The sequence below is a fragment of the Gadus chalcogrammus genome, chromosome 8 (assembly GCF_026213295.1).
Source record: "Gadus chalcogrammus isolate NIFS_2021 chromosome 8, NIFS_Gcha_1.0, whole genome shotgun sequence".
NCBI classification, from domain to species: Eukaryota; Metazoa; Chordata; class Actinopteri; order Gadiformes; family Gadidae; genus Gadus; species Gadus chalcogrammus.
The window spans coordinates 22640058-22761953 of record NC_079419.1 but is presented as its reverse complement, the minus strand read 5'-3'; the positions used below and the strand labels follow the sequence as shown (position 1 = coordinate 22761953).

The 121896-nt window shown below is 42.4% G+C and overlaps 2 protein-coding genes across 3 annotated transcripts; one reads left to right on the top strand and one right to left on the bottom strand.

Moving 5' to 3' along the window:
• Window positions 1–15655: 15655 nt before the first annotated feature.
• Window positions 15656–80977, bottom strand: paxip1 (PAX interacting (with transcription-activation domain) protein 1). 2 transcript variants are annotated; one of them, XM_056597076.1, is made up of 24 exons: window positions 80758–80977; window positions 79956–80090; window positions 76872–76915; window positions 76684–76747; window positions 76233–76343; window positions 52689–52764; window positions 52080–52598; window positions 49866–49981; window positions 42393–42686; window positions 41783–42296; window positions 41548–41642; window positions 39847–39942; window positions 39601–39738; window positions 39177–39298; window positions 37456–37640; window positions 35875–35918; window positions 34674–34735; window positions 32529–32631; window positions 32004–32172; window positions 31419–31519; window positions 26608–26742; window positions 25111–25186; window positions 24855–24914; window positions 15656–24665 (listed from the first exon to the last, which is right to left on the bottom strand). In XM_056597076.1, exons 1-24 carry the CDS (start codon window positions 80836–80838, stop codon window positions 24649–24651), a joined length of 3357 nt encoding a protein of 1118 aa, XP_056453051.1. In that variant the 5' UTR covers window positions 80839–80977; the 3' UTR covers window positions 15656–24648. The 2 variants fall into 2 exon arrangements, with proteins under 2 accessions (XP_056453051.1, XP_056453050.1); XM_056597075.1 differs by having other exon boundaries at window positions 41783–42686.
• Window positions 80978–107750: 26773 nt separating this feature from the next.
• LOC130388310 (piggyBac transposable element-derived protein 4) lies at window positions 107751–113194 on the top strand. Its single transcript, XM_056597762.1, has 2 exons — window positions 107751–108748; window positions 109284–113194. The coding sequence occupies exons 1-2, from the start codon at window positions 108600–108602 to the stop codon at window positions 111085–111087; spliced, it is 1953 nt and encodes a 650-aa protein (XP_056453737.1). The 5' UTR covers window positions 107751–108599; the 3' UTR covers window positions 111088–113194.
• Window positions 113195–121896: the final 8702 nt, after the last annotated feature.

The window sequence follows — 121896 nt, the reverse complement described above, 5'->3', positions numbered from 1 at the left end:
GGTAAGTGATGCCAGCCAGTTGGATGGTTTTATACATCCATGGTTGGTACACATGCTTTGCTGAGCGGTTGCCCAATAGTTGTTTCCGCTCTTTGCACATGGTTGAGCTAGAACAATCTATTGCACCACAGCTCCATAGAATAATTCATTATCTTGTCCCTTACAGGAACTCATGGCGTGCCTCATGTATCACTATTCAATATTGAACAATGTGAGTTAAACCAACTTTTAAGGACATTTTATATGATAGATTATTTGTTTGGTTAATTCATCCCCTCCAGAACCACCAAATGTAATTGAAATGTCCATGACCCTTTTGTCCAATTGTTATAACAAAGAACATAAGTGGGACTATGTTCTTGTTTTACTAATCCAACTCAAATGAAGTCAAGGAGAGGGCCCTTTATCACACGGCCTCTAGGTTTGGGGTCCTATAGGAGAGTCCCCTGTACAAACGGCCTCTAGGTTTGGGGCCCTATAGGAGCGGCCCCTGTACCACAGGGCCTCTAGGTTTGGGGAAAGATTAGAAAGGTGCGGAAGAGGGTGGTTGCATTTCACACACTTGTGATTGACAGCCAAGATGAATTCTTCAAACCAATCAGGGAAGAGACACCCTGATTGGTCAGACATTAGTCGGAAGAGGTCTAAAATCGATATTGCCTCAAAAAGAGGCAGGCGCAGTCGACTCAGAAACAGATATTCTCACAGCACTATGCCAGGGCAATTACATCAAAAGAATAGCTCTTAACTCTTGCCTGTCCTACACCACCTTTAAAGAAGGTTGATGGAATGAGGATTTTCATTGCACTGTAGTGATTGATAGTGTAGAGTCCAGATGGGAGAGGGCCTTTGGGACCTCCACAGAGAAACTTCCTAGGTGTTGGGAAGAGAACAGCCCTTGGTCTCCTCTGCTGTCCTCACCACCCCCTGGGCTGCCTTCTTGCCTTGAACAGTGGTGTTCCCATGCCACACTTTAAGGCCGTTTGCGAGGACACTCTCTATGGGGCTTCTGTAGAAAAACAGAAGCCATCCTAAGCTGATGCCACACTTCCTCAGACAGGGTAGGGGGTAGAGGCGCTGGTGGCCAATGTCCTCTATGTTGAGGCTGAAGTTCAGGTCAACTGAAACCTGCAGACCAAGAGCAGTGGAGGACCTCCACTGAGTAGCTGTTGATAAAGATTGAGTGGCGGGGCGCTCAGTGTTTTCTGGAGTCACCATTAACCACCTTGGTCTGGTCCCCGTCACCGTCTCACCAGCCGGGCTACCTCATCTCTGTATTCCTCAACATCCACACTGCTGATCAACACAATCACAGTGGTATCCAGGTGGGGCTCTTCAACCACAGGGCAGTAGTCCGTAAAACCAGTTCACTCTGTCTAACTTTCTAGGGTAATGGGACAATGATGAGGCACTCTTGGATGTTTCTGTTGTTCGGGAAGCCGTCTAGGCCACAGCCCTCCGTGGTCTAACCCCCCTTAACATTTTCTGGACTGTGAATTATTGGGCCTGTCCTTTGAATACCCTGCTACCAATTTTTATCAACATCATCAATGAACATTGAAACAAATATTTTTTTTATTGTGTTTTTTGAATGGCACAACTTGAAATTCCATATTTGAAGTAAATTAACAAACAAATACATTCGGATGCCCTTGTTTTCAAAGTTTAATATTTCAAAATAATGAATTCAAAGGTTTCAACTTTTCTCATGATATGATAATCCCATGCGTAATGTAGTTATCGCTTATACTAAATGATCATACATTATGGGAGATTTGGCAAAATGATGTGTTTGAAAGATAATTTGAATTGCATGGACACTGTTATATTGCAAGGAATATGGGATGAACGTTGTAATACCATGACAACAAACAAGTCTTTCTTTTACAGTACAGTTTCAGCTTACTTACTGATTCAATGGTTGAAACATTTGCAAGAACGTACCCAGTATTTAAAAATATGTAACCTGACACCAGAAGAAAACTGTGGAGGTTATTTTCAGGGAAGTATTGATGTAATTATTCAACTTATATAAAAACTATCTTAACAATCTAATAAACCCTTTATAAATGGGTTGAGCCATGAACAATAACTATTTCAGAAAAAGTAAACTGGAATTTCTAGTTTACCAGTAAACTTGGGCTGGTACCAACAATAACCTTGGATAGCTACAATTGTAACTGATTTTAATTCTCTTATCAGATTGGAGAAGTGCATCGGCTTGCCTTGTGCAAATGTCTTTTTATTGATAACAACATTGGCATATACTGATCAAAACAGGACGATACAAAAAAAAGCCTATAGTGCAAACGATGAACATACTAACATACTGCCTTGAACATAGCAGTCAGGCTACCGTTAATCGCGCGATAAAAAAATGAACGCCGTTAAAATCGGTTTGCGTTAACGCCGTTAATAACGCGTTTAACTGACAGCACTAATATATAAAAAAAATTATATATATATATATATGGATCCAAGGAATACTCATGGATTATAAGCATTACCTAACCATCGATTCCAGAGGATTACCCCCTAAACCAGCTGCTTTTATACTGTGAAGACATTGATTTCAATTATGCATGGTCGAGTTTTAGAGGCTTGTATACAACCTTTCTCTTGTTCAACCCACACACACTTGAAGTTTGACACAAAACCAACAAATTCTTACTTCCCCATCTTTTGGACCAATCTCTTTTCGGGCTTTGCTAGCCAAAATGTTTTCACAATTCGAAGTGGACTTTCTCTCCTCCTAGATGTATTGAATCTACAATAAGGTTAACAGTAGTGTAATGATGTCTGGCAACCTGCCATGTATAGATACTCTGAGGGCCTGGTTCACGACTTCACTCTCTTACATCCTCATCAAAGATACTAGCAAAAATAGAAACAGGAATAACATATGGTGAAAGCCCAGCTGTGATGTATTGCTGCTGAATGTTATAAACAAAGGCAACCCCTGAACCAACTAATATTCAGTGAAATATGCAGCGATTTACATACTAGTCCCATGACTTGATACTTGTCCAAATCCTGACTAATATAAGCAAAGCTTTAGAAAAACAGTTAAGTAAGATTTGTTAAGCAGTAATCAGTAATTGGCTTTGTTCTTTTTGCAATTAGAATTGTTGCTGGAAACAAGATCATGACAAAGTGTAAAAAGCTTGTATCTGCGTCGCTCCAAATTCTTATTTCCATCCTTGACGGCGTCCCCCAATGCAGCGTCACACTGTATAACACGGGCTGTCACTCAAATCATACCAACACAATCCCATCTGCATACCGGTGGAGTGTGTCTGGAGCCTCTCCCTCCGCATTCACCCTCATTCATTAAATCTGCTTTTGTTCAACCAAATGAGAGGAGGCTCCTGCCACAGTGAATGGGTGAGGGACGAGTGGTTAGTGTGTGTGTGTGTGTGTGTGTGTGTGTGTGTGTGTGTGTGTGTGTATGTGTGTGTGGGGGGGGGGTTTGTGTGTGCACGTGTGTGTGTTTGTGTGGGCATGCACATGTGTCTATGTGTATGAGTAATTGTATGAGGTTCAGCGCTCCTTTTATATTTATGTATTTAGTTAAAAAAATTGAAATAGTAGTACCAGTTTTAACTATTGATTATCTTGTAAATGCAGTAGTGGATCACAAAGGTGGTCATGTGGGTGACTTTGTGTGTGTGTGTGTGTGTGTGTGTGTGTGTGTGTGTGTGTGTGTGTGTGTGTGTGTGTGTGTGTGTGTGTGTGTGTGTGTGTATGCGTGTTACACCAAATAGTACCAACGTGTAAAGATAGTTTTGTTATCTCTCTCATGGGTTTTGTCCATATGGTTTATTATTTTACCGTTCACCCATTCTATTGTTGTAATATATTCCTATTTAAAATGTGTCTCTAGGTGTTAAGCATTAATCTCTGATATCTGGGACTCCCAGTCTGCTTGGACACCTAAAGACGATGACTGCTCCAAGCTTTACCCCTCCCTCATGTAGGACTTAAAGCTTATCTTCAACCTGGAGTCCGTAGAACATGGAACACATGGATATCATACGACATGAACCCGGCAGTTCCTCAACTCCGGTCCACGGCCGGGCTGCAGATGATTTAATGATTATCATCATGGGAAACACTTACATTTGTGGTTTTCGATCCTGTTGCATCTTTTCGCCAACCATCTTGCCTAGGATTTTTTTTGATTTTCCATTTGCTCGCAAAGTATTGTGGGAGCAAGTCACAACTGGAGCGTTCTCAGTTTCTTTGAGTCTGCCCATCGAAAATCTCAATTTTGAGGGGATGTTAGCCCTCCCCCTTACCCTACCTTAAAATGGCTTTCGGGACACGGCTCCACGGCGCGTGAACGCGCAACAGCGAGGGGTAGGGCTGAGAATTTGTTTGGAGCAATGAAACGGGATTCACCCTCTCCTTGGTTCATTCTTCAAATGCTTTTCATCCTTTGCTTTAAAATGGAAACAAATCTGTGTCATTAAGGACGGAATTCCTGCTCTGAAACATTGACGAATACCTGTATATGAGAAAACAACTCTTTGTTAGGATGTAAAGAAATAGTGGCGATATCATGAGCCATTATATGGGTCTGACTACTATATCATAGCATTATATATTTGATTTTGTAACTTTGGTGGACTCCTGGTAATACCCTCAACCTTGGAAATGTCAGCAAGTTAAAGTGAACATTGGGTTTGGACAAAACAATATGAATATAAAGTAAAATTAAAAGAGTGTGCTTAAGTAAAGATACATGAACTCTAAAACCGTTGACTGATAGAGTATTATAATCTGTCTTTATTTCTTATTGGTGAACCTTTGATTCCCTCCTCCCTGTGACATTATCACAGCTTGCAGCTACAGCTTCCATGTGTATGCTGCCCAGAGAAGCTGCGTTCAGCTGCTTGCGTTCCCGTACCTCTTTAATTGCCTTCTTACGCAAGTCGAGTTGTGAAGCATATAATGTGTTTAGACAAGGGCTTTTTACTGGAACGACCACAGTAGGTGGGTTATGTTTATTTATAATGCACCTTTCACATACACAAGTCACAGCAAAAGTGGCTTGTCTGTTTTCATTGAGACTGGTTGCAGCCCTCCTCCTCCACCTCCGGCACTGAGCTCCACCCCCTCCACCCCGCACTCAGCTCCTCCCCCTCAACCTCCGGCACTCAGCTCCACCCCCTCCACCTCCGGGACTAAGCTCCACCCCCTCCACCTCCGGCACTCAGCTCCACCCCCTCCACCTCCGGGACTAAGCTCCACTCCCTCCACCTCCGGGATCAGCGCCACCTGTCTAGGAGAAAGATGAGGACCTTCAGGGCTGAGGCACTCCATCAAGAGTCACACCATCACCAGGTCTAGACACCTTAAGGGGGGAATCATATCCCGGCAGACATCATGGATTCATCGTCCCCGTGAACAATCATTTGATAGTGTCTAGTCGCCAAATGTGTTGCCAATGTGGTTTGACGTTCATTTTAATACTAGTCTCTTCTGATGGAAACACGATAAGACACAGGCACGTACAAATGCTAAAACAGAATAAAACCAATGCTACCAAAAAGCCAGTCTGAAAATTTGAATAATTTGAATGTTTGAAAAAGTGTGCATATCTAGTGGCAAGTCATGGTGTCTACGCTAGTCTTGATCAATCTTAGGTTTGGTTTTTGGATCAGTTCTGTGTGGATCCCCACAGAAGTAGGATCAGGGATTCCTCTTGTGACAGCTTTATCATAATGCGTCTCTCACTTGTTGCTTTGGCCCGGATAGAATATCACAATTGTAAGGTGGCCAGGGGCCTCTGACTATTCAGGATCCTTCAAAGCCTCAATCTCTGATTGCTTGACATCACCCCAAAGAGATTAGTAGCCAATAGGCCCAATTTCCCCAATTTTCTAATCAAGTCATGATGACACCATTTGTGATACAACCTGATTATAAGCATGCATATTTGTATGCTCACACTAATGACAGAATTAAAACAGAAAATGTGAATTGAATGTTTTTATTTATCCAAGATGAATTGATATGGGAGCCACAGAAAGACATACAACTTGTACACATTTTAAAGTTGTAACTTTCAAATGTGTAACCCTTCCATGAAGGTAGGCCTACTTGATAAACATAGTGCATTTATTAGCAAACAGTATTACATTTTGTAAAAGGGCCCAGATAGTGAATAAAGAGTTAGTTTTGAGATTTGCAAGACATACTTTTCCAAAGGGGGCAGTATAGTCATGACACAAGAATGGTGAATTTTTTGGGGGCAAGAATTATCACATTTTGCTGCAATTGCTATGAATACCACTAATAGATGAAAATGTAAACTATAACTTAATATTCTGATTCCAATAGCTGCTCTTTATTCTGTTCAGTTGTTTATTGGAATCTTAGGATAACAATAGAGTTTGTGCTTTAATTGCTGTTTGTCTCACCTTAATTGATTAAAGCAAAATGACATAATAACATTTAAATGTAAATCATTCAATCAACTTAAAAAAAACTGTTAAATACTGGCATCTCAATTCTAATGCTATGATTATCAGTTAACAGTTTTTCTTTAATTATATAAAGTAAAGTTATGTTAATGCTGCTGTTCTCAATTCAATGTCATTCTTGTTCCATCACGTTTAATTAGCACTAATGATTATCTTTGCCTAATTAGTCTGTAATTCCTGTGCATCCTAACTAACAGGGGAAAGTTAGTGCAACAGCATTGGGGATACCACAAACGATGGGGGTGGGTGTGCTCTGGAGTAATTAGAAACATTTCGTCAAAGCATTTACAGATTAATTACATTTTCAATGTCCCAATACTTTATCCCTTCTCCCACAACTCAACTGTGCCAGCAGAGAACATTTACAAACCAACAAGGAACTGAAATGCTTTTTAATCAAAGCTCTTGCTAATTTGCATTTCTAATTAGAAGTAATTACGATTAACTGTGTGTGTGTGTGTGTGTGTGTGTGTGTGTGTGTGTGTGTGTGTGTGTGTGTGTGTGTGTGTGTGTGTGTGTGTGTGTGTGTGTGTGTGTGTGTGAGTGTGTGTGTGTGTGTGTGTGTGTGTGTGTGTGTGCTCATAGGAAGTCCTCAAAGAGTTGGCCACTTGATGATTTAAACAAACTCAAGATACAAAATAATAATCATAATACAAAATACAATTATTTCAAATTAAATAAAAATGTATTCAACAGTTCAGATTTAGAAAACTATTTTGTATTGTCTGAATAATTGAGAGATAAGAGATCAGTGCATCAATAACATTATACAATTACAATTAAATTGTTATAACTGTGTGAGTAATAAAAATAATATTTGATGTTCTGTCATACTAATCTATGCTTTGAAATCTCTGCATATATTGCCACTTATAATAAATATGACACAATTATGTTCCTACCACCTTTACAGGTTTTAGGAAGTCCCACACTTTACAATGTCTCACAGTTGATGATTTGGACTGATTTGGACATGACAGCTTTTGTTCAGGTTGCTAGAGAACAGATAATCAAGACTGTATTTATCACCAATTAATAGTTTGAGCATAATACCCTGGTAAGCTGTAAAAAAGAAATCTAGTCCATGACCTTGGTTTAAGTCTTATGCGAATAATTCAATTTTTCCCTGTTTGGAGGGCACTGCCGCGGGCGGTTTGGAACAGTATCCACCCACCCCTGATAGAATGGGAGGACCCCAGGCAATACGTCTGACAGCTAGCAATTAGAACTTCACCAGTAACTACCCCAGCCCCCTCATTACAATAATTAATTAGCCTAAATCAAATCTATCAGGAATTGTGATATTAAATCTTGGAAGGTTTCGTTAAAGAGACGTAATATATTTTCCATCCATTTCTGCCTTTTTTGTGCGCGACAGTATGTGATTGTGTGATCAGACCGACAGATATCCATTTAGTCGTTCAGAAAATCGATTGAATTTATGTTTAAAGGTAAGTTCAAAGTTATCTTCATGTAGAGCAATAAATTACACTTCCAAAATATAAGAATGTAAAAAAGATGATCCCTTTTCATCAATAGGAGTAACAATGTATTATTAAACAAGGCAGATCTATGGTCACCAGGTCTATGTGACATGGCCAGTCTCCTCAATAACTGTTTTTATGTTGCATCAACTAAAACTAAACTAAAACTAAAAATTGTTTACACTCCTACTTATTGTATGTTGTACGTCCTGGTACTCTGCATTGTGAAGCATCTTATCCTAGCTATCTTTTGTCAATCTCGTGATTGAACATCCTTACTGTACCGACAGCGATATGTTGTTCCTCTTTCTTCAGTCAAATGTAGTTATTGTAAGTCGCTTTGGATAAAAGCATCTGCTAAATGCCCAAATGTTAATATTATGTTTGATAGAATTTTCCATTGTTCAACACATGCTCTTGAGCTAGGAGTCTTTTCCTTGTCCTGACAATCTTTAGGTCAATGACTAGAACAAACAGGTATCACAAAGAAGTATTTTGAGCGGTTTGCCACACAACAGTGCTTGACAAATGAAATGATGGCTCAGAAGTCCATGGAATTGCACAAATAAAGAGGGGGGGGTTATTGGGATGTGTATTATGTCTGGAGGCCAAAAGGAGCAGTTATGAAAACATGTCTTATTGTGTATTATGTTTTAAGAATGGTTTCTCAGCCCCCGGTGGGCGGAACGTCGGCATGGTGAGGAAATGCTGGTGGCGAGGGAGACGTATGGCGTGAATTATTACAGGTAAACGCTTGTTTGTTTATTGTATGTTATGTTTTAAAGTCTGGAATGCTAACACATCGCCCCCCTGGAGTGGGGAAATGACAGCATTTGGCGGCAGATTTTTTAAAGAAATGGTGGTGGTGGACTGTAAGGCATATGAACACTATGTGTTTGTGAAATAGCAGGTACACCCTCACAGGAGTACAGCCTCACATACCCCAAGGCCCAAGCACTGTTTTGGTGGCTGCTTGCGTTATTAGATACATACAAGTAACTAAATCAAATTGTTCAACACGTAATGTTATCCTTAGCGATTACTCAAAAACCTTTTTAATTTTCCCAAGCACTATGCTGTGAGGCCGATTCTCTTCAACAAAATGAACAATGGTAAACGTACATAAAGACAAGCATTAAATTACCCTCCTTTAAAACTGAATCAATAATGAAGCGATGATCTTCAGAAAACGGATCTTCATTCAAAATAGAACGGGCATAGACATTGGCCGCCTGTGCAAAAATCGTATGCACAACACATCTCCCATCCGTTCACTCTGCGCACGATGCTGGATCAATGCTGCTCATCGTAAGTGAATAGCTGTACTTAAAGTAAACGATATGACCTTATTTGATCCTACATTAGCGTTACAATGCACTTGCATTTTTTATCATTACAAATAATAGTGCAAAACTAGATAATGCACGTTGAGGTGTGCAAGGTGAGGTTTAAAATGTTTTAATAAAGAAATGTTAAATGGCTTAAATCAAGTGAAGGGATTTGAACAGAGTTCAAAAGTCTAAATGGAGTAAACAATGTAAACATGCACACCATTTAAAAATATGTAAATTGTTGGAAATAAATAAAGTGACAGCTGAATGAAAAGCGCAAAGCATTGCTAAAAATGCAGAAATATAAAAGGAATTGAACTGAGGAATCTGAAAAGTCAAATGGATTACCCTGCACTGCCGAAAAATCGGAAAGGTAATATGTATTGCAGTGCACTTCTGAAGAACCCGGAAGTTGAAATCGAAAACTGACGCTAAATTGAATTACCTGAAGAGGCAAAGTACTGAAATATATTGTTACAAAAGCTGGAAGCTAAAATGTAATTCTTTCAAAGCTTGAAGATAGTAGTAGTAGAGGTACTAGCTGTGGTAGTAGCAGTAGTAGTAGTTATGGTAGTAGTAGTAGTAGCTGAAGTAGTAGTAGTAGTAGCTGAAGTAATAGTAGTCGTTGAAGTAGTAGTAGTAGTTGAAGTAGTAGTAGTAGCTGAAGTATAGGAGCTGCACAAACAATATGCCGTATGAAAGATATGGCATTGATTGATGTTTGTAGAAAGAATTATAATAATCCCGGCATCTTTTTTTTTAAACCATCTGAAATTGTATGTTCTCGCTTATTTTTCCAGCCTAAAGTGATTAAAAGTAGTCGTAAAAAAAGTAGTTGCCTAGTTATCTTGCAACACTGCCTGTACGTCCTCGCGCTCCTAAATTAATGAGATCAACTGAAAATGAAGCCGATCTGGAACTTACACTGTGATTATGAAAAAAATATAAAGGTAATCAACTGTTTTCAGATTATTGAATTATTGTGTGTTGATTTTTTAAACCTTTGTACGAAGGTTAACGGTTTAGAATTGAGAAAGTTAAGAAGTCTGAAGTAGTGTCAGAATGGGCAGACGCTTCCGCCATCCCCCCATTGACTTCCACTGCAAAAAATAGTATTTTACAAGTAGAATATCTTAAAAAGTATTGAATATTAAAAAAACAGAAAAAGAAGTGTGTGATTCGAAGCTAATCTGAAAAATTCAGAATTGGAATGGAGTCCCTATAGGAGAAAAATTGAGGAAGGAGATAAATTCCAAAGTTTGTAGAGAATAAGCGAATAAGAAAGAAAGAAAGAAAGAAAGAAAGAAAGAAAGAAAGAAAGAAAGAAAGAAAGAAAGAAAGAAAGAAAGAAAAATAGTTGAGCGCTGCAGGCAGCACATACCTAATGATCATCTTAAAATAGAAGATAAACTTTGTCTCTAGTGTCAAACAAAAATTATAAACAGGTATAAGTGGTCTTCAAGAGGATTTTTCATTTTCTGACTCGGTCCGGACTGTCTCATTTGGACTACCGGTAGTTCTTGACTTGGACTCTGTAGAATTACAGAGCGTGAATCAGAAGTTAATTCCAAAGGTTTATTAACTCTTTTTTGTTTAACATGTGAGAGCATCAAGCGAGAGCACCTTCCACTCGCCGTCACTTTCCGAACCCCCTCCCATTCCCCACACACATACGTATAACCTAAATGTATTCCTGTGCGCTCCACGCTGCACATAAACTAGTGCCATTACAACACATCTCCCTTTCTTTGAGTCTGTTAAGACATGCAGAACATTAATGATTCTTAAACAGTTCAAAGTAATCTTGGTAATATTCTCACACCACTGTAACATTACATTTTTATCATTACTTATTCCATTACGCATTCTGCATTCATTTCAAAAGAGCATTCTTTTCATTTATCTTTTTTTTTTCTTTCTATCACCCTCTAGTACTTCAACAGGTAAATTCAACGTGATCAATTGGAAGTTAATCTAAACATATTCCCCATATCTGTCTGGTGGTTTCACTGCTCTTCCACTGCTTCTCTGAGTCTCTGGAAACACAAGCACTGTGGAAACGGGAGTGACTGGACCTTGGGTAAGTATGTCAGGTCTTGGTTAAGTCACCAATGTGTTGCAGTCCTTGTTTGTGTGTATTATTACCCAACGGAACCTGTTCTCGTTGAGTAGTCTGTGGGCCCCCACAGATGGGTCTGAGGTGGTGTCTGTTTCTCCGCAGCTCTCCCTGCTCGGTCTGTACAATGTACGACCGTTGAGTGTTGCACTTCCTCACCACTGTAGCACATTTAGTCCATTCCCTCTCATTGTCCAGCTTTACTGAAAAACGGGTTCCAGGCTGAAGTTCAGGTAATGGTCTGGCCTTGTACCTGGCGTTGTAGGTTTTACTGTAGCGCAGCTTGTCGCGGCAGTCTGCCGCACTTTCTGCAGGTCCGGCCATGCAGGTTGCAGGTTCTCCTCCAAGGTAGGCAGTGTGGAGCGGATCTGTCTGCCCAGCATCAGCTGTGCAGGGCTAGCTCCTGTTGCTTGCAGTGGCGTCGCTCTATAGGATAACAAAGCTAAAGCAGGGTCAGTTTGCCTGAGGATCTGTTTGGCTGTCCGCACAGCTCTTTCTGCCTCCCCATTGGCCTGTGCATAGTGAGGGCTTGTAGTTGTGTGTCTGAAATCAAACATTTTGGCAAACTGGGCAAAAACAGTTCCTGCGAATTGGGGCCCATTATCAGTTATGAGTTCCTTTGGACAGCCCCACCTGGCAAAGATGTTCTTCAGGCTGGCTATGGTTGTAGCGGCTGACATGTTAGTTAGGTGGGCAACTTCCATGTACCTTGAAAAATAATCAGCCACTACTAGAAAGTTATCCTTTTTCCACTGGCAAATGTCTGCTGCCACTTTCTCCCATGGGCGGCCTGGGAGTGGTGTACAGATCAGAGGTTCCCTCCTCTTAGTAGGCTTGATCTCTTAGCATATGCTGCAAGTGCTGACAGTCTCTTGTACATGTTTGCTTATGCCAGGCCACCACAAACTACATTTAGCTCGCTCACGGCACTTAACAATCCCTTGGTGGCCATCGTATATGCGTTCCAGTATTTCAGTTCTCATGTTCTGGGGTATCACAATTCTGTTGTTGTACAACACTAGCCCTTGTGACAGAGTCAGACGGTCACGATGTGTATAGTAAGCTTTTACCTTCAGTGGCACGTTGGCTGAATACTGTGGCCACCCACCCAGTCGTAGCGTTGCACCAACTATAGCTCATCATCCTGTAGCGTGTGCTGTTTGACCTTGTCACGCTTGCTGGGAGAGATAGGCCATGCCTCACGAACAGTCTCCTCGTACGCCTCCAGGTCACTGGTCAACTCTGCGATGTCCTGCGTCAGTTCCGGCTGAGGATGTCTAGACAGGGTGTCTGCAATGACCAACTGCTTCCCTGGAACAAACTCAGCTTTTGGGTTATAGTGCATCATTCGCAGCAGCAGTCTCTGACATCTCATTGGTACTGAGTCTAGATCTTTACTGTTAATGAGTGGAATGAGTGATTTGTGGTCACTCTGTTAAGTGAATGTGTCCAGGCCATACAAGTACCAGAGAATTTTTCACATGCCCAGACTGCAGCAAGACATTCTTTTTCAATCTGCACATAGCGCTTTTCAGCATCAGTCATTGTCCTGGAGCAGTACGCTACTGGCTCAATTGTTCATCATGTAACTGCAGTAAGACCCCACCCAGCCCATAACTGCTTGCATCAGCACTGACTACTGTGTTTTTTTTTTAAATCAAAGAATGCAGGAGCCTCAGCGACTAACTGTTTCACCATCTTAAAGGCCTCCTGTTGTGCAGCACCCCAACCCCACATTACCTCTTTCTTTAAGAAGTCTGTTAGTGGCTTGGTGACTTCTGACAGGTTTGGGAGGCACCTGCCAAGGTAGTGAATCATGCCCAAGATTCTCCGAAGCTCGGGCACGTTGTTGGGTGGTTGCAGCTGGGTGATGGCTTGGACTTTGGTCTCGTCCGGTCAGATTCCATCTTCGCAGTGGCCCAGGTAGTTGAGCCGTCGCTGACGTAGCAGGCACTTGTCGTTCTTCAGCTTTAATCCGGCTCTTTTCAACGTGTCAAGGGTGTTCTGGAGCCTCTCCTCATGAGGCTCGGTGGTCTCTGCATAGATTAGGATGTCATCTATGTATGTAGCCACACCCTCTAGGTCCTTCAAAATCTCAGCCATTTCTCGCTGATAGATCTCGGGTGCGCTGGTAATTCCGAAAGGAAGTCTATTAAAGAAAAACCTTCCTAATGGGGTAATAAACGTAGTTAACTTTGCACTCTCGGGATCCAGCGGTATCTGCCAGAAATCACTAGCAGCGTCCAGCAGTGTGAAGACTTTAGCCTGCTTAGGCAAAATGTCATCAATTGTGGGCAGTATATATTTCTCCCTCTTCACTGCTCCGTTCAAGTTCTTCAAATCCACGCATATCCGGATCTGTTCTTTGTTTTTCTTTGGCACGGCTACTATAGGTGCGCACCACTCTGTTGGTCCTTTAATTTCAGTGATGACACCACTGGCTACCATGCGATCTAGTTCTTCCTTAAGAGAGCATAGGCACAGACACACGTCTTGCCGTTGAAACACTGTAAGGCACTGCATCTTCTTTTCTTTCAATGTTATCTTTACTGGCTTTATCTTCAGAAGTCCTACATCAGAAGACGGATAAGGGTTATTTTGCTCTTTCAATTCAACAATGCGTTTAACTAGGCCCATCGCCACGGCGACATTTCTCCCTAGAAGGTGACTGCCATCCCCTCTTATCACATGCAACTTGAACCTGAACGGTTTCTTCTTTCTCATTGTGTTGGCTATGAAATAGCCTAGACAGTTCAGTCTGCCCCCTGGGCTATCAACTGCAGTATCAAGTTTCTTGAGCTTTGGCTTGTTTTCCATTAAGCTAAAATTCTTTTCAGATATAACACTTGTATCTGCCCCAGTATCGATCTTGAAATTCACCAGTATTCCTTGAATTGGCAACTTTACGGTCCATGCATCATTTGTGTCAGTTACCTGCGTGATTGCGCCAAGGAATGGTGTATGGCTCTGACCGGCGCTGGTTTCGCGTTGTTCGACTGTCTTACTAACTTGACCGCCTTGTCAAGAGTTAAGTCGGGGGTTAACTGTAACTTTTCAGAAAGTTCGTATCAAGAATGCCCACCACTACCCTGTCGCGGACGTTTTCATTCTTAACATCGGCAAAGGAGCATGTGTCTGCCTTCTCATGCAGGCTTCTAATGAACTCCTCCGCGCTCTCTCCATGTTTCTGTACTCGCTGATGTAAGTGGGCTCGCTCGTGAATGACATTCACTCTAGGCACAAAATAATTGTCCAGCTCGTCTAGCACAGTCTCATATTTGTTCTCGTCGCCCCTCTGATCAAATTGGAATGTCTTGAAAACTTGTTCAGCTTCCTTTCCCAACGAATAGAGCAGTGTACAGACCTGTACCTCTCCAGTTTCTTTATGAAGTTTCGTTGCTATCCTGTAGCGTCGGAAACGTTGGCGTCATTCCGGCCACAGTTGAGGTCGAGGGAATTCAAAGTTTTCGGGAGGTGGAAACTTCGCCATCTTCCAGTTTCACTTCTGACACCATGTAGAATTACAGAGCTTGAATCAGATGTTAATTCCAAAGGTTTATTAAATCGTTATTGTTTAACATGTGAGAGCATCAAGCGAGAGCACCTTCCACTCGCCGTCACTTTCCGAACCCCCTCCCATTCCCCATACACATAGATATAACCTAAATGTATTCCTGCGCGCCCCACGCTGCGCATAAACTAGTGCCATTACAACACAGACTCTAACCTCTTTGGAAAAGGACTAGATAAGCCCTGGTTTTGGACTCGACAATAGTGTTTTTGAACAGCTCCTAAGTCCACTACCACCGGGGGTGGAGCTAGGAAACCCAAGCCGCTGTCTCCGATGAGCAACAAGGCCCCTCATACGTCCGCTCCCAACAAGATCTAGTAGGAGGCTTTGGGTGCCGAAGAACAAGCCGAGCAGTGCTGGCAACGAAAGTCAAGATGACGGTCAATCTCCCTCAGTCTGGGGCTCCATGCAAGATCTCACCTCGTGGGAAATCAATGATCATGAGGAAGGTGAGGGATCAGCCCAGAACTACACAGCAGGACCATGTCAATGACCTGAAGAGAGCTGGAACCACAGTCTCAAAGAAAACCATTAGTAACACACTACGCCGTCATGGATTAAAATCCTGCAGCGCACACAAGGTCCCCCTGCTCAAGCCAGCGCATGACCAGGCTCGTCTGAAGTTGACCAATGACCATCTGGATGACCAAGAGGAGGAATGGGAGAAGGTCATGTGATCTGATGAGACAAAAATAGAGCTTTTTGGTCTATACTCCACTCGCCGTGCTTGGAGAAAGAAGAAGGATGAGTACAACCCTAAGAACACCATCCCAACCGTGAAGCATGGAGGTGGAAACATCATTCTTTGGGGATGCTTTTCTGCAAAGGGGACAGGACGACTGCACCGTATTGAGGGGAGGATGGATGGGGCCATGTATCGCAAGATCTTGGCCAACAACCCCTCAGTAAGAGCATTGAAGATGGGTCTTGGTTGGGTCTTCCAGCATGACAACAAACACACAGCCAGGGCAACTAAGGAGTGGTTCCGTAAGAAGCATCTCGAGGTCCAGAGGTCTCATTTATAAAACTGTGCGTGGGATCGTTACTAAAAGTATACGTACGCCCAAAAGCCAAGTTTTGCGTGCGCCAAAAAATATTCAGATTTATAAAACCCTGCGTACGCACACCGTACGCAATCTTTTCTTTATAAATCACAGACTGCCTACAAGTGTAAGCAGCTGAATCAGCTTCACGTTCCGCCCTGTACACGCCCCTTTTTATTTAATGCAAATGACCTCATGAATTCGATCTACATATAAAACAGTCTGAGATGCAAGTATTATGTCTTGTCGGAAACAATGGCAGAAGTACTGAGAAAAGCAAAAAAGCGAAATTCAACGGAGGACAATTTCACGAATTGTCACCCACAAGTGGAGACACTTGTTGGTGGGATGGAGGCCCGAAAAGTAGTTTTGTTCGGCGGTCACGGGATTGGGATCGCCAACAACAAAAAGCAGAGTGAGTGGCAACATGTTGCTGCAGCAGTGAATTCTGTCAGTAGCACGGAGCGCACAGTCCCAGAATAAAGGTACATATTTTTATGTACCAATAAATCGTTATGGTCCCTAAAGACCCTCTCCCTCCGAATCCTGCCATTTGCATGGTCCGCCAGAAGTGCCATATGGTGCAGCATTACCACGGCGCTCACCTCTGTATATATAGGGTTACGGTAACAAAACTGACCGAGAACACCTTGGATAATCAGTTTGTAATCTCCCACGTAAAATGTTCCTGAACATAACCCCTTTTTAATGCCTGACTTGTCATGAAAAGTGTCAAGAGTTACGGACAACGATTGTGATGAGGAGTGTGGCTTGGTTTTCCACACTTGGGATATAATTGACATTTGATTATGCGTTTACAGTGTCACATAAAAATATTATGTTATTGACACATGTTGGACAGATGCTTTATTCCATGCAGTCGCGCCGTCAGTGGACAGTGACGGGATTAAATATAGAGAATTTATTTTAATTTATATTCTAAGGAGATCTTTCTGGAGATCTTTCTGGAGTTATAACTGAGATATAACGCAGTTGACTTAAATTATTCAGATTACATCGATTTAACGCATGATACGGGTTGAAATTAAATTTATGAAGGGCGATGATAAAACATAATCGTTCTTCTCACTCTACAATTCTTCCGTCTGACTTCAGTTCACCACCACACCATCTGTGTCGCCAATTCTCCTTTTCCTCCAAACCATGCGTACGCATGGGTCAGAGTTTGCTTAGGGCTGCACACATTCTCCCGTCAAGTTGGTTTTTTATAGATCACAACCTTGGCGTGGAAAGTCACGCACGCCAATTTCAGCCCCGTTTTGTGCGTACGCAACGGTTATAAATGAGACCCCTGGAGTGGCCTAGCCAGTCTCCAGACCTGAAACCAATAGAACATCTTTGGAGGGAGCTGAAAGTCCGTATTCGCCCAGCGAGAGCCCCGAAACCTGAAGGATCTGGAAAAGGTCTGCATGGAGGAGTGGGCCAAAATCCCTGCTGCAGTGTGCAAACCTGGTCAAGAACTACAGGAAACATATGATCTCTGTAATTGCAAACAAAGGTTTCTGTACCAAATATTAAGTTCTGCTTTTCTGATGTATCAAATAATTATGTCATGCAATAAAATGCAAATTAATTACTTAAAAATCATACCATGTGATTTTCTGGATTTTTGTTTTAGATTCCGTCAGAGTTGAAGAGTACCTATGATAAAAATGACAGACCTCTACATGCTTTGTAAGCGGGAAAACCTGCAAAATCGGCAGTGTACCAAATACTTGTTCTCCCCACTGCATATATAACTAGTTCCCTGGCTTATCAGATTGTACTAGACTGCGCAGTGGGTTCAATGTTTTTCCTCCCATAACAGTAGTCAAGTCAAGTCAAGTCAAGTTTATTTATATAGCACATTTTAAAACAACAGTAGTTGACCAAAGTGCTGTACACAAATACAATATAAAAAACAAAACATAGAACAAGAATGCTTAATATTGCATATTAGCAACAACAATGAATAAGATAAAATTAAATCTTAATCTGTGTTAAACGCCAATGTAAAAAAGTGAGTCTTTAGTTGCGTTTTGAACTGGTCTATAGACTGGGCAGTTCTCAGACTCAGGGGGAGACTGTTCCAAAGATTAGGAGCGGCCACAGCGAAGGCTCTGTCGCCTTTTGTCTTTTATCTGCACCTAGGTACATCCAGCAGCACCTGCTGAGCTGACCGAATTTCTCTAGATGGAGCATGGATGCAGACCAGCTCTGACATATATTTAGGTGCCAAGCCATGTAGAGATTTAAAAGTAAACAACAGGATTTTGAATTTAATTCTAAAAACCACAGGAAGCCAGTGAAGAGAGGCCAGGACAGGGGTAATGTGGTCATATCGCCTTTTCCCAGTGAGGAGACGTGCAGCAGCATTTTGGACCAGTTGCAGGTGACGGAGCAGACATTGGTCCACACCAAAGTATAGAGAATTACAGTAGTCTAGACGGGACATTATGAACAGGTGAATGACTCTTTCAAAGTCCTTTGGTGGGAGATACGGCTTTACTTTCGCTAGGAGTCGCAGCTGGAAGAAGCTTGTCTTCACGACTGAGCTTATTTGCTTGTTAAATTTAAAACCATTGTCGAAAATAACTCTGAGGTTTCTGACAGAAGGGCGGCTGTAGGAGGCAAGGGGACCAAGAACACTGTCGATGCCATCCAGCAGTTCGGATTTGCCAAAAACAATTATTTCGGTTTTATTATTGTTTAGTGATAGGAAGTTAAGTTCCAACCAGGTTTTCACATCTTTCAGACAGTTTGACAATGCATTTGTGGAGTCTTTGTTTGATTTTAACGGCAGGTAAACTTTTAGGTCATCTGCGATGCAGTGGAACGAAATGTTGTGTTTTTTAAAAATGGAACCTAGGGGAAGCAGATATAGCGCAAAAAGAATTGGAGATAAAATAGAGCCTTGGGGGACCCCACAGACTAGTGGGGCTGCAGCTGAGGAGTACTGGCCTAGATGAACAGAGAAGGTTATCTTTGACAGATATGACTTGAACCATTTTAGGACATTTCCAGTAATACCAACACAGAGTTCCAGGCGGGATAAAATAATCTGGTGGTCGACTGTGTCAAAGGCAGCAGTCAAGTCTAAAAGCACGAGCGCAGCAGAGCTCCCCGAGTCAACAGTTAAAAGAAGATCATTAAAGATTTTTAAAAGTGCAGTTTCTGTGCTGTGGCGTGATTTAAAACCAGACTGAAACTTTTCTGTTATGTCATTAAGATCCAGGTGTAGCTGCAGTTGTTCTAAAACCACTTTCTCTAACACTTTAGAGAGGAAGGGAAGCTTAGAGATAGGCCTAAAGCTGGAGAGAACAGAGGGGTCGAGGTTGTGTTTTTTGATAATGGGCTGGACTATAGCATGTTTAAAAACAGATGGAAAACAGCCTGAGGCAAGGCAGGTGTTTATTAACGTTAAAATGTATGGGCCAACAGTGTTAGACACGTCTTTCAGTAATCTGGAAGGAATACTGTCTAGCGGATATTGTGAAGGTCTCAATTTTGTAACCACCTGCGATAGCTCAGAGAGCGACAGTGGGTAGAACTGCTCGAAGACAGTAGGGCATACAGGAGATGCCGCTGGATCTACGGTGGACAGAGGAGGTGAAGACTTGATTGCAGAGATTTTATCGATAAAGAACGCAAGAAATTGTTCACATAAAGGGAGTGATGGCACAACAGCAGGAGAGTTGCAGGGATTAATGAGATTTTTAGAGTGACAAAAATAACCTGGGGCCTATGGCTGTTTTTGGACACAAGGTTGGATATGAATTGGGTTTTCGCAGATTTAACGGCTTTCTGGTATTTTGCTAAACTGTCTCTTAAAATCCCAAGGGAGACATAGAGTTTGTCCCTCTTCCATTTTCTCTCGGCACGCCTACATGTGCATCTAAGAGTACGAGTGTAATCATTGAGCCACGGCTCAGTGATAGGTTTGGGGCGTCTATCTTTAAAAGGTGCAATCAAGTCCAGAATATTAGAGCAGGTAGAATTAAAAGAACTGAGTATCTCCTCCGCAGATGTATTTTCTAAGTCACTTGTGGGAGGCATAGAGTCAATAAAAGCGACGGAAAACTGTGACACGGTCAACGGATTCAGCGCGCGCAGGCGGCGCGCCGGGGTTGGCGTTGAAGCCTGAGAGCCAGGCAGAGTCAGAGTGAACATCACCGGTAAATGGTCTGAAATCGGCACATCACAAATTTCACTAATACACACATTTAAGCCATGGGACAGAACAAGGTCTAGTGTATGTGCCTTTTCATGCGTCGGGGCAGTAACGAACTGTGTGAGGTTAAAAGAGTCAATGTGATTCAAGAAGTCTTTAAATAAGGGCCGGGAGTCGCAACACACATGGATATTAAAATCGCCTATGATTAATAAGCGATCTGTGTTCAAGACAATTCCCGCCACAAAGTCCTAAAAATCCTGGATAAAATCCTTATTAAACTTCGGAGGACGGTAGATCACAGCACATAGAACAGGAGGTTGAACATGTATCTCGAAGAGTTGCAGTTCAAAGCTAGAGAAGCTGTTTGACGGAGTTTGGCGGCAGCGGAAGTTGGATTTAAAAACTGACGCCAGCCCTCCACCTTTCCCAGTAATCCAGGGGGTGTTAATGAAGGTACAGTCAGGCGGAAGAATTTCAGCAAATGCTGTAACAGTAAGGAATGTTGGCACCATAACATCTCCTGCGATCTTGTTAGCAAGTGCAAAATATTTCAACCTCAGTGTTTGCACTCTCATTGCGCATTGTTCAGTGCTCACTGCTCACTCTTTCGCTCTCCCTCTCCTTTTTGTTGTTTTGTTTGCCTTACTACCCTGTTACTATTATTATCATACATCTCCATTCCACCGCAGCAGTAGCTATGTCTTCTCTGAACCAAAAGTAAGCCATGACCTCACGTTGTACGAGAGAAACTACCAAAAATAACGAACACAACGTGGGAAAGTATTACCACATCTCCAACCTGATTCCATTAATTAATTAATTTGGAATACAATATTACTATAATATTAGTATTAATGAAGAGACGACCCTTATAGTTGACTTTAACTTGTTTAGTTACAACCCCAGAATCCGAATAACAATGACAGAAACACGTAACATCAGAGGGCGGGACGGTATCTTAAAAGTGACAAACTAAGATGATCAATACATAACAGGCCCGTTTGGGCAAACCTTTTTTCTGACAGCATCAGCGTCTGGAAGAGACCCATAATCAACCATTTCCGATGTATTTGTTTGTTGAATAAGTATGGCTAGATATTGTGAACATTATGTACTATTATACATAGTCAAATAAACATCCAGCTACCATTTTAAAACGGGTCGCCTGACAGCTATCTGGAAGACGTAACATCAGGATGCGACATTTACATGTAAATGTAAAATGTAATGTAAATGCGACTCATATTCGAATAAATGTCTATGTGGATAATATAAATATTTAGGTGAGAGTGCTGCATGCAGTGCTGAACTATTGTTCTCAAGTTTTATTCTCTTTCTTTCTTCTTCTCAAACTTTGGAACCTATCTCCTTCCTAAATTTTTCACCTAGAGACGATGTTTAAATGTTCAGAATAGCTTGGAATCGCGTGCTTAATTTCAGATTTAATATTTTATACTTTTAAGACATTCTCTGACACTACTTTCAGCCTTCGCAACTTGGTCAATTGTTTATTGTTAACCTTCGTTCAAAGGTTTTATATATCAAGACACTTCAATAATCTGAAAACAGAATTTCGAATGCCATTATACTATACCATATACTCATAATCAGTTTAACTTCCATATCGGCTTCGTTTTCAGTTGGTTTCATTGATCCAGCTACCAGGATACCACCAAATGCCTTGCATTTTTGTTCATGAAGTTCTGTCATTGACATTTGCTATCCTTTAGCAGTTTATGTGCATTTTGTTTACATTGTCATGCGAGTCTTTCAGCCTTAAAGGGGCGGAATGATGTAAATTATTTCTATGCTACTTCTGATGACATGTTTCAAGCTAGCAACAGTTATGAATGGTTTCTTCTCCACATAATAGACAACACCATACGGTTTTATGATTTTGTAGACACGTTAAAGACTACAAACAGGGCCACTATGTAATTTCCGCTAAAACCAAGACAGACTCAAGGTTTACCTGGGTAAATGAGAACATGTGGGCGCGGCTTATTTACCATTCCTCCCACTTCCAATATAAACTGTTTGTTCACCTGTGTTCGGCAGATGCCTCATGAACCACCTCCAGAACGCAAGCATGTTTACCTTGTGTACCTTGTGTCTCTGTTAGAATAAACCATGTGTTGGACATTTACCACCCTCCAACATTTACCACCAATAGAGTCCAGAACGACTAATTTCTAATCTAAACGTCTGTACTTTATATTTAAAGACATCTAACATGTGTATGCCATTATCTAATAATGCTAATTGTGTTTATAACATTGCTTTGGAGTTCACACATGCTTTTCTGTTGCTAGCCAGCTACATGCTGTGAGCTGTAAGCGTCACATTTTTTTTTACTACATAATGAACCACTGATTTTTGCCCTCAATGGCCTTCCCTTTCGAAATGAAACATTTCTTTGGCAGCAGAGACAATGTTGAACAATCGTTCTCCTGCCTTGTACGTTGCTGTAATACTTTCCGGGTGCATTCACACTACATGCGTCCATCCACGGATCTCATTGATTTTGCATGGGATGCTCTCGAAATGCATTGTGGGTCCGTCCATTCGGTCGGCTACATGGCCTGCGTCAAAAAGTTGAGAAATGTTCAACTTTTCCGGCAGCAACGGATCCGTCGGCCAATCAGATTGCGTTATACAAATATACGCAAGTACACTGTCCAATGAAAAACGCCTTTGTAATACAACCCGGGAAAACACATTGATAGGTCAAAAAGCCCAATCCGTCAACGGATGCATGTGAACGAGGCGTGAAGAGAAGGTCCTGCGTCGCTTCATCAAATGTTTGGTAGGGATGAAGACTGCCCAGTGCAGGGTATCAGGGTATGATTTCAACATATTAAAAAATTGAAAACTACATGTTAGGTTTTTTGGCAATTCGCATAATTAGCAGGGCTTTTCCGTGTATACCAGGCCATTGTTGTTCTAACCATTAGAACAACAATCATTTCAGCAGTCTTTTGAAAATGTTTTTCGTCTTCCTTATACTTTATTGATGCATTAACACTTACAAAAACGTACTGGCGGGTTACATTTTTCACGATTATCTAAAAACAACACTATTTCAGCTGGAATTTAACCGCTGAGATTTAAAAACATGCTTTTTAGACTGAAAGTTTGAGGATAGTGTTTCAACCCACGGCAACTTTGCGTTTCTTCGTCGTTCGTACCGACGTGTATTAGCGTTATAATTATCGACGAAAATAAAATGTGCCACACACCATGGGGTTATAATGAGAAGCTTAACCATCACTGCGAATGCGAATGCTCGAGGGGTCTCCGTAGTTACGGAATCGGATTACGGATCCGTAGTATACTTTGGCCTTTACGCCTCGTTTCCACATACGTACATTCTCGTATGCGATCCAACCGTCTCCGACCGAAAGTCCATTCATTCCTATGTGATTCTCCGTAATGTCAGTTTTTCCTCCGAGACTCCTCGCCTCCGTAAAATTTCTGTCCGTTATGTCCATTATATACGTTCAAAAAATTTCGCCGTCATTTTACGGAGATACCGTATGAAAGTTTTTATGTTTTTCACAAAAGATGCAAGTACCTGGCAGGCCAAACTCCTCGCCGATCTCTTTCCAAGCCTGGTTGGTTTTGTTTTTTTCTCTGTATATGTCGATCCTCATGTTCCAAAGTACCGGTCTCCTAAAAACGGCCGTTATCATACACTCCCCCATCTTTTGTCCGTAAATAAATTCATGTCCGTACGTAAAACACTAGCGTCTCCTTCCGTAAATTTACGGAAGCACGGATACGAAAAACATACGTATGGGGAAACGAGGCGTTACCCTCTTTCGTAGCAATCATCAAAATTTTACAACTTGTACAATTATGCCAGCATGAGTTTTTTTTCCCTCTTTATCAATGTAAAAAAACGATTTATTGTTTATAGTTCAGAATGAACATGTTTGTTTTTAATAAATTGTTTAAGCAACATATGAATATATTTTTTTAATTGACCTACATTGTGCAACTTGTAATGTTGGCTCGAAGAAAATATACCTATATTTTATCCAAAATGTGACATTTTCTGACACGTCAGAAAAGCAAATTTATACACACAATTGGGAGGAAAATACTAAGGTGTACGCAAAGTCTTTTCATAACAGTGTTTTTATTTTCAAAAGCAGCATGTGTTTACTAAAGCTTTGAATCATTTCGTATTTCAAATTGTTTAAAATGTACATAATTTAGACAATTTCACAAAAATAACATCCGTTCAATCTTTACTCAAAATCTACAAAAATGACTTCTTAGCCATTGACACATTCGTCAGTACAAAAATGGAATCTAAATCTGGAATTGTTGACATATTGTACATTACAAATTAAAGTTCTACATCAGAGGAAAGAAGATCAGGAGTGCAATATGTCTTCACACATTTTCTCCTTCTGTTTGCATCCGTCTTCTGCCATCAGGTGAACTTATATGTGAGATTGTCAAGGAAAGAATTCGTGGTCGTCGTCTCAAACAATATTTACATTTGAATTACACACACACACACACACACACACACACACACACACACACACACACACACACACACACACACACACACACACACACACACACACACACACACACACACACACACACACACACACTTTTTGAAAGGATATGAGACATAATCCAACTTCTGGGTGAGAACTCCAGTTAAGATGAACTCCGCGTTGTGTACATCTGAATGTGAGGGGAAGATAGAAAATCATTCAGATTGTGTGCATTTGATTGTGAATTGGGTTTTCTACTTGGCTATAACTGCTATAATCACTATCTAACCCTTTTATTTAAATTGTGATGATAATCAGATGGATAATATATGAAGACATTTAAGGTCTAATATATTTTCTTGTGTGTAATGATTTCTGAATCTCACCAATGTTCTTCAAGAAGAAGTCTCTACAAAGGTGAAGGTCATTTTCACAGGAAATAAGAAGAATCTCTGGAAGGTTCTGTAGAAAAATATAGAAGTAATATTATTCAATGAGGATGTTTGTGTCTAGCAAACATCCCAGGTTCTTTCAGCTGGAAATAACCAGCTTATGGCCAGCTAAAAAATAATAGCAGAACTAATAAAACGTAATGTTGCAAAATATCTTAAAATGTATCCCAGTTCTTTAAACAACTTCAATGCATACATCTGTGAAGATAATACACTATAACCACTAATAAATAAAAACGTATATTCAAAGTTTAGTCTGATATAAATTTAGTTTAATTTAATTATTCGTCTTATCGTACACTTGCGCGACACCCGCTTTGCAGCTACAACGTGGATCCTGTTTACAGTGTGTAAAGTTGTGAAGTTGCTTGTGATATTGATATCATTCATGACTTTCCCTTGCATGGGAACATGGATGGAGCCCCAGCCCATGAATCTTTATCTGACAGCCGTGCAATAAACGTGGATTCAACATCAGCGCCCTGCGTGTTGGTGTCTGGAGGAGCCCTGTAAAGCCACGGAGGAGGCATGTAGCATGGACATAGCTACAGCCGGCTTATGTGATTGGCCGCCACAGCGTGACATTGGGCTGCTTTTCTCCAAAAGTTTATTCTGTTTCAACTTTATCCGTTGCCAAGCTTTGTTTTTTTCTTCCGTTTCTTAAAATTCATGAATGATAAAGATTACAAGCAACTTCACGACTTTATACAAACATTGGCCGTCGAGCTATGTTTCTAAATCTGAGTCTGCCCTCGTTTCCGCCCCAATGGCTATACAATTTCCCATCTTCCTCTTAAAAAAAAAAATGTATGTAACTTCAGAATAATCTGGCCGGCCAGATATTATGTCTTGCGGACCAGTTGCCGACCCCTGGTGTAGGAGCATGGTGCAGCAGTGCCACTTTAACAGAACATCTGGTGGCGTTAAGCCTGCATAATTTCATATGTGCTATTTAAGGAGACTATCGTCTGAATTTACACTGAAACCAATCTGTCTGGATAGTCTCATATCAGCTAATAATACCTATCGACCAATATTCAACCAATAATTCATTACGGCAATCTCCTCCCTTTTGTATCTTTTGTGGTTGACTGCAGGGTTGTTGAACTAAACCTATACTTTCATACTGTATATCTTCATGGTTTTTGTTCTACACCTATACTTTTATACTGTACATCTTTATGGTTGTTGTACATGACATACTTATATACTGTACTCGACAGCAGTCAAAACCATTCCTTTGACGTCACACACTGAGATGATGGCAAGACGGCCATACCCGGAGAATAAAACAAACAACTTTAAAGATAAATGTGTTATTTTGATTAGAGTTTTTTTTACAGAACTATGAATTGAAGTGTTACCTCCTCTGATGTTTAATTGGTTCACCTAAATGAACAAATCTACAATGTGTTGTTCTTCTATACCAACCTTGTTCTGCTTGTGTTCCATGATCTTGCGATAGGAAGGCTGCTTAGGCAGTAGCTTTCCACCAGCGCTTTCCAAGATGGCCTTCAAGGTGCCGAGGCTTGGGCAGATCCCTGGGGTGATGTAGAAGTACTTCCCCTACAACCACAGGGAACAAACTTACGTAATGAAATGTAGAATCACAAACCATGTACCCATTTAAATAAAAAGGGAAAGCGTAATTTGCACCAGCCACTAATACGATATATATAGGGGTGTAAATCTCTGGTTTCATCACGATACGATATTAAGATCGATTCACGATCCGATATTTAACGATATCAAAAGTCTGCTGCGATACGATAAGATTCAGTGGCATGCGATCGATATGAGACGATATCATATGCTCATTTAACACAACCTCTTACATCAACTCATAAGAAACAACTTATTTATAATTTTATTATTTTATTTCTCTTCCAGATATTTAAATCAAAAGTAATCCATCTTTAATACAAATAATAAAGTGCCATATTGCATTTAAGTGTGAAAGGTTTTTTATGGCTTAACTTAAAGAGCCTGTAATGATCTTTCATTTTGAACATAGACCAGGCATTCCCAACCTATCTATGAGGATAGTTTTCTTCTAAAAACAAAACATCCCTCGGAATCATCTTCGCTGTTAAGATAAGCCGTTCATGTTGCCAGATTGGGCAAATTCCCGCCCAATTGGGCTACTTTTAATTACGTTAGGCTGGAAAAACGAGAAGGGTCCAGCTGCAGGCTTGGGCGTTCCCGTCATGACACAAAAACGCCCATCGGGCGTTCCCGTCATGACACAAAACGCCAATCAGGCGTTCCTGTAGCGTTTCATCGATCAATCAAGAAGAGGTGAGTGAGTTTCGCAAGGCATGCTGGGTATGCTACCCTTCCTTTTTTGGCGGTTTTACCTCGTAGTAACTTTCCAGAAAAACGAAAGGGGTATGATGAGAGATGTCAGTAAGTATGATATTGTTTATTTGACAACATTGGCTGTGAAGTATTCTCATTTAAATCACTGATTTAGCTGTGGTATCGTTGTCACAAGTATTTATATCGGATTCGAATTCGGATACAAGCATGGTTCGGTAGCAGCGAATGCTATGCTACCTCGTCCATAAACGTTGCATATACTATTCAGAAATCAGCAACGTTTAAGACGGTTTGTAGGTAGAGGGTAAAGTTTGCAGCGAAGGCTTTGCCGATTATTTTACTGTGAGGTTAACATTACCAAAGTACATTGTTAAGTTGGATGTTAAGGTGTCAGCTGGCACGGTAAGAGGCATGAAATCGCGGCCACTCTGCTTCGTTGTGGTGGCACACGCATCTTATTAAACTGCATGTAAACGTACTAGTACGTCTAAACTAACTAGATGTTACATGCAGGCATATCAGAGAATTCTGTCAGTTCGGTCGCGGCGCAACGAATGAATAAAGACGTTAGCACTCTGAACAACAGATGACAGATGTGCCCGAAGTTACTACTTTATTACCTCGTTGATGACCAACGTTTAGGAAAACATGTACTTTTAATTCACCCTTGGGTGAAATCGAAGCGTAGTGTGTACTGAATGCGTGTTGATGATGATGCATATGAATTGCAACTTACACGTCTTCCAAACCTTTTCAGTACCCTGGCACATGCTTTGTCCAATGGACCATGGAAGGGACTTTACTTGGCTGACGAGGTAAAACGTGTGGCTGGCGCACGATTCATTGCATCTAGTAGAGTAGCATTCACTGGTAGGCCTCTAGATTGTTTATTATGATTTAATGAAGTGTTCCTATGTGACGCTCATGGGCCCTGGTTGCTGCTAAATGCTTGTTGGAAGTGCATTGTGCACTTTTTGTATGTAGCTACAAAATTAGGGTGGATATCACTTTATAGGCATTATATACTAATAAGAATCATTGACAAATCACATTCCCCTTTTACCACCACAGGACGCACCTCAACAGTATCAGAGCAACAGCTGTGGGGTGTTTATGCTGATGGTGAGATGCATTATTTTCAGGAATGATGACTAGTTTGCAAAACAACTAACTCATTTGTATGTTAATTTCAGTACGCAATGTATTCTACCCTCAAAAGCAATATGATCAAGGTGAGTTCTTTCAAATCTCAATCAGATGTGTAGCATTAAATATAAGGCTTTTAATAATTTTGTCATCCTTACTGGAGGCTACAATTAACATGCATCATAGGTCATACACATTACTTTGTCTTCAGGTACTGCACTTACGGGAGGAGATGGCTACATCTTCACAATAATTTACACTGCCATAGTACACTGCTTAACAGTACTGTAACATGGATTTGTATCAGGCTATGAAGTCACTTAAAGCATAACTTTACTTTTCAGGGGGACATGCTCTCTATCAGGAGGTGGTGGTGTGGACAGCTGTTGGAGACCTTTATGCTTGAAAGGTTTATATACTGTGTCCATGTTGCTATTTACTTATTTTTGGTGCTCACGAAGATCGTAGCCAATACACTTGTCTCTCTGTCTCTAGCCCTGCAGAACTAGCTGGCATCTTCTCACCCTCTCCATCTCCCCATCTCAGTCACACCTTCCAATCACTAAGTATGTAATACCTTTCACTGCTATGTCCATACTTTTCTATTTACGTATATTCTCTCTTGCTCTTTCTCAGACTATTGATCGATCAGTGATTGCCTTTTTGTTTAATGGTGTGGATAGTTTTGGTCTGGTCTTGTGTGATTGAATTGAAGGTTGATTATAATCCCTGTTTCTCTCCCTCTCTCTCGCTCTCCTTCACTCTTTTTCGGCTCTCTCGCTTTCTCTAGCCCTGCAGGACTAGCTGGCACACCAAGCTCACCCTCTCCATCTCCCCATCTCAGCCACACGCTCCAATCTGGCACAACAGAGGACAGGCCATTCTTACCACCCGAAGTCCTTCAGCAAATTGTACAAGAGACGCTGAGACTGGACATGGCGATGCTTGGCGTGTACAACAGGGTTTCAAACACATTCCGAGAACTAATCAAGCCTCTCCATCCTTCCATATATATAAATGACAGTTCGGCAGGGGACATTAAGCTTAATAAAGACAATCTCATATACATAACGGTTAGAAAGATTTACAACAATGCAGGCTGTGGCAGTGGCCTTTCGCTACGCCTCAAAGGCTTCTCAAAAAAGAAGAATTGGCCAAGCGCACCTCTGGTACTGAGGCACGTTGCATATGGCAGGTTTGTCATAAAAGATGTCTGCCTAGCATAATGTTCTTTTATTACTCCTTTTTCATTTTATTTGGGACGTCATTTTTGCAATCCCTTTCATTTGTAAATGTACATACTACTGTAGTAAATGTATCTGCCCAGAAATGCTGGTATTTTATTACTCTTTCTTTTTTGTTTTTGTGACAAATGCTATACGATGTATAACATACATTTGTGCCTACGATGTATGTTGTAAGGTTAATTGTTACAGAGCAATTACTGTATTTTGTCTTTGTGGGAAAAGTAAGTGAACACTTGGAGTCAAATGGTCTACTGTTTGAGCCTTCATAGTGTCTGGTAACTGGATTTGAACTGCATAATGTCCCAAGTGTTACTTTAATCTATTCATTATTTAATTTGGGCATATTCTTAAACAACTATATGAAACATCTCACTTATACCTAATATCCTACCTATACTAACCCAGAAGATAATGAGCATGAGATCATGGAGCCTCCCTGTAATGATCGTGTTGCATCAAGTTTGATGCAAAGTTTGGGCCGAGATCCGACACATAAATGTAAGCTAACATTCTGTAGGCCTAGCTGACTAACGTACCCGTATTACGAGATCGAAGAAGAAGGGGGCGCTAACGTCAGTTCTATGCTGCCCATACTACTAGATCGACGAAGAAGAACGGGGCGTTCCAGCCTGCGTAAACGAGAACGCCCACCACACGAGAACGCCGGGGGGGGGCGTTTTAGTCTGTGTGAACGAGAACGCCCACGACACGGGAACGCCCATTTGTGTCTGCAGTCGGATGATATTGGGAAAAACTGAAACGAAATCTGCCCAATCTGGCAACACAAACCGAAACTAGACATCCTCACGCTCACACATGTATCTCGCTGTTGCTGCTTGCCTCGTTTAACCGGTGAACGGATCATGGATCCATTAAAGAAGGAACGGATAGGTGAGCGGCATGGCGCACTTGCACAGAAATAGTTTCACAAACACCTGCGCAAGGAGATTGTCAAAATTAATGTGTATAATACTCCGATATGCATCGATGTTTTGGCGTTGCATCGATGCAGTTGAATCGTTCACCAATAAATCGAAGTATGGTTACACCCCTTATAATAATAATCATATTATATTACTGTATTGACATCATATTTAAATTATGTTATTATTAACATATATTATGTTATTATTAACACAATATAAATAATTATAGTAATTATGGGAAGAAAAATGTTAAGCTTGTGTCAAAAAGCAACCTTTTTTAGTTGGGCAGCCTCCAAGTACTAGCCCAGCTTAAATAGAAAAGCTAGCAGTGACACACTTTCAGAGGACGGAGCTAGTGCATCGGACATAGTATCCAAATTACACAGACAAACCAATGTAATTCAAGTCATGACAAAGTCATGTTATTAAATTAAGCTCTTAGTAGACAGTGACATGATCACCTCAAGTGATAGTATACTGCGTGACACACAAATCACCATGCTGCACAGAAAGAGATGACAGCAGCTGGCACTTAGAATGCTAAGCTAGCACTGGTTATTATTTTGATTGAACACCTTTGAATGAGAAAAAAAAGAAAACCAACCTTAAAAAGTGGTGTACTGTGGGCTCTCTTCAGGGAATCGTCTAAACTGAAGTCAAACAGCACTTCGGCCTCCGCATCCCTTAGTATGTAGCTCTGCTCGTCTAGAATACGCAAAACAATCAATATCAGGACCAAAGGAGTAGAGAAACGGCATTAGCATACCATGAATGTGTAGTTATTGTTTGTGTGGTATATAACAGTGAAGATACTGAGTGATATGCAACATTATTATTTCACATAATTGTAGTTACACATCCAATGTTGATTTTAAGAAATGAACAAGCACATTTTTGTCATCAAATTACATTGGCAGTGAATATTTAAATTCCTATAATTTCATCTTATCCCAAAGTTGATTTGACCTGTACCAGCATTTTCAAACCATTAAGGCTGGTGCCATTCAGTGTATTTTAATTCCTTCCCGACTCTAGGGTGGGCGTCCCTACAGACCATCAGCCAACTTCAGCCCTGATCAGCGCCGGCAGTTAGCAGGGGTCTGCAGCCTGTTGGGCATGGGCCTTCAGGAACTGTATGTTGGTGGTCTAAAGTGGTCCTAACAAAGATATGTGTGCACAAAGCATTTACCTACAAACTTCTGACTCCTCCAGCTTTCTTCCAGCCATTCTGGTGTAACAATGTGCTTGACAACAGACATGGATGCTAGGAACTTGATGGTGCGCGTCACCCGGCCAGCTACCAGGTGGGTGGGTTTCTGGACACTGTCGGAGAGCTCACCCCCTAAGGCATGTACTCTCTGAAAGAGAATGTAGAGGTGAGCAACCACGGGGGCATTTCAGAAGGACATGAATAAGTAAGTTAATATAAGATTCAGCAATATGATAGAACTGGCAAGTTCTACATATTGCTCAATCTGCATATTAAGACTATGTTGAAACAAAGGACCATTCCAGGTTTTCATATTTAGGGTGTACCCCCTTGAGTTTAACCAGACCCCTTAAATATACTCAAAAAATGTAGTTGAGGCTTTCAATAGTTTACAGGAACCCATGTTTACCAGATATGGTAAAGATATGTCCATGCGCATTCTTTTTCGGACTTGTTTTTGTGGACAACAGAAAAATCACGTTGAAAGGGAAACTGAAACTGTACCTTAATGTACTGTTGCACCTGAATGGGCTCAAACCCTGTGAAAGTGACATGAGGTGTAGACTCGGGGGTGAGCTTCTGATTGGGTGATTGGATCTCCTCAAGCCTTAATACAGACAAAAAAATAAGGAAGTCTTCAATATCGTTCTGAGTTGTATGTTTAAAGGTCCCATGACATGCTATTTTATGTATTCTTTAATATAGGTATTAGTGGGCAACTTACACAGTTTTCAAAGACGTTCCCTAAATTCAGCCGTGGTGCAGTTACAGCCACTCCGAGCCAGTCGCACATTGAGCTTCCCCCAAATGCGCTGTTTCGGTGGGCGTGTCAAGGAGGAGGGTGGGGGTGTGGCCCTGAGCAGCTTGCAGCCACCATGCGCGCTGTTTACAGTGGATGTATCGCAATGGCGAGGCGCACACCCTTTAGCCGTGTTCTGTAAATATTCTAGAACACACGGGAGTCCTGGAGCTCTATATCTAAATATTATCATATAGCCTACACAGATATCTATATCATATAATATATATTATCACGGCCAAAAGCTGTGTGAGCCGATATTATGAATCTCCGACGTTCCTGGTTCTTCAACGTCCACATCAATGTGAATACACACACTGTAACGCAAGTGTTTCTTGTCGGTTCTTTTGACGTGTCTTGTATTTCCACAACGAGACTGTCGTGGGGGTTATCTGAGCCATGGTTGAGAAGGAATTGGGGGGAAAGGAACTTTGGTTTGACTCGCTGAAGTACATGAACTGCGACATGCCGCCGGTTGCCGCGAGGCACCATCGCCCGGCAGCGGGCAGCCGGCAGTTCAGTCGACTTCAGGTTGATGTGAAAGTGGAAGAACCAGAGACGTCGCAGAACCCGACAAAGTCGTTTGTGATTCATAATATCGTCTGGAGGCGCACACAATATGTTATATGATATAGATATCTATGTATTATATGATATTATTTAGATATAGAGCTCCAGGACTGTAACGCAAGTGTTGTACACTTCCTTGTTATTTGGATAACCGTTCTGCTGTTGGTGTGATGGCGCATAACACGAATGAATGAATTGGGGGGAAGGAACTTTGGCTTCAAGAACATGAACCACGACATGGAAGAGAAAGGGATTGTTGGCGGCGAATGGCTCCCGCTTGAGCCCCGCTGAGGGACCACCTCCGGAGGCGGAGGTGCATAAGCGCTGCCCGGCAAAGATCCCTTTCTCCTCCTTGTCGTGGTTCATGGTCTTGAGGGAGTCAAAGCCAAAGTTCCTTCCCCCCAATTCATTCTCAACCTTGGCTGAGATAACCCCCAATACGAGTCTCGTTGTAGAAATACCAGAGACGAGAGTCCGACGTGTTATGCGCCATCACACCAACAGCAGAACGGTTATCCAAATAACAAGGAAGTGTACAACACTTGCGTTACAGTCCTGGAGCTCTATATCTAAATAATATCATAATACATAGATATCTATATCATATAACATATTGTGTGCGCCTCCAGACGATATTATGAATCACAAACGACTTTGTCGGGTTCTGCGACGTCTCTGGTTCTTCCACTTTCACATCAACCTGAAGTCGACTGAACCGCGCGCTGCCTGCTGCCGGCTGCCCGCTGCCGGGCGATGGTGCCTTGCGGCAACCGGCGGCATGTCGCAGTTCATGTACTTCAGCGAGTCAAACCAAAGTTCCTTTCCCCCAATTCCTTCTCAACCATGGCTCAGATAACCCCCACGACAGTCTCGTTGTGGAAATACAAGACACGTCAAAGAACCGACAAGAAACACTTGCGTTACAGTGTGTGTATTCACACACACACACACACATGTGGCGCTCGCACGGTCGAGTCTCATTGGCGGGCCAACGTCTCTGGGCGGGCCAGGCAGAGTAAGGGGAGGAGCTGAGATTCCTGATGACGTCATGAGCACAGACATTCCAAATCAGCGCGCTTGAGCCTCCGTTTTTTCAAAGGCGAGCAGAACAGCTAGTGCTAGTTTTAGCCACTGGGGGACCATAGGCAGGCTAGGGGAACTCATATTTATGTTAGAAAACCTCCCAAAGTGAGATTTTCATGTCATGGGACCTTTAAGGAAATGGAAAAAAGGAAAAGGTGACTATGAATAGAACACAAGGTAAAAAGAGGCTTTCCAACCTTGCTTTTTTGCTTGGTGGCTGGGAGTCAGTCAACCTCTGTTTTTGAAGCAGCTTGAGGCTCTGAAAAGCAAGCGGACAGTTTGAGAACTCTTTAACCCTATGGTTTTTGTGACCTGCTCATTGGTTAAATAAGCGTGGTTCTGATATCCTGAAGCGCTAATGTAAAGACTCCACATTTTGGACATTGTGGACATACAACGACAGCAAGTATGTTTACATGCACTCCAATAATATTATTATTATTATCAGTTTCAGGGAACATCATGCAACTGAAACTGCAAAAAAGCATAATCGAAAATGTGGAACATACGTTGGTCTTAATCGCATTTAACACATTCAACAGTAGGATGAGGGAGAAGGAGTTGGACCGGTTTACTTTCACCAGCGCTTTCTCCCCCTTTTTTTTATGTAACGCTTTACATAAATTACCTTTATCATGGACCTGTTCGTCCAATGATTGAACGATCTTTGCACACAGGTGGGTTTGTTGTCAAATTCTTGGACTGAACGGGAATAGGAACCGCACCAAAAAATAAAGATTGTATTTTGGTCCGGAACAAAGCGAGCAAACTAAAAAGGACTTTCCTGGTGTGAATACGCCCTTGAGACATTGCCCGTATATTGCTACTACTTTTTTTATACTTCAAAACGTAATTAAGGAAGGATAGTTTTTAGTTCTCCTATCGCCTGCCTAAAGTGTAGTCATCTGTGCCCACAGTTTAGTCAAGGGATTTCAAAACTAGCATTCTCAGGAATATGGTTACACATATAATTTCAAAGCATTGATATGACACATTAGGGACTTATGATAGATAGTCTCAATCTCTAGGCTTGTAAACTTCTCAATTTGATTGGCCGTTTGATAGGGGTTTGACATTCACGAGCGCTGCTGAATGTAGTGCTTAAATTCTAGATTGAGGCAAAAACATGGTTTAATGTTTATATTGTGTTTGTTGTGTCAAGAGGATAGAGGAGTGGATTTTTGCATTTTGCGTTTGCACTTTATTTCCATTTTTTACTGTGTCCCAAATTCGACTGCATGATTATTGTCTTGTGTGTGCACAACATATTCAGTAGTGCACTTTGGTACACAGGTTTTTTTTTTTTTTTAAATACTAAAAGTAAAAAGAAAGATTGAAACTTCTACAAGGTGCCTGTAGATCTTAAGTATTGCAAAGAATAAAGCCAGGTCTACTTACCGCCAGTGCTTCTACAGAGACTTTGACTGGAGTCCGCCAGGCACCTGCATTAAGGAAAAACAAATGATAAAATCAACCGCATACAAAAGTTCACATTACGGAGAACAAGCAGCATACATGGATAGTATGCTACAATGGAAAGTAGCAGAATTTTTTAAAGCTAGCAAATTTCATCATAAGGAAGACGCTGGAGACTAGCTATGGAAGTAAATCTGTATCATCGAATTTTGAAAATAAAAAGCCATTGAATATTGACTGAATATTTATTCATTGAAATAACGTATCTGGATTTTTTGCCTCTGAACTTAACTCTTTAAATTTTCAACAAATAATTTTCACCTTTATTTTTCAAATTCAAATATTCAATGTTAAAGACATCAACTTAAACATTTTCCAATGTCCCCAATTCAACATGCTCAAGTCAGCAGCAAAATCCAATGTATGAAATTCTGTGTTAATATCCGGGGACCCAAGGAAGAGCAATTCGTACTAGATGCTAGATCGTGGTCAAGCAAGGAGTGCGAGTAGGTGTTACACCGAATTCTGCAACCCACCAAAAAGTGTGACCCCAGGGGCGCTGTCGCACATTTTCTGCAACATGGAAGAGTTTGAAACGTAGACAGGCATGAAGTAGGTCACGTGCACAAGCTTAAAACGTCACGTTTGTTTCGTCATAGATCACTCGGATTGGGGGTATTCGTTTTGTGACACCGGGCGCATGTTAAATGGCTGGAGCAAAACGGTTGATATGCTCTATGGTGGCATAATGAGCAACTCAGTGAGCAATACTGTTGGCTCTGCACTCTCATTCCACCGTACTGGTTATTAAATGTGCTTAATAAATACATTTGATTTGATTTGCATTCTAGAGACCAATACAATTGAAAGGGCGTTTAGTACGGTCCAACACCGTTGCTTCTCTCCCCATAAAAAGCTACAGTTAGTGTTCAATGACGTGGATTTACCTTTGAGAATATCCTATCATAGGCTACTGTGTAAAATGCTGTTTAGAATTAACGTTTGTATCAAGAAAGAAAGACCCATCATCAAAGCCGTTGTCGTTGAACATGGCTAAAACCACCTTTGCAAATGCCTTCCCGCATCAGAGTCAGGTATCGAACGAGTGACGCTATCTAGGATCGATTGCTCTTCCTTGGGTCTCCGGATGTTAACACTGTATTTCATACATAGAACTTTGCAGCCGACCTTGGCATGTTGAATATGGGGACATTGAAAATGTTTAAGTTGAAGTCTTTAACGTTGAATCATTGACGTTGAATATTTGATTTTGAATTTTTTTACATTGAAAAATAAAAGTGAAAATGATTTGTTTCAAATTTAAAGAGTTAAATTCAGAGGCAAAAAATCCAGATACGTTATTTCAATGCATAAGTATTCAGTGCATAAAATTCAATGGCTTTTTATTTTCAAAATCCGGTGACAGATTTACTTCCATACCAGGGGTCATAGATTATAGTTGGAAAAGGTGATCTAAGGATGCTTTCTCTCTTCTTTCACTTTTGACAATTGTTTATGATATTGCACAATTTATTTTCAACAAAAATATGAATGTATACATACCTAGTAGATTATGCACAAGCAGTTGGTTAGGCACCAGCGGTTCAGAGTGGTTATAGTTAGAGTAGCGACTGTGCTGGATCTGCCTTAGAGCATCAAAGTTCCCCAGCAGGATGTCACAAAGCCACTGAGCGTTGACACAGGGTATCTTCCACTCCTTGGCCTTCTCATACTTCAGTCCACTGGGGCTGGAGGACAGTGATTTGCATAGGGACAAGAGCATATTCAAGAAAAGAACCATAATGTACACTGTCCATTAACCTCTTCTTCCCGGGAGTGCCTGTATCTGGGCCCTGACCCCTCTTCCAAGGGAAAGACATCGGAAGGGATTTAAGAGAAATCAGTCATTTGACACAATCCTAGAAGATATTAGTCCAGGGGTTAATCTAAACCGGGAAAGAGGGGCGCTGCGCCTCCTTGTTTCAACCCAGCGCCTCCTTGTCGAAAAAAATAAATAAAATCAATGTACAGTGAAAAAAAAAAATAAAAAAAAAAAAAATAATAATAATAATAATAACTTAAAATCTCCGGGAATGGAGAGCGAGCGAGCAAGACCGCGCACAGGAGACAGACGTGCTCCTAACCGCGTTTGCATCTGTGTAGCGAGCGCGCAGCACAACAGAGAGGGATCTAGAAACTGTGCATGAGGCAGTGTGCACGTGAGCCTCAGGCGCCTCCTGATTGGCCTGGATCGGTAAGTCAACCAATCAGTTTACAGTGTAGGCGGGCTTTTATCTCTTCTCCCGAACCAAATTTATCAGTTCAGTGAATCTGAGAGTGTCTGAGAAGAAAGAAAATATAGCGTATATACGTGTTTTTTTTTCTATATACATTACTGTATGTAATGTTCTGCATCTATGGTAACTTAGCCATTTTGAGTAATTTGGCCTTACTATACGAGTCAACATACTGGTCCTTCACAAGCCTCAGAATGATCACATTTCTACCTCAAATTTTCAAAAGCTCCGCACCGCGGAAGGGGGGGTTCCCCCCCCTTCCACACCTTCGCCCCCGCTCGGTCGCTTTGCTCCCTCGCCATTGATGTTTTCCCCCTTGTGAATTTTTTCTAGAAAAACCCCTGTTAGTCTAGCATAGATGATTTTTTTTTACAATTATATGCATTAACAAATATTAGTCTATCATAACCATTGAAACCTAAATGAAACACAATTCCAGAGCAAAACAAACGTACAAGTAGGGAACGTACCGTTAAGCACAGAAACCCGTTACTTAACACGCCGCGGGGCTGAATTATTATTATACTTGTACTGTAGTATCGATAAGCTCCAATGTACCCGGTGCTGCTATCAGTATTTAGGAAGTTTAGGAAAGATGTTTTCTTTTAATTCAGGCTAGATAAATATTGCTAGTTATGTGAGAGGAAAAAAGAAACATGTGAAATCCTATGTTTTTGCCATCCTCCCCAAAACACTGTATGAATGTTCCACTTTGCTGCGAGCAGGTGTTATTAATTTCGTGCCATCTGAGTAACTTTTCTGAAGTACTTAGACGTCCCACCCAAGGTACACCAGCGACCTGGTTTGTGTAAACGTGTGGAGCTCTCTGGGCAGTGGTTGACTGCAGTGTCCGCAAAGAAGTTGTGTCGGTGTGTGTGGATGGAGAGCATAACATTCTGGATGAACCATTCTCTAAGCAGACAGACGGACACACATACAGACAGACAGAAATACTTTATGCATGACCAACTGCCCTGTTCAACTTACTCTTTGCAGACGAGGACCGTGTTGCTGCGGCAAAGGTAACCAGTGTATCGGGCTCCAGCCAGGTACGCCATTAGCTTTAGGTCGTCTCTGTCTGTATCCACGAAGCCCGTCAACGATATAATCTAACAGGGCATTAGAGTAGTGAGGTCTCAGAAAAGGGATACAGAACTAATAGTTTTAAAAACTGTTATACACGTCATTATCTTAAGTTTATTTACTTTTTACTTCATTTTTCAAATTAGGTTTCCCATTTTTCCATAAATGAAAGATTACAATTATTAACACAATGCATGTCATCGAAAAGAGTTCATCGCATAGTACAAATACAACATTTATTTAGTATTCGGCCAAGGATTCAGAAAATAATAACCATGCAAGCAAAAATCAGTGGCCCAGTCTCTAGAGACCCTCCCCTCAGACTTACATGTTGAGAGCAGGGTTTAGCTCCTGGAGGAAAGGCAAATGGAAGGTGCAATGTTCTGTGAGGGGGAACCATCCTCTTCTTCTTCAGAATGGTGTTGAGCCAGTGGGCTGTCACACAGCGCTTCCCCTCTCTTAGTGCCTGGCATTGATGGGGTAGTGTGAGTGTCATTAACCGTCAACCACTCAACACATACAAGTATCAATAGAAAATTAGCCATTTTAGAAGTTCAAATGTCCAAGAACTTACCTGGACATACATGCTGCTCACTTGGCTTTCACAGAGCAGATGTGTGCTACGACTATTAAGAGAAGAGTCAACGGTCCCCCCACAAGCCTGGATAACCTAGGAAACATTTTTTTTTGGATTATATATTTTTTTTAGAGCCAATGCAATCTATTCCTTCATGTTGCTCCATCTGTTTTTGAACCTCTACTGCTACAAGCGTCACCAAACTACCAGACAACCACTGCAAAGATCTATTTTATAGCCGGAAGACCCTTTCTCACATGCTTGTCCTAGATTTCGTGCTTTGGGTCATTTTTGAATCGATACATATATCACATGCTAGTAACAATTCCGGATCACTGCTGGTACCTCCGTGTTATGAAATAATGCAGTAACTTAGCCAGGAGAAGTCCATCCAACGTAACACTTTCACATAGAGCGATGGCTATACGTGAACCGATCAGAAGACTCCGCTGAGGATGTATTTGAATCAAAACTGTTTATCCTAACGTGGCAAACCTTTTGCGATAATGGGACCTGGACAGATTCTGAAATAAGGGAGCTCCTTTCAATACGCAGCTGACATCTTTAAGTGTTGCATTACCACCATCTGCTGGACTGTCCCTTGGCTCATCTATTCCGGCATTGTTATTTCATGTGTGAAAGGGTGCAAGACTCAAATGTTCTTAAAAAGATATGCGTATGAATACTGAACATCACTAGCAGCCCCGGAAAGGTTATCCCAGTGATAACCTTGGAACAATATGGGGAAGGGGCTGTTATATTGACAGAATACTGAATATTTCTAAAAACTAGGGATGGGTGTGAGGAATCGATTACTCGAGTACTCCTCGTTACAAATGAACTCGGTTGGTGGACAGGCAAACTCGAGTTTGCATATACACACACAAACAAAGTTTTCTGAAGCAAATGTATACATTTTCTGTCTGCGCCACTAACGCATGACGTGGGCACAAAGAAAATTAAATGCATCCATTTCCATGGCGCGTTCCGTGCCGTGTGCAGGCACGCAAGAATTCTAAAAGTTAAGAGATGGCGGTTAAAGCAAACCGCAGCGAAGAATTGAAATACTTGAAATAGGAGATCATAAGGTGAAATGTAAAATATGCCAAGCGAAATCGAGCTACCAGAAAGTACTATGCGGCAACATATGCTCCTGAAACACAACGGTGAGTTCGGGAAAGCAGACCCGCAGCAACGGTGAAAGTGAAAGTGTGTCGGCTATTTTCACCGCCGCAAGACGCCGCTGTAATCCCGGGCGTGTAGAGAAGATCACAACGCTGAGTATTTCCATAGTCCATTTGCTGCCGTTTTATTTGCAGCTTTAAGCATTTATTTGCAATGGTTAGGCTACTTGTTTCGTTTTTTTTAAACTGTTACAGGCCTTGGTTCGACGTGAGTTAAATTGTGAGACGCATATTTATTTTTGTAAGGAAAATGTGTTTTGAACGTTTGCAAAAATAAATAATGAATACTCTGTTAACTGACTGTTTTGATGGAGAATAAGCATTACATGTTTGGTTGGTAATATTGCCGTTCATCATCAGGCCTATTCCTGCTGCAGATGCGTTGCATTCTAAAAATAGATTTGATTTAACGAGTACTCGATTGATCCTCGAGGAATTCCTTCGATCACTCGAGTTTGGAATTTACTACTCGTGCCCATCCCTACTAAAAACATTTCTAAAATTACACACATACCCTCTTCCATGTTGCAAGAAGCTGTTTGTCAGCCATCTGTTCAGGATAGTCGGCAATCGCAAACACACAACCTAGAAGGAAGCCATCCTCTGGAACTGAAAGTAAAGAGCAGGAATAGTAAGGCACCAGCTACAACACAGACTCATTCTTACAGTTTTCAGCCATTATTAGGATACATTTGTAATAGCTTAGCATGGTCTGTGTTAAACTAGAGTTGCATTAGAGTTTTACTCACTCTCTTGGCCTGGCTCATGTCCAAACAACTGGGATATCTGCGGTGGCTGCTGCTGAGGCGGCAACGATGTTTGGAGTGGCTGTTGTTGTGAATGTTGCTGCTGCGGCTGGTGGTGCTGTTGGTTCTGGTGCTGCAGAGCTTGTTGATTCTGCAGATGTTGATGCTGTTGAATTTGCTGTATGTGATGCTGCTGCTGCTGCATTTGCTGTTGCTGTAGGAAGTGATGCTGCTGCTGCTGCAGTTGTTGCTGGTGTAACTGTTTCTGCTGTTGGTTCTGCTGCTGCTGCTGCTGCTGCTGCTGTAGCATCTGCATACGTTGCTGCTGCTGAAATTGCTGAAGTTGTTGCTGCAGCGCTTGTTGCTGCTGCAGCTGCTGAAGTCCAGGCCGCATCAACTGCTGAGGACGCAGGTGCTGCTGGGAGAAGGCATGCTGCTGCTGTTGTTGTTGTTGTTGTTGTTGTTGTTGTTGTTGCTGCTGCTGCTGCTGCTGCTGCTGTTGCTGCTGCTGCTGCTGCTGTTGAGTAAATAACTGTTGTTGATGGATCTGCTGTGACTGTTGCAGAAACGGTTGTTGCTGTTGGGGCAATTGTGAAAACCCTTGCTGCACAACCTGTGGAAGTTGAGGCTGGTGCGGTTGATGATGTGGAAGCTGCATCATCTGGTGTTGCTGCTTCAGGTGTAACATAGGATTCTGCTGTTGCTGTGGCAACTGTTGATGGTGCTGTTGCGGCGCGACATGATGTGATTGCTGCTGCTGTAACAACTGTTGTTGCAGCTCAGCTGTCAGAGGAGCACTAGGCACCTTTGATTGGTGGAAAAGTAGAGAATTGTTGCTGTTGGGGGTGGAACCCTGGCTCCGATTGGTTTGCTGGTCTGATGGCTTTGCCTGAGCACCAGTCAGATTCTGAATGAAAAAAAATAGAAAGCAGAAAATGCAGTACAGCCAATATATTCAGCTTTCAGGAAAAAAAACATTAATAGCAGGAACCAGAAGTTATTTAGACCTGCTGCTAGTTAGTTCGAAGGCTAGTTTTGCTTTAGTTAAAACCCAGCTGGTATCGGTCCAAATTTAGTTCATAGGTAGACCTCAACCAGCATCTGTTAAATCATCCCCATGAAGTTGATTCGATACAAATAACAATATGGCACCATCAAGAACATGTACAGTTATTTGTTTGGAACATCCATTTCCAAACATAGAATTCAGCACCTAATAATAGTGCTGCCGCGTTTAGTTGACGTAAACGACCATGAAAATTAGTCAACGGCAATTTTTTTAGTAACTATTGACCGCTTATTTATTTTTGTTTTCCCGCCTCAAACGGCTCACTGTTATTCAGTGGCCTCCATCCACCGGGGAATCTGAGTCCAGATTCAACCGCGACATGGAGGAGAAAGGGATTGTTGCCGTTTGCGGACTGGACTCCCGCCGGGGATCCAGCAGCGGTGCCCCGGCTGCGGGGCTGCGGAGCCCCAGGGATGTTACATTAATTAAAAATAAATGTAACATCCAACAACAATGCTAAGTAGGTTTGAAGAGGCCTTGTAACATATTATAGCTGTCTGTGTGATGTCTAGTCTCTTTACTTGGCCCAATCAAACATTGTCGATGCCCAACGACATCATTCACTGAATAACAAAAATGCAATTCATTGAGGGTGGGGAAACCGAAACACATTTAAACAGTGTTTTCAAGTAGTTTATATGAAAATAAGGAAACGGCGGGAGTCTGCATGGATCTGTAAAGATTGCAAGTTGGCTAAATTTGCGCCAACTCAGCTGTTTGAGATTGATGGTCCTACTCGTCCCTTTTTCCCGTTAGACCGATATTTAGAATTATATTATAATATATAACTTATATTTCACGAGGGGAACATAAAAATAGACTGATGTGTAATCGACACAATGGCAAAAAAGGATCTGGACGATTATAATCAAATGATCCCGTTGAGCTTTGCTAGGTTAATGCAGCTCACAGAGCTAGCTTATCTTGTTTTGGATGCAATTTATTTGCGTGATTGCACAAGGACATAAATTAACACAACTTTAAGTCAAGAACTGTCTAATGTTCATTGCAGATTATTCTTGTTGAACAGAGATACCTGATATCCTCAACACGTTACCATCCCCAGTCACTTCCAGCAGTTAACCATGCTAGAACCACAGTTGGCCTTCTGCTTCCGACTTCGGATTAGAACGTGAATATTTCCTTCATAAACATCCATTACTTTAAACATCGGTTATCATGTAATGTTACTGTTGGATATAGCCTCTGAATCTAGCGCTCCGGTCAAAATTTTTATGAAATTATTTAATCACGAATCACTGAAGAATCTGAGTCAACCTGTAAATTCGGACTCGGGGGGCTTATAATAATGTCATCTAATATACATTATACAACGGGGGGCCTAAATCCAGCGATCTGATTTGTTCCTAACTGTTGTATAATGAGCGTATACATAACTGCTATGACGCCCGATCATTTTGTGAAAGTTTGCATATCACTCCGCGCCTGGAAGTAGAAACAGTTACAAAGTAAAACATATGTTGGATGATGGAGAGGGTGTAAATGTTGTTACTCCGGGAGTGAGCAATGCGATGGAGACTAACGAAAGCTTAGGCACACGGCGAGTGAACTGCTCCATAGGATAAATTGCCGGCGAACCGCTCTAGCCGAGCCTTCTCTCGGAGGGACGCTAAAGTGTGTTGCATAGCGACCGTCGTGCATTTTCAAGGCAGCCAGGAGGGACTACTTTTTTGTATTCTTTAATAAAACGGCTACTTTGACTTTCTTGGTTTCTTTTTAAATGTAGTGTGTCTATGACTTTCGTTTCGCCATAATAGTAACCGTTGTATAAAAGCAATAGATCACTTCAGTCAGTGGTATGTGCTCATTATACCACTCTGAAGTGGTATATACCTCTCGCCGGCCCTCCGCAGCGCGTCGGGGCCGGACAACGCCCCTTAACAGTGGTATAATGAGCACATACCACAGCCTGTCATGATCTATTACTTAATTATATGACAGGGGTCGGCAATTTGGCGGGCCATATCTGGCCCGCCAAATTATTCAAAAGTTATATTTTTTTTTTTATATTGGATATATATATATATATATATATATATATATATATATATATATTATGTTAGCTTAAATGTAAAGGCACGGATACAGTGAACTTTTTTTCTTTCACAACCGTTTTAAATGTATCAAATCCTGCTACTACTCCTGGAAGGTTAGAGACAAACCGGTCACGCCTGACTGTGACGAGTGTGTCACGGTCATTGGAAAGTTATGCAATAGTTATTGGAAACTATGCAATATTAAATTAAACGGAACCCCCTCTATAGGCCTATATACAACAACCATGGCGACCAGACATTGGGCCTACGTATTTTTGTGTGATACTGCACGTAGAGAAAAGGCAGGAGCTGTTGACAAAAGTCCACAAAAGATTTAAGACGCCAAGCTCTGAGACTTTGCTGTTTAACGCAAGTCGAGTCTCTGGTGAGGCTATTCCGCATATAGCTCTTCTAATTAGGGGTGGGTAAAAAAATCGATACGGCAATATATCGCGATACTTTGCTGGCCGATAAAATATCGATTTGTTAAACTCCAAATATCGATACTTTGTTGTTAAAGGGGTAGTTCGGAATTTTGGACATAGGGCCTGATTCCGAAGTGAGCATTGGTATTCTATATCACTGGAGACAGTTTTCAACACATTTCATTCAGTCCTTCTAGTTGCAGAGTTCGCTCGTGCTAGGCTAGCGCACGTCAACGGGCAAAATATAACCAACCTTGCATTGCATTGCATTTTGAGGGAATTGCGGGGTCTCAGCAGCAGTGTTTATATTCCTGTACGTAGGCTACGGAAGCGGCGGACTGATACCTAGGTTACCTGCCGCTGTCATTGCTACAAACGCAGAGTACAGTGAACGAAGGAATTATACAAGCGTATTCAATTAACAAGATATGGCCACGTTAGGAGGAGTTAGCGATGCATCTGCTTTTGAAGACGATTATGAGGAATGTGTTGTATCCAACGAACCGTACATGTACGAGCCGGTGTTTTGATGTCAAAGCCAGCAGCAACAAGCCACAGTTGAGTCCTTTCTGGATCTCGCACTGGAAATTGGTGGAAACTTTGTGGTGCCCATCTGTACCGTTTATTTCTACAATTTCTAAAAGCACACTGAACCATCATGTTGCCTAGTTGTTCAATTGCGCTTCTGTCCCACGCTTCTCTGTTTACGTTCTTCTGTCGTGATTCGGTTACAAACCTAACCAGCGCATAGTAGAATTCCGCTTCTGCTGAGAAAGTAGTCCCTCGATGATTCATGCGATGCAAGGTTAGTTTTATTTCTAACATTATTCTATCAACACAGACATTTAAATCTATAGTCTGGCGTTATAATTGATTTACCTCGGGTGTCCTGTGGAGTGGGTAAGACTCAACCTCAACCGAGCCAGATGACGCTGCACAACTTTTTGCCCTCCACCTCACCTCGCGCACAGCGCATAACAGAGGCGATTGTGCACTTTATCTGTAAGGATTTACGCCCTTATAGCGTCGTTGATAATGCTGGATTCAGGTGGATGCTGCACACTTTAGAGCCACGTTACAAGATACCACAACGAGGGTTACATGGTGGACACAGCTGTACCCGCGATGTATGAAGAGGTGAAGAAAGCGGTTAAAACATCCCTTGGCGCTGCGCAACGGGTTGCATTGACCTGCGACGGATGGAGCTCCAGAGCCACACAGTCGTATGTGACCATAACGTCCCACTACATCTCCGACGACTGGGAAATGGTTACGCATGTTTTGCAAACGAGGGCAATGCATGAGAGCCACACCGGCAGTAACATCGCGGATTTGCTGAAGAGGGCCGTGGACGAATGGGGCATTCAGAATAAGGAGCCAGCCATTGTCAACGACAACGCCAGAAACATGACCAGCGCAGCAGAGCTAGTCGGTATGCCGCATTTTAAATGCTTCGCGCATACACTAAATTTGTCTTTTCAGCGCGCACTGAAGTTGCCAGCAGTCCAGTTTACTTTATTATTTATTTTGATTAGAGGAACAAAAGGGCTATTCTGCACTTTATTTTCTTATACTTTTTTACTGCATGCACATAGGTATTTTATTTTCATTTGAACTTCAGTTCAGATTTCATACTGTGAAAAACTACTGTGCACTTTATTTCAGTTTTCGGCTCAGTGTTTCAGCTGTAAGAAATAAAACAAAAATTATTTCATTAATTGAAATAAAAAATAGCTGTTATGAATGAAATGGTTTTGACTCAATTTGTCCTCTGATCAATATAATCTGAAATACATAAACTCTTTAAATCGCAATATCGTGATATGTATCGTATCGTGACCCAAGTATCGGGATACGTATCGTATCGTGAGGTTCATGCCAATACCCACCCCTACTTCTAATGGTGAGTAGGTTAGGAACAGAGTTTTGTGCGTGTGCGCAGTCAATCAGTGGTGTGTGTGTGTGTGTGTGTGTGTGTGTGTGTGTGTGTGTGTGTGTGTGTATGTGTGGCAGTCAGCACCCGCCGTGGTGTGTGTGTGCTGTGTTGTGTGAAGTGTTTTAAGAGTGGTTGGCTGCTTCTTTAGGTGCGCACTACTGCCTTCTCATCAGCATAAGGCCTTTCTACACTACCATGCCGGTTCGGTCGAGGCTTGGCACGCCCTGCGATTTCACCGTCTTATCTCAAGTTTCCTGTGTATAACCGAGGGGGTAAAAACCCCTGTTCGTCACGGCGTGGGATTTCTTGGTACACTGGAGAAGGCGGGGCTGCGCACGGCGTCTAGACCTCTTTAGAATAATTTGCATATTCCCGAATGTTGTTTTTTTTTATTATGAATGAAGATACCCTCATGCAAGAATTTAGTTGAAATTAATATCTACAATATTAATATTTGATATGAAAAATCAATGGTGCAAAAATGCTAAACTCAACCACTCCAAACCTGAACAGCTTATACATTTCTAATTAAATAGGTATATGTAGACCGGAAGTAAGGAGGTCCACATAAAGTTATGTCAACTCTTGACATTATTGGCCTTAAATGTGGTATACCCATCAAGGAACTACCCATTAGGTCATATGTTTCAATAGCTAACTCAATTATTTTTTACAATGGAAGTCCAAGCGGAAAATACACCGACTTCAACCATTCAGCCTTGGCGACAGAGCCTTCTCCAGGGCAGCTCCCAGGCTCTGGAACACCCTCCCCCAACATATCCGTGACTCCGAGTCCCTCACCATCTTCCAGTCCAACCTCAAGACCCATCTCTTCTCCTTCGCCTACCCCTAGATCACCCACCAACCCAAGCCATCAACTTTACATTTCCTTTTGTTTGTTTATTATTGTGCTCCTATGTAAAGCGCTTGGAGTGTGAGAAAAGTGCTATATGAATTTATTATTATTATTATTCCGAGGGTGAAAACCTCAGTGTTGTCAAAGTTGGTACACTTATAGAAACAGCACTTAAGCAGGTCTCTAAAAGTAAAGGGACCTATTTGGCGGCAGGGAGCGGCATAACTCTGTGGCATTATGAATGTCAGCATGCTGACGGAATCTTGCGCACAAGACGAGTTGGCTTGCTACTAAGCGCATTCTCTTTCTTCATTTTTCGGTCAATCACTTAAGGCATATTAATGGCATTTTACCATATCTACCAAGCTCACCATACCTTCACATATGAAAGACTTCTCTTTCTCAGAATGTAGTTGAATCTGCCCTTGGGATAATTAATGCCTTGACCTCAACAAGACATGCTGAAAGAAATTCAATGATGTTTACTATGATTTAATCATCAAGCCATGGCCACCATGCTCAGCATATTGTAGGAACCAGTCATCTTTCCTTGCAACTATATACATTATTAGGTATTCACAGTATCTTTGGATACCTATTATTATTGTAGGGTTTGGGTAACATTTATATATTTTATATTTGTAGTAGGGATGGGCGTGAGGAATCGATTACTCGAGTAATCCTCGTTACAAATTAACTCGGATGGTGGACAGGCAAACTCAAGTTTGCATATACACACAAACAAAGTTTTCTGAAGCAAATGTATCAATTTTATGTGCGGCGCCACTAACGCATGCCGTGGGCACAAAGCAAATGAAAAGTAAAAAATGTCTGTGTGGCGCGTGACGTGCCGTGTGCAGGCACGCCAGACTCCAAAAAGTTAAGAGATGGCGGTTAAAGCAAAGCGCAGCGAAGAATTGAAATACTTTAAAGAAATAGGAGATCATAAGGGGGAAATGTAAAATATGCCAAGCGAAATCGAGCTACCAGAGTACAAGTACTATGCGGCAACATATACTCCTGAAACACAACGGTGAGTTCGGGAAAGCAGACCCGCAGCAACCAAGTGTGTCGGCTATTTTCACCGCCGCAAGACACAGCTTTAATCCCGGACGTGTAGAGAAGATCACAACGCTGAGTATTTCCATAGTCAATTTGCTGCCGTTTTATTTGCAGCTTTAAATGATTTGCAATGGTTAGGCTACTTGTTTCGTTTTTGTTTTTTTTAAACCGTTACAGGCCTTGGTTCGACGTGATTTAAATTGTGAGACGCATTTTTATTTTTGGAAGGAAAATGTTTTTTGAAGGTTTGCAAAAATAAATAATGAATACTCTGATAACTCTGACTAGTTTTGATGGAGAATAAGCATTACATGTTTGGTTGGCAATATTGCCATTCATCATTAGGCCTATTCCTGCTGCAGATGCGTTGCATTCTAAAAATAGATTCGATTAAACGAGTACTCGATTGATCCTCGAGGAATTCCTTCGATCACTCGAGTTTGGAATTTACTACTCCTGCCCATCCCTAATTTGTAGTTTAGTTTCTTTGCCGTTTCAAAGATGTCATCAGGTATCGGCAATATTGGATTGAGTGAAGACATTTTACAGCCCAAGTGAGACCAAAATAACTTTCAAAATGACATACAAACAATGCTCACATGTTCAAAAGGTAAAGGGCATCAACCAAACGCTGACAACACAACACAACAGCAGTAGTTGAGGTTGTTAATTATTACTTACATGGGGGGCTGTCGTGGGTCGGCTGGCTTGCTGCATATCAGAGTTGTTGGTGATATTCCGTAGAGTTCTTGCTGCCGGACTCCATTCTGGGACCGCCTCTGAACCTGAAACTACCCCTTCCATGAAGAGATAGAAAAAAAAATTTTTTTTGAGGATTCATTTTATTATTGAACAACTACACTGTTCTCGGTCAATCCAAAATGTTCATTAACCTAAACCTGAATTTTTAAGAAAGTAAAAGTGAGGATTTGTCTTAAGAGAATATTTATATATGTGCACAATTATTAGGCAACTATCAGTCTGCAGAATTATCAGGCAACTAAATGAAAAAACGAACATCTTCCCCTCTCACTTGTTTTTTTTCATCTGTTGTGAGAATAAAACTTTTTACAAACTTTTTAGAAATTTACAAATAAACATTTCTGACATGTCAAAAAAAGAATATGTGACCAATATAGCCACCCTTCTTTTCAATAACTGTCACAAGCCTTCCATTCATGGATTTTCTATCTGTTGACGATCAACTTTTTGTGCAGCAGCAACCACAGCCTCCCAGACCCTGTTCAGAGAGGTGTACTGTTTTCCTTCACTGTAAATCTTCTGTTTAAGCAGGGCCCACAGGTACTCAATAGGGTTTAGGTCAGGTGAGGAAGGGGGCCATGTCATTATTTTTTTTAATCCTTAAGGCCTTTACAGGCTAGCCATGCAGTGGAGTACTTTGATGCATGCAATGGAGCATTGTCCTGCATAAAAATCATGGTTTTCTTGAAAGATGCAGACTTTTTCCTGTACCACTGCTTGAAGAAAGTGTCTTCTAAAAACTGGCTGCAGGTTTGGGAGTTGATTTTGAGGCCGTCTTCAATCCGAAAAGGTCCAACTAGCTCATCTTTAATAATACCAGCCAATACCAGTACCCCACCTCCACCTTGCAGGCATCTGAGTCGAAGTGGAACTCTGTGTCCGTTTCTGATCCAGCCACAGGCCCATCCATCTGGTCCATCAAGAGTCACTCTCATCATTCCATAAAACCTTTGAAAAATCTGTGGGTTCGATGTTTGATTCTTCTCATATCTTTGGCAGTTGATTTGCGTCTTTTCTTCTCAATACGTTTCTTGCGACCCTGTTGGCTATTTGCAACAAAACGCCTGATGGTTCTGTGGTCACGCCCCAATATCTTAGCAATTACTTTGCTGCATCCCTCTGAAAGAATTTAAAAATTGTGACTTTTCAGAGTCCGTTAAATCTCTTTTTTGGCCCATTTTGCCTGAGGAAGAGAAGCTGTCTAATAATTATGCACACCTTGATATAGTGTTGATCTCCTTAGGCCACACCCTCACTCATTACGCAAATACACACTGGTATGCTTAAATCCAATAAGCACTCAGGTTTATACAGCTTGATGTTGGAAAATATGCATACAAATTATGATAAGGCCAAAATACTCACTTGCCATGTAAGCACCACTCTATAACAACCCTAGCAAATCTTAAATTCCAGGTAGAACAGTCTCAGCTTCTACTGGACCACAGAAACTCTCGAAATATATAAGGGCAAAGTACTAAAATGTATGAGAATTTTGCCACCCATTTCTAAAAGGTTTATGCTGGAAAGAATCATAAACCAGATAAAGTGTGTCTTGGGGTCACATTTTTTCCATTTACTTCAGCAAGTTATTCTCAAATTGTGTTCACTACCTTAGAAACATTACAGAAACATGTAACATTCTACGTAAACCATGAACGCAGTTCTCCTCAAAAATATATTTAAAGTATATATTTCTGAAACCGTGGTGGAAACAGGTGAGTTGCAAGTAACTTGTCGTGTCCAGCAATCTCAAACTGGACGCGAGAGGCACAAAATGTGTCCAAGTTACCGTGGGTCTAGCAGCCTTAACTGGTAGTACCTATCCAGAATCATTCCTCTTCTTGCCCTGCCTTATAGCCATTCATTCGGCTTTCTTAGGTTTCGGTTTAAATCTCTAGAGCCAACGCAGATGTCTCAAAGGGTTCCCCGCTTAAGATCTCGATGGATCAATCAAGTCATGTTCTTGACTTGTGCCGATTAACATCTTCATGCTTTAGAGCTGTCAATCTTCCTCTATAATCCCATTTATTGTAACAACAATGTAACAATAACATTTATTGATAATCATCAATACACACTGCAAAGAAATCAGAAACCCCGATAAAAGCCGAACCCGGGCCACATACAGACCTTGCTGTGTAGATTGACTGAGTGGAGCAGCGGCAGAAGATCCATCCACTGCAGCGGCGTTCTCAGGCACAGAAGGAGCAGTGGTTCCCAGGCTGACGAGCCCTTGGCCTGAGGGGGGGGGCGGGTCTTTGTTCCCAGCTGGCGCTCCGCGTCTTCTGGTTGCGTTGGTGGCCGCGATCGCCGAAGGAGCGACCACTTGTGTCCAGTTGAGGTTGCGCCCCTCCTTTTCCGCGGGGGAGTCGTCGTCTGAGTCGTCGAACATGCGCTCACTCCCGCGCTCCGGCTTACGTGATGAAGCGAAAGTGATGGAGGAAAGCTTTTTGGGGCCTGGACGTCGGCGGGGGCTGTCGGGAGAATCAGCACAGGACGAGGCAGTGCTGGAAGGGCGTGAGGGCCGCGGGCTGTTGCTTCCATCAGAACGGGACCGCTGGTCGTATGACTCATCACTCTCCCCTTCATCCTCAAGCTCCATATAGGTGAGGCGGGGGTGATAGAATAATTCATCCTTTCTGGTGTTGCCTTTAGAAATTAAGCAAAGCGACATATTTATCTTCTTGGTGTAACCAAAGTTAACAAAATACATTATTATAATTCATCATTTGAAATTACCTTTAACAGAATCGATGATCCAGTCTGGGGTAACAATCTTAATGTAAGGATGCTTCAGAGCACACTCAAATTTGGGCTGGAAGTAAGAACAACAAAACACAACAAGAAAACATTGTTAATGTCAGACAGAACTGGTTCCAAAATAAGTCGATGCCGGGAAACCGCTGAATTCTGTGGCGGCTTAGGAGTGGGTATAAAATGTAATTATAAAAGTCTAATAGTCTAATGACCCGTTTCCTTTCATAAATAGTCCTCCATAAGTACTTTCACATAAAATACCATTGTCTGACTTGAAATAAAGCATTGCATGCTCCTTCAAAAGACAAACTTGCAGAAACATCTTCATGTTACAGATAAATATAGTGCCATGTTTCATAAAAATAAAAACACTTTCAGTGCAAAGCTGTATGCAGTTTAGGGATGTTAATGATTCATCGTCGATGAACAATTTATTGCATGTAGAGTATGATTGATCAAACTTATAAACACAAGGCTTCGTCAATGAAATTATTTTAATAAATGTTATCTGCCTGAAAACAAACTACAACAGCCATTATGGTTTAAAACTACGGAGCAAGGGAGGGGACGTAGACTTTACTTATCTATAATCATGGGGCTGATGGTTTTAGTTTTATTGTGAGCTATGGCGCCAAAGAGGTCCTTAACCCATTGGCGCCGGATGCTGCGTAGCGCAGCATAGCCCCTCCTGCCGGTTGCTGCGTAGCGCAACATAGGCTTTCCTGCCGGTTGCTGCGTAGCGCAGCATTTTGTACAAGTGCTGTTTTCATGACGAATGCAGCATATAACTCACTCTGGTTGGTTAAAAATACACATGGGGTGGGTCTTAAGGCTTTGGTAAAGATCAGGAGACCACCAAAACGAACTTTGGTTGGCTGAAAATCACGTCAATCAATCATATAGCCACGCGATATTCTATGTTTGTTTTTAGCGACGCGTCTAGCTGGCGACCGAGAAGTAGCAATGAACATGGAGGATTTTGATAGCGATGGCAGTGATATTGTCATAGAATTCAAGGGATTTGAGTATGAGAATGAGGACGAGAATGATTTTGTGCCGGTTGATCCACTGGATCGGATTCCAACGAATCGGTACGCGCAACAGGTACGAGCTCAGACCCCCGCGACCTCAAGTGGACCCCGGTCCCGAAAACAGAAATGAAAACATTCCTCGGGCTGTGTCTTTGCTTTGGAATTTTAAAGCTACCAGCACGCCGCGATTACTGGAGGCAAACTAAGTGGCTCTACCAAACAAATGTCAAGGGACCGTTTCGACATGATCTGGAGGTAAATATTTATGTTTTCTTTTCTTGTGCTCTCTTCCGAGTTCCATTCTCTTCTCTTAGAAAACGGAATGGCCAGTAATGATAGTGGTGCTATAGCAATTACTAATGGTGATGATGGTTGATATTGAATAAATACAATGATGTTAGTTATAAATACAATAATGGAATAATTAATAAATAGTAATACAATTATGAATATAAATACTATAAATAACATAATACAAATAAACACAATGATGGAAATAAATGTCAGGCTCAAATTCTTTGTCATATATGCATTTTCAGATATCTCCATCTAGAAGATAACTTGGACCCTGCCTTGGATAAATCCGATAATCTGTGGAAGATCCAGCGGTTCATGGACCTCCTCTTGCATCAGTTCCAGGCCCTCTATGAGGTCAATGGGTTTGTGAGCGTGGATGAGTCCATGGTAAAATACAAGGGACGCCTTGCCTTCCGGCAGTACCTCCCCATGAAGCCGGTGAAGTGGGGGATAAAGGTGTGGGTCATGGCAGAGAGCAATACAGGCTACATAAACAATTTTCAAGTTTACACAGGGGCCATTGCAGGCAAGACCGAGACAGGCCTGGCTTACCGGATTGTGTCAGACCTGGCTAAACCGTATTTTGGGTCAAACTTGTGTGTTTACATGGACAACTTTTACACCAGCGTGAAGTTGTTGCTGGATCTGCAGGTCAGGGGTGTGCCTTTACCATGCTTTGGTTAAAATGTTATTTGTTGTATTTTATATCATTGATTTATACTGTTTTTTCTTCTTAATCTTGTTTTGAGAATGTTTTTAAAATGTTGCTGTTATGGTTGTGCTCAGGGAGCATGTTTTAATAAAACCTGTAGTTCTTACCTTTAAAATGCTTTTTATTTCATGTTTCTAGGTGCTCCAGAGGCTTAGATATTAAGGTTTATGTAGACGTTGACAATTCTTACTATTTTCTCAGAAAAACCTCAGGAAATGAGGTTCTTTTTCCTAGAATAGCATAGGATTTTAGCAGGCGTTTTTAGCAGGCGTTTTAGGCATAAATGGGTTAAAGGAGCATTTCACCGGTGGAGGCATGAACATGTATTGAAATTGGATCCTATATGTAGTTGAATAATAAAATAAAATTCTAATTTGGTGCCGTCTTGACCGAGGAAAGGCAGAAAGTGACTTTTTGGCGCTTGTGGATTGAAGACAACAACTCCCACCATGCACCACGATGCACAGCTTCGCTGGCCAATTCCGCTGATCTAGATCTCCGCCTATCGAACACCTCGCTGTTCCATCTACCAAGCTGATACCGCAAGACTGCTTGAAAATCATTTCACACAACATTTCTAGTGAAGAGTATTAGTTGGTGAAAACGATCCGATTTCGTTTTATGCAGTTCAGGGGTATCTCCGTAAAGACAAGTCATTTCGAAACCGCATCGAGCTGTAGAAATGCTGTAGTAAATATTCAAGGCGCTGGTTCTCCACAGAAAAAAGTGGAGCGCATCAAGCCTGCGCGCTGTATACAAACATTCAGTCACGAGGAGATTCAACCTTTTAATTGAGCAGAAATACTTTTTAATGTACAGTTAGTAATTACATTTATCAAGGGGCTTTATATAAAGCTACAAAAAGAATAAAAATAAAATATTAAATAAAAAATTCAACCCAACTCTGACATCTCCCAGCTGGTGGGGGGCTAATGCCATCAAGCGTTTCAGACGTCCACACGAATCCTAACTCGAAACCGCATGGGTCCGGATAGATTTGAAACCACCTCCGAGGGTGGTTTCAGAAATGTTCAGTTTCGGGCACCGGATTCGCCGGCTCCGTCTGGACGGTCGGCCGAACGGACAAGACTTATTCGGTTTCACCAAATAATCGGCTTCGTGTGGAGGGGGGCTTGGAAGGCGACCACACGTTCACCAAAACGGGGAGACAGCGCCGGGCGACTTAAGCCACTATCTGCCAATGGATCGTGGATGCCTGGGCTGATATATCAGTCTCAACTGTGGTCCAAGCTTTCACGAAGGCAGGAATAATCACTGAACTGCCAGGCAACAGCAGTGACACTGACTAATGACGAGAGGGAGCCGGGCATGTTGGATGCCGTACTCGCCCAACTGTTAAATTCGGACACTGAAGAAGAAGAATTCGAGGGATTCGTGGACGGGGAATGAACTGAAAAAGTAAGCTTTACGTGTTATACGTAACTTAACAATGTTGAGTTATGCACTAACGTTTGAATTAGCGGTATCAGACTGTGTTTCTTTTACGTGTTTACAACTGAACAAGGATGGGAGATATTGTTAATATGCACATTAACGTTTGAAGATCGTTACCATGGGAGTGAACGGAATTGTCAGAACGCTTAATAAAGTTTGACTTTATCTGACATGTTGACATTCCCTTTAGCACAGCTCCATCTAGTCGATGCATAACACAATCCCCAGTCAAACGTTTGACTGCAGTATCTTCTATTCTACGCGCCTTATAATCCGTTGCGCCCTATATATTGAAAACAGTTCTAAAATAGGCCCTTCATTGAAGGTGCGCCTTATAATCCGGTGCGCCTTATAGTGCGGAAAATACGGTAGTCCTCGTTTGTATTTCTTTCGAAATGGTGAACTTTTGCATGGTGCCATCCTCTATGTCAAATCCAGTACCCTCCGCCAATGTACTTCAGTTTTATCAACAGCCTCTGTTAGCTTAGCTTCAGACGCTGTGGATGTTAGTGTCTGCTGGTGAAGTCCCACCCACTGGCACTGCTCTAATAGGTCTGTAGCGTCAGTGGGTCCCACCCCCTATAGAGGGGTGGGACTAGTGGTTGTAGTCTTACGAGAAGCCCCACTTCCTATTTACTTCTACGCAAAAATCGTCATATTGCGTCATTTTAAACAGGTAGTGCTGGAGATCGATACGGATCTCTCCAGTCCCTCCAGAAAATAAGGGAATGAGGCACGACTAGGGATCGACCGATTATCGGCGCCGATATTCGGCATTTTGACGCATATCGGCGTCGGCCTTTTTTTTGATCCGACGGCCAATAAGATCAATTTAAAACGGGGTTATTTTGGCTCTGATGCAGCCGCGCCTCTCTGTCTGCTGTCACTACGCTGTCTCCAGCATTGTCCAACCCACAGCACCATCTGATTGGTTACACGCTCTGGTTACACACAGAGCCACGACGGACAAAAAAAAGCTCAAACAAAGTGTTTTGGCTATTATTTTTACTTAAAAAGTGAAAAGTGCGATGGTATAAACACCAAAACTGAAATAGTAAAAATACTATAAATAATTATGTACAAATAAACAAAGCACACACGAGCGCGCAAATCAACCACTTGCTTCACACTCGCACTCTGGGGAAGAGCCTGCTAGTTTACGCACACCCCTTGCGCATTTGTTTTCTCAACCACACGTGAGACGGTGTTTGACATACTGGATATCATCAGAAAGGTATTTTCATTGCCTATTAGGATATCTAAGGCCCGCCTCCGGCCCTTGCTGTCTGCTGGTGTAGCTGTCAATCAAAGTATACATGCCCCGTTTTGATAGTGATCGCCTCATTGGCTTGTAAGGCTTGTAAACAAGGAAGTATTGGTCTGACAGACATGTGTGAGGGCTCTATGTCACCGTGAGACCCTGGCTAACACAGTGGATTCCATTAATCAGACGACAATAGAGGAATTCAAACCCTAAATCGCAGTTTTCTACAAAAGAACATTGCAGCGTTTCGGTTTTCTATTTTTCGGCTGCTTTGTATAAGATGGCTTGTGCATATACACAATGTAATTAGACTAAAATAATATTGATATTCGATTTCTGTGGACTCTTATGAACATTTCAAGGCCCAACATGAAGTATCAACTCATTGCTAAGGATATCCACAACGACGATAAAGTTAGAATGGACTAAGGGAGGAGGAGGCTGAGGGGGGCTATTTTGACCTAAGACACTAGGATATTTTTTATCTATATTCGCTAAACATATTTGTTCCACCGAATGGTTGACATTGGATGTCATTCCTGAGATTCTAAGCTTTCAAACGGTGCATGACATGACTATATCACTCAACTGAATGATGCTGAAAATTGACCCAGCATGTTGGGGGGGGGGAAGGGGTGGTGTAACTAAAACTTGTCCGCCGGCGAGATTTGACGATTAAGTGGTTAAAGGCATGTAAATGAAGTTAAGTGTTGGAGTTTGTATTAGAGCCCGACCGATATAGGATTTTTAAGGCCGATACCGATATGAATATTTTGTGATTTAAAAATCCGATATGCCGGACTTCCGGTAAGATGTTGGAGTGAAAAGTCACGTAATTTTGAGCTCTCTCAACTCGGCGACGATAAACCCTCAAAAATCATAATTTAAACAAATACATTCAATAATATATAGGAGGGGACCAATAAAGAGGCCGGATATATCAAGAAAATCAAGTCAGAAGAAATTAAAAAAGGAGAAAAATGGATCCAAATTCTGACAAAGGAAAGCGGGAAGAGAAGAATGGCGCAGGTGCAGAACCAGCTAGCCTAAATCAACTAATTGACTTGCTAGCACCCATAGGCAAACAACTGGATGAGGTGAAAAAGGAGGTCAAAGAAGTCAAACAAGGGATAATAGATGTGAGGAGAGAAGTAAAGGAAGAATTCGATAGATTCCGGAAAGAAACTGACAGTAAACTCGAAGGAATTAATGCCGACATGAAAATGCAGCATGACCACATGGAGGAAGCCCAAACACGAGTAGCTGAACTGGAAGAATGGCAAGTAGAAGCTAAGAGCGAGATGCTAGCTATGATGGCCCAGACCCTAAAGATGCAGGAGAAAATGACGGACCTCGAGGGGAGGTCGAGGAGGAATAACATTCGCATTTTTGGCATACCGGAGGACACGGAGGAGAACTCAACAAGCAAGTATCTGGAGCGCTTCCTAACCACCGAACTCGAATTACCTAGTGACACTCCACTCCAGATACAGAGAGCACACAGGGCCCTGGCACAGAAACCACCGCCGAACGCACCCCCAAGATCAATGGTAGTTAACTTCCTACAATTCGAGACCAAGGAAATGGTGCTCAGTCATGCATGGAAGAGGAAAATTCACGTGGGAGGGAAGAGGATTTTTTTCGACCATGATTATGCAACTGAAGTGGTCCAGAAAAGAAAAGCATACGGATCCATTAAAAAAATACTAAAGGAAGAACAGATCCGCTTCCAGACACCGCTAACGAGGATGCGCATACACTGGGGAAGCGGAGTCAAGACCTACGATAGTGCAGAGGACGTGGCGAGAGACATGAAGGAGAGAGGTTACGAGGTGGATCTCCCGAGAGAAGGCACCGCGACCGCAGGGAGGGAGAAGACAAGAGATCGGGCAGAATGGCAACAGGTGACTCGAAGCAGGACGGGGAGGATGGCAGCGGCTGCTGCCAAGGAGAAGCTGAGGGGGTTTCAAAGGGGAAAATGAGCCTGGCTCGCTGACCCGAATGGATGTGTTAAGGCCCAGTTTGAAGGCCTACAAGGTATGTTAACGGACCTCTACTAAATACAACGTAACTGACGCTGATTGAGAGAGACTAAAATAAGAGTTGGACTTGACTAGACGGAGGGGAGCCCTACGGAATGGGTTTGATTTCGGTTCTAGGGAGGGGCCCTTTCTGAGAGGAAGGATACCCCCTCAACCTACCAACGGGACTTGGGGGAGACGACATCCCCTTCTTTGGAAGAAGTTTGTGTTTTGTTTTATTGCATTTTATAATTTCATGTTCTGTTTTATTGCACGTTATGCAATGTTAAATGTTCCTTGTATACTCAACCTACTGCTGTTTATGGTGCTTAATAGGGATTTTGATCTAGGATTAGATGGGTACGACTGTTAGAATGGTGTCACTTAATGTTAATGGTTTAAATACCCCCAAGAAAAGGGACAGGGTTATAACTAAATTAAAGAGGGACAAAGCCCAAATTATTTACCTACAGGAGACTCACCTCAACAAAGTAGAACATGACAAGCTTAAGAGATACGGTTATAGACATGTGTACAGTAGTTCGTTTAGGGGAGGTCCCAGAAGAGGTGTGACGATTATGATATCAAATCAGTTACAATTCGAATACGAAAAAGAGATAAGAGATGGGGAGGGAAGGTATATTATTGTGAAAGGGAAGCTCGATAATGTGAAGGTTACTCTGGTGAATGTGTATGCGCCCCCAGACTGTGACCAACACTTTTTTAGACTGCTATTTGATGTTATCGCAGCGGAAACTGAGGGTATTTTAATTTGTGGAGGGGATATGAATGTTGTTTTAAATTATAACATGGACACAACGAGCCTTAAAAAATCGAAAATACAAATATCAAGATACGTAAATACATTATTGGAGGAGATGGGATTAGTCGATATATGGAGGAATCTACACCCACTAGAGAAGGACTTCACACATTACTCGGCGGTGCATAAAGTACACTCTAGAATAGATTATTTGTTTGTGGATACAGGTAATGCCCACAGGGTTAATGACTGCCATATAGGAGGTGCAGATGTGTCCGACCATAACTCGTTGTACCTTGACATAGGCATTAGTAACCGGAAAAGAATAACCAATTGGAGATTGAATGTGAGTATGCTGAATAATGAAGAAAGGAAGAACAAAATCAAATTAGAAATACAAAACTATATTACGGAAAACGACAATGAGCTGGTGGAGCCAACGATGGTTTGGGACGCCTTGAAGGCAGTTATGAGAGGCAAATTAATTTCGGAAGCGAGTTACGCAAAAAAAATGAAATTAAAAACGTATTCGGAAAATATAGAGAAACTGAGAGAAATGGAAAAAGTTCACCACAATTCGGCTGACTTGGATACACAAAAGAAAATTAAGCTTGTAAAATTAGAGATAGAAAAGCATCTAACAGAGGAGATAGAACGGAAGATGCTCTTCTATAAGCAAAGTTACTATGAGATAGGCCCGAGAGCCACAAAACTATTGGCGAGACGGACCCGCAAGCAACTCGCAACCAGTCAAATACATAAAATTAGGGACCCCCTTACGAACAGGTTAATAACAGAGCCAGAGGAAATAGAAAAAACATTCCAGAGATACTATGAGGAATTATATACACAGCCAGAGTCTGCACCAAGAGAGGAGATCAAGTCCTTTTTAAATACACTAGACCTACCAAAGATTGGACAGACTCAGAACGATTCCCTAACGAGGGAAATTTCAATAGAGGAGGTGGTGGAGGCCATAAACAGATTAAAAAACGCGAAAGCGGCTGGGAGTGACGGCTACGCGGGAGAATGGTATAAGGCATTCAAAGACGAACTGTCTCCGCTGTTAGTTAAATCCTTTAATTGGACATTACAAAAAGGCAAAATACCACCATCATGGGCAGAAGCAGTAATAACAGTCATACCTAAGCCGGGGAAAGATAGGGAAATATGCGGAAATAATAGACCAATATCGCTACTAAATTTGGATTACAAGTTATATACATCTATCATTGCTCGACGACTGCACGCCTTTACACGGATTTGATCGACGAGGATCAAACAGGATTTGTGAACGGGCGACAGACGCACGATAACATTAGGAGGACACTGCATATTATAGATCAGGCAAACAAACAGAAAAGAGCCACGATACTGGTTAGCGTAGATGCCGAAAAGGCGTTTGACAGGGTAAATTGGACTTTCCTTTTCACAGTGCTAGAGAAGTTCGGATTCAATGAGAAATCAATACAGATTATCCGGACGCTATATGAACGACCTACAGCTCGAATTAAAATAAATGGAAGCCTATCTAACAAGTTCGATCTACAGAGATCAACCAGACAAGGATGCTGTTTGTCACCAACCCTGTTCGCCTACTTTATTGAACCATTAGCCCAAGCCATACGCGAAAATAGAAGAATCCAAGGAGTGACAGTGTGCGGAGTAGAGCATAAAGTCGGCCTCTTTGCAGATGACGTCATTGCATTCCTTGAACGGCCTGGTGAGTCGTTGCCAGAATTTCTAGATCTCTTGAACACATATGGACAACTATCAGGATACAAGATAAATATCACTAAAACCCAAATACTCACCATCAATTATACACCACCAAAGGAGATTAAAGAAAAATTCAATTTAAACTGGAATCTAAAGAAAATAAACTACTTAGGAGTAGAAGTGACTAGAAACATACCAGGACTATACAAGGCGAATTATGATAGAATTAACCGAGAATTATTAAAAGATATACATAGATGGACCACCCTAACATTGGATTTTAGCTCAAGGATTGAATTAATAAGAATGAATGTACTACCCAGACTTTTAGATTTGTTCCAAGCATTACCGATAGAGATACCTCTAACGCAATTCGTAACATGGGACAGGATGATATCTAGATTTATATGGGGGGGGAAGAGACCAAGAGTGAGATTCAGAACCCTCCAGCTAAAGAGGGAGAAGGGGGGCCTGAGTCTGCCCAACCTGAGAGAATACTTCCACGCGGCCCAGCTAAAATATGTACATTGTTGGTGTAAACTAGATTATGAAGCAAAATGGAAAGAAATGGAAAAATCAATTGGAATGTGTCCGATACAGAGTATTATAGGAGATAGAGAAACATTTAAGAAGGTTAGCAATCAAATGGATTCGATCACAAAATTTACCTTGGAATTATGGTTCAAATTACTTAGACATAATAAGGCGGAGAAGGATGCAAATGTATTAAAATGGGTGGCTTTTGATAGCAGTTTTAAATCAGATGGGCAGCGTGGGGGACTCAGACAGTGGGCGGACAAGGGCATTACGGCATGGTGCACACTGGTGAAAAAGGGGAAGATAATGAGTTTTCAAGACTTGAAAACGACATATGGCCTGGATTGGCGGGATTTTTACAAATATCTACAGATACGGGATTATTATGGGAAACGGATTGGACAGGAGCTCTCACTAGAAATGAACCAGGTGGTACAAGTATTGGTTGATACGTATAAAGGGAACCGGGTCAGGACTATAACTACATTATATAAGGCATTAATGGATGACAAAAGCACAACAGGATATATTAAAGAAAAATGGGAAAGAGAATTTGACATGGAAATACCTGACGATGAATGGGATAATATGTGGGAAAAACATAAGACAACAACCTGTTCACGAGCCTGGAGAGAGTTTTCCTGGAAAAATCTTATACGTTTTTTCATCACTCCTAAAATATCTAATAACTACTCTGAGAAAAGAAAGTCATGTTGGAGGAATTGTGGGTCATCTGATGCTAACCATGCACATATTTTCTGGAATTGTCACAAAATAACAGGGTTCTGGGGAATGGTACATGGGTTAACACAAGAGATCCTGGGATACGAATTCCCTATGAACCATGAGCTGATGTATCTGTATATTTACTCAGAGGATATTGTACATGATGGAGACTCATATCTATTCAAGATACTTATGGTCGCTGGGAAAAAGGTAATTACAAGGAAATGGGGGGGTGAGGATCTACCCACTCAGACCCATTGGGTGGACACAGTGGGGGAAATATATATGATGGAAAGACTGACACACAGGCTACGGCTGACAGGACCACAGATGGACAGTAAATGGAGGAAGTGGACCCTATGGCAGTTGACACAGAATTGACATGACAGCAGGTTTTTCTTTTCTTTTCCTTGTTTTTTGTTTTCTATTATTTATTTTATTGTTTAATTTTCAATTATGGTCGTCGATGTTGTTGATGACTTGTATTTGTGTTTGTCTTATTGATGAATAAAAAGAAAATTGTAAAAAAAAAATCCGATATGCCGATATATCGGCCGATATAGTTAAAAAAAAAAAACAGAAACGCGCAACAAAACAAACATATTTTCCTAACATTGGTTATTTGTAGTTATCCTTTAAATCCTTTTCACTCAGCTAACACGTAACAACAGCCAAACTGGACATGGTCGTCATGAATTAAGTCATGCTTATCGACTTTAGAGAATTTATGAGGATGTTCTTTTAATTGTTATTCAAGCAATGTATGTCTCGTGACAGTTGCCAACTTACCATGAACACACTTGCACACATGTGCTGTGTTCGAAATCATTCCCTATTCACTCCCTCACTATTCCCTATATAGTGTTTATGATATAGTGCACTAGCCTATATAGGGAACGAACAAACGAGAATTCGGACACTACGCTGAACATTTCTAAGCGTCATTTGCGTCAGTAAATGTGCCGGGTTTTTGTGTGACGCAGACAGATGCGCCCACATCATGTAAACAAACCGGGCACTCCCGAGGAAAGCTGGAGCTTGTATTGATGTTGAATGATACATTTCCTTGATCAAGTTTTTTTAATTAATTTTGAATGTTACATTTTCTATGTTAATTCCCAAATAAATTGTTGACATTTCTAAACGAAAGCCGGAGACTCCATCATTAAATGTATTAGTTTTCGCGGTTATTCAGCTTCTTCTTCTCCTCCTGAAAAACACGACCGCATTGCAGTTTGGTATACGGAGTAACATGTAGGGAACATCGTATGGACACTCAAATTTTAGGGAATTTAAGTGCACTATATAGTGCATGAAATTAACTACTGAGAATTCGAACACCACTACAAAATGGCGAGCACCCTATATAGTGCACTATATCCGTGATAGGGAATTATTTCGAACACAGCTATGAACAACACCAATGATCTCCGTCGATCTCCGTCATTCACTATGCCTGAATGAGCGGGTTTGGGGCGTTAGAGCGCCCTCTGGTGGATTATTATTTTTTTTTTTATTAATTTATCGGCCATTATAAATGCCGATACCGAATAGTTTGAATAATGCCTAATATCGGCCGATAATATCGGCCTGCCGATATATCGGTCGGGCTCTAGTTTGTATTATTCAAAATTTTGACGCCAATATTTTCCCTTTTTCTGTAAATTTATATCGGCTCCAAATATCGGTTATCGGCCGCCTTGACAACTAATAATCTGTATCGGTCCTGAAAAAAACATATCGGTCTATCTCTAATCATAAGAACGCATCTCAAACTGCATCTCATAACCAACAAAGTTCTATCTATCGAAACACGCAGTGCTGATAGACAAACCATTTGATAGATACCACGATTCAATAGTCAGGAACAATATCATTGCGCACCTCATCTCTCTCAGTTCTGCAAATATTTACCAGTGGCGGCCAAACCGAACTACAAGCATCGAAACCTCTGAAGTACCCCAGGACTTCAATGATTGTGAGCAGAGTTTAATAGATTTCGTCTGCTTTCAAACGGTAGTTGTTGTTGGACTTTTTGATACAGTCGGACAAGGCCATGCACCCTCTCAACAACAAAATACAGAAGCAGGATGTATTCTGAGCCACACCAGGGACTGAAGCTGATTCTTTTTGATCCAGACATCGCAGGATTGTGTTTGCATTTGTATAGCCAGCCGACTGTTGATGCCCCGGCTCGAACTGTACGTAGCTGAATAGGGTAGGCCTATGCTACTGTATCGTTTTATTTTACAACGTCGGTCATAATGGTGGTACTTGAAGAGCCAAATATTATCTGAGGTTGTACGTACGAAAGTTAGCGAACCATTGGTTTATGTAATTATTCTGTTAGCTTTGATCCAAGGGCAGGCTCGTCCTAGCTGTGTCGAGGTGACCCTAAGCGAGACAGATAACCAGAAATGTCCTTGATGAGCCGATTGTAGCCTTGCATGGTTGACACTGTTGGTATGTGTATAAAACTGGTTGTAATCCACTTTGGATAAAACCATCTGCTAAATGTAATGCAAGTGCAGACCCTAAATCTACCCCTACTAAAGGATTTAGATTAGGATTCATAATATCATCCGGAGGCGCACACATCTTTTGGCCGTGATAGTCTATATCATATCATCAGATAATGACCCAGGTACTCATAAGCAGTTGTGCTATTGTCCTACAGTACTATTGGGCTACCAACTGACAACGCACTAGATGGTAATCTCTGCAACAAGAAATCCATTTCAGACTGAAATCTTCCACTTATTCTGTGTTCTAGCTTTATTTACTCTAACCAAATAGTATCCAGTGATTTTTTCATTTGCACAACAATCACACAGGTGTTATAACAGTTTGAGTTAAACTCAGTTTCCTTTGGATATCTTATTTTCAGAAAGAATAAAGTCTTTGCATTTGGGAGGGAGGGGCTTAAACTGGATATTAGGGTTGTACGATGCATTGTGAATCAGTTAAAAATCTATTTAAATGTGAATTTTAAAACCAGTTGAGAAAGATAAATGGGTTACAGGGCGTGAACTACTTTTGTTTACATGTGAATACCGGTCTGATGTTGGGCCACGATATGGATTTTGCTATACCATGGATATCTTTATATATTCATAAATTTGAATTTGGCATTTATATTGTTTTGTTTGAAATTCTAAATGGTTAGTAACTATCCATTTCAGGGTTTCCCCAGGTTTGATCAACCCAAATTTAAGACTTTTTTTAGACTTTTTTAAGACCACTTCAATGAAAATTCAGACCTACATCGCACCCATTAAGCGGTCGTAAAACGCGGTCGTGCATATGTTATTCATGTTTTTTTGGAACATATGAAACATTCATGTCAATACATTAATGAATGTGCCAAAGGATAAGTGTGCACTCAAAGCCTAGAGGCCTGATGTCTCTTAAGACCATGTACCCAGAAATGATAATAAAAGATTAAAAAAACAATACACAAAGTGATGGTGTGAAAGTGTAGCTGTATTTTTGGTTTAAATATCAAACTTTCAACACACAATATAAAATATAAACAAACAAACTCTTTTCAAATTTGTTAATGTTTGTCCCTATAAAACAATAATGGCAAAAAAAAACATGACGGTAACTCTTAAGTCAAACCCTCCAATCTGAAGGCTCTACTTAACCACTCCCCCTACTCACTTCCAGCAATGCAAAGCGAACAGAACTGAGGTGGGGAGGGCGTAGCTTAAGTAGTTTGTGACCGACCCAGAGGAACGCAACGCAAATTCAATGTGAACATGTATGAGGCTTTAATAAAATCCCAGACGATTTTGAAATTCCGCCCGGACACATTTCTTTTTAAAAGTGTCTCAAAAAGAGGGCATGTCCGGGCAAAAGAGGATGTCTGGTCACCTTTCGTAAGGGGAACCCATTTGATTCCTACCTGTTCCACTGTTAAATAGTGGCGCAAGTTGGTGGGCGCTATCCTGGTAAGTTCTCTGCGTGAGAAATAAGAAGTGTGGCGTGTGAGCGTGTGCATGGGTCGAATTGCGTGTGTCTCACGCCGAATGCGTGAGACTTTAGAGCCCTGCTTCCCCATGATGTGGCGTCTCCTCTCGACTGATTGTTTGTTGAGATTGCCGGCGCGAAAACCCAAAGTATTTTTCGCGCATGCTCCAATAAATGAGACGTTCTCTGACGTTACGCAAAACCCCGATACGCAAAACGCCCCCCATTTTCCCCTTGTGTTACAGTCCGGTTGACTACGAAAACATATCCTAGTAGGAAATTTAAGACCATCTTTAAAAAATTAAGACTTGGGTAACGCAATTTAAGACTTTTTCAGGCCTTAATTTAGGAACATGAAATTTAAGACATTTTTTTAGACTTTTAAGACCCCGCGGCTACCCTGCATTTGTTATTTGAATGAAAACATACTAATTTGGAGAAGAAAAAAGCATGTAGACCTAATCATTTTTGCTTCATTTGTGCATGCTACCTCAGTTCGACAAAATAGGTCTACTACATGCTACTTCAACTGCGTACTCTCATGCTCCATTTGCTGATGCAAATAGTTTTAACGTGTGACTAGACGTCATCGTTCATCAGGCGTGACTTGTGAAGTGCATTTTGTTTATGTTAACGTTTCAGTTTTGGAAAAAAAAGATGATGTATTTGGATGTGCTTGTTCTCTTTTTAGGGACCATGGCACGGTATCCAACCTGCATTCCCATCCCAAGTCTTTTGTCAGGGCATGCTCTCACTCCGCATTCATTTAAAAAGGGACTCCGTTATCAATGGTACTCTGATTGCATCAAGATCACACCACCTTATTCTCATTGCACAATCTTTTTGGAATCATTATTAGCCATTGCATTTACTATATTTCTTTTATCAAATGTTTCTGGCCTTTACAATTAAGAAGAGACACTGATAATGGGTGGCAATAGTTTTCGGTGTCATAAGTGCCAAGAATTTGATCAGTGCTCGAGAATAAGGAGGTCTCCTTATGAAGTCCACTTCAGAGAACCCCAGAAAATTAACTTATGGCCGGTTCAGACTACACGATTCTCAGACATTCCTCCACGATTTAACATGTCACACTATAAGATCACAGAGCCAGGAAATTGGGCCTTGTCTCGTAGTAAGACTGGCCAGACTACAAGATTCGAGGGTGCGATGCTCTCTCTCTCTCTTTGTATCATCCACGTTTGCAAGATATTTTGAAAATCTAGGATTTAGAACTAACATAAATGCTTTTTACATTTTTGTCATAAAGGTTCCAGTAGTTTTTATATCTGCTCAATGCGGGAATTCCTCACAGTAGTTGCGTTGCGCGTGACATGAACTATACAAAGTAGACGCAGCAACACCGAGCTTAGCAACAAAGCGTCAACAATGGATCCCGAGTACCTAGCACTAGGCATTATGCTGGCGGCCTGTGAAGATCTGAATAAGATAAGATAACATAAGATAGTCCTTTATTAATCCCCCTTGGGAGAAATTCACAGGTGACCAGCAGTACAGTGGGAAAAGAGAAGTGCGAAAAAACAGTATATATACAATACATTTACTAATTGAAAATAAATTATAGTACAAAACTATTTTAATAAGATTAAGATAAAACAAACATACTATATACATGTAACTCTCCGTTTGTAGGTGACCTGTGTGTTAAGTAAATAAATAAGTACGATGAAATATGAGGTATAATATAAAAATAAGTATAAATATAAATGTGCCAAATGTGCAGGGACCCTGAAGTAATCGAAAAATTTTGTAAATAAATAACAAATAACAAGGTTTACAATAGGTGCAGTCCTTAGGTGTGCGGTTTAGTCCTTAAACAGGTCTGGATAAAGGAGCTGTTGGGGCTTTGGGGACGTTGGGAGCGGGGGGTTGAGGTGTTATAAAGTCTGATAGCTGATGGGATGAAAGAGCCCCCCAAGCGCTTTGAGGCACGTGGCTGAGAGAGTCTGTGGCTGAATGTGCTCCTGAGTTGCCTCAGCTCAGCGTAGAGAGGGTGAGAGGGATTGTCCATGATCGCCTGCAGCTTCCCCCTCATCCTCCTCTCTTTCACAGCCTCCACACAGTCCAGCTTCATCCCCACCACAGAGCTCGCCTTCCTCACCAGCTTATTCATCTTGCTGGCACCACCGCTCCCGATGCCTCCTCCCCAGCACACTACAGCAAAGAAGGTGGCACTGGCTACCACAGACTGGTAGAACATCTGTAGTAGCCTAGTGCACACCTTGAAAGACCTGAGCCTCCTCAGGAAGAACAGCCTACTCTGTCCCTTCCTGTAGAGGGCCTCAGTGTTGTCTGACCAGTCTAATTTATTGTTCAGGTGCACCCCAAGGAACTTGTAGGTGTCCACCATCTCCACCTCCTCCCCGTTTATATAAACAGGTATTGGGGTGCTCTTTCTGCGCCGGAAGTCCACCACCAGCTCCTTGGTTTTCCCGGTGTTGAGCTGAAGGTGGTTCCCGTCACACCATCCCACAAAGTTCTCAACTAGTTCCCTATACTCTTCCTCCCTATTGTCTGTGATGCATCCAACAATGGAGGAGTCGTCAGAGAACTTCTGCAGATGGCATGCTCGGGAGTTGTAGCAGAAATCCGAGGTGTAGAGGGAGAACAAAAACTGTGAAAGTACAGTTCCCTGGGGTGTGCCGGTGTTGCTGGTCACCACGTCTGACAAGCAGTGTCGCAGCCTAACATACTGCGGCCTGTCCGTGAGGTAGTTTGAAATCCATGCCACCATGTCAGGATCCACCTTCATCACATGGAGCTTCTCCACCAGCCGGACTGGCTGGACGGTGTCGAAAGCACTGGAGAAGTCGAAGAACATGATTCTAATCATGCTCTGCGGCCTCTCCAAGTGCGTGTAAGCACTGTGAAGCAGGCAGATGATGGCGTCCTCCACGCCGATGTCGGTCTGGTACGCAAACTGCAGTGGGTCCAGGCAGTCATGCACCAAGGGCCTGAGGTGCTCCAGGACCATCCTCTCGAAGATTTTCATGACGTGTGACGTTAGAGCCACAGGTCTGAAGTCTTTTGGAGCGCTGGGTCGTCCCTTCTTCGGGACAGGGACTACGCAGGATGTCTTCCAGAGTGTTGGCACCTTTTTCAACCTCAGGGAGAGGCCGAAAAGATGCGTGAACACTCCTGCCAGCTGCTCTGCACAAATCTTGAGCACCCTCGGGCTGATGTCGTCCGGTCCTCTTGCCTTGTATGTCCTGATCCTGGTGAGCTGCCGTCTCACGCAGCTGGTGTTGATGATGGGGTTTGTTGTTGCTGGGGTCACTGGGATAGTTGGGGGTGTGATGAGGGGATGACTGATCCCTGGGCTTGACATTGGTCCAGCCACCTTAGAAGTGAGGAAAGGGAGAGAGAGAGAGGGTGGTGCTGGGAGGGGAGGTACAAAAGCTGCCATCCCCGGGTCTTGTGGTATAGCAGAGAGATGAGTAGTGCAGGAGGGGGAGGGGGGTGTTGGTCTGGCCCCAGTTGGTGAGTCAAATCTGTTAAAAAACAGGTTTAGCTCGTCGGCCCGTTCCTTTGTCCCTTCCTGTGATCCTCCAGCATTTTTCATGCCAGTGATGGTTCTCAACCCCGCCCACACCTCTCGGGGGTTGTTCTTCTGCAGCTTCCCCTCTATTCTGTTCTTGTAGCAGTCTTTAGCCCTCCTCAGTTCCCTCCTCAGCTCTCTCTGTATTTCCCTCTGTGTGTCCTTATTGTCTCCTGCCATGAAGGCTCTCCTCTTCCGGTTCAACAGGACTTTGATGTCCCTGTTGATCCAGGGTTTGCTGTTGGGGAAGCAGCGAACCTTCTTGGTGGGGACAACACTCTCCTCACAGAACTTTATATAGTCTGTGACGCATTGAGTGAGACCCTCAATATCGTCGCCGTAGTCTTCCTGAAACATCTCCCAGTCTGTTGTCCTGTAGCACTCCATCAGGGCCTCCTCAGCCTCCACAGACCACTGCTGTACAGTCCTGGTGGTGATTGGCTGTCTCCTCACAAGAGGTTTGTATATAGGAGACAGTTGTATCAAGCAGTGGTCTGATTTGCCCAGGGGGGGGGAGAGCTGTTGCACTGTATACCTCCTTAACATTGGCATACAGTAAGTCCAATGTCTTGTCCCCTCTGGTGCTGCAGGTCACATACTGAGTGAAGTCAGTCAATGTCTTTGAGATGTTAACATGGTTGAAGTCTCCATTCACTATAATGAGAGCGTTGAATGGCATCTTCACTGTTTTTAAACATGTTTTAAAAGATTCACGTGCTCCTGTCTGGCTGGTTAGCCGTGATAGTCCGCAGCTGTGGCTCGTGGGCTAATTGAGCCACACCCATTCTGGTGCTCTTTAAGAGGGCCAGAGTTTTAGACTGGGAAGGGGGGAGTTGTGCAAGTGACTCGACAGTTGTGCTGTGTTTTAAGGAAAAAGGGATGCTTTTTAACAACAACAATTTGCATGAAGAAAGCTCTTTTTCACATTTGGTGGCAGTGGTGGGATATTCCTCTAGCCGAGTGGAGGAGACCCACATTTTGAAAAACATTGTTTGAGGAGCTTCGTGGTGGACCGCGGTGATGAAGAGCAGGTAGACGAAGAGTCCTGCTAGGAGAAGAGATCACTGGGGAAGTTGAACTGCTGTCATGTGGGGTTGGCCAAAGCCTGAAGGAGGAATAACTCGGTAACTCTTTGTTGCTGACGGGAGCTATTGCCAAGCCTTCGCAGAACAGCAGTGGCGGAGTACTTACTGCGAAGAGTGGTGTTTCGCCAAGAAGGAGGGTTCTTGGAATGGAGATGGGCGGTCACCAGAGACTTTTTGAACTGTTTATTTAGCACACATGACTGTCTTGCACAATATTTTACCTTTTTTTATCTAATGCGCTTGTAACTTTGTTTTAGGGATGGGCATAATTAATCGATGCTCGATAATCGATCGTTAAGAAATGCGTCGATCAATTTATATTGTTATCGATCAAAAGGACGTTGTGTTGCATACTGTGAGTCTTGAAGCATTTAATTGAATATCACTATGTGGGAGAAATACCACCCTGCCGACTGTTGGAAAGTGAATGGAAGAAGGTTCCTGTCAAAGTTAGCGCGACAATACCTCTGCATCCCCGCAACTTCGGTCCCGTCAGAGCGGGTGTTTTCTGCTGCTGGACTGACAGTTACAAGGCTGCGTTCGCGTCTGACCCGCGAGCATGTTAACATGCTTATATTCCTAAATAAAAATATGTAGGCTGGAGTTATGCTATGGATAGTTGGGACAGTCACCACCGTATGTGAGTCGCTCTTTTTTTTCTTAATGTGTTGTCTCTCGCTCCGCTTTTCTTTCGGCTTGGTGCCTCTTCATTGGAGTCGTTACATTTTGCCAAAACGGATATTTTAGCAACAAGTTCAGCCTTATATATGTTCAATAAGGTATTGCTTTTAGATAGACTAGTTCATGCAATTGTTTGTAAATGGGTGGCTCATCTTTTTGTTGCGAGGCTTTTCCGTGCGCCGGCTGCAGCCTATAGGCATTATATGTCGGCCTTTTTTCCCCCGTTTTTCAAAACAGTTATACCGTTTAATGCCCACTTTTAGCCAACTGCCTTTGTTTGATTATTGTTGTCCGATAAGTTGGCTACTTATTGTAATTGGAGTAGGCTACAGATTTAGTCTTGTTGAATCGTTTCCAAACTTTTAAGAGCGCCTATAGGCGCATTGTTCGGACTTTACGAGCGCCGCATAGGCCTATAACCTATAATGCCTGTATTTATTATTTTAAAACTGTTAAACAGTTGTAGGTCTTCAAGTTAACTGTATTGTATTAATGTTGGCCCATACATTATTGTTGGAATAAAGATTTCATTGATAAAAACATGCTGCATTTTCTACCAACGGGAATTTCAATATAGCCTAGAAAAAAGTTAATGATTAATCGATAATTGATCGATAACTAGCGATGCTCGATCAAGGAAATTTCTTCAAATGCCCATCCCTACTTTGTTTACAAGCTTAAAAGAGGGGGAAGGTAATGTGAAGATCTGAATGGCATCTTCACTGTTGTTAAACATGTTTTAAAAGATTCACGTGCTCCTGTCTGGCTGGTTAGCCGTGATAGTCCGCAGCTGTGGCTCGTGGGCTAATTGAGCCACACCCATTCTGGTGCTCTTTAAGAGGGCCAGAGTTTTAGACTGGGAAGGGGGGAGTTGTGCAAGTGACTCGACAGTTGTGCTGTGTTTTAAGGAAAAAGGGATGCTTTTTAACAACAACAATTTGCATGAAGAAAGCTCTTTTTCACACGGCCCTTTGCACAGAGACGGTTTATGATAGCTATTAGCACGTCAACAGCTGATGGCTCCAAACTTACCGGGTAGGTCAAGGGTGTCGGCTATTTCTCGCCAGGCTGTATCCCTTTTCATCCTATCGTGAAAGTCCTTCACGGACACGTCAAAAATGCAGGGACGTTGCTGCCACATTTCCAAAGTTGTCTCCATTATATTGCTGCATTTTCTATAGTTTTCTTTATTAGCATTCTTCTTGTTATTGATCGCATTCATTTTTGCAGTAGTTACGCCTACTCAGCGTAGTGCAGTGAAGTCAGTTGGTAAACACTGCGCTTGAGCTCCAGCTGTTCGCGGGCTTCCCTCACGCAACTGGGGGCGTGGTTCCCTCACGTCAACAATGTATACGTCATGCGATTCCCCAAAAAATTCTGAAGTGACAAACTTTTCGTTGTGGGGTTTTCGAACGTCGCAGACGAAAACATCGCAGATCGCAAGCATGTCACATTACAAGCCCCCTTGTTGCCGACCTGTCAATATGGTGTACGATTCGCAAATTTGTCTGCGACGAAAGATTCGGGGCAAAATCGGGCTGAAATCGTGCAGTCTGAACTGGCCATTAGAGGGCCCATCAAGGAACTCTGAAATTGTTACATTTCAGAATGCCACTTTTGCAGGTGCTGGTCGAGCCATTTCATATAATGGATGTAAATGGGGAAAAAACGCTGACTTCAACCATACAAAAGGCTGGTTATTGCCAGGTACCTCACAATTCAATTCAATTCTTTAGGTCTTGATTCGATTTCGATTTGATATTGATCCAATTTAGGGATGGGCGTGAGGAATCGATTAATCGAGTACTCCTCGTTACAAATGAACTCGGTTGGTGGACAGGCAAACTCGAGTTTGCATATACACACAAACAAAGTTTTCTGAAGCAAATGTATCAATTTTCTGTGCGGCGCCACGCATGCCGTGGGCACAAAGAAAATGAAATGTATCAAATTTCTGTGTGGCGTGTTCCGTGACGTGTGCAGGCACGCCAGAATTCAAAAAGTTAAGAGATGGCGGTTAAACAAAGCGCAGCGAAGAATTGAAATACTTTAAAGAAATAGGAGATCATAGGGTAAAATGTAAAATATGCCAAGCGAAATCGAGCTACCAGAGTAGCTCAAGTACTATGCGGCAACATATGCTCCTGAAACACAACGGTGAGTTTGGGAAAGCAGACCTGCAGCAACCAAGTGTGTCGGCTATTTTCACCGCCGCAAGATGCAGCTGTAATACCGGCCGTGTAGAGAAGATCACAAGGCTGAGTATTTCCATAGTCCATTTGCTGCCGTTTTATTTGCAGCTTTAAATTATTTGCAATGGTTAGGCTACTTGTTTTGTTTTTGTTTTTTTTAAACTGTTACAGGCCTTGGTTCGACGTGATTTAAATTGTCAGACGCATATTTATTTTTGTAAGGAAAATGTGTTTTGAACGTTTTCAAAATACTCAAATAACTCTGACTGTTTTGATGGAGAATAAGCATTACATGTTTGGTTGGTAATACTGCCGTTCATCATCAGGCATATTCCTGTTGCAGATGCGTTGCATTCTAAAAATAGATTAGATTAAACGAGTACTCGATTGATCCTCGAGGAATTCCTTCGATCACTCGAGTTTGGAATTTACTACTCGTGCCCATCCCTAATCCAATTGCTTCGATATCGATTCAATAATACGTGCAGATGACAAAAATACCCAAATATTATATAGAATTAACCATTTCAAAATGAATGAACCATTTCATTGTTTTTAAACTATTAATAATCATAACATGGACAAATGTAAAAGGGCATGAACATTTAGGCATACGCCCTTCTAGATTACAATGACTGAGTATGATTTTTTTTTTTTCTCAATCCATATTGAATCGAGAACAAATAAAATGCAGTGCATTGATGAATCGATATTTTTACCCAGCCCTACAATCAACTCAGTTTTGTCAAAGTTGGTGCGAGCATAGTAAAGGACCTCTTTGCAGCAGGGGGCAGCATAGCTCACATTCAAACTAAAACCATCAGCCCCATTCTTCAATCAATTCGCTTCAGAGCAGCCCAGGGACTTGAAACTTACTGTACTCACTTATTAGCCGTGCTAACATAAGCATGTCAGCATGTTCATGGAATATTTCTCATGCAACCACGTGCATTTTCTGAAGAAAATGCACATGCGGCATGTCTAGTTGGGATTTGTTTTACAGACTTTATTGTGAAATGTAGGAGACGTATAATTTTGAGAGGCAAAAATGACTGAAGATGATGAATGATAACCAATCAAGGAGTTGAGAACTCACACAATGCATGTCCAACGCAAACAAACTTATTGTATTTAGATGCAGGCTTTACTTTAGCCCTTAGTGTCAAATTGGATTTATTTGTTTAACAGACATTGATTATAGTTGGTTTGTTCCTGGCAAGATAGAACCCACAAAACTATATTTCATTCGTTTTGGTTTGCCAGTCGCGAGTCGCCTCATTCTGACCCAAGCAACCAATTCAATTTGATATTTTCCCTCTTTTTGCTACCTAATCTTCAGAGTTAATTTAAAATGATTTACAGCAACAAAAACAGGCCTCTATAAAATCACACATTCACCACAACACATATCACTCAAGTCAAAGACACCACTGCGAATGCACTGCACTGGTAACACGGATTCTTGATACCGTCAGACAACTTTCCAATGAATCTTATTATATGGCAACTTACCCCTTTCGGTTCTTTGACCACAAGGTGTGTGATGTTCTTGTTTAGATTCAGCTGGCAGTCTCCTCCGTAGAATGTAACATAAGCCCAAAGAGCGTTGAGATCATCAGGCAGCTAGTCCATGAACAACAGAATTTAGTAAATCAATCAACTTTTCACAGATACAAATATTTTTTCTAGTCCGACTGGAGTTTCATATAGATTCAGTTATAAATTAATCTATCTGAAAATAAAAACCTAAATCGCATATACGGACAGCTGGATATTTGTTTATAAATGCATTTTGTTTATCTGCATTTGGACACGTTACAAACACAGTAGAGTAAATAGTTCTCAAATAAATTAAGACTATACCTGAAAGAAAGGTCAGTTCAGTGAAGTTTATCAAAGATGTTAACAATGGTTGTGTCATGAAATGTCTACCAATGTACTACTATACATGATCAACTCTTACTTTTGGAAGACAAGCTGTTACTCCAAAAAATATCTGTCCGGACTCTGGGGAAAATCCAGTAACTCTGGAGAAATTTCTGTTAAGGTAGAAACCACAATAGCAAATGTAAAAGTACATCTTTGTTACAATTAGTTATGCATTTTCATGCAATGTGAAACCAATTCAAACAATGGGCTATTGAAGGATACGGCAGAAGATCTCCACAGCGAACCGATAGGATCACCCAGGAGGGCTAAAAAGAGAAAGAGAAAACTGTTAATTCAGCATGTACGCACAGAAAACTAAGTCTAAAAAAACTAAACAGGATTAAAAGAGGTTAAACATTCATGTGGGGACAGAAAAAAGTTATTATTTGCAAAGCACTTACATCGGTAAATGATAATAATATACATTTTACTGACTACCATGTCCATGATTGTGTAGAATAACATATTTCAAGAATGAGACACATATTTAAAAGGTCCCATGACATGAAAATCTCAATTTATGAGGTTTTCTAACATAAATATGAGTTCCCCTAGCCTGCCTATGGTCCCCCAGTGGCTAAAACTTGCGTTTGGTGTAAAACGAGCACTAGCTGTTCTGCTCGCCTTTGAAAAAACGGAGGCTCAAGCGCGCTGATTTGGAAATCTGTGCTCATGACGTCATGAGGAATCTCAGCTCCTCCCCTTACTCTGCCTGGCCCGCCCAGAGACGTTGGCCCGCCAATGAGACTCGACCGTGCGAGCGCCACATGTGTGTGTGTGTGTGTGTGTGTGTGAATACACACACTGTAACGCAAGTGTCTCTTGTCGGTTCTTTGACGTGTCTTGTATTTCCACAACAAGACTGTCGTGGGGGTTATCTGAGCCATGGTTGAGAAGGAATTGGGGGAAAGGAACTTTGGTTTGACTCGCTGAAGTACATGAACTGCGACATGCCGCCGGTTGCCGCGCGGCACCATCGCCCGGCAGCGGGCAGCCGGCAGCAGGCAGCGCGCGGTTCAGTCGACTTCAGGTTGATGTGAAAGTGGAAGAACCAGAGACGTCGCAGAACCCGACAAAGTCGTTTGTGATTCATAATATCGTCTGGAGGCGCACACAATATGTTATATGATATAGATATCTATGTATTATATGATATTATTTAGATATAGAGCTCCAGGACTGTAACGCAAGTGTTGTACACTTCCTTGTTATTTGGATAACCGTTCTGCTGTTGGTGTGATGGCGCATCACGTCGGACTCTCGTCTCTGGTATTTCTACAACGAGACTCATATTGGGGGTTATCTCAGCCAAGGTTGAGAATGAATTGGGGGGAAGGAACTTTGGCTTTGACTCCCTCAAGACCATGAACCACGACAAGGAGGAGAAAGGGATCTTTGCCGGGCAGCGCTTATGCACCTCCGCCTCCGGCGGTGGTCCCTCAGCGGGGCTCAAGCGGGAGACATTCGCCGCCAACAATCCCTTTCTCCTCCATGTCGTGGTTCATGTTCTTGAGGGAGTCAAAGCCAAAGTTCCTTCCCCCCAATTCATTCTCAACCATGGCTGAGATAACCCCCAATACGAGTCTCGTTGTAGAAATACCAGAGACGAGAGTCCGACGTGATGCGCCATCACACCAACAGCAGAACGGTTATCCAAATAACAAGGAAGTGTACAACACTTGCGTTACAGTCCTGGAGCTCTATATCTAAATAATATCATATAATACATAGATATCTATATCATATAACATATTGTGTGCGCCTCCAGACGATATTATGAATCACAAACGACTTTGTCGGGTTCTGCGACGTCTCTGGTTCTTCCACTTTCACATCAACCTGAAGTCGACTGAACCGCGCGCTGCCGGCTGCCCGCTGCCGGGCGATGGTGCCTCGCGGCAACCGGCGGCATGTCGCAGTTCATGTACTTCAGCGAGTCAAACCAAAGTTCCTTTCCCCCAATTCCTTCTCAACCATGGCTCAGATAACCCCCACGACAGTCTTGTTGTGGAAATACAAGACAAGTCACAGAACCAACAAGAAACACTTGCGTTACAGTGTGTATTCACATTGATGTGGACGTTGAAGAACCAGGAACGTCGGAGAACCCAACGCGGTCGTTTGAGATTCATAATATCGGCTCACACAGCTTTTGGCCGTGATAATATATATTATATGATATAGATATCTGTGTAGGCCAGGGGTGCCCAACCTTTTTTGACCCAAGATCTACTTTTCAAGTAGCCAACCTCCCGAGATCTACCAGCAAACCTACCTTCAAGCGGGGGGGGGGGGGGGGGGGGGAGTAAAGAACAATTGTTGAGGGGGGGGGGGGGGGGGGGGTAGAGAACAATTGTTGACGGGGGGGGGGGGGGGGGGGGTGGCTTGTATCGTGAACCTACGGACTTCAGTGGGGGTTTCATTCCGTCTGCGCACGGCACCTTCTCAACGATAATCAATAATCTTCCTCCCACTCAGGGTGAAAATGGTAGGTCTTAGCTTATTTCCCCTCAGCCATGCCAACGTTTAGGAGTGTGTAACTACTGCTGACGGCTTTCAACTGCTGTTAACAGCACATGCGCTACCGCGCGTATATGTCCCGCGCAAATTTAATTTTATTTAAAAAAAAAATAATAATTTTTTTTTTTTTTTTTCTTCATCCCTCGCGATCGACTTGGGATCTGTCGGCGATCTACTGGTAGACCGCGATCGACTGGTTGGGCACCCCTGGTGTAGGCTATATGATAATATTTAGATATAGAGCTCCAGGACTCCCGTGTGTTCTAGAATATTTACAGAACACGGCTAAAGGGTGTGCGCCTCGCCATTGCGATACATCCACTGTAAACAGAGCGCATGGTGGCTGCAAGCTGCTCAGGGCCACACCCCCACCCTCCTCCTTGACACGCCCACCGAAACAGCGCATTTGGGGGAAGCTCAATGTGCGACTGGCTCGGAGTGGCTGTAACTCTGCACCATGGCTGAATTTAGGGAACGTCTTTGAATACTGTGTTAGTTGCCCACTAATACCTATATTAAAGAATACATAAAATAGCATGTCATGGGACCTTTAAAACAAAATAGCCTAACTGCTATCATACCCTTTGCAACAATGTTGAAACCAAATTATGTGTTGGTGTATTTTTGGGCTTTGTGAAAAATAACAAGAGCTGTGATAACTGAGCTGCTAAGTCTTTATGGTTGACATTAATATAGAGATGACAATACATATATGAAGGCTGCCAACGCTCTTTAGAAAAAGATCACACTACAGTTACAACAGGAGACTGTCCATCTTTAACTCACCTTTACCACAGGCAGATCAAAGACTTCTCGTGACTCGCCAACCTCTGGGTTGTCCCCATCCTCTGCAATAATATGCGTGGCCAAGGCATTGTAAGACACCTCCTTGCCTTTCCCAGCTTTAAGCAGCTTAACTACCTATAATGGCCAAAGCATATTGAACAAAAATACATAACCAAAATATAGATCTTAGCAAATACAGAAGTTCAACGACAGTAGATCGAACGTGATCCAGAGCTGACAGCACCACAGAGCTTGCATTCTAAATAAATGGGTACAACACATGTATACAAGACAACAACTAGGAATCACAGGCAAGCATAGTATCTGTGCGTTTCGACTGCTCTGGTTGGAATCTTGAGTGGATAAAAGTGAATATCAAAGCAATAGTTCACACATTAATTGTCATCTGATTTCACCTCAATCACTAATTATTACAAGGGGATATGATGAAAATACCAACACAATTATATTAGTTCTACGTATTTCAAAATAACACATGAACTAGTTAGCAGAGGGAGAAGCTATCGATATCAAAGTGTCACACTACGAACTAACCTAATCCATGCTAAATGAATCAGCACCAGAAATTAAGGTTATTCTCAATAAAAAATACGGCCAAAACGGTCACATATATGTTGGTCACTTTTCAAATATAAACAATGTAGGCAGTGACAGCAGCTTGCTTATCCCGAATAGCCCGATAGCATGTTAGTGGCTAGCCTATCCAATAGATGTCATGTTGGTGAAACTAGCTGGTTAGCATGCTAGGTAAGAAGCTACAAGCTAAGGTCCAAAGCCTTACCGTCTCATCAATGTCCCCGACCACGTAGAATTTGACATCTTTAAAAAGTTCTTCAGGGACCTTTGACTCTTCGTCAGACATGATTGTCCATGAATAGGTGACCACGGTGAGTTGAAAGGAGAGGAGATAGACCAAATATCCAGAGGCTAACAGGTCCGCCGCCACTCGTACACTAAAGCCGCTCTAGCGCCAAATCCAGAGTGGACGACACCATGCTGACATGGACAGGGGTGCTACCTCTTTTCAAAACATGTAATACCTTGCTCTGTCGAAATAACTCCACTATATGTTGTATTTCGCTATTAACTCTTCATTAAATCGTCTAAGTCACGGTAAAGAATTTTTCCAATACATATATATATGAATGATTATTATTAAGAATGACCAATTACACCCCTATGACGTGTAGCGCTATGTGTTGCGAGATATAGCACTGTCCGGGTTGGAGATAATAATCCGCCAGATTACATTTATTTGGACGTGCGGTTTTAGTTTTTTAGTCTGCTCGGTTTGCCTGTATTATTATTATCATGAATCGAAAACGAAAATGGAAATAGGCAATACAACAATGCATTCATTAAAATAAACATACTGGGGTTTGTTGGTAGAGAATAGTGGATTGGAGACAGGTGTTCTCTTTGATGAAAAGGGCTTACTTTACATCAAACCTATAAATTATTAAGAATGACCACAATTATTATTACCACAATGACCACAATTATTAATTATTACCACTATTGCTTGCCATGGCGGCGGCGCACATAGTTGCAGCGGCCCGGAGCTCTGGGATGGCATGTTTTTTTGTACTTTTTGGTAGCACTTAATATTATTTCACACAGCTTTTCACACTGCTTTCAAACCCAACAATGAAGTACAGCCGGAATTAAAGCCCAACAACAATCCATTTCGACAACTTCCAGCGGACTTCACCATCCAGCACTCCTGAGGCTGAGAAGCGGAGGAGGAGACGCTGTGCGCGGCTGCAGATCCGACTGGAACTAGCTTCACAAAAACACATCGAGAACTGCTGCAGCTTAATCTTTACGGAAACCTGGCTGGAGAACAAGACCCCGGACTCGGCTATTGAGCTAGATGGCCGCACTGCCTATCGAGCAGATAGAACAGCAGACATGGCTTTGTTGCCATGGCGGCGCCGGCGGCGCACATCGATGCAACGGCCCAGAGCTCCCAAAATCTGGCATGTTTTTTGGTAATTTTTGGTAGCACTTAATATTATTCCACACAGTTTTTCACACTGCTTTTAAACCCCGACAATGAAGTACAGCCGAAATTAACTTTTAAAGCTCAACAACGCTCCATTTCGCCAACTCCCAGCGGACTTCACCATCCCAGCCGAAATCACCAGATCACCATCCAGCACTCCGGAGGCTGAGAAGCGGAGGAGGAGACGCTGTGCGCGTCTTTTCAGTGTGAAAAAATGTGAACTGGACTGCATTGCTGCACTGTACTATTTTCCATCTATTGCAGGACTGCAGCCCCCCCCCCCCCCCTCTCACTCTCACACATCACAACTATGGACTGGACTTGCTGCATTCTCATTCATGTTATTATTGTTATTTATTTATTGATTTATCTATTATTTATTTATTAATATATTTATATACTATGCCAGTGGTGATGCTCTAAACTTAATTCGTTGATTAACTCTGTTGAACAAGGACAATAAAGAGATCTAATCTAATGTTTTTCTCATGAAGCCCTCAGAGAAAGCTGATTCCAAGAGCCCATCACGGACGGGGGCGCTGTCACGCCAAATTTGTACCGGGTGCCAAATTTGTACCGGGCACGTCATCCATACGTAATCCATTCCAAACCTGCCTGGCAACAGATGATCGCGTCGATCGCGTCGAATGACGTGAAAGGTTCACGAACATTCGCGAACCTACTATCTAGCGATCCGTTATCTGTATTGTGCTATTTCGTCCTTGACCTGCTTTAAAACACTCAGTTTACTTGCTAAATTTGATTAAACAATTAAATGCAATACAAATATAAGGTAAAAACTAGTGTTATCTAGCGATCATTATCATTAAAGATCCCATGCCATGCTATTTATGGATGCTTTAATATAGGTATTAGTGGGCCACAAACACAGTAATCAAAGACGTCCCCGAAATTCAGCCGTGGTGCAGAGTTACAGCCACTCCGAACCTGTCGCACATTGAGCTTCCCCCAAACGCGCTGTTTCGGTGGGCGTGTCAAGGCAGGTCAAGGAGGGGGGTGGGGGTGTGGCCCTGAGCAGCTTGTAGCCACAGTACAATGCGCTCTGGTTACAGTGGGCGTGTCAAGGCAGGTCAAGGAGGGGGGTGGGGGTGTGGCCCTGAGCAGCTTGTAGCCACAGTACCATGCGCTCTGTTTACGGTGGATGTATCGCAATGGCTCGTAGAAACCCATATTATACATAGATATCTATATAATATAATATAATATATAATGTATATTATCACCTGGCCCTGAGCAGCCCACGGTACCATGCGCTCTGTTTACGGTGGATGTATCGCAATGGCTCTTAGAAACCCTTATTATACATAGATATCTATATCATATAATCTATAATATATATTATCACCTGGCCCTGAGCAGCTTGTAGCCACGGTACCATGCGCTCTGTTTACGGTGGATGTATCGCAATGGCTCTTAGAAACCCATTTTATACATAGATATCTATATCATAATATATATTATCACGGCCAAAAGCTGTGTGAGCCTCCAGACGATAGGCTATTATGAATCTCAAACGACCGCGTCTTCTTCAGATTGATGTGGAAGTGGAAGAACCAGAGACGTCGGAGAACCCGACGAAGTCCTTTGCGATTCATTATATCGTCTGGAGGTGCACACAGCTTTTGGCCGTGATCATATGAATTATTTGATATAGATATCTATGTATTATATGATATTATTTAGATGTAGAGCCCCAGGACTGTAACGCAAGTGTTGTACACTTCCTTGTTATTTGGATAACCGTTCTGCTGTTGGTGTGATGGCGCATACGTCGGACTCTCGTCTCTGGTATTTCTACAACGAGACTCGTAGTGGGGGTCATCTCAGCCATGGTTGAGAATGAATTGGGGGAAAGGAACTTTGGCTTTGACTCCCTGAAGTACATGAACCACGACATGGAGGAGAAGGGGATTGTTGGCCGCGAATGTATCCCGCTTGAGCCCTGCTTCCCGCTGCCTCGGCAGCGGTCAGTGCTAATCACCGCCTCCTGAAGCGGTGGTCCATCGGCAGCGAGGCTCCGGCGGGAGACGACCGCGGTCAACAATCCCTTTCTCCTCCATGTTGTGGTTCATGCCTACTTCAGGGAGTCAAAGCCAAAGTTCCTTTCCCCCAATTCATTCTCAACCATGGCTGAGATAACCCCCACTACGAGTCTCGTTGTAGAAATACCAGAGACGAGAGTCCGACGTGTTATGCGCCATCACACCAACAGCAGAACGGTTATCCAAATAACAAGGAAGTGTACAACACTTGCGTTACAGTCCTGGAGCTCTATATATAAATAATATCATATAATACATAGATATCTATATCAAATAATACATATTATCACGGCCAAAAGCTGTGTGCACGTCCAGACGATATAATGAATCCCAAAGGACTTCGTCGGGTTCTCCGACGTCTCTGGTTCTTCCACTTCCACATCAATCTGTAGTAGACAGAACCGCGCGCTGCCTGCTGCCGGCAAAAGGCACCACCGCCCGGCTGCCCGCTGCCGGGCGGTGGTGCTTCGCGGCAGTGGTGCCTCGCGGCAACCGGCAGCAGGCAGCATGTCGCAGTTCATGTACTTCGATGTCGTTCTGCCATTGCATTCAAAATTCTGTAACTAGCCTGTTACTACGAACTAAGCAACTACCATACACGTATTAGCATTTAGCACTAGCTCAATCACGACTTCTTCAGAATTCTTGTGGGTGGTTACGAACCAACCAAGTGGGCAGGGCCATGAATAATAGTTTGACAACGCTACGTCACAGTGTCACCTTATCCAGATTGGCTCATTTCTTCTGCCTTTTTCCTTTCATTGCCTATTGCATTCAGCAGACAAACTGCATAGATTTCAAACTTACCACAGCTCACAAACTTATTCAGACCTATGTTTTTTAACAAACAACAGGAAAAATGTCATTTTAATGGCATGGGCTCTTTAAGTATTATGTTATTTCGTCTTTGGCAACATGAGCGCGAATGTTTTTTGAAACCCGCTCTCAACACTCAGTTTACTAGCTAAATTTGATTAAACAATTAAATACAACACAAATATAAAGTAAAAACAAGTGTTATCTAACGATCCGTTAACTGTATTATGTTATTCCGTCTTTGGCAACATGAGCACGTTTTTTTTTTGTAAACCTGCCCGGCAACGGACAACCCTTACGTAATCAGCTGTCCGTTGCCTGGCAACGGCGGTACAAATTTGGCACCCGGTACAAATTTGGCGTGACAGCGCCTCAGAGTATACACTTATGGTGCGTTCGAGTATTCTCTGCGAGCCGACTTGGATCTCGGATCGGACGCCACGCCCACACTAAAATCGTTTTATTATGTTTTTGAGCGTAGGTCGTCGGAGAAAAACATGGACGCCACCCGGAAAGCTATTGTTGCGGTAGCATTGGCCGACTACTACTACTATTTTCATTTATATTATTTCAGGACTACGAAATAATATAAATGAAACGGTGCGTTTTCACCGTACGAAAACGCAGCCATTTGAAAAAACGCAGCCACTTGAAAAAACGCAGCCACTTGAACTACAATTTTCACTTCATTTCATGTTTCAATGTATCTTCTGCATATGTAAGTTATTACAGCAATACGAGTGATTGAAATTGCGATTTAAACCACCAAAGAGGTCCAAACACAATGAAAACAGTTCACTGAATGTCACACTGGGCGCATCCATCTTCAATTCTATCTCGGAAGCCTCGCTCGGTCACCGCTGAGTTCAAACGAGATGGCGAGATCGACTTCCGAGGAAAAGGGGCGTGTTTGTGCGTGTCGCTAGGCAACGTCCTCGGAGCTCCGAGACGGATGGATATTAAAACACACCATTATTATCCTCATTTGTATTACTATTATTATTATTATTATTATTATTATTATTATTATTATCGTTAGTAAATTAATATAATATAACTAGAAAATGTATTTCCTGCAGAAAATGCGGTGATTGCTGTAGTGCAAAGTGAGGTTGAAAACATTTTTTAATAAAGCCATAGATTAAGACATAAAGAAACGTTAAATGGCTTAAATCAAGTGAAGGGATTTTATCGTCTGTATGTGCCACATGTATTGCGAATGGCTTGAAACTCTCAGGCAATCCTTTTAAAGCCATGGCAACTAGCAGGCTGTCTCCCAACGTTTCTCCCGCGTTCCGCAGTGCTGTGATGGCGGTTTCAGCTCTGATGATATAGTCCATTACACTTTCATCGTTAGCCTTGTGTAGCGATGTCAACGTGGTGTACAAGTTTATTACACGGGGCTTTCCCCTCCCCGCATAATACTCTCTCAATATTTGCAGAGCCTTTCTTCCATTATCGGGCGCATGATCCCTCATAACTAATGAGAGGCTTTTGTCATCTAACAGCAAAATCAACTCTGCATAAGCGTCAGCATTTTTCTTTGTATCTGCTGCTATCTCGACTTCTGTCCTCGGTTCTCTTAACACAGTATCCTTTAGCCCTGATAAATGAAAGTGTCCCATAATTTTGGTCTCCCAAAGCTCATACTTCGTCTCATCTCCGTCGAACGTCAGTCAAGGCAATCTCCTTCGTTGTTCCGCCATGTTAGCCCGCCAGTCCTCTCAGCCAGCACCCCCGCTAGCACGCAGTCCGTTGCGGCCGCGACTCTCTAGTCGGTGGTGAACTTATCTTCCGAACGACTCCTGGGCCCATAACCTGTTGAGTTTGTGTTACTGTACTGTTGCAGCTAACGTTGCATTCGGAAGAAAATATGTTGAGTCTTCTTTAGCCTTCGGCATATTTATTTAGTGACTGCAGCGGACACATCATTCTCACGGTCACACTGCTATTTTGCCGCGCTCTACAACGACATCTCAGCCGGAACAATAAACTAATGAGGCAGATGCAGCGCCATAGCGCCTCCCCGTGGCACAAGCATATACACAGTACATCAGTACATATCAATGTAAAACCACATCACATACAACTGAGGACATATCTTAACAGAACAAAAGTTCAAAAGTCTAAATGGAGTAAACAATGTAATCATGCACACCATTAATAAAAAAGTAAATGGTTGGAAACTAATAAAGTGACCGCTGAATGAAAAGCGCAAAGCATTGCTAAAAATGTAAAATGAATTGAACTGAAGAATCTGAAACGTCAAATGTATTGCCCTGCACTGTGTGTGCTCGTGTGTCTTCAAGAGAATAGCGATCTGGGGTCTCATTTATAAAACTGTGCATGGGATCGTTAGGCCTAGTAAAAGTGTACCTACGCCCAAAAGCCAAGTTTTGCGTGCGCCAACAAATATTCCGATTTATAAAACACTGCGTACGCACACCGTACGCAATCTTTGCTTTATAAATCACAGAGTGCCTACAAGTGTGCGCAGCTGAATCAGCTTCACGTTCCGCCCTGTACACGCCCCTTTTTAACCATAAATGGTCAATGCAAATGACCTCATGAATGCGATCTGCATATAAAACAGACTCAGATGCAAGTATTATGTCTTGTCGGAAACAATGGCAGAAGTACTGAGAAAAGCAAAAAAGCGAAATTTCAGAGGTTGAAGTGGAGACACTTGTGGGTGAAATGTTTTTTTTGTTAGTTTTGTTCGGCGGTCACGGATGGGATCGCCAACAACCAAAAGCAGAGTGAGCGGCAACATGTTGCTGCAGCAGTGAACTCTGTCAGTAGCACGGAGCGCACAGTCCCAGAATTAAAAAAGAAGTGGCCTCGTCTGACATAAAGGTACATATTTTTATGTAGCCTACCAATAAATCGTTATGGTCCCTAAAGACCCTCTCCCTCCGAATCCTGCCATTTGCATGGTCCGCCAGAAGTGCCATATGGTGCAGCATTACCACGGCGCTCACCTCTGTATTTATAGGGTTACGGTAGACTGACCGAGAACACATCAAGAGTAACGGACAACGATTGTGATGAGGAGTGTGGCTTGGTTTTCCACACTTGGGATTTAATTGACATTTGATTATGTGTTTACAGTGTCACATAATATTAAAAAAAATATTATGTTATTGACACATGTTGGACGGATGCTTTATTCCATGCAGTCGCGCCGTCAGTGGACAGTATGGAGTGACGGGATTATATATAGAGATTTATTTTTATTTCTATTCTAAGGAGATGTTTCTGGAGTTATAACTGAGAAATAACGCAGTTGACTTAAATTATTCTGATTACGTAGATTTAACGCATGATACGGGTCGAAATTAAATTTATGAAGGGCGATGATAAAACATTATCGTTCTTCTCACTCTACAATTCTTCTGTCTGACTTCAGTTCACCACCACACCATCTGTGTCGCCTTTTCTCCTTTTCCTCCAAACCAAGCGTACGCATGGGTCAGAGTTTGCTTAGGGCTGCGCACATTCTCCCGTCAAGTCGGTTTTTTATAGATCACAATCTTGGCGTGGAAAGTCACGTACGCAAATTTCAGCCCCGTTTTGTGCGTACGCAACGGTTATAAATGTGACCCCAGAGCAGTCGTATGCACGTTTCCACAGCTATTGTTCCTTTGGCGACACTTAGAGGTGACGCTGGGAAACTGGGAAAAAGGTGAAAACAATGACTCATCAGAGTGATTTGCACATCAGAGACACACTAATGAACAATTAACACACCTTGCAATTATATGGGTGGCTATAAAAGCATGCGCAATGGATGAAGAAAATTGTTTTAAAAATGGCTGCGTTGGCGTTGTTAGTCGACATCGCAAATGGTCAAATCCGAAGGGAACGTATATTTAGGGAACGCGAGGACTTACTCGCAAATGATGATGATTGGCTCATGAGCCGATTTCGTTTCTCCAGGCCAGTATTACTGGAGCTGTGCGCAGAGCTGCGGCCGGCCCTAGAGCGCCACACAGCCAGGAGCCAGGGGTTGTCCGTGCCCACACAGGTGCTGACCACGCTAGGGTTCCTGGCAACAGGGGCCTTCCAGCAGGAGCTGGCCGATCGGTCAGGAGTGTGCCAGTCCACCCTGAGCCGAGCCATGCCAGCTGTGTGGGACGGAATCAGCCGGTTTTCCTAATGTAATCGGAGCTGTTGACTGCACACATATTGCCATAAAAGCGCCATCACAGGATGAATTTGTTTACGTCAACAGGAAACACTTTCATTCTATCAATGTCCAAGTCATATGTGATGCGCAAATGCAGCTTCTTAACATCGTGGCAAGGTGGCCTTGTTCAACGCACGATTCATTCATTCTGACCAACAGCATGGTTGGGAACAGGCTGGAGGCTGGCACTGTGCGCGATGGGTGGCTTCTGGGTGAGTAAATGCTTTATTTGTGTAATTGTCCCGTATGTATAAACCAGCGTAATGCACATCTGGGGCTTGTGCACATCCAAATATCATGTTTCTCTGACGTGTTCAGTATTCACGTCAGTAAAAGCGGGCGTAAAGTTAGAAATGTCGCCCGCGGTGCACTTCTGCATTCATTCATTGTGTGGTTACGTTGTGTATTGTATTCTGCCTTCATCTGACCCCAGGGGACCGTGGCTACCCCCTAAGAACGTGGCTGATGACCCCTCTTACAAACCCCAACACCGACCAAGAGAGGAGGTATAATGACCTCCATTCCCGGACGAGAATAATTGTGGAGAGGGCAATCGGCCTGCTGAAGGGACGGTGGCGATGCCTTGACAGGTCGGGGGGGATGCTACTGTACAGACCTGAGAAGGTGTGCCACATTGTGATGGCCTGTGGCGTCCTCCACAATGTGGCACACCGCCATGGCATACCACTGCCAGAGCAGCACGACCCCCCACTGGAGGAACCGGATGCGGGACCCGTCAACTGCAACCCACCCCGAGGAGCCATACGGGCCCGGCAGAATGTGATTTCAAGCATGTAAAGAGGCAAGGACAGAATTTACACAAGTGACACAAGTGTATTTATCGACGCGCTTATGTCACTGAGTACATTAATAAGCCGATCAAGGCGATCATTAATAACACCGATGGCTCTGACGATTTCTGCCTGTGACTCCAGCACAGCTCGGGTGAGGACACGGCCGGTCGGGTGGTCAGCAGATGAATTCGAGGCGCCGCTTGCAGCGGAGCCGGTGGAGAAACCGGAGTCAGCGGTGACGCTGGAGACGCCGGGGCCGACGGAGGAGACGCCGGGGCTGGAGACGCCGGGGCCGACGGAGGAGACGCCGGGGCCGACGGAGGAGACACCGAGGCAGACGGAGCAATCCGTGCCCTCTCCTTGCTTGTCTATTCAAAAATAAAAAAATTAAGTTAATAAACACGAGTCAAAGTCTTTAATATCCTGGCATCTTTACGCCCGACTTATGTGTATTGTAAGCAGCCAATTGTATGACCAGTATAATTACAGCATTTATGACTTCAGCATATTTACCTTGGGGATGATCGGTGTCCCCTTCATGGGCTCCCACCACTCCGGTGAGAGCTGTGTCACCGATCAAAGCGGCCACTCTCAAATCGAAGGGGGAGAGTTCCCCCACTCCCGTCCCTCCACCTGTTGCGGTCACGCTTCGGCGGTGGGCAGAAACCCTCCGCTTCACCTCCACCTTGAGGTCCAGTGTTTCCCCTACCATTGTTCAGGCCTGGCGGCCCGCCAGGCCAACGAGCGCCCCCGTCAGGCCAACAACCGGCCAAAAAAATGAAAAAGAGAAAAAAAAAAAAAAAACACATGTATTGCGAATCCCATGGCTTTTTTTTTTATTATTTTTTTATTATTATTATTATTAGCCATAATATCATAACCATCCAAGCTCACCACCAGCTATCTCAATATGTATTGGTGCTTTATGCTCCTGTACATGAAATTAGTTTACATTAAATCAACTTTGTTTTTAGAAAAACACTGTTCAGTGCTTCCCACACATTGACGAGACTATGGCCATGATAAAAAAAAAAATTTATCATTGATTTTTTCCTTATTGCCCAGACGAAGTTTGAAGACATACACCCCCCCCCCCCGTCAACAATCGCCCTCCCCCCCTTGTTTTGCATTTATCCCTTGCAAAACCAAATAGCATATGCTTGCGCATTTCTACCTCGTGGAGCAAAATCTCGAGCTCGGACTCCGTGAAGTTTCGTTTTTTGCCTCTGTTCATGGTGCCAGGTGATCGGATTAAGAGGTGAATCTCAGGTCCAGAGGCCTATTTAAATAAAATTGCATATTTAAATGAGGGCGTGGACAGGGAGGAGTTTGGCACCTCGGCATGTGAGCTCAATTCCACATTGATTGAGATGTACAAAAGAAACGTGCTTGGATCCATGCGTTCGCACACTTTGATACATCTGAATTTATTTGTGCGTAAGACAGTTTCTGGGTTTTGGCGTACGCCAAGTTTCAGTATGAAATCCACGCAAGTCTTAGTACATGAGGCCCCTGGTGCGTGACTAAAAGTAGCTCAATTCATACTTTGCAATCACGTGACTACCATGGCTACCTGCTGTGGCTGTTTCCCAATGTCAAGGAAGCATGCTCAACGGCCGCCCTTTTAAGGACGCTACGTCATAGAACGCCGACAAGCACTGTTCCAATGTTGAGGACACTAGAAAGCCGCGCCATTTTTGCGTCCTTTGTTTTTGAGAATTCCGAGATTTTTCAAGAATGCATCGCTGCATCCTAGACGAGCCAAAACTACCCACAATCCTCTGCGTTCACTGGGCGGGTTCTTGAAAATGGCAGAGCAGTACACGTTCAAATGAAGTGAAGTTATATTAGTTTTCAGAAATATTTTTGCCGTATTGCTTTTTATAGATTCATCATGTTAATGCAAATAATCAAGCCTAAAGACCTGTGCCACTTTTCAAACGTTTTTGCAACTTAATGATACGTTGCTATATTTTGCATGGACGTAGCTGGTGTTAAACACCACTGTCACCAATGTAAATTTACTCGCTCACAAGATTACATTATTTATGTATACCTATTTATGTTTGTGTTTAATCGTTTTTTTTAGGGTCAGCCCAGCAAACGGAGGCTTTTGTGTGCCTTAGGGTGGCGCACAAACATTTGTTTACCGGTGGAAGGGATAGTTCCACTATCCAATGTTGTAAAATTCATGCACAACCGATCATTTGCAATGTTTGTAATTTTTAATGAACGTATATAATTGTATTTTATATGATATACTTATGTGTTCAAAGCACTGGTAGATTGTAGGCATATATGAATGAATGAATCAGATCAGTCATCTCTTTCTTTGTCTTTTCCCCCCTGCATAATAGTAATCAACCGTACTGTAAATGTGATGCATGAATTAAGTTCTCAGACAATTTCACTTAGTTTTATAAAAATTGAATGGATTTTCCTTTTAATAAAGACAATTCGATCAACCATAACAAAGCTTTTGTGACTTCCCCAAAGAGGCTCCATGCAAAGGAGACATGACCGCATTAATAACAGACAAAAGTCAAATAAATATCGATCAGCTTGATTGCTGCCATGTTTTATTCATAAGCACACACGTGTTTACAAGCGGACACGCAGTATTAAAAAGCGGAAGCGCTTCCACACTACCAAGTCGTTCCCAAAGTCCGACGTTACAAACGCTAGGAAGCACTCGAGCTAGCACTCTAGTCTCATCTCCATAGGACGCGACTAGCAAGGACGCGTCCTAGCAAGGCTGCAGCCTTCACTTTGGGAAACAGCCCGTGTCTCAATTCAGGGGACGCATCCATGGACAAAACGCATCCTTCGAAGGGTGCATTCGAAGGGTGATTGCGTCACTGCGACGCGTCAAGGGCTGTCCCATTTCGAAGGCTCCTTCAAATGCGGCCGACAAAACGCAAACTTCTTTTCCCGGATTTGAAGGATCCCTCACGGCCCAACGTATCCCAAGATTCATTGAGCGTTGGATTTTTTCAGAAATGGCGTCAGAGAGAGCGGAAGCAGCAGGTGAATACAATACCACAACAATACTAACATAATACTAATTTAAGTTAAACGAATGATCAAAGGGGACAAAATCTCAACAGTTGCCTTTCAACGAAAAGCCATGTTGCCTTTCAACAACACCACCGTGTTAACTCCCAACACGGTGGGTCAAAATCCCCCTTGCATCCTGTCTCAATGATAGTAAACCCATCATTAGTCCAAGTCACGCCATCAATGTCCAATTGAAATCAGAGGGCAGCCATAACTCAAATACTTAAACACGAAATGAAGAGGCTGTACGCTTACTTTTTAAAATGTTAGTTAGCACTGGTGCTAGCAAGCAAAAAAATTCAGTAGCACAAAAATACTTTTGATAGCACACATAGGCCTACTATAGTCAAAGTAGTAGTTTGTCATGGTGTCAAAGCCGAAGCCCTTGCACTTGTGGCTGTACGCTTACTTTTTAAAATGGTAGCACTGGTGCTAGCAAGCAAAAAAATTCAGTAGGACAAAAATAATTTTGGTAGAACACATACTATAGTCAAAAAATAACAATTATTCTGATATAACTATATTAACAGAATAGGACGTGTATATACAAAAGTAACACAATATGAACAAATTTAACAACAGTAAATTGACAATGACATTAAATAGTAAAGTGACTATGAGAGCCTCTTTTAAGATATCAGCAGCCAGAAGTGGTGAACACATTCAACAAAATTAAGTAATTATTACAAATTTAACAAACACTTACGCTTCGTTTCCACATACGTATGTTTTTCGTATGCATGCTTCCGTAAATTTACGGAAGGGGTCGCTAGTGTTTTACGTACGGACATGAATTTATTTAGGGACAGCCAAAAAGATGGGGGAACGAATGATAATGGCCATTTTTAGGAGACCGGTACTTTGGAACATGAGGATCGACATATACAGAGATAAAAACAAAACCAACCAGGTTTGGAAAGAGATCGGCGAGGAGTTTGGCCTTCCAGGTACTTGCATGTTTTGTGAAAAACATAAAAACGTTCATACGTTATCTCCGTAAATCGACGGTGAAAGTTACATTTTTTTAACGTATATTACGGACATACCGGACAGAAATTTTACGGAGGGGAGGAGTCTCGGAGGAAAAACTGACATTACGGAGAATCACATAGGAATGAATGGACTTTCGGTCGGAGACGGTTGGATCGCATACGAGAATGTACGTATGTGGAAACAAGGCGTTATTTATCAACCTCTGATGTCCTTTCCCCTGCCTTGAGGCAATATTTACAAAACATAGACTTCTTGGATTGGTCGTAGACCAGCCAATTGAATGTTTTTAACTACTGGGGGTTAAACCTGTACGTTTTCCCATTGGCCGAGACGGAGTCATGGGTGGAGTCGGCTTCGTCCGAAGGTGCCGGATCAGTGCTTGTGGTCGCCGAGTCAATCTCTTCCATACGTGGATTTTTTTCCAAGTTTCCATCTTTATTTGATGAAGAAGAACTTCCGAATACAGAGAAATACCATTTCATTTTTCTGTTTTGCTTAAAAAGTGAATTTCCCGCGACCGTTACAAAGCCTCTTCCTCAACGTGTGAATGTTCGGGAAATGTAGTTTTTTAGTTGTTCAGCGGAACTGGCGAGCCTATAATTCAAAATACATTTCCCTACATGCATCGCTCCCATCATGCTCCCACACACTCGCGCTTAGCAGTGCCATTGAAAGTCGTACAGAAAGACGTATTTTCTTTCCGCACGGGTCCTTCTCACCCTTTCGCACCGGTGCGAGTGGACTTGTATTTATCTTCGCACGTTATATATTTTAATAGCAAATGCGATCAAAACTTTCGCACTGTACAGCCCTTTATAAATAAAATAGCAGAAACTGTCAAGAGTTAGAAATCAAAGTTAGAACTCAATGACGCTGAAAGATACCAACGGAGATGGAACCTCAGGCTCCATGGCGTCCCGGAGGAGAAACAGGAGGACATTAAGGCCAAAGTCATCAACATCTGCTGCTCCATGGTGCCTGACACCCATGCAAAGATCAGAGAGGACATCGACATCGTTCACCGACTTGGCAGGTACCAGGAAAATATGAGAAGATCCAGGACGACCATCATCCGCTTCACAAACAGATCCACGCGGGACCTCCTGTGGAAGAAGGCGGAGACCTGCGAATACCTTACAAAGAATAAGTTGAGGTTTGCCGAGGATCTGACTTCTGCGGACAAAACTTTACGAGACAACTGTGGCCCATAATAGAAGCTGCGAAGAAGGAAGGGAAAAAAGCACACTTTGCAGGCGTTCGTGTGATAATCGATGGAAAGGAGGTACTTCCATCTTTGCCCCCAATATAAACACGTTCGGCCGGTCTCAAATGGACACATTCTCCTAAGATGATGCATACCTTGAACTAACTACACCACTCCTCCTGTTTTCACCTAAGTGCTGACCATTTATTACCTTTTTGTGGGTAAAGCTTATTTTTTCTCTTTCTTACTGTTAAAAGGTTCGGGAGATTGTTTAACACGGTTACTTAGAATATATTGTCTATTATTAAGGGATAGAAATTGTTCGCTGTAATTTCATAGCACCTTTCATTGTTATACTGTCTTTTTCTGTTTTTTCTCTTAATGCCAGGGGGTTGAGACAGAATGTTTAATGAAAGGCTTTATTCTTATTTGCAAAGCAGCAAAAAACAGACGTTTCTTTTTTCAGTTATAGATGATGCATTTTTATGGAAAGCACAATGGGCTAATGACATTTGGTTCTCGAATGGTACAGAAAGAGCAGCTGGTGCTGCTACTTTAAAGAACTGTTTCGGTGGAAATATTTTACATTCTAAGGGTGACCCAAATGGTCATTACTTTATTTTGATTGTTGACATGAATGATACCATCATTTTACTCTTCAATAATTATGGGTATGATTCAAAACAAGAGAATGGCATTTTATTTGATGATTTGGAAATCCACATTTTACATTAGTTGTCGAAATATCCAAATTTATTAATATTAATGGGAGACAACTTTAACATAGCATTAGATAGTTTATTAGATCGATATCCTCCTCGAACTAACAATTCTATGGCCTTTAACTTGACGCACTTTATGCTGAAATTCAACTTGAAAGATATATGGAGAGAAAAGAATCCTGTTATGAGTTCATATACTTGGGTAATAAGGCTTGTACTAGTTTATCACAAATAGATTTCTGGCTGATTTTTCCAACTGTTTAGACAATAATGACATTAAGGTCAATATTCTTACAACACCCCTAACTGATCACAAAGCTATCTCAATAAATATTTCACTGAACAATAAACCACAATATTTCGCAGAGAATGGGTTCATATTGGAAATTAAATAGCTCTAGAGAGAGAGATATTTAATTCTAAATCTAATAGCTCTCTGACCAACTTGCTCCCTTCCTCCTTGGGCTCTTTTTAGAATGTATAGATAATGAAACCCTCCCACCCACTTTAACTCAAGGCCTCATAACTCTTATCCCAAAACCTAATAATGTCTAGTTCTTGACTTAAATTACTATTCAGATTTATGTTTAGATGAAAGTTTTATTATTTTCTTAGATTTTCAGAAGGCTTTCGATACAATTGAGCATAAATGTATCTTCCATGCCTCAGAGAAATTTGGATTTGGTTCATACTTTAACAATGCAATCAAAACTATGTACAAAAATGGAAACTGTTCAATTAAATTACATGCTGTTACTTCCCCTAGATTATTTTTAAATCAACTACTCACTGAATCCATAAAGCTTAGTCCACTTAAAGGTATCTCAATGGCTGATGTTGAGGTCATCATCAGTCAGCTGGCTGATGATACAACACTTATTTTAAGGGATGCCTCTCAGATACCTGTAACCATTGATTTGATTAAAACTTTCTCCATTGCTTCTGGGCTAAATTTCAACCTTAAAAAATGTGAATTGCTTGCTCTTTTGGGCCAAACAAAAGAACATTCAATGATTTATGTTTCAACAATCAAAACAAAAATAAAATTAGGAAAATCAACAGCTTCAAAAATAAACTGTCTTAAATACAATACTACAACAATACTAACATAATACTAATTGAAGTTAAACGAAAGATCAAAGGGGACAAAATCTCAACAGTTGCCTTTCAACTAAAAGCCATGTTGCCTTTCAACAACACCACCGTGTTGACTCCCAACACGATCTACCGTCTATATGTAATATTCCTGTAAAGGACTCTATAACCTATCTAGGACTATTACCAAAGATGGAGATTCCAGATGTGGTTTAAACTTCAACCCTATTATTGACAAAACTAAAAAAAGGTTACATCAATGGTTACTAGGGCTGGCCCGAATGCCATTTTTCAGGCTTCGAATACTCGTCGGTTTTTCCGAGCGAGTATTCGAATACTCGTTCCAGAAAAAATAAATAATAATAATAATAATAATCCCTATACTCCCTGGAACCGATTTTGACAGTATCTGCATATTTTGTTGAAGATTTAATAGCGTTTGAACGTTAATTAGTAGGCCTAAGTAAGTTGGAGTTCCTTACTTTTTCCCCGTGGAAGCGAACAGCTGTTCAAATCAGCTGTCCTTTCTGCCATCTCAGCCCTTACGGGAGCTTTTCAATTCATCCTGGAACGTGCATCTTTTCAGGGAATTTGTACAATAAATCCATAACAAATACCGAATTGTGATTGTCTTATGTGTCCATATTATATCCATTATATTGACCGGGTATTCCGAAGACGCTCACGCTCTGCGGCAAGCCAGTCACAGTTGATGGGCGTGGCGCTGTACAGCGAACGTAAGCAAACAGCTAAGCTAAGGTTAGCATTTCGCTAAGCATTAGTTTTTCCTCCCGAGATCCCGCTAATGTTGTGTTATAAAGTTAAGGGAAACAAGATATATATTCTTCCTCCACCTCTCTCGCTTCTCTGCTTGGTGTCGTATAGTTTGCCTCCCGCGCTCTGGTAACGTCACGTACTAGCATACAGCTGGTGTCTCACCGGTTGCGCTTTGAAAGGTCAGCGGCCAACTAGGTCAATGTTCAAAGACCGCCAAAAGGTGGTTCTGCCGTTCCAAATGGATCCAGTAGATAGCACAATTGTATAATGCGAGACCTACTGGACAATCAAGTCGCCCAGTTACAACAACAATCACACCAGTCATTACATTTTCTAAAAAAAATAAGTAATTTGAACAAACAAGTTTTAACATAAAGTTAAGTATAGGAAAACAAATAGGCAGGCTATGGCTTCAAATAAAATTATATCCTAAACAAAAAAATAAATAGGCCAATATAATGTCTGACAAATATTAAAAATTAAATTAAATTAAATGCTCACGATAAAACAAACTGACACGATCACCATCAAAACAATCAGACAACAGCTTGCACCTGTTCAGTCTAAATTGGTCTCATTCTCCCACTCTGCCCCATGGTACACTGACGAACTCCGCCATCTCAAATCCAAATGACGCCAACTGTTATTGCCGGCCGCAATAACTTCAGGGTGTCCGCGGAGGTCTTAAAAGTCTTAAAAAGTCTTAAATTCATTTTTCTAAATTTAAGGCCTTAAAAAGTCTTAAATTCGTCAAAAATGTCATATGCTGGTCTTAAATGTATAACTCGGAGGTCAGGTGTTGTCCTACTTGTACAGTTTATCAATATTACGTTTTATTTTTTTTTATTATTATTCTCATCTTTATCATATCCATATTTATTCAATTATTCTTTCCTGTGTGAAAATAATATTAATCACTAAGTTAATAGCAACACCTTCTTTAGTCCAATTGCATTAGATTAGCGTCACTGTTGTCCTATTAAAGTATCAACGTTATTGTCCTTATAACCTCCTCATGAACTTCGATGTTCATCATCATGAATGATAACTGTTGTCCTAGGAAGACAAAAAACAAAACTAAAACTAAAACAAATTAGCCATAATGTGAATATCCACTGTGTGTCTCCCTGTGACTCTCTCCCTCCTTCAGGAGAACACGCTCTCTCTCCCTCCTCAGTACGGGGTGCTGTTTGGTGCAAGACAACAGATAAGGGTGGAATGTGGCTTCTCTCTCTCTCTGCGTGTCTCCCTCCCACTTTGGGTGCGGCCATAACGCCTTGAAGCGAGCGTGCTCCGGGGGCTGGGTGTGGGAGAAACCAGTGGTAGTTCCTTTTCTCGGCCAGCAGAGGGGTTGTTCAGGTGAAACCTATGGACAGAGACTACAAAGAACTTCAAACATGGCAGACGGGGAACTACAAATTTATCAAAGCCTGAAAACTCAACAGAGCTCTACCTGTATTCCTTGGATATGTGGTATTTTATGGCGTATGGCCACCACACGCTTTCAGTTGAACACACTCTCTATTTCCTTTCTCTGTACTGTGTGTTAGTGTGTCTCTCTGTACTGCCTTAATGGTGTAGGTCGACAAATGGGGGTGAAATGTGTTCTCTCTCTTATTCTTCCTCACTCCCCTTAGGGTCAAGCAGCACCTAGGACTGTTAAAAGATAAGCCTGGAATGCAACATCCTGAACTCCCCATCATGGAACATGGCCTAATAACTATCTCTCACACACAAAAAGATCCTTCTGTCCCTTCATTCACAAATAAATTTTCACTTTATTATAAATAACTTAATACTGCTCCCCCTTTCCAAATTTCTATATACACAAAACTACGAAGCTGACCACCGAAATTGGTACAGGCCTCGTCAGGCCGAACCAAAACACCCTCACAGGTTCTAACTTCCATACAATTCTAGGGAGGGGAACTACAACATGAGGTGGAGTAGAGGACTTCAAATATGGTGGACGGGGACCTCAAATGGGAGGACTACACATATGGGAAAGGGGATTACACTCTGGGCCTGAAAACCATACAGAGTCCCTTCTCGTGGTCCTGAAACAACCGTTCATTGTTAGAAAAACACGCACTCTATCGCTACCGCCAACTGTCTAGAGGGAAAATGGTCCCTCTCGATCGTCCTCCGACTTTAGCTCTCCTTGCTATCTCTCCTTGCTATCTCTCTCGCTCCCTCTCACACAAACGCACATTGACATGTACATGCTGTCACGCACATTCACACTGACTTCACATACGGCTCCTCTCATTCTGTCTCTCTCTCACACGCGCATACACACACTGTCTCTCTGTCTCTCTCTATTCTTCCACCCATGCTGACTCTCGTTCTTGACTCCATACGCACACGCACTTGCTCTCTGGTCGTGAAGGTGGGGGTGAGAGGTCTCTGCTATCCCTAGTCTGCGTCAGTTCAGGTGTCTGTCCGTCAGTCCCCGCATATGCAATGAACATATGGCCAAGAAATCGTTGTGCTTCTTCGGGCACCTCAGATTCACTTATCAAGGGCGGCGAGCCTTAGGCCTCGAGGGTGTTCTTTCACCACGCAACGAGCCTAGTTTATCTTATTCTCTCTGTGTGTCACTCATGCCCCAGGCATACCGTTTCCTCTGCAAAGGGACTCTAACCCTGATAAAGGACTCTAACCTTCTTACCACATAGAATTATTTAATACACAAACAAAGAAGGGGACTCTAACCCCACCCGAGGGACTCTAACCCCCTTTAAGACATAGGTGGGGACCCTAACCCCACCCGAGGGACTCTAACCCCCTTAAGACATAGGTGGGGACTCTAACCCCACCCGAGGGACTCTAACCCCCTTTAAGACATAGGTGGGGACTCTAACCCCACCCGAGGGACTCTAACCCCCTTAAGACATAGGTGGGGACTCTAACCCCACCCGAGGGACTCTAACCCCCTTAAGACATAGGTGGGGACTCTAACCCCAGCCGAGGGACTCTAACCCACAGCACATAGCACTCCAGCCCACAGACCGCTCCAGCCCTCCCAAACTCGAGGCAGACAGTCCATCTCAGCAGCAGTCAAGGCCGATTTAGGGTCGTTTTAGACGCAGAGACGTAAGCACGTAATTTACACAAGGGACTTGTTTTAGACAAGTTTTGATTTACGGTTCCTTTAAGGTTCCTTAAGGATTGCGCGTGTTGCAAGGGGATTCTCCGCCAGAACAGTAGGGGGAGCAACGAACGAATCTGTGGGCGTGGAAGTGGAAATCGCTGGCTTGTTTATATTTATAATTATCATAATTCGTTCTTGTGTTTTCTTCTTCTCCTTCTTCAAAATTCTTCATTCGCTTCTGTCACAGCCTTTTAAAAATGGCGCTATTATGCTGTAAAACCGGAAATGTGAGACTCCTGAAAGGATGTGGTTAGCTGGCCAATCAGTCTTTGCAAGGTGCGTAGGGCCGTAGTGTTTTAGTCGCATAGTCAGGAATTTTGGCCGACGCACTTAAGCACGTAAGGGGGGATATTTTACCGCGCAAGGGGGGGTTATGTATCTTACGTGCTTACGCGTTACGTCTAAAACAGAGCATATATCGGCCTCAGTCACACGTATACCGACCGGCCCCTTGAGTCACTGAAAAAAAAAATTGTGGCCCCTCATCATTTCTACTTGAGTACCCCTGCCCTATGGTCTCGAGGGTATTCTTTCACCATGCAACGAGCCGATATTCGATGTGTCACGCGTTCAGGGTCAATCGGGTTTATGGGGAAATGCTGGGATGCAGTCCTATTCGTCCCCACGAGATATCCCGTAGCGAACCGCTCTCACAGTCTCACCTCCTAATGTGGTTCCTATATAACTATGCAGAGTTTGGATTTTATCAACAGGTTCTGCCTACCTTTTGTTGGGCGCGCGCGAGGTGAGACTGCAGGAATCGGTCCGGTGCTCCGGGGTCCCGAGGTCGTGCCGCTCTCCGTCTCTCGTTTCCCAGTTGCGGTTCAATTCAGAAAAAATCACGTCGGGGTCACCAAATTGAGGGGAAAAACGATCTGTCTAGTTACTGGACCAGATAAAATGAGACGGAGAGGTAATAAAGTCTGTCGGCACGAGGACCTTGGATTTATTAAGTAAAGTGGCAACGGTTATGCAGAGTCATAAAGCGTGAGAAATCGAATATGTCTAAGTCCCTAATCAGCGCTGATGGTTCGTCCAGAGCTTCGCCTCCGTGGAAGGTCTGCTTCAGAAGAAGATCCAGAGTCCCTGTGTGATACAGTTTTATGCTGTATCCTCCTCTCGATGAGGTGTGTGCGTTTGAGGTGTGTGTGGTTCTGTGTGTTTTCGCTTGGCCTTGGCTCCCAGGCCCTGGGAGAGCTTCGAAATGTCTCCTGTGTGATAAATTAAAACGGGGAAGCGCCCCCCCGAAGTGTCTCCTGTGTGATAATTGAATGTGGCTCTCACGTTCTTGAGGATGACTGGTGCATTGTCTGAGTGTCTACCATTTGCCTGCTTGGGAAATGGGGCCTTGGCTCTGGCCTTGACCTGACTATATTATCATGTTTGTGTTATGTGTTCAAAGTTGACTATATTGTAATGTGACTGCCATGTGATGTGCTCATCAGGCTAGGGTAGGAGTTAGCTATATTTGTAATGTAGATGTGATGTATTTTTCCCAACATTGGTCTGTGTGGGAGGCGGAGCCCTGGCGTTACACGTGTTTATTATTTTTTGAAGCGCAATCGTGTTTACATCCTTTTTATTTAGTGTTTGAATTTTATTTATTGTTTTTGGTGGTGTTTGGTTTTTATTCAAGAGCATTTTTTGTTAATAATAGATTGTTTTTGGTTGTTTTGTTAATTTATTCTGGATATTTTATATGTCTTCCAGACGTCCAGTTCCAGTGTTCTTTAAAAATAAAAGTTTATTGATCTTCGAAAGGGTGTTCTTTATCATTATATTAGTTGAAAAACTGCGATATTATCGCTTATCGCAATAATTTCTGGGGCAATTAATCGCCCAGAAAAATGTGTTATCGTGACAGGTCTACAAACAACACCTCCAGCTATACAACGACACCCTGAACTCAGCCCGCTCCTCCTCCTACTCAGGAATCATCCAGTCTGGCATCAGCAATCCAAGGACCCTCTTCAACACCATTAACACACTCCTCAAGCCATTGGATACCATCTCTCACTCCTTCTCAGTTGAAAAATGCAATAACTTCCTATCCTTCTTCAATGATAAAATCAGCACAATCCACATCCCGCCCTACGTCCCAAACCGGATCCCCCCCTAACCACCGGTCAATCCTTCTCCACATTTGCTACCATCACCTCCTCTGATCTTTCCTCCATAGTCTCAACCATGAAATCAACAACCTGCAACCTGGACCCGCTCCCCACCACACTTCTAAAGGCCTGTCTCCCCATTCCCTCCACCCTCATCACTAACACTGTAAACTCCTCTCTATCCTCCGGCCATGTCCCCTCCTCCCTAAAGCTTGCATCAGTCACCCCCGTACTAAAGAAACCCGGCCTGGATCCTGATTCCCCTAACAACTACCGCCCCTCCTCCAATCAACCTTTTCTGTCTAAAATCCTGGAACGTGTTGTTGCCAAACAACTCATCACCTACCTTGACACCAACGACCTCTTTGAACTCTTCCAATCCGGTTTCTGCTCCAACACAGTACAGAAACTGCCCTCCTCAAAGTGACCAATGACCTTCTGCTATCCTCTGACACTGGCTCCCTAAATATCCTCGTCCTCCTTGACCTCAGTGCTGCCTTTGACACGATCAATCACTCCATTCTCCTCTCCCGTCTCCAATCCACCCTTGGCATCACTGGCACGCCCTCTCCTGGCTCGGATCCTATCTCTCCGACAGACATCAATTCATCGCCATCAACAACTGTCAATCAGCCACTACTCCTCTCATCCATGGTGTCCCCCAGGGTTCTGTGCTTGGTCCACTCCACTTCATTCTGTACATGCTTCCTCTTGGTCAGATCCTCCGTCACCATGGACTCCGGTTCCATTGTTACGCCGATGACACACAGCTTTACCTCCCCTCCTTCCACCCTCTCAACCCTCACCAACTGTTTGACTGACATCAAGACCTGGATGCAAAACAGCTTTCTCAAACTCAACTCCAACAAATCCGAAATCCTCATCATTGGTCCTGACACTATCACTCACTCCACTCAGAACTTCACCCTTAACATTGACGGCTCCACCATCACCCCCTCCACCAAAATCCGTAACCTTGGAGTTATCCTGGACCCCACTCTCTCCTTCCTCCCCCATGTTAACCATATTACCAAAACTGCCTTTTTCCACCTCCGAAACATCGCCCGCCTCCGCCCCAACCTGTCAACTACCGCTGATGCGACACTCATCCACGCTTTCATTTCATCCAGGCTTGACTACTGCAATGGTCTTCTCTACGGCACCACCAACAAAGTCCTCAAAAAACGTCAATATTGATTGATTGATTGATTGATTGATTGATTATTTTAATGACCACACAGCCAGGCTGGTGGAATTTGTTGTCAGCTTGGTACAGGTTCCAACTTACAAAACATATAACACAGATATACATACAGAAATACACACTACACAATACATAAGGGCCATGCTTAATCCTTAACGTTCCGAGTTCAGAAAGTTTATTGCAGTTGGGATGAAACTGTTTTTTAACCGGGTTGTTCTGGAGGCAATTGTCCTGTAACGCCTCCCAGAAGGCAGTAGTTGGAAGGCATAGTGTGCAGGGTGAGTGGGGTCGGAGATGATTTTCCGTGCTCTGCGTAGTGTCCGTTTGTGGTAGAGTGAATCAAGGGATGGAAGGGGTGTGCCAATAATTTTGGATGCTCTATTTATGATGAGTTGTAGTTTCTTCCGGGAGAGTGAGTCTAGACTGCCGAACCAGTCTGTGATGGAGAAGGTGAGGATGCTTTCTACGATGGCTGTGTAGAAGTGGAGCAGAAGATGGGACCTTACCCTGAACTCCTTGAGCTGACGGAGATGGAAAAGTCTTTGCTGGGCTTTTTTGTAGATGTGGTCTGCGTTTATTTTCCATTTGAGGTTATTGCAGATGTGGGTTCCAAGGAGTTTAGATGTGTCAGTGATGGAGATGGATTCACCTTTAATGAGCACAGGAATTTTGGGGGATGGTTGGCGTCTTGGGTCGATGATGAGTTCCGTTGTTTTTGATGAGTTGAGTATGAGATCATGGTCTGTACACCAGGTCACTGCTTGGTTGATCTGTGCACGGTATTCTGTTTCTTGGTTGTTGGTGATGAGTCCTATGATGGTTGAGTCGTCCGCGTACTTGTACAGGTTGACAGAGCTGTGGTGGGATGTGAGCTTGTTTGTGTAAAGGGAGAATAGCCAGGGTGAGAGAACACAGCCTTGGGGTGTGCCTGTACTGAGGAAGAGAGGGGAGGATGTGGTATTTTTGATCTTCACCTTTTGTTGCCTGTTCCAGAGAAAGCTTTGAATCCAGTGACAGATGCATGGGTCAATGTTCATGTCCAGTAATGTATTGAATAGTTTGGCTGGGTTTATTGTGTTGAATGCAGAGCTGAAATCCATGAACAGGATTCGGGCATATGTGTTGGCGGACTCCAGGTGGTTCAGAATGTGATGAGTTGCTAAGATGACGGTGTCTTCAACTGAACTGTTGGCTCTGTATGCAAATTGATATGGGTCCATGAGGGGGGTGGTGACAGATTTCAGGTGATTTAGTATGATGCACTCAAATGATTTCATAACTGCTGATGTCAAGGCAATGGGTCTGTAGTCATTGAGGCAGGAGATGTTCTTGGTTTTGGGAACTGGGATGATGATGGATTCTTTGAAGCAGTTGGGTACTGAGCTTTGGCAGAGGGAGGAGTTGAAGATGTTGGTAAAAACCCCAGCCAGCTCCGCAGCACAGTGGTGGAGAACGGAGGGGCTAATGTTATCTGGGCCGGGGGCTTTATTCCTCTTAAGTCCCTTGAAGGTGCTTTTCTCCTTTCTTATTATCTTAATGTCCTTGTTAAACCACGGTTTATTATTATTGTAGTGTTTGACTTTTTTGAGTGGAATGCACAGGTCAACGCAGTAATTGACGTATGACGTCACTGCTTCGGTGACGTCGTTCAGGTCACCTGCGGCATGGAAAACATCCCAGTCCGTGCACGCGAAACAACCCCGAAGTTGTTCAATGGCTTCGGGGGACCAGCACCGGAGAAAGGTTGTTGGTGTTTTGGAGGATTTAACTTTTTGCCTGTATTTTGGAATTAGCAGCAGCATTGCGTGGTCGGACCTGCCCAGCGGAGCCCTAGGGAAAGCACGGTAAGCCTCTCTGATGGAGGTGTAGCAGTGGTCAAGCGTGTTGGTCCCTCTGCTGGGGCAATTTACCTGCTGATGGTAGCCGGGGAGCTCAGATGATAGGTTGGTCTGGTTAAAGTCGTCGAGGACGATGACTGCTGTGTCCGGGTGTGAATTTTCCACTGAGGAGACGTAGTTGGCTAACTCGGCTATGGTGGTGTTAGCGTTAGCCTCAGGTGGAATGTAAACACAGATCATAATAATTGATGAACTCCCGTGGGAGGAATGATGGTCTGCATTTGACAGTGAGGTATTCCAGGTGAGGGGAACATACATGTGTGAGTTCAGTAGAATTTGTGCACCAGCGTTCATTTATCATGATGCAAACACCACCGCCTTTTGCCTTGCCCGAATATGTCCAGAACTCAGCTGCACGCCTCCTCACTGGTACCCGCTCCAGAGAACACATCACACCTGTCCTCCGTGAACTCCATTGGCTTCCAATTAAACACTGAATCAACTTCAAAATCGTACTCATCACCTACAAGGCCCTCAACAGCCTAGCCCCCCCCTACCTTGCCGACCTCCTCCATCACCACGCCCCCTCCCGATTCCTCAGGTCCATCTCTGCCAACCTGCTACAAGTTCCACGGACTGAGCGACGGACTTGGTGTGATCTGGCCTTCTCAGTTGCTGCCCCCACCCTTTGGAATTCACTCCCCTCCCACATCAAAGTCTCTCCAACCCTCCCTTCTTTCAAATCTGCCCTCAAAACATACCTTTTCACACTAGCCTTCCCTACCTAACTCCCACCTTATTCTTCATGTTTAACCTCTGTTTTGCTTTTATTCCTAGTCTGTCTTACATAGTTTTGATAGGGCAATATGTAAAGCGTCTTAGAGTACCATATTAAGCGCTATATAAATTTAATTGATTATTATTATTATTATTAATAGCAAAAAAATCAGGTTCCATCAGTTTCTAATTCTTTGTCAATGTGGGGCTGGATTTGGCAGAAAAAAATCCGGATCCAGGGACAACTGGTGAAATGATGGAGAAACTGGTAGATAGAAATCCCAGTTCTATGTTCTTAAAGGCAGTGGACGATGCTGAAATTTTGGACATTGTAAACAACTGCAAAAACAAAAGATCCACTGTTTTTCAAGACATGGATATGGCTCTAGTCAAACTGGTAATACCGGCAATTGTAAAACCGCTGACTCATATATTCAATTTATCATTTCAAACCGGGATATTTCCGGATGGAATGAAGACTGCTAAGGTTATACCATTATACAAAGCAGGGAGCAAACACAATTTCGCAAATTACAGACCTGTCTCTTTACTTCCGCAATTCTCCAAGATTCTAGAAAAACTCTTCAACTCCAGGTTAGAAGCTTTTTTAGAAAAGCATCAACTACTTTCTGACAGTCAATATGGATTTAGATCAAATAGATCAACATCATCAGCAATAATCAATAGAGAATCAATAGAGGAAATCACAATGGCTATAGACAATAGGCAATTGGAGTGTTTATCGATTTAAAAAAAGCATTCGACACAATCAACCATGACATTTTAATTTGCAAACTGGAAAAGTACGGAGTAAGAGGAGTTGTTCTAGATTGGATTAAAAGTTATCTTAACGGGAGAAAACAGTTTGTGAAGTTGGGTGATTACTGCTCTTCATGCTTGGACATTGCTTGCGGCGTACCTCAAGGGTCAGTACTGGGTCCAAAGTTGTTTATCCTCTTAAAACCCAATCGCCCACCGGTGGGCGATTGGGTTTTAAGAGGATATGTTTCCACTACGGAGCGACATAACCCGCTTCAACTTTCATCATTACAGACATTCTATACGTCGTTAGAAAGGGTAGAATCTCCACAATTTATTCATCCGGTTGTTTTTTCTATAAATCATGAGCACAAAACCATAAATCATTGATATTTACCAGCATGGTAAACCGGAAATGCCAAAAAACAGAGCAACTCCCTACCTTTGAAGCAATCTGAGAACCGTAATATGTGTCCATTCCTCAATTATTTATATTCCAATTGTCCGTGAGAATCCACTGATCAAAAGCATCAAAATGGTTTTTCATAAAATTATTCCAGCTTGTGAATATCGTTGTGTATAGTCCATTTGTTTACCATCTCCAAACTTTGTTCGTCAACTAACATCCAGACGTTCGCAGCCGTATCGATATTTTCTCTACCTCCAGTATGGAGTTGTTGGGTATGCTTGTTTTCATCACTTTGCTGGCTACAAAATAAAAGTGTCCCCGTCTTTTTCTGTTCAGTTTTCACCCCGGTACAGCCCGTGAAGTAGATGGAGCGCTCCCAGTTCGAAGGGCCAATGGGCTTTGTTTACTTTGTTTCGCGGCTTTAGTATAGGGACAGCGTATTGGCTATTGATATATAAATCACTTGGGCTTCTAGCCAATGAGTTTACCTTTCCAACGCTGCCAGGCGTGTCCAGGTGTGATACGTATGAGCCGAGATATAAAGCTGCGTCAACACGGCAGACAACTCACTTTGCGCAGGAGAGAGCCTCCAGAGGACCAGGACGCACAACTCAATTGCCCCTTTAAATTTTGTTGCACAGCTTTCGCCATTTACAATGGCGAAAACAACGAAGAAAACCAAATATTATACTCATGAAGAAGCCCTCGCGTTGATTTTGGCTTCATCCGAGGACAGCGAAGACAGCCAATATGACTCTGAGAGAGAGGAGATGTTCGAACAACAATTAGACGACGTCTTAGATCGGTGAGTGACGCCATCTTTGTGTATTTTTGTGTGTGGGTTTTTATGCTTACAGTGAACAATACAGTATAGTTATATAGTATACATTATATATATAAATGAAAAAATGATATAATATAAATATAAATATATATATATATATATAGCCGTGAGTGAAATCTGAAAGAAAGTTAGTGTGTGGGGGGTGTAGCTTACAAAAGACAACAACACAGACCCTTTGTTCACAAGTTTAGCATTTCATGAATGATGCTAAATGGGTAGCCATTTAGCACCACTTATGCTAAATGGTTAACCATTTAGCATAATTTAGGAAATGCTAAACTTGTGAACAAAGGGTCTTTGTTGTGCTGCTATTTGCAGCAAGGCTAGCAATACAATCATTCTGTTTATGTACAGTTATTTCCTGTTGATTTGTGTAGTATGTAATATCATATATCTGTGTTTATTTGTTTTCTATGTAAATAACACCCCATTGAATTGCATTTATGTATTTCTTCATTATATTTGGTGACATTTGTGCATTGCATTGTGTTTGTAGGTCAATGTCTGAGGACAGTGATGCAGATTGGGAGCCGCAAAGCCAGACAGGCAGACGCCCGACCCCCACTCCTACTGAAAGTGGTCGTCAGAAGCGTCAGAGATCGCACTCTGCAGCCACCAGTGCTACCTCCCCCGCTGCATCGTCCACCGCCACACCAACGACTGGCCGTTCCCGTGCTGCACGACGTGTTCGGGGGAGGGGCAGGAGAGGAGGATCCCGAGGACCCTCTCGAGCACCCAGCGCCGCCACAGGGGAACAACAGTGGCGTGATGTGGGGGATCACAACGTCGAGCCTGCCCTCCTTGACTTCGTGCCGGTGAGACAGCCTGGACCACAGCAGCGGACCAGAGTGGCAACCAGTCCACTCGAGTTTTTCAGACTGTTCTTTACCGACGCTGTGCTCGACACTTTGACGGCGAACACCAACGCCTACGGAGCCAAGAGGCACGACGGAAAGCAAGTGGTCTGGCACAACATCTGCAGAGCGGACATTTACTCCTACCTCGCCATGGTGATCTACATGGGGATGGTCAAATGCTCCTCGCTGCTGGACTACTGGAGAGGGTCCCGTCTCTACAGCCTTATATTCCCCCCCTCTGTGATATCCCGAAACAAGTTCCTGAGGATTTCCCGGGCTCTCCACATGAGCGACATCACAGCAGACGAGGAGAACGTGGCTAAGAGGGGGACGCCGGCTTACGACCGCCTGTGCAAGATCAAGCGCCTTTACAGCCACATCGTCGAAGCCTGCAAAGCCCACTTCCAGCCGGGGCGACACATCTCTATCGACGAAAGGATGGTTGCATCCAAGGCCAGAATCTCCCTAAAACAATACATCAAGAGCAAGCCCACTAAGTGGGGATATAAGCTGTTTGTTTTGGCAGATTCTGGCACTGGATACACCTGGAATTTCTTTGTGTATGAGGGCAAGTCACCTGGTTATGGAAAGGGGCTGAGCTATGACTCCGTCATGTCATTCTTGGACTATGATCTCCTTGGTACAGGTTATGAACTTTACGTTGATAACTTCTACACAAGCTCCCACCTTTTTCTGGACCTGTTCAAGAAGAAGATGGGGGCTTGTGGTACCATTCGTGCGAACCGGGTTGGTTTCCCTAAGACCACAATCAATGACTTCACAAGGGGCACTCCTCGGGGCGCCATCAAGTGGATCAGGGACAGTGAACTGCTTTTTGTGAAATGGATGGACACTAGAGAAGTGGTCATATGTTCCACCATTCACAAGGCGTTCACCGGCGACACGGCCCAAAGGAGAGTGAAGACGGCTGGAGAGTGGGAGGTCGTCGATGTCCCCATTCCAGCAGCAGTCAAGGACTACAATCAGCATATGGGGGGGGTGGACCTGTCGGACGCACTGATTGGGTATTACAGCGCTTCACATAAGACGATGAAATGGAACAGGACATTTTTTTACCATTTTTTGGACATTGCTATTGTGAACGCTCACATATTGTACCAGCAGTGTCAGAGGGGATCGATGACTCAGAAGGAGTTTCGTCACGCCCTCATCGAGGAGCTTGCGGACCTAGGAACACCATCCACATCCAGGCCATCCACCTCACAGGTCGCTGCACCCCCAAACCCAGCAGCATCCCACAAGCCGCATTACTTGGATGAACAGGATGAGGCTAAGCGGGACTCTGCGGGCAGGGCCGGCAGACGGCTCTGCAAGCTGTGTCACAGAAAGACACCAGTCGGGTGTTCGACGTGTGGCGTTCCCTTGTGTTTTGTTGCCACAAGGGACTGTTATAATGAGTGGCAGACGCGACAAGGGATGTAGAACGGCCCAAAGTGTCCTGACAGCGCACTGTACTGATTTTGTACGGTACTGTCATTTCTGTATATGTTGTAAATTGTATATATTTTGTTCTTGTAATAATGATGTGTTCATTCTTGTGTATAGCTGTGATACACATTCTTATACATTTTTTGTATAGTTTTTGTATATTGTTCATATTTAGTTCTTGTCATATTTTCTTATCATATTTTTTTGTATATAGTTCACTCATTTTTCATATTTTGTTATTGGCACAAGTAGTAATAGTATATTGCAGAATAATAAAATCCTTGTTTGAAATTCAGTCCAGTATATTCTGTCATTTTTCTATGATGGTTACTATCCGGTAGTGTCTCATCACATGACAATATCTCAATATGGCCATATCAAATGAATGTGTGAAAAAATTATGTTTTGAATCATGGAGAAAGGTTTTATAGTCACCAAAATGCTTCAGTAATGTTTCCAGTGTCACAGAAGTGAGTAAATGCATTTGGCACAATTTGGCCATTTGGAGACATTTTGGAGAGGTTTGTGCCGCCAGTGACAACACACCATAAAAACTCCATTAACTCACAAAGGTTTAGGCCTAGAACTCCAATTTCTTCCAGGTGTAGTTGGCATGATGTAGAAGGTATTTGGCATATTGCCATATGCCTTGCATAAAGCACATCCTAGTTATTGTAGTTCAATTATGACCTATTATTTTCAAAGACAAAAAAATTGCTTTAGAGCCATGTTTGAACTGATGTCATTTAGGTTGTGTGTATGATACATGCCAAATAAACATATCTACAGAAACTAGAGCTTAGGGTTACTAGGACTTAGGGTTACTGTGTTATAAGCTTTTCCATTTGGGTATGTGTATAGGCGAAAAAAAACAAAATACTGCCGAGACAGAACAGGATTTATACTGTACATTAATGATATATGCAAAGTGTCCAAGCTACTGAAATTAGTCCTGTTTGCGGATGATACAAACATCTTCTGCTCAGGAGACGATCTCGCTGAGCTTCTGAAGGATCTTACTGAGGAAATTATCAAACAAAAAAACTGGTTTGATTACAACAAATTATCCCTAAACCTGGCCAAAACTAAAATTATGCTATTTGGATATGGTAAAAGAGATGGTAGGGATGGCAGGTAAAAATGGAAATAGATGGGGTGGAAATTGAAAGAGTACACGAATTGAAGTTTCTTGGAGTTATGATCGATGATCTAATCAGTTGGAAATCACACATAAAACTTGTTCAAACCAAATTGTCAAAAAGCATTGCAGTAATAAACAAAGCAAAGCAGGCTTTGGATCATAAATCACCCCACACTCTTTACTGTGCACTCGTTTCGCCATATCTAATGTACTGTGTCGAGGTCTGGGGGAACAACTACAAAACCTCATTAGCACCAGTAACTATCCTGCAGAAGAAAGCGATTCGTGTCATTCATAAGGTTGGATATTTGGACAATACTCATTCATTATTTCTACAGTCAAAAATAATGAAATTCACTGACATGGTGAAGTTTCAAACTGCTCAGGTAATGTACAAAGCAAAAAACAACAAACTCCCAAATAATATTCAAAAATTATTTTATAAAAAACAGCTTAGTTATAATTTGAGGGGGAAACTAAATTTTGACAGGTTCAGCATCCGAACAACCAGGAAAGGCTTTTGCATTTCAGTTTGTGGGGTAAAGCTGTGGAACAGTTTGAATATGGAGATCAAGCAATGTCCAAGCATGAAACAGTTTAAAAGAAGATACAAAGAGATGGTTTTCCAGAGTTAAAGTAATGAAGGAGGGCTTTGACGTCTCATTACTTGTTAACATGACTAGTTAACTGTGTGATCAGCAGTGAGCTATTGGTCTTAAGGGTGGTGTCGCGTGCTGTGGTGGCTCGGCCTTCTGCTGACTCCACAGTTGCTGTGGTGCTGGCAGTTGGAGTGGCTGACATTTTTAGTGTGTCAGTGAGTAGGAAACATGGGTATGTGAAGGATTGTATATGTATGGATTTACAGGAAATATATTGGTACGTTGTGTGCATCTATGTGTACTGGTATGGTGTACAGATATGCAAGTGTTCGTGTGTACGGTTGTGTGCATGTGTATTGGTATGGAGTACAGAAATGCAAGTGTTGTACGCTTGTGTGTATCTATGTGTATCTGTATGGTGTACAGATACGCAAGTGTTGATACATAGATTTGTTATCATGAAAATGAGAAATGAGTCTGAAGGAAACAGGTAGTTTTGAGTTTGAGTTTTGATTTTGATTTCTGACCTGTTAATATTGTTTAAAGAAGTGGGGTGGGATGGAACAAGTTTTTACTTCTTCAGTGACAAGGATAGATTAATTTAGATATACCTTTTGCTTTAGATAAAATTATCCTTCCAAAAATTGTAAGGTCTCTTGTTAGCCAGTGACTGAGGGATATTTTCACATCTGTTATATGATTTGAAACATTAACGTCTTCTCTTCTAATAAGGTTTTTAGAAAATGTTATTCCTAAGTATTACACCTCAGGTTCAACTCTAATTGAAGCAATGACTGAGTTGTCACTTGTATGAATGGGGAGAAGTCCTGAAGCTTTTGAAGAAAAGAGATTGTATTTAGGGATTTATCTACCATTTATTTATCTTTTAAAATAATGGATGTATCATCTGCAAATTGACTTATTTTAAATTCCTTATTGAAAAAAGTAATACCGTCTCCTTCTCAGTGGTATGATTGAAAAGAACTGTTAGCAATTGGGTTGCCAATATAAAAAGCTTTGGGGAAATACGTACGGCATCCCTGTCGGATGCCTCGCAGTACTTCAAACCTAGGGGTAAATCCAGGATTCAGGGAAACAGAACTGCTTATATCAGTATAAAACATCTTAATAACATTACGAAAATTTTCCCCGAAGCCCAAAAAGTGTAATGCTTCCAAGAAAAAAGGATGTTCAACGCAATCAAAAGCCTTGTAAAAATCTAGAAATAGCACAAAGACATCCGTATTAATGAAGTCATTATAATCTAACATATCAATCAACATATCAATCAACATATCATATCAATCAAGAATCAACCAAGTATGGTTATGGATACTTCTACCCTTCACAAAAGCTGATTGGCATTCATCAATTAATTTTGGCAGACCGTCATCCAATCGGTTTGAATACACGTGTGCCGACAATTTATAATCATTACATAATAAGGTTATTGGCCTCTAATTATCCAGTGAAAGTTCATCCTTGTTGGGCTTCGGAATTAGTGTAATAAGACCTTGCTTCATAGTAGGAGACAGGTGTCCTGTTGAAATACAATTTGTCATTATACAGTAGCAATCTGATTTCTTTCCAAAAAATATGTAAAACTCAACGGTTAATCCGTCCAGTCCTGGTGACTTCCCCTTAGACATAATTGCACTATCCAATTCTTCAATTCTGAGTGTATCCTCCATCAACTGCTTGAAATCCTCATCCATCGTTTTTACACATTCCTTAATTTTCCCAAAAAAGAAAAGATGGTCATCCTCTGAAAATTTTGTTTTTTTATAAGTTGCTATAGAAAACTCTTATTTCCTCACTAATTTGATCTTTACTGTCTATGTTAACACCATTAATATTTAATTTCTGAATTTTAGTTTTGGTTTGTCGTTTGTCCAAATTATAGAAATAGGAAGAATTTCTTTCGCCTTCTTCTAACCATCGAGCTCTTGAGTGTATATAAGCTCCTTTTGCTTTCTCCAAATATAAATTATCTAGTTCAGTTTGAAGACTATTTAATTTGACAATAAATCCACTATTTGACAGAGTTTGTTTATTTCATTAATAATTACCTGTTGTTTTTGTTTTTTGATTTTAGAAACATGTTTACTTGTTTTAATGGCAGACTCTTTAGTTCTAAATTTAAACCACTCCCATTTGCTCAAAGGTGACATTTTTAACCTCTATGCAAAAGTCTGTATTTTCCAGAAGACTATTATCAAACTTCCATATGGGAATAAGATTTGACTCGTCACGATGAAACTGAAAAGACAGTGTAATTGCACAATGGTCAGTTAAAGGTAATGCTAAAATTTCACATTTAGAAACATCATTAATCAGGTTGTTTGAGATTAACCAGTAATCCAGCCTCGAGCATTGACCATGTTAATTGTTTTCTAGTTGGGTTCTTCATTCTCCAGTTATCTAATAGATTGGCCTTTGTCATCAGTTCAAGTATTGTTTCATTAAATGCGTGGCACTGTCTCGTTGAAGGTAGGCGGTCTAACCAAAGATCAGGGACCAGGTTGAATTCCCCCCCAATTATTACACTGTCTTGAGCAAAGCATTTTCCACTCCTCTAAATACCTGTTTAAAGATGAGAATAGATTTTTGTTCTTTCATTTCCTACTGTAACCATATGCACATAATAAAACGTGGTTTATTTAATTAATTTCTGCTGAAACCATTAACCAATAACCATTAGGGTCACCTTTGTGGTCAATAATCCTCCCAGGGAATCTGTTCAATAAAATCATAACTCCAGCCGAATGTGAGGTTCCATGACTGAAGAAATTAGAATCTCCCCATTGCATTTTCCAAAATTTTGTGTCAGTCTCGGCAGAATGGGTTTCTTGCAAAAAATCACAACAAGCCCTTTGCTCCTTACAGCAAAAAAAAAATAGCCTTACGTTTTACATTATTTTTTAACCCCCTAACATTTAAAGAAATAAAGGACAACATTTAGGTAGTAGGCCTAAGTAGGTGTTCGGGTCTGTGGGACCCGTTTTCAGTTTTTAGCTTTATAAAAGTGATACAAATAATATTTTTTTTGAACTAAGATTCATTGGCTTTGGCTCATTTTCTGTGAGGAACATAAATCAGAAAACATTTTCAATGACCCCCCCCCTGTATACCCCCCTTTCACATTTATATTACACATATATTGTGTGTGTGTGTGTGTGTGTTGGAAACCAAAATTGGAGCACCCAACACTATCTACACCCATATTCCCACACATTTCACCCTGTCTTGCGGGAACCAAGCTTGAGGACCTGACACTATAAAAAAGCTCTGTCAGCGTGGTTCCATACCACAACTGATCAATATGGCAAAGCGATTCTCTGTTCAGACTGCCTTACAGTTGATATTTGAAGAGACAGAGGGTTTTGATGGTGATGCAGAGGAAATAGTTTCAGAAAGTGAGGATAACATTTCTGAGTCTGACACCGAGTTTGAAGAGGAGGATGAGCATCAGCCAGCTCCGAAACGTAAAAGAGCCTCAGGACTAGCCCTTCAGCAGCCAGGACAAGCCTGCGAGCAGCAAGCCCCAGGACCATCCCATGAGCAGGCAGGACCAGCCCGCAAGCAGCCAGCCCCAGGACCATCCCGTGAGCAGCCAGGACCAGGCCGCGAGCTGCCAGCCCCAGGACCAGCCCGCGAGCAGCCAGCCCCAGGACCAACCCGCGAGCAGCCAGCCCCAGGACCAACCCGCAAGCAGCCAGCCCCAGGACCAACCCGCAAGCAGCCAGCCCCAGGAACAACCCGCAAGCAGCCAGCCCCAGGAACAACCCGCAAGCAGCCAGATGCAGGAACAGCCCGTGTGTGGACCCATGATGGACAGAAAAACGCAATATACATGCAACCAGTGCAAAAAATACATATGCAATACACACACAGTGAGACTCTGCCCCTCATGTGTGGTATAGTCTGATATACGTATAATGGCCGTGTTCAAAGGCTTTAATGTGTTGTTCAGACAGATGTTATTGAGTATGTTTCAATTTCTAATGATGTTGATTATTTCCCAGTTATGCCTGTTTCATGAGGCATTTCCTTATTTTGTTGCATTTTAATACAAAAATAAACAAAAACGAGTGGCACTGTCACGTTAAAATTGTACCGGGGGCGAAAATTGTACCGGCCTACGTCATCAGTTGTTTACATCTTGACAACCTGCCTGGCAACAAACGACGCGATCGTCTGTTGCCGGGCAGGTTGCAAAAAACATTCGGCTCATGTTTCCAAAAGACGAAATAACATAATACAGATAACGGATCGCTAGATAACACTTGTTTTTACTTTATATTTGTATTGTATTTAATTGTTTAATCGAATAGCAACAGGGAAACGGGCGATCGCCTCAAAAGATGTAGGACGCGAATGTTCAAGAACCTTCCTACGTCATTTGACGCGATCGCCCGTTTCCCGGCAACAGACGATCGCGTCGTCTGTTGCTATTCGATTAAACAATTAAATACAATACAAATATAAAGTAAAAACAAGTGTTATCTAGCGATCCGTTATCTGTATTATGTTATTTCGTCTTTTGGAAACATGAGCCGAATGTTTTTTGCAACCTGCCCGGCAACAGACGATCGCGTCGTTTGTTGCCAGGCAGGTTGTCAAGATGTAAACAACTGATGACGTAGGCCGGTACAATTCTCGCCCCCGGTACAATTTTAACGTGACAGCACCTCTATTCATAAATGTGATTTAACAAAGGTAAAGTGAACAAATTTAACATATGTGTTGTTTATATTACTTGCAATTGGGATGAAGTAACCATCTGGTGAGTATTTAAAAAAAAAAGCTTGATTATGTTGAATTAAAAGGCAATGGGTCCACCAGACCCAGCAGCACCTCCTGTGTAACAAAAAAACGAACACCCTATGAGGGTTAAAAGAATGTACCAAAAGAGTGTAGCGATGCGCAGGAATGAGTAACTTGGTCCTTAAACTTTATGTTTAGTGCAAAAAAAACCTCCAATCATCATAAAGGGAAAGAAAAAGACCTGCATATAAACAGCTATTGTAGTAAGGTCTAATATGTGAACAACAATGACCTATTATTACTCATACTATCGTAATTCTCTGATTTTAAAGGTCCCATGACATGAAAATCTCACTTTGGGAGTTTTTCTAACATAAATATGAGTTCCCCTAGCCTGCCTATGGTCCCCCAGTGGCTAAAACTTTCGTTTGGTGTAAAACTAGCACTAGCTGTTCTGCTCGCCTTCGAAAAAACGGAGGCTCAAGCGCGCTGTTTGGAATGTCTGTGCTCAAGACGTCATCAGGAATCTCAGCTCCTCCCCTTACTCTGCCTGGCCCGCCCAGAGACGTTGGCCCGCCAATGAGACTCGACCGTGCGAGCGCCACATGTGTGTTTCTTGTCGGTTCTTTGACGTGTCTTGTATTTCCACAACGAGACTGTCGTGGGGGTTATCTGAGCCATGGTTGAGAAGGAATTGGGGGAAAGGAACTTTGGTTTGACTCGCTGAAGTACATGAACTGCGACATGCCGCCGGTTGCCGCGAGTCACCATCGCCCGGCAGCGGGCAGCCGGCAGCAGGCAGCGCGCGGTTCAGTCGACTTCAGGTTGATGTGAAAGTGGAAGAACCAGAGACGTCGCAGAACCCGACAAAGTCGTTTGTGATTCATAATATCGTCTGGAGGCGCACACAATATGTTATATGATATAGATATCTATGTATTATATGATATTATTTAGATATAGAGCTCCAGGACTGTAACGCAAGTGTTGTACACTTCCTTGTTATTTGGATAACCGTTCTGCTGTTGGTGTGATGGCGCATCACGTCGGACTCTCGTCTCTGGTATTTCTACAACGAGACTTGTATTGGGGGTTATCTCAGCCAAGGTTGAGAATGAATTGGGGGGAAGGAACTTTGGCTTTGACTCCCTCAAGACCATGAACCACGACAAGGAGGAGAAAGGGATCTTTGCCGGGCAGCGCTTATGCACCTCCGCCTCCGGCGGTGGTCCCTCAGCGGGGCTCAAGCGGGAGACATTCGCCGCCAACAATCCCTTTCTCCTCCATGTCGTGGTTCATGTTCTTGAGGGAGTCAAAGCCAAAGTTCCTTCCCCCCAATTCATTCATTCGTGTTATGCGCCATCACACCAACAGCAGAACGGTTATCCAAATAACAAGGAAGTGTACAACACTTGCGTTACAGTCCTGGAGCTCTATATCTAAATAATATCATATAATACATAGATATCTATATCATATAACATATTGTGTGCGCCTCCAGACGATATTATGAATCACAAACGACTTTGTCGGGTTCTGCGACGTCTCTGGTTCTTCCACTTTCACATCAACCTGAAGTCGACTGAACCGCGCGCTGCCGGCTGCCGGGCGATGGTGCCTCGCGGCACCCGGCGGCATGTCGCAGTTCATGTACTTCAGCGAGTCAAACCAAAGTTCCTTTCCCCCAATTCCTTCTCAACCATGGCTCAGATAACCCCCACGACAGTCTCGTTGTGGAAATACAAGACACGTCAAAGAACCAACAAGAAACACTTGCGTTACAGTGTGTGTATTCACATTGATGTGGACGTTGAAGAACCAGGAACGTCGGAGAACCCAACGCGGTCGTTTGAGATTCATAATATCGGCTCACACAGCTTTTGGCCGTGATAATATATATTATATGATATAGATATCTGTGTAGGCTATATGATAATATTTAGATATAGAGCTCCAGGACTCCCGTGTGTTCTAGAATATTTACAGAACACGGCTAAAGGGTGTGCGCCTCGCCATTGCAATACATCCACTGTAAACAGAGCGCATGGTGGCTGCAAGCTGCTCAGGGCCACACCCCCACCCTCCTCCTTGACACGCCCACCGAAACAGCGCATTTGGGGGAAGCTCAATGTGCGACTGGCTCGGAGTGGCTGTAACTCTGCACCACGGCTGAATTTAGGGAACGTCTTTGAATACTGTGTTAGTTGCCCACTAATACCTATATTAAAGAATACATAAAATAGCATGTCATGGGACCTTTAAACTTTTATAAACTTACTAATAGAAAACTTTCAAGTCAATAAACAGAAAAAAGACTACTTATAGAAACCAGTATAACATAAAGATATTGTGGTTACCCAGAACTACAACGATAAGACATTCACCAAGGGACTACGGCCGTTTCTCAATTCCTAGCACGCGTACTACGGACTCGATGACTTGCAAGCACGTACTTGGCAAGTCCGTACTTCAAGCACAGACTTGCTGTTTCCCAAAGTGAAGGCTGCAGCCTTGCTAGGACGCGTCCTTGCTAGTCGCGTCCTATGGAGATGAGACTAGAGTGCTAGCTCGAGTGCTTCGTAGCGTTTGTAACGTTCAGACTTTGGAACGACTTGGTAGTGTGGAAGCGCTTCCGCTTTTTAATACTGCGTGTCCGCTTGTAAACACATGTGTGCTTATGAATAAAACATGGAAGCAATCAAGCTGATCGATATTTATTTGACTTTTGTCTGTTATGAATGCGGTCATGTCTCCTTCGCATGGAGCCTCTCTGGGGAAGTCACAAAAGCTTTGTTGCGGTTGATCGAATCGTCTTTATTAAAAGGAAAATCCATTCAATTTTTATAAAACTAAGTGAAATTGTCTGAGAACTTAATTCATGCATCACATTTACAGTACGGTTGATTACTATTATGCAGGGAGAAAAAGACAAAGAAAGAGATGATAAACATGTATTTATTTGGATATATTATTTAACTGATCTGATTCATTCATTCATATATACAATCTACCAGTGCTTTGAACACATAAGTATATCATATAAAATACAATTATATATGTTCTTTCAAAATTACAAACATTGCAAATGATCGGTTGTGCATTAATTTTACAACATTGGATAGTGGCACTATCCCTTCCACCGGTAAACAAATGTTTGTGCGCCACCCTAAGGCGTACAAAAGCCTCCGTTTGCTGGGCTGACCCTAAAAAAAACGAATCAACACAAACATAAATAGGTATACATAAATATTGTAATCTTGTGAGCGAGTAAATTGACAGTGGTGACAGTGGTGTTTAACACCAGCTACGTCCATGCAAAATATAGCAACGTATCATTAAGTTGCAAAAACTTTTGAAAAGTGGCACAGGTCTTTAGGATTGATTATTTGCATTAACATGATGAATCTATAAAAAGCAATACGGCACAAAATATTTCTGAAAACTAATATAACTTCACTTCATTTGAACGTGTACTGCTCTGCCATTTTCAAGAACCCGCCCAGTGAACGCAGAGGATTGTGGGTAGTTTTGGCTCGTCTAGGATGCAGCGATGCATCCTTGAAAAATCTTGGAATTCTCAAAAACAAAGGACTCAAAAATGGCGCGGCTTTCGAGTGTCCTCAACAATGGAACAGTGCTTGTCGGCGTTCTATGACGTAGCGTCCTTAAAAGGGCGGCTGTTAAGCATGCTTCCTTGACATTGGGAAACAGCCCGTCGTGAGTACGTACCTGCAATTGGAACAGCAGCGGACTCGATGACGTCACCACCTCTGCTCGTCCGTTAACTGTGCTACGGCCTCATTTAGGCATATACTACTGAACAATATAAACAAATGATATAAAACAAAATCCCAGCCTCTTTCATTTTCAAATAGTAGGCTATGTAAATATTCTGAATGAATAAAAATTGAAAAGATATGCGTGTCCTGTCATGTGTATGAGCTATACACACACGACTTTATATTTAAGCAATAGATCACGCCAGGCTGTGGTATGTGCTCATTATACCACTGTTAAGGGGCGTTGTCCGGCCCCGACGCGCAGCGGAGGGCCGGCGACCCCCTTCACAGTAACCGTAACAACGGTTACTATTATGGCGAAACGAAAGTCATAGACACACTACATTTAAAAAGAAACCAAGATAGCCGTTTTATTAAAGAATACAAAAAAGTAGTCCCTCCTGGCTGCCGCTATGCATCGACGGTCGCTATGCAACACACTTTAGCGTCCCTCCGAGAGAAGGCTCCGATAGAGCGGTTCGCCGGCAATTTATCCTATGGAGCAGTTCACTCGCCG

What these genes read in the sequence shown, in the direction of transcription:
- paxip1 (XM_056597075.1), bottom strand. Translation starts at nt 80,838, where the DNA reads ATGTCTGACGAAGAGTCAAAGGTCCCTGAAGAACTTTTTAAAGATGTC. An exon ending in GACCCACGACAGCCCCCCAT is followed by an intron (nt 42,687 to 49,865) that starts GTAAGTAATAAT and finishes TTTTTCATTCAG; the next exon opens with AATCTGACTGGTGCTCAGGC. An exon ending in CTAAACCCTGCTCTCAACAT is followed by an intron (nt 39,299 to 39,600) that starts GTAAGTCTGAGG and finishes ATGCCCTGTTAG; the next exon opens with ATTATATCGTTGACGGGCTT.
- LOC130388310 (XM_056597762.1), top strand. Translation starts at nt 108,600, where the DNA reads ATGGCGAAAACAACGAAGAAAACCAAATATTATACTCATGAAGAAGCC. An exon ending in TTAGACGACGTCTTAGATCG is followed by an intron (nt 108,749 to 109,283) that starts GTGAGTGACGCC and finishes TTGTGTTTGTAG; the next exon opens with GTCAATGTCTGAGGACAGTG.